General features: G+C 36.5%; 16 protein-coding genes, 1 long non-coding RNA gene and 1 other non-coding gene across 28 annotated transcripts in view; 6 read left to right on the top strand and 12 right to left on the bottom strand.

Moving 5' to 3' along the window:
• LOC130748345 (pentatricopeptide repeat-containing protein At3g48810) overlaps positions 1–2,546 on the bottom strand; it is a 4,618-nt gene extending 2,072 nt beyond the window's left edge. For 2 of the 9 annotated variants that reach the window (XM_057601536.1, XM_057601532.1), the window contains exon 1: positions 1–2,546. This exon is cut by the window's left edge and continues 219 nt beyond it. In XM_057601536.1, coding sequence (XP_057457519.1) covers positions 319–2,304 — 1,986 coding nt within the window. In that variant the 5' untranslated portion in view covers positions 2,305–2,546 and the 3' untranslated portion in view covers positions 1–318. The other 7 variants (XM_057601539.1, XM_057601533.1, XM_057601538.1 and 4 more) reach the window with 6 other exon arrangements.
• Positions 2,547–11,164: 8,618 nt separating this feature from the next.
• Positions 11,165–19,876, bottom strand: LOC130743162 (translation initiation factor IF-2, chloroplastic). The gene is made up of 12 exons (XM_057595293.1): positions 18,040–19,876; positions 17,913–17,945; positions 17,431–17,544; positions 17,085–17,234; positions 16,880–16,978; positions 16,718–16,780; positions 16,119–16,274; positions 15,942–16,007; positions 14,741–14,977; positions 13,773–14,048; positions 13,198–13,386; positions 11,165–11,826 (listed from the first exon to the last, which is right to left on the bottom strand). Exons 1-12 carry the CDS (start codon positions 19,519–19,521, stop codon positions 11,665–11,667), a joined length of 3,027 nt encoding a protein of 1,008 aa, XP_057451276.1. The 5' UTR covers positions 19,522–19,876; the 3' UTR covers positions 11,165–11,664.
• Positions 19,877–35,351: 15,475 nt separating this feature from the next.
• LOC130743159 (uncharacterized) lies at positions 35,352–42,413 on the top strand. Of its 2 annotated transcripts, none has more exons than XM_057595287.1 (7): positions 35,352–35,543; positions 35,632–35,797; positions 35,952–36,072; positions 36,817–37,151; positions 37,301–39,050; positions 39,555–39,687; positions 40,433–40,570. In XM_057595287.1, the coding sequence occupies exons 1-6, from the start codon at positions 35,479–35,481 to the stop codon at positions 39,638–39,640; spliced, it is 2,523 nt and encodes an 840-aa protein (XP_057451270.1). In that variant the 5' UTR covers positions 35,352–35,478; the 3' UTR covers positions 39,641–39,687; positions 40,433–40,570. The 2 variants fall into 2 exon arrangements, with proteins under 2 accessions (XP_057451270.1, XP_057451269.1); XM_057595286.1 differs by lacking the exon at positions 39,555–39,687 and adding an exon at positions 42,128–42,413 and having other exon boundaries at positions 35,355–35,543; positions 40,433–40,683.
• A 10,513-nt stretch (positions 42,414–52,926) lies between these two features.
• LOC130748466 (uncharacterized) lies at positions 52,927–53,609 on the bottom strand. Its single transcript, XR_009022685.1, has 2 exons — positions 53,436–53,609; positions 52,927–53,300 (listed from the first exon to the last, which is right to left on the bottom strand). It is a non-coding gene; the product is annotated as an uncharacterized LOC130748466 (long non-coding RNA).
• A 201-nt stretch (positions 53,610–53,810) lies between these two features.
• Positions 53,811–54,541, bottom strand: LOC130743720 (syntaxin-22-like). The gene is made up of 3 exons (XM_057595948.1): positions 54,363–54,541; positions 54,174–54,242; positions 53,811–53,991 (listed from the first exon to the last, which is right to left on the bottom strand). Exons 1-3 carry the CDS (start codon positions 54,539–54,541, stop codon positions 53,826–53,828), a joined length of 414 nt encoding a protein of 137 aa, XP_057451931.1. The 3' UTR covers positions 53,811–53,825.
• Positions 54,542–59,788: 5,247 nt separating this feature from the next.
• Positions 59,789–63,541, bottom strand: LOC130749254 (uncharacterized). The gene is made up of 7 exons (XM_057602583.1): positions 63,388–63,541; positions 61,798–61,912; positions 61,592–61,654; positions 61,422–61,469; positions 61,269–61,322; positions 60,144–60,198; positions 59,789–60,042 (listed from the first exon to the last, which is right to left on the bottom strand). Exons 2-7 carry the CDS (start codon positions 61,885–61,887, stop codon positions 59,999–60,001), a joined length of 354 nt encoding a protein of 117 aa, XP_057458566.1. The 5' UTR covers positions 61,888–61,912; positions 63,388–63,541; the 3' UTR covers positions 59,789–59,998.
• Positions 63,542–64,712: 1,171 nt separating this feature from the next.
• On the bottom strand, positions 64,713–71,180 carry LOC130745250 (uncharacterized). The gene is made up of 9 exons (XM_057597421.1): positions 69,992–71,180; positions 69,085–69,214; positions 68,048–68,538; positions 67,552–67,632; positions 67,297–67,401; positions 66,242–66,355; positions 66,058–66,141; positions 65,900–65,971; positions 64,713–65,407 (listed from the first exon to the last, which is right to left on the bottom strand). The coding sequence occupies exons 1-9, from the start codon at positions 70,310–70,312 to the stop codon at positions 65,135–65,137; spliced, it is 1,671 nt and encodes a 556-aa protein (XP_057453404.1). The 5' UTR covers positions 70,313–71,180; the 3' UTR covers positions 64,713–65,134.
• Positions 71,181–75,310: 4,130 nt separating this feature from the next.
• On the bottom strand, positions 75,311–84,723 carry LOC130748724 (cold-responsive protein kinase 1-like). Its single transcript, XM_057601971.1, has 7 exons — positions 84,416–84,723; positions 83,282–83,427; positions 83,047–83,162; positions 82,707–82,917; positions 82,238–82,475; positions 76,857–77,007; positions 75,311–75,921 (listed from the first exon to the last, which is right to left on the bottom strand). The coding sequence occupies exons 2-7, from the start codon at positions 83,352–83,354 to the stop codon at positions 75,538–75,540; spliced, it is 1,173 nt and encodes a 390-aa protein (XP_057457954.1). The 5' UTR covers positions 83,355–83,427; positions 84,416–84,723; the 3' UTR covers positions 75,311–75,537.
• Positions 84,724–90,338: 5,615 nt separating this feature from the next.
• Positions 90,339–92,277, top strand: LOC130743719 (uncharacterized). Its single transcript, XM_057595947.1, has 5 exons — positions 90,339–90,660; positions 90,712–90,773; positions 90,859–91,301; positions 91,422–91,707; positions 91,885–92,277. The coding sequence occupies exons 1-5, from the start codon at positions 90,339–90,341 to the stop codon at positions 92,275–92,277; spliced, it is 1,506 nt and encodes a 501-aa protein (XP_057451930.1).
• A 1,921-nt stretch (positions 92,278–94,198) lies between these two features.
• LOC130743718 (glutathione S-transferase T3-like) lies at positions 94,199–95,347 on the top strand. The gene has a single exon (XM_057595946.1). The coding sequence runs from the start codon at positions 94,199–94,201 to the stop codon at positions 95,345–95,347; it is 1,149 nt and encodes a 382-aa protein (XP_057451929.1).
• Positions 95,348–95,850: 503 nt separating this feature from the next.
• On the top strand, positions 95,851–97,167 carry LOC130743717 (uncharacterized). Its single transcript, XM_057595945.1, has 3 exons — positions 95,851–96,433; positions 96,596–96,867; positions 96,997–97,167. The coding sequence occupies exons 1-3, from the start codon at positions 95,851–95,853 to the stop codon at positions 97,165–97,167; spliced, it is 1,026 nt and encodes a 341-aa protein (XP_057451928.1).
• Positions 97,168–97,943: 776 nt separating this feature from the next.
• TRNAR-ACG (transfer RNA arginine (anticodon ACG)) lies at positions 97,944–98,016 on the top strand. The gene has a single exon. It is a non-coding gene; the product is annotated as a tRNA-Arg (tRNA).
• Positions 98,017–98,449: 433 nt separating this feature from the next.
• LOC130748247 (DEAD-box ATP-dependent RNA helicase 22) lies at positions 98,450–108,731 on the bottom strand. 2 transcript variants are annotated; one of them, XM_057601428.1, is made up of 8 exons: positions 108,501–108,731; positions 104,627–104,908; positions 104,339–104,452; positions 103,795–104,231; positions 102,344–102,671; positions 99,371–99,523; positions 99,222–99,273; positions 98,450–98,897 (listed from the first exon to the last, which is right to left on the bottom strand). In XM_057601428.1, the coding sequence occupies exons 1-8, from the start codon at positions 108,546–108,548 to the stop codon at positions 98,842–98,844; spliced, it is 1,470 nt and encodes a 489-aa protein (XP_057457411.1). In that variant the 5' UTR covers positions 108,549–108,731; the 3' UTR covers positions 98,450–98,841. The 2 variants fall into 2 exon arrangements, with proteins under 2 accessions (XP_057457411.1, XP_057457410.1); XM_057601427.1 differs by lacking the exon at positions 108,501–108,731 and adding an exon at positions 105,232–105,642.
• A 1,925-nt stretch (positions 108,732–110,656) lies between these two features.
• Positions 110,657–113,538, bottom strand: LOC130743716 (uncharacterized). Its single transcript, XM_057595943.1, has 2 exons — positions 113,038–113,538; positions 110,657–110,911 (listed from the first exon to the last, which is right to left on the bottom strand). Exons 1-2 carry the CDS (start codon positions 113,536–113,538, stop codon positions 110,657–110,659), a joined length of 756 nt encoding a protein of 251 aa, XP_057451926.1.
• Positions 113,539–118,019: 4,481 nt separating this feature from the next.
• Positions 118,020–120,986, top strand: LOC130749571 (uncharacterized protein At4g14342). The gene is made up of 4 exons (XM_057602949.1): positions 118,020–118,154; positions 118,237–118,322; positions 118,405–118,528; positions 120,751–120,986. Exons 1-4 carry the CDS (start codon positions 118,149–118,151, stop codon positions 120,796–120,798), a joined length of 264 nt encoding a protein of 87 aa, XP_057458932.1. The 5' UTR covers positions 118,020–118,148; the 3' UTR covers positions 120,799–120,986.
• Positions 120,987–122,238: 1,252 nt separating this feature from the next.
• Positions 122,239–123,775, bottom strand: LOC130749028 (metalloendoproteinase 2-MMP-like). The gene has a single exon (XM_057602301.1). The coding sequence runs from the start codon at positions 123,631–123,633 to the stop codon at positions 122,485–122,487; it is 1,149 nt and encodes a 382-aa protein (XP_057458284.1). The 5' UTR covers positions 123,634–123,775; the 3' UTR covers positions 122,239–122,484.
• A 2,116-nt stretch (positions 123,776–125,891) lies between these two features.
• Positions 125,892–131,104, bottom strand: LOC130748166 (uncharacterized). Its single transcript, XM_057601329.1, has 7 exons — positions 130,576–131,104; positions 130,011–130,151; positions 129,558–129,923; positions 129,151–129,393; positions 128,535–128,627; positions 126,539–126,739; positions 125,892–126,455 (listed from the first exon to the last, which is right to left on the bottom strand). The coding sequence occupies exons 1-7, from the start codon at positions 130,885–130,887 to the stop codon at positions 126,243–126,245; spliced, it is 1,569 nt and encodes a 522-aa protein (XP_057457312.1). The 5' UTR covers positions 130,888–131,104; the 3' UTR covers positions 125,892–126,242.
• Positions 131,105–135,810: 4,706 nt separating this feature from the next.
• LOC130743715 (histone-lysine N-methyltransferase, H3 lysine-9 specific SUVH5-like) lies at positions 135,811–137,347 on the bottom strand. The gene is made up of 2 exons (XM_057595942.1): positions 136,159–137,347; positions 135,811–136,070 (listed from the first exon to the last, which is right to left on the bottom strand). The coding sequence occupies exons 1-2, from the start codon at positions 137,345–137,347 to the stop codon at positions 135,811–135,813; spliced, it is 1,449 nt and encodes a 482-aa protein (XP_057451925.1).
• Between the last annotated feature and the right edge of the window lie 3,835 nt (positions 137,348–141,182).

Raw genomic sequence — 141,182 nt, 5'->3', positions numbered from 1 at the left:
GTCTGAGAGATTCACAAAGAACAAGTCGCAATTAGGTTTGTGATTGAGAGGGCGAGCCAAGACTAGGTTCGAATTGAGAGAATGAATGAATTAGAATTTGAGTCTCACAATTTGGGATTATATAGTTGCAATTCAGCTATTTAAGGGAGCCTGGAGAGACAAAGGTGAAGTGTTTTCATGGGTGAGTCAACTAGGGGAAGAAGATTAGGTTTGGATAAAAAAAAAACTGTACCTGGAGTCCTGAACCAGTTTTTGGTTTGGCTCAAAAAGCTGGTTTTCTCGCACAGAGCTACCTTTCAGGACGTTTGAAATTGCATACTATCCCTTTCCTAAAATATCATCCAAGATGCGGATTGGTCCCATATGACCCAAGCTGTTAAAGAAGCCTCGAACTAACACATTCCAAGTGATAAAATTGGGAAAGATTCCTCTGCTTAACATTTTCTGAAGATGCAGAATTGCCTCTTCAATGCCTAACCAATTACAGATGCCCCACAAAAGACTAGTATGCACTATTATATCTGGACACAATTCCTTTCCTGCAGTAATTGTATCAAGAAGCTGGATCGCAGTTCTAACCTTACCCAACTTACAGTATACGGTAATAATTATATTAACTGTAATGGCATCAGGCTTTACTCCATTTACTGTCATTTTCCCCAAAAGCTGCAAAACCCTTTCTTGCATCCCAAGACAAGAAAATCCATTCATGAGAGTGTTGTAAGTGACAGAATTTAGCCCCACTTTCCTTTCTTCCATCTCCCTTATAAGTCCACAAGCTTCTCCCAATCTGTTCATTCTAAACAAACCATCCAACAATTCATTATATGTTCTGATATTAGGCACACACTCATATTTCTCCATCTGATCAAGCACATGCATTGCCCATTGAACTCTTCCACCACCACACAAGCCTTTGATAAATGTGTTAAATGTAACAACAGTTGGAGGACAACCCTCAGAAGCCATATTATCAATAAGACGATAAGCTTGGTCAAACATTGACATCTGACAAAGGACATCCACCATGCAGGTGTATGCCACAACATTAGGACAGCAGCCACAATTAATCATCTTGTTCCATATATCCAAAGCACCGAACAAGTTCCCTGATTTCGCAAGCCCATTTATAAGAGTGCTATATGTGGTCACATTTGGATGGCAAAAATTTTTCTCCATCTGATTCCAAATAGATATTGCCTCAGTCATACTCCCATTGGAGCAAAAACCATATATGAGAGTGTTGTATGAGACAACATTGGGCTTAACTCCCTCCCGAATCATAATATTCCACAAGCCAAGAGCATCACCGGGTCTCCCTCCCAAGAAATGACCTTTTATCAAGGAAGAAAATGTATGAATATTGGGGCTGCATCCTCTCATAAGCATTTGGGCAAAAACTGCAAGAGACAAGTCAATGTTCCCCATATCAGAAAGGCAACTAATAATAGTAGAGTAACTGACAACATTAGGGTCAACACCCTTACCCACCATATCATTCATCAAATCAAATGCCTCCTTAACCTTGCACTCTTTACATAATCCATTGATCAAAGCATTATAAACAGGCACTACAGGTGTAAACCTCATAGCTATCTCCTTTGCTTTCTCCACTTGACCAAATTTACACATGGAAGATATTATCGTCGTGTAGCTCACATCATCCGGAGTACAACCCTTATTCGGCATTTCTTCAAGCAACTTGCGCGCACCGTCCACCTTTCCATTCTTACACAGAGCCTTGAGAAGAATGTTATATGTAAACACATTTGGCTCCAACCCTTCCCCCTTCAAGTTGTTATAAACAGGACTAATCATCTGAAACCTGTTCTCACCAAGCAAGGCATCCAAAAGGTGATTGTATATCTTCACTGTAGGCTTACACCCAAACTCCCTGATCCTATAAAACATCTTCAAAGCTTGATCAGCCAACCCAGCTCTCCTATATGAATTCATCACAACTATAAACAACTCTTCAGAGCAAGCTATCTCTTCCAACTTCATCTGTTGCAAAAGATATTGAACCCCATCAATTTCAGAGCTCCTTCCAAGCTTCTCAATCATAACATGGTATGTCAAATGAGTGTGTTTGAATGCTCCAAAATTGGCCACAGATTTGAAATATTCAAGTGCTAACACAATATCTTGCTCATGTTTCAACACTTTCACCACCTGAGACTCTGGAACAGGAGAATTTTGCATCTGGGGTTTCTCAAAATTGAAAATTGGGTTGGTGTTGAGCACAAATGGGATTGAAGGCTTGCGCAATTTCAACAATAACGAACACCCATCTCTTAAATACATGATTATCTTCCAATGAAGATTAAATTTTGAAACTTTATACTGAAGAAGCTGAGGTGAATTCAATCTTCGATCAAAAGGGTGAGCCAAACACAAATGCGAATGCAAGATCCAAAAAATAAGCAAAAATTGAACCTTCAATGTGAATTTGGGGATTAGGGTTTCGATTTGGCTAGGCAGGGGAGTGAGATTGAAGAGAGACTGGGAGATGGAGGCAGAGTGGAGTGACTGAGAGACAGAGCACTTCGAGGTGAGGAAATTTTGATTAAAAGAAGAAGAAAATAATTTTTTTAGGATTAATAAAAAAGAAGTTACCATATAGAGTTGTCAAATCACTATAGACCGAAATCTGATTCACACGATAAAATCGTCATCCGAGAAAACTAAATTCGAATAACACGTAACCACTATCGGTTGAGGTCGAGTTTGGTGTTTTGATGTTTTTCACCCGTAAAAATCGATTATTTTTCCCGAGTCCAACCGAAACCAACCGATTCAAATTTCTTCCCTCAAACCTATTTAAGTGGTTCACAATTTCACCTTTCCACAACTATTAACTTTGTTACATCATATTATAAAAATACTAGTACAACTGTACATTTGTATTCCCAAAAACTTAAAAAATGCACAAACCAAGGGCTTGTTTATTTTCTGTTTTCAAAAAAGTAAACTGAACATGTTTGGTATGATCTGTTTCAAAAACTGTTTTCAAAAACAGTTTTCATTTATAGTTTTTAAAACTGAAAAACCAAAACAGCTAAATTGTTTTCAGTTTTAGTTTTTAGATATCAGTTTTCTAAATGTTGGAAAACATGTCATTCAACTTGTTTTCTTCTTCTAAATTTTTAAAAAAAAAAACTGAAAAACAAAACTGTAACCAAACTGGGCCAAACTGGGCCAAGTATTCATTTGTTTAGTATCAACCACTTTGATTTTATTATCTAAATCTAAATAGTATATAAAAGAGAACCTAAAAGATGGCAAGTTTTGACACTTGGCATCCATTGATGGAGGTTTCAACATTTTTTGTAAAATTAAAAAAAATCGAAAAGAAAATATTATTACCACTTTTGGAAACTTGGGAATGGTTCACTTGATAATTGTAATTTTAGTTAAGGGTAAGCATGTAATAGCACACTTAATTTATTTTAATTTCAAATTTTTTAATCACTAATATGACTTACATTACTGTTCAAAAAAAATATGACTTACATTAATTACTAATTCAAATTTCAATCCCACTAACAAATTATTGGCCAATCGTAATTTTTTTGAAAAACAATTTAAAATCCCACCTTCATCATACCCAATCAATAATAACAACAATTCATCTTTTCTACATGCTTTTTAAAATCTCGAAACATGCTCTCTCATTTTCATAACTGATGTTTAATTTTTTATTGGTCATTTCAAAAAAAAATTTATTGGTGAAAATAGACATGTTGTTCAACTTGACCAATTATAGGAAATATCTAATCTAATACATTTAATCTATATATATATGTAAAGCTCACTTGAGCTAAAAGTATTAAATGCATTAAAGAAAGAAAGTTAAAAAAATTTATATTCAACTTCCAATATACATCCACTTATTAGTAATTATTAATTAGTGATTGTTAAACTTTTCAAATTCTAATATTTTAAATTAAATATTAATATTATTTTAATTTTAATTATTAATTTCTACATGAGGGAAATTTAACTGAAATTGACTAACTTTACATTAACAAAAATATTAGATTTATTTCTGCTTCCTAAATTTGATTATTCCTGCTTCCTAAAAAAAATATTAGATAGTTAATAGTATTTTTATACTTCTTTTTAATTTTAAGACTTTATAATTTTTTATATATTAAAATTAAAATTAATTTTATAATAATTATACATCATAGGTTGAGGAATTTTTAAAAAATAACAAATAAAACTTATTAATATTTTTTACACTACTTACTAAAATGTAAAAGTTACTTTTAATTAACCTTTGTATTAACATTTTCCTTTGTAGTAAATAAATTAAATTAAAATATTAAAAATTAATCAATTTTTCTAAGTCATTAGCTATTCAACTACCTACAAAAATGTATAACACAATTGAAATTTTGTTATAAATACACCAAAAAACTAAAAAAAAAATTATTTGTATTATATACATTAAACTAAACTAAAAATTGATCAATAAATTTTTTAGATCAATTATTTATTCAACTACCAACTAAATTTACATTTTTGTTGTATAAGGTAGAATAGAACATGACAAAAGACTCCTGAAATATAACACTTTAGTTCTTTAAAAAAGAGCGGAAAAAAAAGATTAACAAGACACTCTAATAAGCAATAGCTACGCATTAATATAATCATTTAATAAAATATTTAATTAGATACAAAAATATTTTTAAAAAATATATTAGCCATAGTAATTTATTTTTTATTTAATTATCATTAAAATTTTAATGAAATATATTAAGTAGTAAAATCTTCCTACCTTTGCATTAAAATAAAGGAAGCAATAAAAAATTTCTTTGTAATTAATATATTAAATAATAAAATAAAAAAACTGAAAATTTGTATTGTCAAAAGTAATTCAACAACCTAAATTGAATAATAATATTCATAAACTTAAAAATTGACTTGAATTTTGCATTAGGGAAAAATAACGAAAATTAAACTTGATTAATGAAAAAATAATGTTATCAATAAATAATTTAAATAAAATTGTTTAAATTGAAAAACGACACTATAATGTATTTACTATTAACTATAATGTATGTGTGTTTTATTTGACGAACAAATCTCAATATAATTTTATGATCTTATAATATATTAGTAAAAACAATTTTGAGCAAGGTTAATAGATATATTACGCCAAAGTTAAATAAATATAAATTTACAATGTACATAATACTTAATCTATTTAATTTATATCTTATTATAGTTGAAAAAGATGATATTACTTTATTTTTCTCAATTTTAATATGTGTAAATTTGTTTGGGAAATTGTGATTGTCCTTCCCAAAAAATGACTTTCTGAGTAAAAAGTACAAAAAATGGTTAAACAACGTCTTTGATGGCATTTAAAACTTATTGCTTATTTTTTTCAAATGGACTGTATTATATTTGACATTATTAAATAAATAAATAAATATCTTATATTTTTAAAATAATCCAATGCTGATTATTAAATATTAATTATTAAATTTGAGTAATATAAATTTATTTACAAAGAGAACTCTAATAATATTTATTGAAAAGTCTTTTTTTCTGAAATGATTGAAATGTTGAACTCTACTAATATTTATTGAAAAATATTTTAATATTTATGTAATAATTTAAACTATAATCATTATTATTTAATGTTAAAAATGTTGTAAAGAAACCCGTGCAACGCACGGGTATAATATCTAGTATCATAGTAAAACACGGCTATCATAATCAAACTGGTTTAACAACTCATGATATTTGAATTGAACAATTACAATAGATCTACTCTCTCTTAATCAATTATTGATTTAAACAAATGAGGTCTCCAATGCCACGTTTCTTTGACTCCCATTACTTTCTTTTATTTCATTGAGAATTGAGATACATGTAATCCTTCCACTTCTCTCCATCTTATTCATTTATCCAACACTATATAAGCTGTTGTTGGCAATGATATTTCCACACATTGAGGATTACAAAATGAACTCCCTCTCATGCCGCATATATTCAATTAGTTTGAAAGCAACGTCCCTTTTTTCTCAAGCCATATTTCAGAAATTTCTCGCCACTGTTCTCCTCTCTCAAGTAAAATCCTATTTTCCACTCTGAGTTTTTAGTTGATTACCTATAGTAGACAAAATTGCTCAACTTGATGCTACAGGAATAATTGGTTACTTTCATATGGCTTCCCATGATAATAGCACTAAGCATTTCAATGATATATATATATATATATGAAGCTCAAAATTACAAATCTGTTCACTTTGGCTACATTTTGGTTAGTTCCATCTCCCTTCCTCAAAGTTTTTATTTTTACTTCTTCAGGCACCTGATCTCTTTCTCATATTCGGCTTACCATTTGACAGGAAAGGATTTGGATTTAGCTTGGTGTTACTTTTAATTTTCCTTCTTTCTATTTAGCAAAATGTTTGATTTTTTGTATGTTCTGCTATTCCTCTTTCGTTCTTCTTCTTCTATTGTTCTTCTTCAATCTTCCTCATTCTTTTACTTTGTTCTATGTGGTTTGAGATCGATTTTGAAACCTTCAACTTTGAGTTTTTTGTAGCTTGGTGTTACAAGCTTCTATTGTTGCCACAAAAAGTTTTTATTTTTTCCATGTATTCCCCTTTTGTTCTTCTTCCTCTAAAAGACGAAGGGTTCTCTATTCTTTGGTTGTATTTTCAATTCCTCTGCTTTGCACTACAGGGTGACGGGATGAAAGATGATCGCCGGTGCCCAGTGGTTTTACAAACTGAATCCCTCATCTCTAAGGTTAGTTCATTCTCAAGATAGAAACAATCATTCAATATGTTATTCGTAAATTAAGGATGTTTATTGTTCTCCATATATTAACCTTGCTGCTATTAATCTGGAATAATATCTTCTCCTTAATTTTAGCTTGCTAATCTTTTTCTAATTTCTTTTTGATTATCAATGTAGATTGTCTGATGATCTCCCTGCACATAACAATGCCCATGAAGTCAATCCTGCAAATGCTGCTAAGGACAACCCAAATGATCAAAATAAGAGTGATGAAGAATAGTGGAAAGGGTCTCACAAATAATTTAGAAGTAGTCTTCAAATTAAGAACAAACCTATGTTTAATAAGAGTGTTTTGTATTTCTTTTTTCATTGAGTGATGAGTTTTTCTTATATGATAATTTTTTTTATTTGAATGAATAATAATGAAAGTCTTTTGGTCATTTTTTGTTATTTTTTTTCATAAGAGCTCTTATTTATGTTTAATAAGAGCCTTTTGTATCATCTTCATCACTTGATAATTGTAATTTTAGTTAAGGGTCAGCAAGTAATAGCTCACCTAATTTATTTTAGTTTTGAATTATTTTATGCACTAAAAAAGCTACTATTAATGACTAATTCAAATTGGATTCCCACTAATATTTTGTTGGCCAATCATATTTTTTCAGCTGATTATTTTCAACCATGTATTTATTTATAATTAAAACCACAACATCGTATTTTCCTATGTAACCAAAAAAAAAAAACCATAACATCAATAGCCAATCATATTTAAGCATTGTGAGTGCTCTTTTAAACCTCATAAATTCCTTTCTTATTCTTTTTTCTTTTTACTTCTATTCCCTTGACTACCTTCCTATCTTCCTCCTATTGTTGAAAAAAAAAAATACAAAAATATTGCCTCCCAATCTGACCAGTTAAAAAAGGAGAAATAAATAGCTTATCATTTTGTAATGTTTCATGTGCACAATTGCCTTGAAAACAATCCAGAGGCATTAATTCTCTATATTCCCAAAACGTATTTAATTTTTTTATTCAATTTTTTTGGATAATTTTGTATTCCGAAAATCTAGAGGCATTAATTCACAATTATTATTGCTGTTAAGAATTTATAAGGAAATATCTTCTTTTGCTAATTCAGAATGTGGAGTTATAATTCAATATGTTTAGAAGTATAAATATATAAAACTAGGATAAATATGTGTACTATTTTCCACAGTATATATCCGCTATTTTCGATAAAATTTTCTACATAAGTTCATGCTATTTTTAGACTTTTTAATTGATGTTAATAGAATATATATATATATATATATATATATATAGAAACAATATAATATATATTTATTTTTGTTTATGTTTTTTTTTTAGAAAGCAAAAAGTATATTAGCTAAATGCTTGAGAGCAAGCAGGGAGTACAATCCAACTACGGGGAGGAACATTTTGTACGAAAATGCTTTCAAGTTGAAACTAATAGAAATTGTTTTCTTATAATTTTATTACTTTTCTTATACTTTTTATTAATTATATAGCAAAAAGCTCCTACATGTGTAACATTTTGCATGAAAATGCTTTCAATTTGAAACTAATAGAAGATGTTTTGTTATAATTTAGTATTTTTCTCATATTTTTTAAATAATTTAAGAGTATTTTAATTTGATTGTGAATATAGGTCTCCCACGAGGAATTAGAGAAGAATAAACATATTTAGTTTATATTTATTAATTATATACTATAAAGCTCCTACATGAGGAACAGTTTGCATGAAAATATTTTCAAGTTGAAACTAATAGCTAAAGTTTTAATATAATTTTAGTAATTTTTCCATACTTTTAAATAATTTTAAGAGTAGATATACAAAACCATTTTAATTTGATTTGGAAAATATAGATTACACGGAGAAGAACATTTATATTAAAATATTTTCAAGTTGAAAATAACAAACAATATATATACCTTCAAAATTTTGACGACAATTGGAATAAATTATTGAGAAAGTAAAATAAATTATTGAGTCGCTAAATTCAAGTTTTCTAAGCATCCAATCACCATAACAATCTCACAATAGAATAATGGTTCCTTCACACCTCAAAGATGAGGTGGAAGGAGGTGGAGGAGGAGAGAGATAGGAAGAAAAGAAAAAGTAAGAGAGAGAAAGTATAAGATGTCATAGATGATAAGAGGAGAGAGATAGAAATAAAAATAGGTGGAAATGAAGTGTATAAAATATGAGGTGTGTATATATCATTGTTGCTCACAATATTGATTAATTCAGCTTCCAAATGAACAAGTTGTTGGAATAACATGTATTTTATACATGAGAGAGAGGGGGGAGAGGGAGAGGGAGGGAGGAGGGAGAGAGATAGAGATAGAGAGAGAGAGAAGGAGAGGGAGGGGGAGAGAGAGAGGGAGGGGTGGAGAGAGAGAGAGAGAGAGAGAAAGATTAATAGCAGTGTTATAAGTTCAAAAACATTGAAATTGGTTCACCTAAAAGTTCATGTGGTGGCAAATTCAAATGCTGATAAATTGGCCAAACAGGGTGCTGCCTATGTAACAGGTTTAGTCTATTTTAATTCCTCCTTAGCAGCGTAATTTGTCTAGATGAGGGGGCTTTGTCCTCATCTTATAAATTTTAAATATTATTTTCATATTATATAATATTCTAATCTTATAAATTTTCACTTTTTTAAATTTCTTCCAGTATTGACCGGAAAAACTTTTAATTAGTATTATTGATGTCAAGAATTTATAAAGAAATATCTTCTTTTGCAAATTCAGATGGTGGGGTTATAATTAAATATTTTTAGAAATAAAAATATATAAAGCTATTATAAATATGTCGTGCTATTTTCCACGGTATCTATCAGCCATTTTCGATAAAACTTTCTACATAAGTTTATGCTATATGCTATTTTCAGACTTTTTAAATGATTTTAGGGAATATATATATAGAAGCATTATGATTTAATTGTGAAAATTGGGAAGCCTGAGCGAATAACATTTTCAGTTATATTTATTTATGTTTAAGTTACATATTAAGAAACTCATACGGGGAGAAACATTTTGCATGAAAACGATTTCAAGTTGAAACTAATAGAAAATATTTTGTTATAATTTAAGTACTTTTCTCATACTTTTTAAATAATTTAAGACTAATAGACATAAAAGTTATAATTTGATTGTGAATATAGGGCTCCCACGGAGATATAGAGAAAAATAAACATATTTAGTCTATATTTATTAATTATATAGTAAAAAGTTCCTACATGAGTAACATTTTTCATAAAAGTACTTTAAAGTTGAAACCAATAGAAAATGTTTTGTTATAATTTAGTAATTTTCTCATACTTTTTAAATATTTTAAGAGTAAATATACATAGAGGAACATTTTGTCACACGGGATAGAAAATATATAGTCAAAATTTGTCAGGGTATAAAAAAGGTTGATATGAAGAGGAACATTTAGTGTGAAAATATCTTCAAGTTGAAACTAATAGAAAATATTTTAATATAAATTTTAAACTTTTTCTAGACTTTTTAAATATTTTTAGGAGTAGATATACAGAAGCATTACAATTTGGTTATGCAAGGTCAGAAAAACATGAGATTTTACTTTGAATTGGTTTGGAACCCAAGGAGAGAGTCTGAGTGTACCTTGAAGAAGGGGTAGAAAAAATTCATCAAAGCGAATAACCTTACCGCGCGAGAATCATTCTGTTTGGTTTGGAATTCATAAAGATGATCCACATGTTATTCAAGTTGGAGTCATGAACGAATTAATTTCGTGAAAAAATTCTCCAACCAAAAGTCAATTATTTAAATTTTGCAGTTGTGTTTTTTATTTTTCTTGGTGATTAACAATTAGATAGATTGGATTTTAAATCCAACAATTTTGTATACTTTACTGGAATGTGGTGTTTTTCCACCAGAGATATCTATTGCGATTTTTAGTTAAATATTCTTGCTTTTTGATAAATATATTATAGTATTTTATATAAAAGAATTATTATTGCATCATTTAAATTTTTTTACCCACCCGTATTTATTTAGAGTTTAGGAAATCACAACGATATAGTGTAAAAAAATGTAATTTAATATGTAATCCATATCTTCTATCAACTTTTATAAGTTATAAATTAGTCTAAACTTAAACTTATTTGGAGATAGGAAAAATGAAAAAAAAAATCATACAATTTATTATACTAATATATCATAAACAAATTAATAAAATAAAAAATAATATTTACATTTACTTTTCATTTATACAAAATAAATAATTCTATATATTAAAAACAAACTATTATATACTTGGAAATATGTCCCCTGTGCCGATGCACGGGTATACATACTAGTATTTCTTTAAATTGGGAGCAAATACTAACAGCGAGTATTTTCAGCCAAAACATTTACAACGATGCAGTCTATAGACCATTTGAGTATATATGATCTAGGAACAAAACACAGTTGAGATACAATTTCACAGACCTCTGAAATGATGCATCCATTTTTTTTCTTCTCCTTTTATAAAAAATAAGATGATGCCATCCATTTCAGAGCATCATACAAAAAATGAAAGGGAAAATTGCAATTCTTTTTCTTTCCTTGTCTTATACGTGGGTGTTACAAGCATTTCTGGGTCAAGGCATTGAAACTTTTACCCTCTTTACATGGAGCTGAAACTAATGTATGTTGTTATATACACCTCTACAACAAACAAAAGGAACAAATCAATTTGAACTTTAGATCTTCAGCTGCCACCTTCAATGTTACCTCTTCCCAATATCACAACATCAATTTGAGAGAAATCGGGGTTTTTTTTTGTTAAGCACGAACGCCGAATGCTTTTCCGGACACTCTCAAACACAAAATAGGAACCCTTTTCGTAGTGTCGCTTCATTGTTCATTCTATAGTTTAACTCCTACTCCCTCCACAGCAGCTGCCATTGATGCTGAGGCCTCTTCAAGGGTCCTCTTCTTCTGAACTGTGTTGAAGGCTTCAACAAAATCTCCCTCTTCCCAATCATCAAAGTCCTCTAACCCAAGTCCGCACTCAAGACCAGCATTTACCTGTTCACAAGGAAGAGAAAAGGAATGTGAATCCAGGCAGTGGCTATAATATTATGGAGAACCAACATACAGCTATTAAAGACAACAATAGGTAAAAACCACAAGCAACTGCTCAACTTTGCTTATAAACCAGCAACAAAAAGTTAATCAAATTCAGAAACGGTAACATCTAACACTAATTATTCCTCAAAATCATTTAATAGAAGACATCTCAAGGAACAAGTATATATCAAGTTCAAATCTGATTCATGGTCCGTGTACGACACACAACATGATATCCATAAATAAGAAAGTGGCACATTTCACTTGTAATAAAAACCTTCTTTTAGACCTTCAAATAGGTGGATATAGTCCATTGACTAAAAATTGAATGAAAACGAAATCCATACAATAAATATCCAGATTAGGATTTAGGAGACACTGTTCAAATTTATTTTTTTCAAAAAAATGACCTTGCCCTATATTGTTATGGTTTCGTTAAAAAATTTGATTTTGGATCAATGCCTGATGGTGTTGATTGATCCCTGTAGCTAACCCTAGCAAGCGAAGCTTAGTCGTGCTTTTCTCCTCATATTTTTCACATTTGAGGAGCAACTATTTAATTTTCATACCAGAGAACAACAAAAAACTACCAAAGAGCAGATGTATCATGAGCATATGACAGGGGACAAACCATGCAAGGTAATGTGAGATTCAACATTAGCCAAAAAAAGCAAGTCAGACAAATTGGATTACAAAATTGAGTAATGATAAAGCGTCAAAGGATCTATATGATGCATTTGATACATGCAAACTACAAGACAAAAACTAATAAGATGATTCTTACAGTGGAACAACATTGCAAATCCACAACAGCAATCATAATAAATGCATGGAAGTAAATAAGCTAAACAGGCAGTCAAAATTGCAAGTTTGAGCATCTAATAATATCAACCAAAGCTTATTAAGTGATTAAAATTTAAAAATCCAAAGAGAGGTAGTTTCGTTGGGTTTACACTCGAGCACCTAAAGTAAATTAATCCATGCAGATGTAGATAATAAAGCAGAAAATGTAGAATTCTTCTGAAAATCCATAGTTATCATCATTCTTTATCACAAGATAATACTGTCTTCAAATGATAGCATATTTAACAGGTAAAGGATAATTTGAAAAAGAGAAAAAAAACAAAGAACATATTTGCCCATTCCTAATAGCCAAATGCAAATCAAAATGAATTGACAATAACAGGCTTCACATTTAAAAAAATTCTTAAAATTGAGGAGAAACCATTGCCTAAACATTTTCATACTTGCAGCATGCCTTTGTTGCAAAGATTTTTTTTTATATAAATTGTAAAGATGGGGGGGAAATAGTGGAAGCAGTGTTTATACCTCTTTAACAATCTCCTTCACCCGTCTCAAGGAAACAAGAGTACCAACATGAACCGTTTTTTTCTTCCGAATGACTCGAATACCACAGCCACTTTGTATCTTTCCGTCCGTGATCATACATCCAGCAACACGACCACTACCACTGCTGAATGTGGCCCGCACTTCTGCTGAACCAATTGTTATGTGTTCCTACGAAAAGATAGGAACGAGTAAGTATTGCAGCTGAATCATCAGCAACTTCTAAATTCGTAAATAATAAAATATTCATTAACTTCAAATGAAAAAGGTCCATGGACCATAAATGATGAGGAATAACCAGGTGGGAAATCTGGTCGACAGGTGACACTACATGATGCATGCTAACAGCAAGATATGATTGTGTTAAAACAAAATAAAACAGGAACTATACAATAAAGTCTACAAGAAGTAAGCTTTCTAAAACAAAGTGTAGAACACAATTATATGTCATTTGACATATTTTCTTTACAAGCTCCGATGTACGTAAATGTCATATTAATCAGTGTGCATGTGCCTAATCTAACTAAGTTTACAAATTAAAATATATGGTGATTTACCTCAACAAGGTCCAGGAGCCCTTCCATTGCATTTCGTACATCATCAATTAATTCATAAATAACTCTATATATTCTAATTTCAACAGCTTTGTTGTCTGCATAGGTTTTGACAGGGCCTGGTGCCTTGACATTAAATCCAAAGATAATGGCTTTACTTGCAACCGCAAGGTCAACATCACTTGTGCTTACATCCCCAGTTGTTTCCAATAAAAACTTCAGCGTGACATTATCTTGTGGTAGCACCTGCAGGGCTTGCTTGACAGCTTCAATGGATCCCTAGCAGGATAAAAAATAATATTTTAATTCCACAAGAAGCAATAACCAATGTGATGATGGTGCATGGAAACATATTGAAGTAGTAGTCATTTAGTATAAAACAGAAAATGCCAGCTTTAGTGTATGTTTACCTATTGTTAACATCAGTCCCGCATACAACAGATTTACATATTTATCGAGAACTATGAAGAATTGGATAAATTTTTACCAGTTATTGTGCTTATCATATTTGGTAGTGAAAGCCTTCTCACATAGGCTACACTCAGAATTAGACAAGCATAACCAAGCATGCTGCATGTCTCACAAACTAAGATGTTTCCTTGCAGACAGATATCTAACCATGTCTTGGTAAGTTGATTGCGTTAAAGTGCAGGGTCAGTACATCTTTGGCTAATTATCAATAGCTATATTATACTAGTCTACTCTCTATAGGCGTGCACATCTTTGCATGCAAGAAAAAGTGCTCAGAACCTTTTTTTTTGTGGCTGTAAGTTATATGATAAATTCATCAGGTAAATATCCAGGGTAGTGTTGTGAGGTACATAAATCACGACCTTATTACAATGATTGGATATAATGTAAAATCACAGCATGATATCACTTAAGAAATAAGCATAACAAGGTAAATGTTCCATATTCAAAATCAACAAGATGTAGGAACAAATCAATAACAAGAGCAGCAGTGACTATACCTGAAGATCAACCTTCAAAATAATGTTTAGCTGGTGCAGATCTAATCCAGAAAGCTTTCCTGATGAAACTGCAGAAGCTAAGGAAGAAAGGGTGACCTTGCCATCCCCTGCCTTTGCTGAAATACGCTCATTTCGCAATGACTCAGCACGGGAATCTGCTCTTTCACGTGCAGTATCAAGGGACTCAACAACCTCAAATACATCGCCAGCAATAGGAACATGATTCAATCCAATAACCTGTGATGCATAGAAGACATGAGAAAATTTTGAAATAGGTAAACTTTTGGCATTATCCAATACCTCACAATCTGCATGGCACTTCAAAATTAACGAAATTGTAACTAAGAAAAATCAGTCTATAAAGGCGTTTCACTCTCCGCCATTGTAAATCCTTTCCCATGCTACTAACAGTAAATGGATGTCACCTAAAGATTTTCATCTTTTTTTGGTGCAAAAAGATTTCCATCTTCTACGTGTTTAATGTGGAAGGAAAGCATTTCTTTAAATCAGAAATACAAGTCTCTTTAAACAAATGAAGTCCCCACCTACAAATGAATCAGACTGATTGCTTCTTTTTAGACTAATTAATTACTAATACTACTGATACGCAGCTCTAACATATTCTTCCCCTGCCAGTCCGTATGGTGCCAACAATGGCAGAGTGCTGGATAAACACTCAGTGAAATACCAAAGGTTACAGGGGAAAAACCTGATCAAAATATTGTTTGGTGTGAAATACACATTATTTGATTGTAAAAACTCAAAAATCTAACCACAACCTGTGACACAAATGCCAACCATGATGGTGTCAACTATTGAGTTCAAATTTATATTCTAATTGGAGATGAGTAAACTTTATCAGCATACAGCACTTATGTTGAGTAGCAAACTTATACTTGATACTTGGAATGATTCAGTTCATGCACACGTGAATGGTCAAGGGAAACCACAAACATGTATATGTCAATCATATAATTAAACGAGGCACGACACTGTTTCAGAATAAAAGTTGTACTTTAAGCTTAATATGCCTAATGGGAGATGATGTCCTCACTATACTTCTCACCACCCCCCGCCCCCTGGTACTATGCATTCTTTATTTTACTGGGCAATTTCTTAACAGGGAAATGTTCTCAAGGAAAGAAAAGAAGCAATGTATCATATGCCCTCATTCAGTTATTTGAACTAAGAATTTACAAACCTGTACAGGTATAGAAGGTGTAGCTACATCAACACGCTTTCCACCATCATCAAATAGAGCCCGCACCTGCTCGAAGTAAATAAAAGATGCTTATCAAATTGCAGAGAAAACAAAGACCCAAAATTAACTCAATAACCAAATGTTAAGGTCATTAAATATAGAATGGTATCTACGAACCTTTCCGAATGCTTCTCCGCAAACTACTATATCTCCCCTTTTAAGGGAACCATTCTGTACAATAAATGTAGCAAATGGTCCTTTTGATTTATCTAGCCCTGCCTCGATGACTGTGCCCTTTGCACTTCTATCAGGATTAGCTTTCAGTTCTTGCAACTAAACCATTAATGCTTAGGTCAGGATGAATACCAGGAAGATAAAAGAAAGACAACAAAGTGTGTGAATTATAACCAAGCACTGCCAATTAATCGATCTTCTCAGTCCCATAAAAAACAACAAAATTTAATCAAGGTGTCAGCAACATGGAGAAAGCTTTAGAATATACAATGTGCATCAGAGAGGATTGTATCAATCAAAGATACGAAAGAAGGGGATCAAACTATCTATCATTGAGCAAATAGCAAGAAGTTGTGATGCGTGAAAAATTGCTCCAATACTGATTACTTTCCAGCTAATGACCACAAAGTACATGCCTTTCTATCAATATACTACAACATAATAACATTAAAATTTATATAACCAGAATCAGATAAAGTTATAGAATAGTCGGAGCTTCAAGTGACTTAAACTAGTAATAACAACAAAGGTGAACAAGTTACCTCAGCAACAAGCATAACAGTTTCTAAAAGATCATCTACGTTCTTCCCTTGAAGAGCACTTATCTGTTGACAAAAGGGAAAGCAAGCAAAATATAACTTCCTAAAAATTACAGAAGCACAAACAAATATTGAGTATGATTCCTATAAATAAGAAATATAAACCTGAACCATTGGGATGTCACCACCCCAGTCTTCTGGCATTAAACCAATCGAAGAAAGCTCTTGCATTACTCGTTCTGGATTTGCACCATCTTTATCTATCTGTTTCAAGTAAATAAATAATTTAGTGCAAAAGGCTCCTGAACCCACCACCAAGTAAAGCATTAGAATTATAAAAAAAATTTGGAGAAACATCAAGTTGGCCTGCCTTATTTATAGCAATGATTATGGGCACTCCTGCTGCTTTGGCATGAGCTATAGCTTCATTTGTCTGTGGACGAATACCGTCATCAGCAGCCACAACAATAATGACAATGTCTGTTACACTTGCTCCACGGGCTCTCATTGCGCCAAATGCCTAGAGGATAAAAAAGTGCAAGTTGGGTTACAGCTATAGTTAATAATTTAGCTAAAAACTACAGACCAGCACAAGTAAGTCATCATATGGACTACAGGTGCCAACCACAATTCAGCAGAATGAAAAGCACAAGTAGTTTTACATATTCTTAAGAAAAAAGTTAGAAATGAACATTTTTTATTAAAACTCAGCATACCTCATGCCCAGGAGTGTCAAGGAAAACACAAGGCAATGGTTTACCATCAATAGGTACTTGCACTTTATAAGCCCCAATTCCCTGTGTGATCCCACCAGCTTCTGAAGCAACTACCTGTTAACAATTGGTGTATCAGGAGAGTAATATGGCAACAGTAGGTGGAGCTCCAGCAATAAGATTTTTTACCATCTTAGATACTATGAAAAGCACAAGACAAAGTCAGTATAGCAAAGTCGACAAAAGGACACAGGGTTCAACATCGCATTTTAGGAACACATAAACAACATCTATTGCTAATTATTGCTAAAAAGGGGGGAAATATCAAATTTAGCATATCTAACCTATTGTGCTAACCTAATCATATCACGTAAAAGATATCTAAAACATAATCACAATCATTCACAGAAGTAAACATCCATGTTCATATGCCAATGCCCATGAACAGAAAGAAGCATAATGGTTTTATTAAATTTTCACCATACCTTGCTCTTCCGTATATAATCCAAAAGTGTTGTCTGCCAATTGATAATAACAACAAATATCAGGAAATGGAAGAATTCAAGGTGAAAAATCAGAGAGAAAGGAAGAATACAGAGTGATGTCACTTACCTTGCCATGATCTACATGGCCCATAATAGTAATGACAGGAGGCCTATCTTTGAGTTTGTCAAGGTCACCTTCATCAAGAATGTCTCTTTTCTTCATTAATCCTTCAACTTTGACAGGATCAGCATCTATAACTTCAACATCGTACTCATTACAAATCATCCTCACCATATCTTTGTCTAGAGTTTGTACCCCATCTGGTTTAATCCCCTTAGCGTATAGAATACCCAGGATTTCACCTTCGCTGATTGCCAAATTGTAGGCCAACTCCTCCACCAGCATACCTTTTTCATCGACCTCAAGAATTTCTACTTTGACAGGAGCTGCATCCTTGGCCGCCTGGAGTCTTGCTGCCTTTCGGCTTGCTTTACTCCATTTCCTTCCTTTTCTTGTTTTACCAGGAATAGAGACATTGAGTTCTGATGTGTCCTCATCAGCAATCATATCATCAGCTACTAGTCGTCTTCTTGGTCCTCCCCCAGTGGGAGCACCTTTCCTCCGGTAATCATCTTTAAACTTTCCTGGGGGAGGAGCCTTCCCTGGTTTTGGAGGGGCCAGAACTGCTTGAGCAATTGAAGGATCAACTGCTGGTTTCTTGGATGCGAACTTATCAATCAAGATGGGCTTCCTTTCTTTTGATTTAACAGTTGGTTCAGCTTCCCCCTTATCCTTCAACACAACAGGTTTTTTTATGGGTGGGGGAGCTATAGAAGGCTTCGATTGTAACATTGGTTGAGGTTTTGAAGGAGGCTGAGGAGCACGAGACTGCGGTGTAACCTTCTCCTCTCCCCCAATTTCAGATTTCCCCACTTCAATCTTGCTAGTAGGCCTCGGCACTTCTTTCACAACCTTCTTCACAGTTGCAACTGTGTCCCCTTTACGCCATACACTCTTCAAGGTTTTAGACTTCTGGGTTTTTACTGAATTTACAGGCTTATTATCAGCCCTAGGATTAGCATTAACATCAGGTCTTGCCGGTTTATTTACCGACCCGTTATTTCTTTCCCCATCCAATTTAGGACTTCCCAGCTTTTCAGCCTTCTCCAATACCTCTCCAAGCGATTCAATCACTTTATTCCTCTCTTCGACATCATCCGAGTCCTCAGTTTTCCTTGAACCCCCCCAAGAACCTGAGCCTAAAATGGGGTCCCCCTTATCGCCCGGGGACTTCAACACAGGCTTAGGAGGAGGCTTAAGGACAAAACCAGCACTACTATCTCCACCTTTACTATCACTACTAGAATCAAGGGACACTGAATTGCCTTGGTCAGCAATAAAATCAGTTGTGGTGACTGAATATCTACAGATAGAAAAGGACACACAATGCCATTTCTTGTTCTTCTTACAGTTCCCTCTAGAAAGAGAGACTCTCCTCACAACAGAATGAGACCTCCCAGAGGAACTCACCCCTGTAAGACTCCCCAAACTCACTGGGGAAGCAAGAGAACTCATTGTTCCTTGCACGTTCCCCACCAATATAAGCATATTTAGCCTCACCCCACAAAACAAAAACAGAAACAAAAAGCTCCAAACAATGAAACCTCAACAGTTCCTCATTATAGAACACACCCCAGCTAAGAATTGAACCTACCCAGAAAGTGTTTTCCCATGAAAAGAGGAGAAACAAGAGAAATATGAATTTTCAGACCCCAAAAGAACAAGAAGGAAGTACCTCAAGTTCAGAGAGTGAAACGTTGTGTGCAGAATTGAAGTAGAACATGCAATAAGTGAAGAAGTGATTTTGTGGATATTGAGGTTGGGGATAACCTTATGGGATTTTCGGATGTGTGGATGTTTATCTGCCTGTCAAATTTTGTGTGTGCGATAAGGCCTTATTATTTGTTTTTTTCAATTTTCATGGTACATGTCTCTCAAAGAAACTAAGCATGAGAAGGCAAAGGTTTTTTTTGGGGAAAATTGTGAAGTGGAATTTCATCAGCTTCATAAAAAGCTTGGATAAAGACAATTATATCAAAGTATTTAATTTCCATTGCATTCTTTTCTTTTTTTATAATTGTGCAATTTTGGTTCTTATGATTGTAATTGTAATTGTACAATTTTGATGGCCCAGTTTCTCTTGATCACACTCAATTTCTCCATTAGTTTTTAATTCAATTTTAAATTTTTAACAATGTAGTGACATCAATCACATTAGTCTTAGGTTTATAAGCCACTTAGACACATCTATTTTTTAAATTACTCACACATTAACTTTTATCATAATTTTAAAAAAGAAATATATGATGTATCTCGGGTTGTTTACATGTCAAGAATGGGTTAGGATGTGGCGGAGTTCAAGTTTGAGGGGGCCAAAATAAAGAGGCGTATAATTTTTTAGTTAAATATTATTTTTAGTCATGAAAAATTGACACATTAGAGCTTTAGTTGCAATATTTATATGTCATTTATGTTTAATCCTTCAAGAATAAAAAATTTATGTAGTTTTAGTCCCTTTGTATCAGTTGTATATTTTGACATGGGAGCTCGAACGCAAGGACTCCCCCAAAGTACAGCGTCCACGAGGCCGATCTCGCAAAAGTGTTGCCAAACATCCAAACATGGAATCCCTTCGAGGTGCCAACTCGACTGCAAGATTCATTTCCTACTTGGAGGTTCTCCACCATCAATCAACACTTGGTCGGAGTGACCCTCCAATGACTTGACCTTTGGCATGGGTTGGATGCCTTCAATTCAACCATTGGTCATAAAGGAAATTTCACCAATTGTCTGGGGACTTCAACATAAGCTTAGGAGGAGGCTTAAGGACAATTATTGAACAACATAAAATGTTTAATGGTGATGAACATGTTGCAGACTTTTGTCGGATGTATATACTACTTGGCTTCGCCGAATTTTATATTCCCAAAACTGGTTATATTGTTGATGGTGGTTTGTTGAGGACCTTAGATGAACTTCATTCACTTGACAAAGATTTCACGGAACGAGCATATAACGGGTTGTGCTGCAGTATTACAGGTACATGTTGTCATGTGATTTTGATGTTACTTACTAAAAATTATTCTATTATTATATATGTGTTTATTTTTCTATGATCATGATCATGAAGTTTATGATGCATATGTAGATTTGGGCTCTGGAGCACATCTACTTTCATCATGCTCATGTAACTACTTTTCCTCGATTTATACATTGGCATCATGTTGCCATAGTGAAGAAGAAAATGTCATTAATGTTTGAAAACAATTTTGTAAGTAAATAAATATTGTAATGAATCTTTATTGTATTTTTCAAACCTTTACTAATAGTTTGAAAATGTCTTATGACTTATAAATATATGATGAATTAGCTACATCAAATGAAGAGATTGGGCATGAGGTTCTGAATGAAGCAATTATGTGGTGGTTTTCGTCATTTGCATCAACCAATTTTTCATTCAACAAATTTGGTTCATGAAATTCACGTGTTAGGTGATAAGAACAAAGAACTAAAGCATAGGATTTCCATCTTGGAGGAAGAGTTAAGAATGATAAGTCAAAAGATAAAATCATCACCTCAATCGAAACTGTCAACCACTTGTAGTAGAAGCGAGGACGACGAAAACATGGTGTTTGGAAATATGAATGGTGGATCTCCACCTGTGCTTCATGTGACACCCGGGGCCGACGAGGGTGGGGAGTGATCGTCGGTGGAGTGAGGCACGGACAAGGAGCGGCTCCTAGCAGGCTTCTAGGCGAAGGGACACAGGAATGAGCCGATCTCGCACCCGAACAAGAGGTATTCTGAGACTGTATAGGTATGAGACTATACAGTTGAGGAGGGAATAAAATATTTGATTGGTACTACTCATGACAAAAAGTTGCATCTTCTTTTCGGGAGCCCAACTCATAAAAACTCCAAGATTAAGTGTGTTTGCATTGGAGCAATATTGGGATGGGTGACCTCCTGGGAAGTTTTCTCGGGAAGTGCGCGAGTGGGGACAAAGTGCACTGAAAAGACTCGTGTTGTTAGCGTGAGGCTAGTCGTCAGATTGAAATGCTACACTTCAAGTATCCGTGTGTAAGTTGTGTGCATGACACCTCGACAAATTATTCATATAGTCATCCTTACATGTGTACTAATTAGTTTAGTAACCTTGTTACATGTGTTGCGGCTGAATGTCTAGAAATACCCGAAGTTGTTGATCTACCCCGGCAAAACTTATCAGATATGTACGCATGAGTCAAAGAACAACTTAGGGAACGTAAACTCACCTCTGTATCACGAACGCCTTGGATTACATATCATAGGAAAAGTAAGAAGATTCAAGATCATTGACCATCATGAAGAATCAACATTCAACTTGTTTTGTTTCTATATTTTGATGGTTACATTGGTTTTTTTCGTTGGGATACGTTATGGTTCGATTTTTGTACAACAGGTTATCAATGTGTGAATAGATTTTTTTGTAAAATCTATTGAACCAGTTATGTATGGTTAATTTTGGTGTTGAACTATTAGTTAATTGGTGGTTATTTAATAATTTAACACACTCATATTTTTGTGAGAGCTTATGCAAATAGCCTCTCTCTCTCTATATATATATATATATATATAAACACACATTTTTCTATGATTGGTAAAACTCACTTAAAATGTATCCAAGTGATATTTCTAGTTAACCTTTTCTCTGAAATAAAGTCTATTAAACTTACTTGGATGCTAATTTATAATTATCAAGCTAAGTCATAGTGGTATACGACAATACAAATATACTTAATCTTGGTCACTCGATGGCCTAATCTTATTCCAGAATTTGTCCACTTTTGCTTCCAAATCTGCCCAACATTCATTGAAATGTCCACAAAGCAAATACACGACACCTTTCATCCTGACAACACGCTCATTAGGCTCTCACAAAAGGTAAATCACTTTCTTTAACACAATGCAATGGATGTAGTCATAATAAAAGAATCACATACCTTTCCTTTGACGTTTGGTTGAAATTTAGGCCCCATGCTTACCTACTTCATAACCCAGATTGGTGAATTGTTCCAATATTGTCCATCATCTTCTATTGATTCTAGTTGTACTTGTTCCCTTTCCCATCTACGATCATCAACTTTCTCATAACATGCCAAACTAGAAAATCACTCCAAACTCAAAATTTGGGAGATGAACTCGCACTAAACAATATACATTTTAGTATCTCACATAAACAAATAAGTCCAATTTGTGTTCTACTATCATCCCCATTGTCCATGCGCATATTCCTATGATACATGGAGCGGTCATCGAAAAATAAGTCAAAGTGATAAACGTGAGACTCATCTATTGAAATTACCATTAGATAGATGTGTCCTTCGTAATTTTCGACTGACACATATATCCAAACACAAATTTAAAATGGTTATGAATTGCATAACTTTCCAAGACCAAAAATATATAATAAGATAGAAAAAATTTCTAAACATAAATGCTCACATATTTTAATCCTATGTATAGATGCAACCAGTCCTCTGAACATGTCTGTAACAGTTCTTCCAACGAATGTCATTTCAAAAGAATATCACGTTGTTCAACAATATACTATTAATCAAATTTGTAAGAAATGAAATATATATTATGGAATTTACCGTTATATTCAAAACTATCTTACTGCAAATGAGGGAGAAAGACTCCATATAGTTTAAGGTCTCGTTCATATAGGTCCAAGTTATTTTGGAGACCAAGAAATCTATTATCTAACAACATTGACATCATATTTAGTACATTGGTTTACACATAAAAAAACATTCTGAATTTAAGGAGTTACTATAACCAGTACATGAGGATCAACAATCCTCTTGGGCATCTGGAAGTCAAAATCCTTCACCGCACCAGTTATTTTCCCGATCTTGAATATAATTTCGTTGTACCAACAATTTTTACTGTCAGTTCTATGCATCATACATTAAGATTTTTGTACAATTCACAATACAATAGATAATTAAATTTAATTGACGGAAGAAGTATACAGCTACATGAAATTTCTTGGGGGTAAGTTTTATATTCGTAGTTGGTTTAAACTTGGTCCCGATTAACTGCATCAATTGCATAATCGCACTAATCACGTTTTTTTAAATATTAAACATAACCAAAAAACTTAGCTGAAACTTCTCTTACATTGGATATTGTGGTACTCTTTCCCTTTGGTAATTTTCTTGTGCAATCACTAGATATTCGGATTCCGTTTGAATGTTGACACCTTGGATGCTAAGCTTGTCGGAATTTCATTTGGGTTGCAAGTTTTCTGCTTTGGTCCACATTTTTTATGCTTCATTGGCGTTGAAAATGACAACTTTTTTGGGGATAACGCATCATTCATGGACATTGTCCCTTCTTAGGGACCTGTGTTTACATGAATAATTAACTTAGTGAAAGTAATTCATGATTATACCTATGGTTCTTTTGGTTCCCTTTTGTAGGAACTTGTTCCGTAGGTATCAAATGATTCATCAACGTTGTTCCTCTACAATTGCAAAAAAACTTGATCCTATTGGTTTGAAGTGGTGCTTTTCTTCGAATTTGTCTTGCTTTTTAGTCCTTTGGAGACTATGAATGGATGCAGGGCCCGATTCATCATCAGATGAGTCAACTATATTAATTTTCAAGTCATTCTTGAAGGATCCGGGAGAGCAAGTTTTGGAAGTTTCTTTGTCCATGATCCTTGTTGACTGCATTGCAATGTCTTCACCACCACTGAACTTTGTTGATGTAGATGTGAAATTGGTAGTTGAATTGATTTCTACATTTTGAGAAGCAATATTGTGGTTTTTCTCACTCATTTGAGTGGGCGAAGCTTGTGATGATTTTTTGTCTTCTAATATTTTTGAAATAACTTCGTACCTTTTGTCTAGTGCATCAATTTTTTTTGGAATTCCCTGCAAAAAATATGAAATATGGTCATTTATGGTGGTTCATCATGAGTAGACTAAAATCAGATTTTTGTTTGGTTCAATAATCTTGTATTCTAGTTGAAGCCATTGGTCAATAGTTTCGATTTTGCTTAGCATGATTCGTGACCTATTTTCCCCCCTCATTTACTTGATATCTGGGAAACGCAGACACTTCAAAACAGAGGAGTGTCCGCGTATTGGACACGCGGACGACACGGACATGCCACCAACACGTTTGGGGCGTGTCTGAATAAAAAAAATATAATTTCTTGGCTCGGACACGGCGTGGACACGACTTGTGTATTGAGCCGACACACCTTTGTGGCTGGACACACATATGGGACACTTGTACTATTTTTTTATTATTTTTTGACTTAAAAAGAGATAAATTAAAAATAAAACCACCTTTATTTAATTAGAAATCAATTATACCTTGTCTCTTGGCTCATAACACACACATTTTACCTCTCGTGTTTCATATTCTTCTACGAATGCTAGCGAGTAGCGACTTAGCGAGAGTTTCATCTTCTTCCTTGGCCAGCGACAGCGGCGGTTGTTCTTCCTCCGCCAGCGACGGCGGTGCTCGTCCTCACTCCGCCAGTGCGCTTCTCCGTCGACTTCTCTTTACTATGCGCGCTTCATCTTCCTCATACGCCGGCGACGTCGTTTTCTCTACCGACAACCACCGATGTTTCCTCCTGGCCTTCTCAGTCGCTTCCCTTCTCTGTTACTGGAAATAGGCAAAAACTTTATCACTTTAGGGTTTTGTTGATTTTGTTTGCCATTGTTGCTTGTTTTATGTCCTTTCCTGCTCTATTTTATTTACTTCTTTCTAATGTACATGGGTTGGAAAACAATGCTACTCTGTTACAGTGTTACTTCTTTCTAAGATTGAAGTTTTAAGTTTTTAATTGTAATGACATTAACTTGTGCTTTAACTTTGGGAATGTTATATATAAACCTTTACTTGTCTAATGTTCTCTTAATTTTGTGAACATATTATAATGTTGCTTTTTTTAATATATATATATATATATATATATATATATATATATATATATATATATAAGTCATGTCCTCGTATCCTATTTTTTGAGTTTTGCCGTGTCGACGTTCCCGCCCGTGTCCGTGCTCCATAGCTTGATATGGAATTGACTAGTTAAGAATGTAAATTCACTTAGCTCAGCTTTTGTGACTAATATGTGAAAACACAACATTTAAGAAACAATCATAAAATACACTAAATTGTCCAACTTGTAGACATTGGTCAATGTGGTTCATATTACAGGTATATTTTTTTTATTATTATGTATGGTCAAAATCGTAGCAACAGTCTGAATTTTTGGTTTGTGGTTGCAAGTGTAAATCATTTTTGTATGCTAAGTATGTCTAATAGAAGGACATGTGTGGACAATAGACAACAAAAACAATTTCTGGTGAGATTGAAAAATGTCACCTCATGATTTTTTAAAGTGACCAATGCTTACTTGAATTTTTTCTGACATCTCTTGAAGTGTTCTAGCCAATCTTTCAACAGTAGTGACCTTCTCTTGGTGATCATCTTTATGGGCTCCATGTTTAATGGTCAACCAAGTATAGATTAAATAAGTACTAAAGAAAACAATAGAGCTTAGTCAAATTAGGTTTATGTAAGAGCTTACCCATAAAGGATTTCCTTTCGTGACTACATTCAGTCAATTCATTCTTCTTCCTTTCACTAGGTCACTCTAATCTGGGTTGAACACTGCTGGTGTTTTATGTCAGTCGTCGCTCCGCTTGTGGCTGCCGCCGGCGCACGAGTCTAGTCGTTCCACAACTCCGTTCATCTTCTTTTTTCATCCACCTCAACGCTACAACACTTCAACTTGCAAGGGAAGCTTCTTACTTCTTTGTTGGTCTCTTCCACACTTTAGGTATAAGTGCTTAAGCAATTAGCCATGTTATTGCACTAATTGATGGGCTATTGCATTGTGATCTAGTAGTTGTACGCTTCTTCCACACTTTGGGCACTAAGCTTTTAGCAAATTGAAAACATTGCATCTCTGTGCAGACACACAAAGGGTCCCTATTTGGCATCGGTTTCGTTATGAGAAAGTGGGGTGGAAATTAATTGGTAAGCAGGGGCATAAAAGGGTATCGCGCGTGCTTCATTTTTTTTTTCAACATTAGGTAACGAGCTTACTACAACCAGTTTTTTTAGGGGTTGCACGATACAAGACATGATGCACACTTGCACTGTAAATACCATCATTGATCAAATAAGAAAACTTACAAAGTATTAAAAAGAACTGCAATTGATACATTTTAGAAGCTCCAAACCAATAAGTGAGATTTACATATGATACATTTTAGAAGCTCTAAACCAATAAGTGAGATTTACATATGATATCACAAAGAAATTCATAAAACTACAACTACTAATAATAAGAATATCACAATCCACGATATCCTTTGAATCACAACTAGATCTTTCATTTTTTAATGACGTTGTGTTCCTATTTCTTGGTCATTGCCATACATATCTTTTCCATTGACAATTTTATTGTCTGGTATATTTTCTCATTCTAAGGGTCTACCTTACATTTGTAAGATCAAGATTTGGTCATGTGGTACAACTCTATGTTTTGATGATAACAAGTATTTATTTGTGGATGAACAACTATGATACTCTAATGTTTGTCTTGAGTGTTTTGACAAACAGGTTCTGATTCTGACACCAGAAGATATATTCGTCAGAGGATCTGAAGATCAGAGGATCTGAAGATCAGAGGATCTGAAGATCAGAAGATCTGAGGATCAGAGGATCTGAAGATCTGAAGATCAGAGGATCAGAAGATCTGAGGATCAGAAGCTCTGAAGGACCAGAAGGCTCTGAAGGTCCAGAAGCTCTGAAGGTCCAGAAGCAGAAGTTACGAAGGTCAGAGGATCCAAGCATCCCTCTGACTCTGATCACCAAGCTTCACAAGTTCCAACACGAAGCATTCCTCTGATCAGAAGTCAATGGTTAAAGGCAAATGTCTCTATCAAGAAGTACAAGAGCAGTGTACTATTCTGAAAAGCCTACCTACCAAGGTTCAGCCACAGCAGGTTCTGGAAGTTCCAGAAATGCCCTCCAACGGTCATATTCTCTCAACAGAAATATCCTTTGCACCTTGGACTATAAAAGGCTGAAGAAAAAGAAGAAAGCTAAGAGAGAGATCAAGAGCTGCAATACAAGAAAAGATTCAAGCCTCTACTTTCTTCATCTGTTCTTATTTAGTTTACACTCAGCTTATTTAGAAGCAAACCTTTGTAAACACCAACCTCAAACAGTTGTTTGATTTTCCTTAAGGGACCAGGTAGGTCAGTATCCTTAAGAAGACTAAGAGAGTGAATCTTAGTGGTGATTCCTTTAGGAGATCAAGGTTGATCGGATCCTAGAGAAGACTAAGAGAGTGAATCTTAGTGTGAGCTAAGTCAGTGTATTGTTAGTCACTTGTAGGTTTCAAGTGCAGTTGTAACAATTATCTGATTAGTGGATTGCCTTCATTCTAAGAAGGAAGAAATCACCTTAACGGGTGGACTGGATTAGCTTGAGGGATTTATCAAGTGAACCAGGATAAAATACTTGTGTGCTTTTCTCTTCTCTCTATCTTTATCCGCTGCACCATCTATCTCAGAGAAACCGAAAAGATTTACTTTAAATCTTAAGGGGAAAGTTTTTATATTCAAAACTCTATTCAACCCCCCCCCCTTCTAGTCGTTTTTCACACCTTCAATTGGTATCAGAGCGCAAGTTCTGATTACCACACTTAACAGTGTTCAGTAGATCCGGGCCAGTGTGAAAAACTCATGGATTCCACCACTACTACAAGCAAATATCAATACAGTGCAAGACCACCTATCTTTGATGGTCAGAGATTTGATTTTTGGAAAGATAGAATCAAAAGCTTCTTTCTTGGCTTTGATCCTGATCTCTGGGATTTTGTTGTTGATGGCTACACCCCTCCTGTCGATGAACATGGTGTAAAGATCCCAAGGGAGAAGATGAGTGAAGATCAAAAGAAGGAGTTCAGAGATCATCACCGATCAAGAGCTATTCTGCAAAGTGCCATTTCATATGAAGAATATGAGAAAATTACTGATCGTGATTCCGCCAAGGGCATCTTTGAATCCTTGAAGATGTCTCATGAAGGAAACAAGAAAGTGAAAGAATCAAAGGCACTGTCTTTGATCCAGAAATATGAATCCTTCCAAATGGAACCTGACGAATCCATTGAAGATATGTTTTCCAGATTCCAGTTGATTATTGCTGGAATAAGACCCCTCAGCAATAGCTACACCACTGCGGATCATGTCATGAGGATCCTTAGAGGTCTTCCAGAAAGCTGGATGCCTTTGATAACTTCCTTGGAGCTAACTAGAGATGTTGAGCAGATGAGTTTGGAAGAACTCATAAGCATACTGAAGTGTCATGAACTAAAGCGTGCTGAACATCAGGATCAGAAGAAGAAGTCTATAGCCTTGAAATCCAAATCTGAAAAGGCTAAGGCTCTCCAAGCAGAAGCAGAAGAATCTGAAGAAGCCTCTGAAGATTCTGATGAAGATGAGCTGACTCTGATATCCAGAAAGCTCAACTGCATCTGGAAGCACAGGCAGAGCAAATTCAAAGGCTCATCAAAGGACAAAAAGTCAAAGAAGCATTTCAAGACCAAGAAGAGTCTGATGGTGACTTTTGATGAATCAGAGTCAGAGGATGTTGACTCTGATGGTGAAGTTCAAGGACTCATGGCTATTGTCAAAGACAAAGGAGCAGAGTCAAAGGATGCTGTTGACTCTGACTCAGCATCAGAAGGAGATCCTACCTCAGACGATGAAAATGAGTCAAAGCTAGCTGAAAAAGCTTGCAGAGATGAGCATGACCGTTTCAGAAAGAAACAAAGACTCAGAACTTGACGAACTAGAAGCAACAACATCAGAAGATGCTACTACAACTTCTGACTTGCGTCATCAGAAGAAGAGTAGGTTCCTAGCCTCTCATTCTGAAGTATCTGAAGATGAAATTTTGTCCAGAACGGAGATGTCACCAGAACCACACTTCTGCTCTCATCAGAAGATACACTAATCAACAGCCAAGTATCCCTTGGTATTACTTCTGAGGGGGAGTATTTCGTCTTTTGCTCTTACTATTTTTTTTCCACCTTCATTCTTTTTGCTTATGACAAAAAGGGGGAGAACTTATAGTATCTTGACAACTCCTATATTATTTAGCTCAGAATCTAGATATTACTAACATTGATATTAAGTATTAGATTCAGGGGGAGCTTAGCTCAGAATCAAGCACGAGTCTTGGATTCAGAAGGAGCAAGATAAACTATACACATCAGGATAAGTTTTAACTCTGATACCTTATACTCTGAGTGTATTCAGTTTATTTGTTTAGAGTTGTTCATCAAAATACATGGTTTTGTCATCATCAAAAAGGGGGAGATTGTAAGATCAAGATTTGGTCATGTGGTACAACTCTATGTTTTGATGATAACAAGTATTTATTTGTGGATGAACAACTATGATACTCTAATGTTTGTCTTGAGTGTTTTGACAAACAGGTTCTGATTCTGACACCAGAAGATATATTCGTCAGAGGATCTGAAGATCAGAGGATCTGAAGATCAGAGGATCTGAAGATCAGAAGATCTGAGGATCAGAGGATCAGAGGATCAGAAGATCTGAGGATCAGAAGCTCTGAAGGACCAGAAGGCTCTGAAGGTCCAGAAGCTCTGAAGGTCCAGAAGCAGAAGTTACGAAGGTCAGAGGATCCAAGCATCCCTCTGACTCTGATCACCAAGCTTCACAAGTTCCAACACGAAGCATTCCTCTGATCAGAAGTCAATGGTTAAAGGCAAATGTCTCTATCAAGAAGTACAAGAGCAGTGTACTATTCTGAAAAGCCTACCTACCAAGGTTCAGCCACAGCAGGTTCTGGAAGTTCCAGAAATGCCCTCCAACGGTCATATTCTCTCAACAGAAATATCCTTTGCACCTTGGACTATAAAAGGCTGAAGAAAAAGAAGAAAGCTAAGAGAGAGATCAAGAGCTGCAATACAAGAAAAGATTCAAGCCTCTACTTTCTTCATCTGTTCTTATTTAGTTTACACTCAGCTTATTTAGAAGCAAACCTTTGTAAACACCAACCTCAAACAGTTGTTTGATTTTCCTTAAGGGACCAGGTAGGTCAGTATCCTTAAGAAGACTAAGAGAGTGAATCTTAGTGGTGATTCCTTTAGGAGATCAAGGTTGATCGGATCCTAGAGAAGACTAAGAGAGTGAATCTTAGTGTGAGCTAAGTCAGTGTATTGTTAGTCACTTGTAGGTTTCAAGTGCAGTTGTAACAATTATCTGATTAGTGGATTGCCTTCATTCTAAGAAGGAAGAAATCACCTTAACGGGTGGACTGGATTAGCTTGAGGGATTTATCAAGTGAACCAGGATAAAATACTTGTGTGCTTTTCTCTTCTCTCTATCTTTATCCGCTGCACCATCTATCTCAGAGAAACCGAAAAGATTTACTTTAAATCTTAAGGGGAAAGTTTTTATATTCAAAACTCTATTCAACCCCCCCCCCTTCTAGTCGTTTTTCACACCTTCAACATTCTTCAAATTTAGGTGTTTGGTGGTTGGATTTTACTGATGAAAAATGAGATATTGAGTACAACATAATTAAAGGGATACTATAGACACACAAATATTAACTGACAGAAGGTTAAAATAGATTCAATGGAAAATTTAGAAACGAAGTAAACATATTATGTTTTCATTTAGTAAGGGAGGGGTCGAGGGGAGAGTATGTTTCAAAACAAGAGGGATGAGAGTGTAATAATTGTATGTGTTAGGGGATAAAGGTATATTTGACTCATAAGTTTACATTACATATTTGTATTATACATATGTTTAATACCTATGCTACATATTGACTAGGAGAGAGAGAGATTGGAAAACCGACGCGTATGGAGAAGGTCTTCAAACATACCCATATAAAGAAGAATAAGCAGATTTAGGTAGACGGGAGGTCAGAGGACACTCATGCAAGTTTGATTAAGGATGAATTAAATTATACTCTTGGCGGTGACCGAGGACGTGAGGTAGTCCAAGTCTTAGGTGAACAAGTGTAAATTTCTCGTGTCTTTTCTCGTATCCTTTACTCGTTAGTTACTTACTATTTATTCCTCTTCAACTAATGAGGGGGCTCATTTAAAAAGTTTGACAAAAGTTTTATACTCTATCGTTCAGCCCTTTAAAGTTTGCGAGAAGTTATAAACGCATTTCAACCCCTTCTTGTGACCTTGTGTTTATTTCGAGTTGTTTTGGCAATTGAGAGGATTCATTTCTACGAACTCTCCACTCATTAAAGAAAGTAACATAATCTTGTTTTAAAAACAATACTACTTTCGTTACTTATTAAGGTAGTGTTTGGCCCAGCTTATTTTTAACTTAAAAGTCACTTTTAAGGTAAAGTTGGGCCAAACAGAAATCATTAAAAAATTCTTTGACTTAAAAGTTACTTATTTTTACTGAAGAAAAAAGCTAAAAGTAACTTTTTAGAAAAAGATATTCTGAGGAGCTTTGAAAAAAAGGAGCTTTTTCTAATCTTCCCTAAACCCAAATCTCGTGAAATCTTTGGCATGGTTTTCCTCTCTTCCTCTCGAAACCGTCGGGTATAATTAGTGAAATCTTTGAAATAAATGGCCAGATTCAGATCATTGCTACGCTCGTTAAGTATTTGTGATTCTGGGTTTTGCTCCCTATTATCTTGTGTTGTCCCGGATGATGTGATTGCTTCAGAAACTTGCAAGAAATGGAGAGAAGCTTGGTGCTGCCATCTTCACACCCTTTCTTTCAATCCTAGTAACTGGCTCATGATAGTTAACCCCTAATAGGTTGGAAATATTCATCACTCAAACAGTGTTTCAATCCAATTAACATTAACCATTCAAATTCATGCTGTGCGAGAATATATTAGATCAAAATTTGTTGGATGTGGAGAATAGGGTTTGACGGTGACGCGTTGGTTACGATGGTTATTGTTGGCCAATATTTTCTTAATTTTGTTAAAAAGTAACATAGAATATTCTATGTTAAATTAATAGTTAAAATTTTCAATTAATATTAAAAATAATAAATATTTTAAATAAGCACTAAAATAAATCTATATATTAAAAGAAAAAATAAAAAAATTAAATATGATACTTTTTTAAGAGTTTTACCAAACAACTTTTAACTTAAAAGTAGCTTTTAAGTTATAAAAAAATGAAAAATTGACAAATGGCTTCTACTTTTATTAAAAGCTCTTGTTTTTAACTTTAACTTAAAAGTAGCTTTTAAGTCCGAAATAAGTTGGGCCAAACAAAGCCTAACTGTCCACTTTGAGAAAATTGTTTGTTCCTAAGGCTATGTTTGGATTAGTGGTACATAATGGAGCGGAACGGAATGAAATATAATGTAACGGAGTGGAGCGGAACGAAATTGAATGAAAATTTCATTCCTTTGTTTGGATGTTTGACGACGGAGCGGAACAAATTAACCCTTCAATTATTTGGATAATTGACGAAGCGGAATGAATTATGAATTTTTTATTCCTATATTACCCTTTTTTATTCTTATAACTTTTTTTTATGAACTATAATTTTGTTCACGTCTACTGTCTACATAGCTAGCTATCTGATGGTCATTTTCTAATCTACACCAAAAGTAAAAAAAATGCCAATTCTCTTATTCAATTTTTTCTTCATCATCCATCTGCTATATAGTTGTTGAGAAATATCAGAAGGAGCGAAAAAAACAATAAGAACGCAACAACAAAGGAATGAAATATATAGCACTATTATAAGATGAAGAACAATAAACGAAACATCAAAAATTAACAAAACAAAATTTGTGACCAAGGTGCGAAAACGACGTATGAAATAAAAAATTATTAGTTGCATTCAAATGTGAAGCAATACACTTGAATAAAACTGCATTTAAAATGAGAATTCACATTGACAAAAAAAAAACATAATTGACACAAACGCATTCAGTGAAAGAACAAAACATTCAGAAACAAGCAAAAGGAACGAGAAGGAACCAAATAATTGCAACAAGGAAAAGAACTGGAACGGAACGAGCAACAGGAACAAAATGGGAAGCAGTTGAAGATTAAGGTGCACAAAGTTGAGTCATGGAGGGAGGTAATCAGGGATAAAATAGTATTTTCATGATTCAATTACATGATCAGTTTTCTTTCAATTCCTTTCGAGTTTCCATCCAATTTTGGGGGGAGGAAATATGAAGGAAACCAATGGAGCATGATGGAACTTGGACCATTACTTACCACTCCCTTCCATCATATTTTAAATAAAATAAACAATGGAACCCACCCTCCTTCCACTCCACTCCTAGGGTTGGCAATGGGCCCCCTGTGTACGGGTTTGACCATTCCCACACTCGAACCCGAACTTAACACCTAAACCCAAACCCAAAATGAGTGCAAAAATTAAAGCCAAACCCAAACCCTTGGATTTCGGGTTACCCAAACTCAAATCCAAAACCCGATGTGAGCACCGAACCCGTAAAAAACTCAAATACTCGATCCGGAAACAACATGAACATAAGCTGATTAAACCTCATCATCTTTCCAATAGAAAGGAAAAATTATAGTACACGAATATAAGCTGATAAACAACATAATTTATGGATTAATAAACATCTCAATTCTAAATGTCTAATTAAACTTCATTCTTCAATATTATTCTAATTAAACTTCCCGATCGAAGTCTTCAACAAACAACAACAACCACAAATAATATAACAAAATAACAAAAACAACCACAAATTCGGGTTTGTGTTTGGGTTTGGGTGCGGGTTTAATCAATCCCACACCCAAACCCAAACAAGTTTTGAAATTCGAGTGAAACCCAAACTCACACCCAAACTCAAAAATATTGGGTTTCGCCCGAAATTTCTTGTTGGGTTCGGGTAGGGCCCCGTGGGTTTGAGTTTTCTTGCCATCTCTACTGCCACTCCAGTCCTTCCCCCTCCCCCAATCCAAACAAACCCTTAGAGATTCAAGAAAGCATTAAATGATGTTTTTCCACGAAATAGCCTTGGAGGAACAATAAATAAGGAAAAATAAAACGCATTCGAAAGGGTGAAACAGTAAAACGAATGATACTTTCATGAAAATTAACAAAATTAGTTGCACTCCTTAATATGTGCGCACAATAATTAAAGCATTCTCAAAATGAATTTCACAATATTTAAAGATATTAAGGCTGATTTTAAGTAAATTATCATAGATTAAATACTCTTCATTTTTCTTGAGCTTCTCAATTTTCCAATTTTCTTGAGATTGAGGAGTACCTTGAAGGAAATACTATATAAAATAAAATTAATTGAAATTAATTTTCTAACTAAATTAATCAATTCTTCTAACACAAAAACCACTGGCAGAAGCAGAAGCAGAAGCAGAAGCAGAAGCTGGAGGAAGCACAGAACAGAACACCATCTAATCAAAATCAATTCTTCAAATTCAAAGCAAAGAGAAAGAAAGATGAACGAAGATGGTGTCACTTCTGCAATTCCCAAACCACTCTCTCCTCCCACTCCTGCTGCCAGGTCCCAATCCCATTCTCTCTCTAGGGTTTCCAACTCTTCATTTTCTTCATTTTCTCAATTTTCAATCAAATTCGCGTTCAATTTTCAGCTCTGCCGGTGCATCGTCGCCGGCGATCGCCACTAACGGCCGCGACAAATCGAGCGCAGATTCACACATGGTGGCTTCGAATTCGAATCCTTCCTGTCGGCCCTGGGAACGATGTGATTTGCTCCGCCGCCTTTCCACCTTCAAGCTCGCCGGAAAAATTCCCAAGGTTCGCTTGATTCGTCGTTTTTTCGCTATAATTGAATGATTAGGTGGGTTTGTTAGAAGTGATGGTTGTGCTGGATGTAATTAGGTTAAGACAATTGATTTGTAATTGTAGCAGAATTTGGGAAAATTGTACTGAGGTGTGGTTACTTTTGTAGGTTGCTGGCTCATTGGCCTGTGCCAAGAGAGGTTGGGTGAGTGTTGATGTTACTAAGATTGAGTGTGAGTTATGCGGTGCTCAGTTAGATTTTGCTATGCTCTCGGCTTCGTCAGTTGAAGGTGAGGCTGTAATTGTAATGCACTTTTTAAATTTTTTGTTGGTTTGATAATTGTTTTCTATGATTTTGGGGGGGGGGGGGTTGATGATTCCGCTAGATTAGTAGATTTCGATCCGACACAAACTTCGGTCCAGTGTAGAGGTGATATAATTTTTGTATGCTCTCTGGAACCAGTTGCAGTGCATTGGTTTTTGGGATCAAGTTTGATTTTACAGTATGACTGCATATTGGGAAGGAATTGGAACGGAAGAAAATAAATTCATCTAAATACAGAAGAAAGGGTTCTCTATTGATTTAAAACTTATACCAATGAGATTGGGATAGAGAAAGAGGAGAAAACTCAAGTTTACATTTTGATCAAGAAATCAATCTGATTATTTATAGCTTTCGCTATTTGATGAAGAAAGGGTTCTCTATTGATTTCATCGCACTGCTTTTCTACAATCTAGAATGTCTGCTTGACATTAGAATGCCAACAAAGTTGAATTTAATAGAGGTTTTTATTTTATCATTTTTGTGCTAGATTATACTGTCCATAATTTGTATTTAAAAATTATTTTGTATCATTTCTGTTAGTATTCAATGAAAGAATATTTATTAATATTATTCTTGGTTTTTTTTTTGCATGCTGTATCTTTTCTTATGTTTTGGTTATTCATCATAACCCCCCTTTTCTTGACTTTTATACCACTTGATTCGTTGCTGCTGTTTGGACCTTGATTGTTGTTTCTCATATTTGGTGAAGCTGATACTTCCAGTGAAGAACTTTCTAAACAGCTTGATAGAGGACACAAAATCAAGTGTCCATGGAGAGGTAATAGCTGTCCAGAAAGTTTGGTGCAGTTCCCTCCGACTTCACCTTCTGCTCTAATTGGAGGTTTTAAGGATCGGTGTGATGGACTCTTGCAGTTTTACTCTCTTCCCATTGTATCTTCATCTGCAGTTGAGCAGATGCGCATTTCTCATAACCCTCAAATTGATCGCTTTATTGCTCAATTGCAAGTCCAGACAGCTGGAGAATTGGGCTACAAAGCAGAAATGGGTGTTACTGGAGAACAGGCCCCTTATTTATATTCTTATGTAAGAGTTTCTCAGACACATTGTATTTTCTTAATTATTTATTTAAGTGTATTCCTTTCCATATTTTTTGGGATAAATATTGCATTCCATTCCAATTTGGATTTTAGTGTTATTATCTTGATCCTTACATTAATGTACCCTTTCAATAGGCTCAAAAGTTCATCAGTCTTTGTGGATGGGAACCACTGTGGCATTCTAACATCCTTGACTGTGAAGAACAGTCGGCGGAATCTGCTAAAAATGGTTACAGCTCTTGTCCAGCCAAAGGCTCTGCACCAGATTCAGCTCCAAGCAGGAAGGAGTTTTCAACTTCATCCAGGAAAGATACTGGGGATAATGATGTACTGGGTTCAGAATTTAATTGTGAATCTAGGTCCCCTTTGTTAGATTGTAGCTTGTGTGGGGCTACAGTGAGAGTATGGGATTTCTTGACTACCCCCCGTCCAGTTCACTTAGCACCCTGTGGGATTGATACCCCTCAAACAAGCAAGAAAATAGCATCAACACGAGGAATTAGTGCAGCTAGCGGTATTAATGAATTGGCTGCTGCTGATGGTATTGAAAAGGAGAGGACTGGAGACCGTGACGAGGCTACAACATCTAATAAAGGACAATTTGTATCCAATAAAAATCTGGATTTAAATCTTAAAGTGGCTTGTGGGCCATCCTGTTCACCGAAAAATTTGATTTCGACTGTAAATCATGTTCAAGATGCCAGTGAAGGGAGATTTTTAATGATTGGGAACCCTTCTGCAAGTGGGGTTGGTGACCGGGCAGCATCTAATGAATCACAAGGCCCCAATGCACGCAAACGCAGGTTGGATGATGGTGCAATCACAATTGACAGACCACATCTAAGCATGCAACAGGCAGATAGTGCTGAAAGAACTATAATGGACAATGAAATCACTGATAGTCAACAGTTTTCAGCTGGCCCTTCAAAGCGTGCCCGTGATACCAGTCTGTTGGAAACAATCCAATTTCCATTAAGGAATTCTACTGGTGCTTTACCTATCCATTCATTGGATAGTCAAATAGAAGCTGATCCAAACATTGGTAACCAGTTGAGCTCTGAAAAGGATCATGTTGTCAGCATGCCATCTACCAGAGACATCTCCCGTGCATCTTCTGTTATTGCAATGAATACTATTTATCACAGTTCAGATGATGAATCAATGGAAAGTGTTGACAATTTTCCTGTAGATGTTAACAATGTCAATTTCCCTTCTGTTGATATGAACGAAACATCAGAGTTAAATAGCCGCTATCAAGCGCAGCAGAGTGCCTGTTCCCAACCACTTCTAGGAAGAGCAGGAGGGGAGACTGGTGTTAGCAGTTCAAATGCTTGCGGGGAAGTTTTGAACACAGAGATATTGACTACTCATGCTAGGGGTGGACCTAGTTTTGGTATTAGTGGAGGAAGTGTTGGCATGTGTGCAAGTCATGAGGCTGAAATCCATGGGACTGATGCCTCGGTTCATCGAGGTGAGAGTTTAGGTGATGTTGAACCAATTGCTGAAGTTATTGAAAATCATGGCCAAGCCAGTGAATTTGCGCTAAATCAGGGACTTACTGGTGATTTTGTGCCAGAAGCTACAAGTCGAGAATATCCTCAAGGGGATAGTCAAGCTGTGGTGTCTCAGTCTACAGCAAGGACTGATAGTGGCTCAAAACTTATAGCTTCAACCAAGGTTGAATCTGTTGAAAGTGGTGAGAAGATCAGTGGTAGCATGGAGATGCAAGGCCATGAAAATAGTACTCATCCATCTCTTTCTTGCAATGCTGTTGTATGTTCTGCCTATGAAGCATCCAAGGAAGAAGTTACTCAGACTGGGAAGGCATCCTATATTGATGATGGTGCATATCATGAATCAAGCCATTTATCTGCAGATGTTATGGGTATGTCTGATTTTAGCGTTTTTATTTTATTTTTTATGAATTTCACCTTCAAGATGAAGATGCTCTCCTCTCCATTGCTCCTCATTCACCTGATTATCGGCGTGACTGGTATAAGCTGTTCAATGTTTAGAGCTGTTCACTTCACTGTTCTTCCACCGCCTACCAATCCCACCTGTAGTTAGTGCCACACCCTTTAACTTGATTTAAAATAGGAAAAGAAAATTCCCACGGCAATCAATCAACGCTAAACATCTATCTTGTTTTTTCCTCCTAAAATTTAATGAACCTCCAACACATTGAGCAATTCGACCTCCTTCTACCGAACCTGGGGGTAATCAAGTTGAAGCTAGTTTTGAAAATTAGAATAGTCAATGGGTTGATTTTTATCTACAAAGAAATTTACTACTTTGACTTTTATTGGTTTTTGTAATTTATAAGAGGAATACGAGATTAGTTGTAGTCAATGGTGGCATCTAATATAGGGGTTGTGGGTTGTGGTTTCAGTGGAGAAGATGATGGACTCGGCGTTTGGATTGGGCATGGGCAGTGAAGGCGTAGAGTATAATTTTGAGATGAAAGGAAGCACATGACTTCATTAGTGGGATGTTTTAATCCTAGCCATTTATTTAAATCCAAGGTTTTTAAATCATTCTTATTTTCGCATATAAAAAGGCTTTCTCAGGTGATACATCCCCTATATATATATTGCTAAATTCCTGATTTTGACTCCCTTGGCCTGTGACGCTATCCACTAAAAGGCATAGTGGACTTTTGGCTTTCCGCCATTTTCTGCTATCCACCATAGATAACACTGATTCATGTTAAATGCTATTCAACTTCCAATCTTATTGCTGGAGGACCTCAGATTTTGATTTTTTTTTAGTCAAATTCAAAGTATCTTATTTATAATTGTGATGGTGCCTTCAAATGCAAATTTAATCGTATTTCATTTTAACATATAACAAATTTGAATCTTTATCATTTTCCATGTTCCCTCACCATAAAATCAATCATTTCTCCCCCTTCATTATTCGAATTAAAACACTAGATATATAAATTACAACATACACGTTCAGATAATATTTTCAATTTAATGACTAAATCATGTTTCATTGTGGTCACATCAATCTGTAATGAGTCACTTGTGGATTAACCCAATTTACTCAAACACATTCACATAACAAAAAAAATCTCTTATTTTGCTGAATTCAAGTACTGCTGATGAATTGTACCCAAACCTTCTGCCCCTTTTGTAGAATTTTTCTTTCATAATAAATATTTCATTTTATGCTGATTAATTTATTTTTTCTGAACCTCACTGCTGCCTTATTCTGATAGTTTCTTGTTGTGCTTTAACTATTGCACTTGGTTCCAATGTTCAGGGACTCCTTACACAGACAATGGTAATGGAGGTGTTGAATTTGATCCAATCAAATTACATAATGACTACTGTCCTTGGGTGAATGGTGATGTTGCTGCTGCCGGCTGTGATAGTCCTTGTTCCAGTTCTAATATGGGAACTGTAGCACTTTGTGGCTGGCAGCTGACTTTGGATGCTCTGGATTCCTTCCAGTCACTTGGACATCTTCCTGTGCAAACTCTGGAATCTGAATCGGCAGCGTCCATGTGCAAGGTTTGTTCTGGTTTTCTTAATGTAGTATTATCCACGATTGAAAGGAGAATACTGTATTTAAATCTCAATGTTTCCAGTTTTCGAACACTCCATTCTGTGAATTGTGATAAAAAATGGTAATGCAAGATATAGACTTAATTTCATACATGGTAAGTGATAGAACCCTGAAAATTATAGAAGTATTATTGATGAAAACTCTAATTCCCAATTTGGGAAATAGAGCAAGTTACAAGAGAGAGATACCAAACACTCTCCATAAACCAAGATAGGCCCAACACTCTCTAAACCCTAATTCCAAAATGAATACAAAGGTATCCTAAAACTCTCCAAAATGAATACAAAGATATCACTTACCAGGTATGAAATTAAGTCTATATCTTGGATTACCATTTTTTAAAGGTTACCTGATACATCGGTAAGCTATTTTATTCAGTCACTTACGAGAGATATAAGAAACAGACTGTGTAGACAAGGATGCAAAACTTTGAAAATATAGGTTATTAAATATTTTAGTAATTTAATATATTAAATTTGTTAAGTTACAGTAAAAGTTACTGAATGTGGGCCACTATAGCCAAAATGAGTATGAAACCCAAAAAATCACAGCGAATAGGTAAAAGATATTCAGCCTGAATTTATTTTTTTTCAAAAAATAATCTAACAAATGTGTCGTCTAAGATGTAGAGGCAACCAAAACTGTTAGTGCATACATTAATGTAAATTAGTCTTATGGATGTAAGAAATTGTGCGTGCTTCTCAGTTTGTCTATCCTTTGGTTAGTTGTGAACCTTACTTAAGAACCTAGAATGTTGAGAACCCATAGGAGTAGAGCTGAGCAAGTACTTTACCCGTTACTTCAATTGTGGGAGTTAAAACAAACCAAGGTTTCCATAAGCATGTTTATGTGGCATTTTCTGATGTCTATCTCATTGTAAAATGCTAAATGTACCTGGAGGTGCCACCTCTGTAAGTGCTTAAATGTATGAACTACGAGATATTATTAATTTGTTGGACCTCTTTGGCTGGAGTTTCTCTTCTGTTTAAAGACCACCATGATATGCTGTTAGAAGGTTAGCAATTGAATGATGCATTGACTTATTTGATTAAGATTGAAGATGTTTTATATTTGTTGGATCTGGAAGTTACATTTTCAGTGTGAACACTTAGCAACTCACTGCATTAGAACATACTTAGTTGGTTATACTAAAACTTCTGGAGCACTTACAATTTTACAAATCTATTTTTGTTGGCTTGGAGTTGGGTTTTCTTCTATCTATGTATGACTCCAATTTGCAACTTCTGTTACCTAGAAGGAGACATTGCTCCCAAGTTTTTTTATAAAACCATTGTGATGTAATAAGGCATTCAATTTAATGGTGCAGCTTATTAGATTAGATTGTTATTGGCTGTGGAAGGTTCTTGCTGCTTGACATGTTTCTTGCAGGGTGAACGGTTGACTTCGAGCCAGAAATTACTAGCACGCAACTCGTATGTAAGAAGCCGTGGAAAACGCTAAGACCTTCAGGAAGTTGTCATGAGTTTCAGTCGAGCTGTTTCTCCAGAATGAGTATTATTTTATACATCCCAAATCAGGTTGTGCTTTTAATCTAATGACTATCCAATTTTTTCCCTTTCGAAAGTAAGTTTTGTTGCTATAATGTTTGCCATTGTTCTATTAGATTTTGGATTGGTATTCATTAGTTCAATAAAAGTATATCATTGTACCAAAAGCCTTGTTAAGCTCTTGAAATTGAGATTGGATGTTAGAGAACGCCAGTGAGTTATGAAGTAACACTGCACCGTAAATCTGGAAAGGAAATAAATGTTTCTCTTCATATTACCAGTAATAATTTTAGGATAAATGGAGGCATCCATGGTTTGTAAGCATCAATGATTTGTAAGCATCAATGATTTGTAACATAGCAAGTGAGTCTCATCAATGGAATGTATTTGTATTTCCCGTGTGTTTTGTCTCTCTAGTCCGAAGAGTTCATAAAATTGACAGCATCATAAATTGCCTTCTGTATTGACCTGTATATCACTATTTCCTTGTTGAGTTCTCAAATTATGGATTTTCGTATGGTGTCTGTCTACGTACTGTTAGCAATTACAGTGTCAGTAATGAAACATCCCACTTTATCACATTACTTGCAACATTTAATTACTTTAGAGAAGTACGTATTTTATCTAGCTTGAACGTGATCTATGTCCGAAAAACCAATGGCTAAATACCTCAACAAATATGCTCACTGGTTAGTAAGCAAAGCACCTTTATATTTTAAAAATCATTGCATCTATGTACAACGTAGCATCTATAGTTATATTTACTTGTGATGAGACTAAACCAGTGAAATATATAATTATCTCAATATATTACTCAATATATAGTTCTGAAGATACTATAGATTTTTTTTGCATTTATTGAAACAAATGGGAATTGATTGACCAAAAAAGGGGCATTGAGTTAAAGAAACATACTGTGTGAATACAATCAATTGATGGATGTGCAAGTCTAAAATACTGCTAATCAGAACTCGGTAAAGAAACAGTTGTAGCAAGACACTGAGACGACGTGCATGGACGCACCCTGAGACAACAATCCATTTACCTAGTCAATTGTACCAATCTTCTAGTGATTTCCCAGCTTTTGCAAGATTCTTTTCCATTTCTAATAATGCATAGTTTTTCACTTGTTCATTTGACAATTGAAGGTTGGGAAAGTTTAATAAACGGCGTTGCCGGTATAAAATGTCTTCATAAAGTATCTTCCAATTTGATTCCCAAAGTTGATTTGGATCACTGACCTCACCATGTATCAAATTTCATGTAAACAGTTATTGAAGTTGTATTCCAGTATGCCAAATTGCATCTTGTTTTATGCAATCATCCCATTCTTTATCATCTTCTAATAAACCAAGAGCACAACATGCACTCTTGAAAGTGGGATATAAGTTACCATCAATAATAGTTCTTAGTTCTTCATATGAACAACTACCTCGAACACTATTGAGAAGCATTCCCAAATAATATTATCCTCCACTTTTTGGCTGCATATAGTATATTCTACCAAGACAACTGCCCTTGCGCCTCCTTCTTGTCTAAATCTTCACTAAACTTCAAATTAAAATTGTGAATGATAAGGGAGGCAATCAAAATTTATAAATCAATAAATTAGATGATCAAAAGTGAAATTAAATAAAAAAATTGTGACTGGGAAACTAAGTACACCAGAACAAAGGAAAACTTAAGAGTAAAATACACTCACCCCCATCAAGGTTTGTCAGAATGACACTCCACCCCATTTTTCTTTTAAATCTACACTCTACCCCACCTCCATCTAACAAGTTAACACCATCTAAAAAGATGCTACGGAATATTCTTTTCCTCATAATAATAATTAAAAACTAATAAGTAAAATAACGAAATCATTTTTTTATTTTTTATTTAGAGTAACAAAACTTTTCAACAAAGGAACTTCAAATTAACTTATAGTTCATTTGTTAAAAAAGTAAAAAAAAAAAAATTATTTTTGTTATAGTTTAAATTAAGGGTGAAATGTATGGAATAGTCCTAAACTTTTCAGATTTTGAGAATAAATATGACTAACTATAAATTAATCTTCAAATTATGAATATTGTCATTATTATATTAGACTCTTATGTTAATCCGAGTTAACTCAACAATTGTTAATGATCTTCATAAACTATAATCCATGTATGGGAGAATGTTCAAACAAAAAAATAGCAATCTTTGGGAGGATGAAAAAAAAATCTCCACTGTCTAATAGGGTCAGTAAACTTTTTTTTTCTTCGGGATATCTTCTTTATTATAGTAACTTCGAGATCCAGTGCATCCATGCTATAAAATATAACTTATTTAGAGCAAGATACTACAAAAACATAAAATTATTTTCATCATAAATGAATTGCAATTTCTTTATATTTATTGATAATTTTTTATAGTATTTAAATTCTCTAAATAAACAAATAAAAATGATCTTTATTTTAATTATTATTAAATATTTAAAATAATTAGTTGAGTTAAAAAAATAATCAAATTTTTGGTTCTAAATAAGTTATATTTTTTAACGAATGAAGTTTACCATTTTAAAAATATTTTTACTATAAGTAATTTTTGAAGTTCTTTATATTTATTGCTGAAAAGTTTTGTTACTCTAAATAAAAATTAAAAAACGATTTTGTTATTTTACTTATTAGTTTTTAATTATTATTATTATTCTTATGAGGAAAATAATATTTCGTTAACATCTTTTTAGATGGTGTTAACTTGTTAGAGGGAGGTGGGGTGGAGTGTAGATTTAAAAAAAGAATGGGGTGGAGTGTCATTCTGGCAAACCTTAAGGGGAGTGAGTGCATTTTACTCAAAACTTAATCATACAGGTTTTTAAATACAATTTCCAAAAACTATAATCAAACAGCCTCTCATTCTTCTAGTTCTTTAATTTTAGGGTATTGTGACGCCCGCCAGGTGTTATGACGCCTAGTTCTTTTAATTTTAGGGTGCGGTGACGCCCGTTAGGTATTTTGATGCATAGTACCATCATTAAGTATTTTGATTCATTGACATTTGTACTACATATACTCTTCACGTTTTGACTCGGATTAAGTTCAAGTGCCTTTTCAAATTTGCTTGACCTTTTTCATGAAAAGGTCAAAACAAATGGGGTCTACTGTCAACACCTAATTTTATCAAGCAATTTACTTTGATTATAGTTTTATTCAATTTTTTATATTTGCACTTTATTATTAAAAATCCCAAAAAAGTTGCAAAGAATGCAAAAAAAAAAAGGCTCAGTGGCCATAACAAACAAAAAAAGAGAGAAAGAAGGCCTGACATTAGGGCCCAATCGAGGAAGAAGCTAGGAGCTTCTAGAGGGTGAACATATGGCCGCATGAGAAGGCAAAGTTAGGGGCAAAAAAGTAATTTTGACTAAGGTGAGGGCAAAATGGTAAATTTGAATAGAGAAAACCCTACCCCTATTTAAGCTACTTTTATGCCTTGGAATTGGAAAAGGGGGGTAGCCGACCCTAAAAATTCATCAGCTTTGTTCTTTCTCTCCCAAAACCCTAAGCACTACTCATCCTCCACTCCAAACTTGTGTCGCCGTCTTTGCCCATGGCCTCGGCTGCGCCACCCCTATTTCCTCCCCTTATATGAGACCGTGTCAATACCACCAACTCCTTTTCTCCCTTAGATCGCGACAACACCACCTTTCTCGTCCCACTCTTCAGTAGAGCCGCCATTTTTCTCTTTCCAGATCCACCACCACTACCACCCGTATTCGCCATTTCAGATCCGTCTTACCACCACCACGCTCCTTCTCTTTCCAGATCCCGTCACCGTTGTCACATTTCCTCGTTCTAGATCTGGTTCCGGCACTGCCTTCATTCGTTCTCTCTGATTCCAGTACAACCGCCACTTATTCTCGTTGTGACCCATGTTGCAACAAGCCCCTCAAGAACTACTAGTAGTAGCTTCTCCCTGAATTGATCCTCATTCCAAAATTTACCGTGAATCCAGGTACATGCAAAAAACATAACCTTCAAATGATGATATAATAAACTCCAAATCTGAACTTACCATATAAGCTAGAGGTTTTTTTGTTTATTTAAAAAAGTAAGGTAAATGTCATAAAAGTTTCCCTTAGTATGCATTATATGTGCCATGAATTTTTTTTATGATATATATAACCTAAGCCGAAACACATATGAAACACTCTTCTACTATTGTTTTTCTTGTCTGAAACACATGAAATAACTCCTATTGTTGTTGTAGTTGTTTTTTATGTCTAATTTTATTTTAAAATGGTAGCTTCAAAGTGCTCCTGCTGCTTTTCTTTCTTGCATTCTCCCGGATCGCTCATTCAATTCCATTCATTTTCATACATGGTGGGTGGTATGTTCTTTCTTCTTCCTTGTTTAAATTCAATTCCTTTTAACTCACAAATTCCTGATCATTGTGACTTGTTTAATAGTGTTGTCACCTCAGAGCTTTTTTTTTTTTTAAAAATATGAAACTCTTTATTTACTTTTCATGGTTCATTTCTACTTATTCATGTTGCTACCAGTGATCTTTGGATTTTGTGAACTCATAGTTTTATATTCTTACAATTTATTCTTCATTTTCAAGATAAGAATTGGGTTTCCCTAAGGGTGGTATCCTCAAAGAAACAGAATTAGAACATTTACTTTTATCTGTTAATATTTTCATATTTTGATGTCGAAAAAGAAAAACTCAATTAGACTAGAAAATTGCATTTAATTGCTCCTAAGGATAAACTCATTTTATTTGAATCATAACCATAATATCGTCATTTTATTGTTGAAATTTGTGTTAGGCTTTGGAATTGACTGCAGAACTCAAATAGTAAAAAGCATGCGTAATTATAACCAAGCTTAATTAAAAGTTAGCTATTTGTTCAAGAGTAATTGATGAGACCACAACAACGTTATACAAATAAGAAGTAGGGGACCCAAATTATCACCTCACCAAGATTATAGTTAAAACTTAAAATTGTGAATAATAAAAGAGGAAATCAAAAATTTCAAATCGATAAATTAGATGATTGAAAGTGTAGTGAAAGACTAAAACAAAACCACATAACAAAGAAAACTAAAACAATAAAGTAACTAAAAAGGAAAAACAAAACTATGACATCTCATATGATATAAAGTATGAGCATTGGCGTAAGGTGGAAGGGTCTTCCAAACCTCCATGCCTTTTCTATTCTGCAACCCTTCTTAACCACATAGTCTGCTACCATGTTTAAATTCTACTCCAATAAAAGCTATTAGGAACACTTGTCCCAGAATCAATTCTCCTTTGAATATGAAAATTGATTGTGTGCCCAAATACATGCACTTAATGCAACTCCCTTACCATACATTTGATCAAAGTTTTCCTTAATTACTACGTATTTTACGTGCCCTTGTACCATTAGCGACCTCTTAAACTCATAAGTTTAAACACATTTTAGAAACTTGTGACTAAGAGCAAGTTGATTCACAGTCACTTCTTCCAGAACCAATTCTTCTTGTACAAGAGGAGTAGTTTTTCCCATAATCAATTCTCTTTTCAACGTGAAAGTTCATCGTGTGTAATCTACCAATCCTTATGTAGTAAACTCCAAATATGAGATATATATGCAAGGTGAACATGAATCCGGTATGAAATTACTTACCATATAAACCATTGGAGACAACCAGTTACATGTGATCAAAGCTTGTCTCACGGTAATAACACGAGTCTTTTCAGTGCGCTTTGTCCTCACTCACGCACTTCCCGGGAAAACTTCCCAGGAGGTCACCCATCATAATATTGCTTCAAGGCAAGCACACTTAACCTTGAAGTTTTTATGAGTTGGGCTCCCGAAAAGAAGATGCATCATGTATCATCATGAATGGCATTATATGAAGCATAATTGCATTGGGCAAGTAATTAATTTGTCCCTCTTCCCCTCCCACCTCTCTCTCCTCCCAATCGACGCAATTTTTTCTCAACTCTAGCGGATACAAAACATTAAAAGGGGGTCATAAAATTTTCAATGCTAATTCAACTTCTTTGAAATTTAGGTAAATAATTCTTAATCGGTATTATTTTTACATGCCCAATTGCTATTGAAACAACTAATAAGGAGGATTATAATTAGTTTCTACAATCGAACATCAAAATTAAGGAAAAGAAACAAGAGAAAAGAGTGGAAATACCTTGTTTCAAACAATATCGCCAATCCAAGTCTCCTAAGGAAGTTTTCATTGGAATCAAACTAGCCCATTGAAAGTAGCAGAGTGGAGCTGGATTGCGGAGATGTTTCTTACGGAGTTCTGATTTCTCGGGTTGTTTCCTTATCAGGAAGTGAACGTGATGTAAGTTGAAGCCTTTCATGGTAGAGAATTGAATTGACCTTGACTTTGAGTGTCAAAAGCAGTTTTCTTAGCTTTGTCTTATATGATGAATGTTTTATTTTTATGTCGTTGACACAATGTTCCACTTGACATTGTTATGCCGTTTAAAAAATAAAACATTCACATGTCATATAAGGCAAAGCTAAGAAAATTGCTTTTGACACTCAAAGTCAAGGTCAATTCAATTCTCTACCATGAAAGGCTTCAGCTTACATCACGTTCACTTCTTGACAAAGAAACAACTTGAGAAATCAGAACTTCGTAAGCAACATCTCCGCGATCTAGCTCCACTTTGTTACTTTCAATGGGCTAGTTTGATGCCAATGAAACCTTCCTTAGGAGACTTGGATTGGCGATATTGTTTGAAAAAAGGTATTTCCACTCTTTTCTCTTGTTTCTTTTCCTTCATTTTGATGTTTGATTGTAGAAACTAATTATAATCCTCCTTATTAGTTGTTTCAATAACAATTGGGCATATAAAAATAATACTGATTAAGAATTATTTACCCCAATTTCAAAGAAGTTGAATTAGCATTGAAAATTTTATGAACCCTTTTAATGTGTTGTATCTGCTAGAATTGAGCAAAAATTGTGTCGGTTGGGAGGAGCGAGAGGTTGGAGGGGAAGAGAGACAGATTAATTACTTGTCCAATGCAATTATGCTTCATATAATGTCATTCATGATGATAAGAGATGCATCTTCTTTTCGGGAGCCCAACTCATAAAAATCCCAAGATTAAGTGTGCTTGCCTTGGAGCAATATTATGATGGGTGACCTCCTGTGAAGTTTTCCCGGGAAGTGCGTAAGTGAGGACAAAGCGCATTGAAAAGACTTGTGTTGTTACCCAGACCCGCTTAAAGAAAGTAGAAACAGAAGCATATCGGTTTAGTCGGGATGTTACAAGCGAGGTCCTTACTCTGCGAATGAGAACCTCTGTAGAAGGCTTCAATCCTTCAAATACGAACATGCAACGCTGCTTCCAAATCTCCCAGCATAAAACCGCAAGCACTTCCCTCTTTTCGAGCGGTACAACAATGGCCAAGCTCCAGAAATCTGTGGCGTTGTTCCTCACCACACCCGTCCCGCGCATCTGCTGCCACACCGTGCTCAGAGCTGGACAATTGAGGACGCAATGCAAAATGGTTTCGGGCTCGCGTTGACAAATGCTTCATGAGAGGCTTGCCACATAAAAACCCACAGTCGCTTAGGGATTTTGAGGCGCCAAATCCACTGCCAAGGGCGTCCCGGGTCAGGTTCCGGAGGGGGGAGGGTCAAGAGAGCTAAGCCAGTCATAGAAACTTTTCACAGAGTAGGTGCCCGACGCTTCTTGTACCCAGACATGAGTGTCTTCAACTCCTGGGTTCAGAACAAAAGAGAGAGATGCTAAGTGGAGACGAACAGCCAAGGGGAAAACAATCTAGAAAATAGAGAAGTCAATTTTGCCATCCACTAGAATATCACACAATCTCAGTTCAGTATCAGAGATATGCACATAATCAACCAAGGTTCCAAGAATTCCTAAATCGCTCCAGTTGTGATACCAAAAGGAAAATTGTCCTCTGCCAATTCTGAGCACAAACCCGGGAGCCACCAAGTTCTTGGTCCTGTCAAGAGCTCTGGCGAAAGGAGAGATCGAGCTTGGTCCCTGATGCTCAATGTTGCTAACCCGAGGCTAGAGATCACAGAAAAGTTGGACCCATAATTTATCCCCTTCATGCATCAAGTTCCAGACCCGTTTCCCGAGGAGTGCCACATTGCTTCTCCTTGCAGTTCTAATATTCAAACCCCCTTGGGTTTTAGGGAGGGTGATCGTGTTCCAATGCACCATATGCAAGCCCTTCCGATTAGTGTTGCTCTAAATGAAGCGGCGGCTCATCGAATCCAGCTTTTTACACACCGTTTCCGGGAACCTCAAAACCTGCATAGCATGAGATAGAATGGAGTTTAAAATAGAGTTGACCAGATTAATTCACCCTTCTTTGCTGAGTAACTTCCCTTTCCATGAGGCCAAGCGTTTTGAGACCATATCCACTATAAAGTCGAAATGCTCCCTTCGCTGCCGACCCATGGTCACCGGAAAACCAAGATACTTTTAGAAGTTGGAGGTGAACGGGATGCCGGTGATCGAGAATAAGCGACCTTTATTTTCTTGAGAGACCCCTGGCGAGACCAAAGCCTCGGATTTCTCCCGAAGACCCGACGCATGGAAAAAAGCTCTAGAGCACTGTGAACAACTTGCGCCTGTGACACTTTTGCTTTGGTGAAGAGCAAGACGTCATCGACGAAGAAGAGCTGCAAGATAGGACATCATCCCGCATGAAAAAACAGGGGAGAGGGGGTGCTAACTTCCGTGTTTGCTTCATGTTATACGACAGCTATTAGAAAATTATTTTCAAGCCTTGCTAGTTATCACCTGCTGATGCACTTAGTCTCAAAAGTTTGTTACTCCCTCTTTTCCAAAATGTAGGTTGTTTTAGGTTGTGCACATTGTTTAAGAGCTCATTAATTGATAAGTTTTTTTAGGGGTGTAAGCGGGTATGGTCCGATCCGCGAATCCGATTAAACCGATCCGAACCGAACACATTATGGTGGGTTGGATTGGGTCATTGGTTCGGTTCGGATTTTTTTTACTGAATCCGATCATCATCGGTTCGGGTATCAGATTTAGGGATTGAAAAACCGATCAATCCGAACCAACCCAATGAATTGAGAATTTTAATACATTAAGCTCAAACAATTTCAGCCTATTACATTACATATTTATATTTGTATTAGAGATGTTAATTTTATTTAGATTATATGGATTATGTCATTATCGAATGTTCCGTTCTTTAAAAATGTTGGATTTTTCTATATTATTAATAATTTTCACGTTTTCAGAATAATTTTCGTGCATATTTCCAAATAATAGTTTTTTATTTCAGATCCGACCATCCGAACCGAACCAATCCGATTGATATCGGGTTGGTTTGGTTCGAATTTAGAAGTAAAAATCATGAAATCCGAACCAACCCAAACCGAACATGTTTGGTTGGTTCAATTTTATCACCCTAAATCCGAACCAATCCGGTCCGATTACACTCCTAAGTTTTTTGATTAAAATACCCCTATTCACTACTAGAAAACAGTCTTGTAGCGACCGACCAAATCGGTCGCTAAATGGGCTAAATCGGTCGCTAAACCTGTTAGCGACCGATTTAGCGACCGAAATTCGTTGGTTGGTATAACCCTCGTTGCTAAATTTAGCGACCGAATTAGCGACTGATTTAGCGACCGACTTAGCGACCGATTTGTAGCGACCGATTTAGCGACGGAAGTTAGCGACCGATTTAGCGACGGAAAGTAGCGACCGATTTAGCGACGGAAAGTAGCGACCGATTTAGCGACGGTTTCAGCCATAATATAGCGACGGATTCAGGAAGTTAGTGAGTTCAGTGACGGAAATAGATATAAAATTAACAATAATAATTGATTAGTTTTGCGACGGATTTTTTTTGACAGAAATATGAATTTCACATCAAACCTGTAATAACCAAAATCATCAAAATGTTTGGAAACAATAAAACACTCAATTTTAATTTATCCACCTTCATCACCGAATCATCACAAAAAGTATACCAGGCACTACTTAAACTAGTCTAGTAGTTGCAAAATAGTCTATTACATTAAACATAGAAACAAAGTGTGGCAAAGTTTTAATAATTCTTCAAGATCCTCCCAAGTCTCTGACTCCTCTTGATTTGTGGTTGGCCTTGGTGGTTGTTGCATTCATACTCTCATCCACCCAAAACCTGTAAACACAAGCAGTATTATATCAAAAAAGAGGCATAGTTTAGAGGAAAAATAGAACTTATCTCAACATTGAAGACATGCATGGTCCCCTATTTTTCCTTTTAACCAAACTCACTTAGTTAGTGCTTATCAAACTAATTAGAAACTAGAAACAGATAAGTAGTTTAAGTCCAAAATTAGTGGGTGGCAGGGCAGGTTCACCTTAAGTTTACTAGAAACTAGAAACTAGAAACACTACTACAGAAATGGCAGAAGTTTCTCTACTTGTATATTGTGAAGATACTGAAACAACAAATCTAATAGAAGCTTCAGCGACTGATACATGGCAGAAGAACAAATTTTATATACTGCTAAAAAAAGTTATTTCCAATATAATTTCAAGTATGAGCACACTGAAACTAATCATTGAAGTTTCAATCAATTACCGAAGAGCGTCCCTTGTAATTGCTCTGATATCTTCCTTTCCAACAGATCTTGCTTGTCCCTTGTAAAAAAGTATCACACTGCACCAGACAAAGCAGCAAGGATGTTCAAATAGGTACACAAGCACTTGTTATTGAGCAATTGTTAATATATTCTGCATAGCTAGAGTTGATGTTTCAACAGCAACTACAAATTCTATACTGCAAATCTATATTAAAAATACAGGGCAGCTTTTCTTAAAATCGCCTAACCAAATGCCACTTCTTCCCAACTCTCTTAACACATTTTTTGGTCGGAACACTCTTCACACTTTAAAATACTCACAGAATCTGAGAAAAATACATCAATTTAAATCAATCTTGGAAAAGAGATAATGAGGGGTAGAAATATCTGCCCAACTTGTTTGCACACTAAAGAATGAGTACAAGAAGTAAGATGACCAGCACTGCCACAAATATTACAAGCACCCACCAACACTGCAAAGTAGAAACATTAACTTGAAGTCATGTATACTGAGAATCATATACAAGTTTCATGACATTACTATGTAAGCAATATTTGCATTGTAAAACATGTAATATGACAGATTTATTCAAATTCTGATGACTCACCCATTTAGTTTTTGATTTCACACTTTTGGAAGCTTTGGCTAGCTGAACCTTAGCTTGGGATGTTGCACCGGCAGAAGCATCGATATTTGAGTGAATGTCATCTGCCAGAATAACATTGAATATGAACAAAAAGAATAACAAATGTTGTGTGGAAACAAGAAGCAAGCAACATGAATTTCCATATTTACAATGGTAATCTTCTTCACCAATAACAACCCCCGATCATGAATCATAACAAACAACAACAAAAGCTAGATCACACTACGCCATTGAGCTCGATAAAAAACCAGAATATGAGGAGATCATGAATCATAACACCAAAAAGAATAACAAAATGTTGTAGCAACAAGAATTAAGCAACATAAATTTCCATTCTGCACAACATTAATTTTATTTACCAATAACAATCCTCTGATCATGAACCAGAACAACAAGATCCTTGAATATTTCATTTGCTTGTCCAATTTGCTCTTCTACCTCTTGGATACCCTGATCTCTTTCATCAATCATAGCCTCATTGAAGGATAATTCATTATCCAACAGAAGTATCTCTTGCCTGTAGTTTTATTTCAGTGATCAAGGAAACAAGGCCATAATCAAGAGTTGAATAAGGTAAAAATAAAATATGCATCTCTGCCTCACAAAGATGCACACTGTTTATAAATTACAATAATAAGATAAAAGATTAAACAGAATTCAATTGGCCCAGGGAAATAGCTGAAATGTTTAAGACTTCACCTCTTCTGTTCTCCGATAAAAGGTCTGCTTTCCAAGTCTACCTCAACTGATTCTTCACCAGCGCCAGAGCTGTTTACAAACACAAAATTTGTTGATGCAGAAAAAGAAGGCAGTAAATAGATAAAGTAGCCACAATTTGAATTGTATCAATGTATATATTTTTGAACTATTATACAGAGAATTATTGACCTTGTTGGTAAAGGAGAAGGAGTGGAAGCCGGGGTGTAAGTCGATTCACGCTCAGAAGCAAGCTGTTGTACTTTCTGAAATTCTTGTAACGTGGTTTGGAAATCTCTTGCAAGCTTAGCATCTTCAATTTTCTTATTAGCCTGATTAAACAAAAGACAACAAGAAGGGTCAACTACCATTCAAACCTTTTCAATAGCTAGCAATCCTAATTTTGAAGCATGAAAATGACATGACTCTTATGTAGAGCAGAAGGAGCGACGACGATCTCCTCCACAAGGTCGGTATCGGTAGGAGCGAGACGATCTCCTCCACAAGGTCGAGCTCGTTGCAGCGGCGGTAGGGTTTCGTGAGAGAGAGAATCGAGAGGTGTTTGGGAATTAGATTGGGTTTCAGAGTTTTAACACACTTAAGTTTATGTTTTTCATAGGATAGCGACGGATATAGCGGTCGCTAACATATCCGTCGCTAAATCGGTCGCTATTTTGCTTTGTTATTTTTATTCTACTTCTTTAGCGACGGAAATTTCAGTCGCTAATATTTCCGTTGGTAAATCGGTCGCTACTAGCGACGGATATGTCGGTCGCTAAATAATCCGTCGCTAATTCAGTCGCTACTTTACTTTATTATGTTTATTTTACTTTTTAGCGACGGAAATTTCGGTCGCTAATATTTCGGTCGCTAAATCGGTCGCTAGTAAGTCAAACTTGGAGTTTGACCAAAATATCATGGATTCCGTCGCAAAGTCGGTCGCTATTAGTCACTGAAATATTTCGGTCGCTAAATCTGTCGCTAAACAGCGAATTTCTAGTAGTGATTTAAAGTTGTGTTATATTAAGGAGAGAGAAATGTTATTATTGGTTAAGTAGATAATGAGAGTTGTGATAGGCGAAAATTGAAAGTGGTAATTAAGATATATAATATTAAATGAGGGTATATAAGGAAGAAAGAAAGAAAAAGTGCATTAGTTTTGCAAAACAACTTATATTTTAGAATATAGTATAAATTTTAAAACAACTTATATTTTGGAACGGAGGGAGTACTTATTACGAGGGAGATTCACTTAATTAAGTAAAAAGAAAATTACTGTTGCAGTCTCAAAAGTTTGTTAAGATACAACCCATGCAATGTGGTTCAGAGAAACGGTTAAGGATGTCGTACCTACATTAATTAATAACAGCTAAGTAGTTTTTTGACATTCAATGGTTTTAGAGAAATTTAGTGTTTGTGAAATAAAATGAACCTTTAGCTAGTGAGCTTGTTTCTTATGTAAGCTGAGTTATCCTTCCTGATATTTGTCACCTACTATTTTTAGACCCAAGTGATTTAATTGGACAGTTATAGCATGCGATCAGGGCCGCCCCAACAACACTAAATGAGGCCTCAAGCGAACTTTAAAGTGATGACTTTTTATTTAACTTTTTTTATTTAACATGATTTATTGACAAAAATATGGAGCATTTTCTTTTTATTTGAGGCCTTATTTACAAAAATATAAAGCATTTTTTTACTTAGTAAAATTTAATTTTTTTTTGAGGTCTAAATTCCTAGCTTGTGTGGCTTGGCCCTGCATGGAATAAGAGATCAGACTCAAGTTTTATCAGTTACATACATACACTGATACATCCATTGAACCAAGTTTAGTATATTCAATTAAATAATTTGATTGTGACTAAAATATTTGTTTTCATTTCCCTTGGTTTGAAGTTTGAGGCTTTTTGATGGAGCAAGTTATACGCATCGCCATTTATAGGGAGGAAAGGTAAGGCTGCAATGGTTGATGGGGCTTCACCACCTACAACAATACAACACCTCTAATAAATAGGAGTGCATCTGCATATAATATGTTGATGGGAACTCAGAAGTGGTGTGCCTCAGTGAAGATATATTTGAATGGCGAAAGGAATTACTGTGGAAACCAGATAATATTTTAAGGAACCAGGTAGTCTTCAGGGAAGAGCAGAAGGATGCTGAGAAGGTCTTTGATTTAGCCCAACTGAGAGCTTGGAACTTGTTGAATGCTAAAATAAAACTCAAAAGCTTCCGTTGTTCTGTCTATGAGTAAGTCTCGAATCCTCCTCGGTTGGACCAACCTTGAAGCTCCAATTGCTGGTTTTTACTTGGAATTTTTATCTTGCTCTAGTCCCTTCTTGATACAGTACATTACTCTACTGTTTTTTGATCCTTCCCTCCAAGCCAAGCCCAATTGGTGGTTCAATGGGGCAGCTTTGAGACTTCATGGGCTGTTGTTTTTCAGAGGGCTGGCTCCCTGGCTCGATACCTTAGTCTCGTGCCTTTTCTGCTGATGTGAAGACCTTGTTTGTATTTTTGTGAGGGACTCCTTGTAACATGCTCTGTTTTCTCTTCTACTTTCTTTTTTCTTTTGCTCTGGCCTCTCAGACCCTTTCTTTTTTGTTGCATTGAGTCGAAGTACTTCTTAATTTTTTTTCAATATTAATTGGTTTATCAAGAAATATATATATATATATATATATATATAATATTATATATTATATATATTCCTTCATAATATATATATATATATATATATGTGTATATTCCTTGATAAGTCAATTAATATTGAAAAAAAGTTTAAGATATATTCCTTAATATATATATATATATATATAAAAGTACACGTGAGCAAGGATAGTGGAAATGCACCCCCAATTTTGTCTGGAGGGTATTTTCATCCCGTCTTCATTCCCAAAGGAAAATGCTTTGTGATCAGGGCACCAAGCAGTACAAAATCTTGATTTTCATGTTGAAATTATCATCCCTTATTAGAACTTTGTTTCTCTTATTGATCTCACTTTTAAAGGAATCTGAGCTAAGAAACGGATCTTAGCTATTTGCCTTCTCTCATGCTATGTCAGCCAACTCCAATGCTGAGATCTTGTTAGGAACATATCTTATTTTAAGATCTCATTTATGATCTCCCCATTGGAGATGCTTTTATGGTCGTGTACATCCTTTTTTCTTTCTGTAAGAGCATCTCCAATGCCTTAGTTTTGGGCATCACTCGAGTGTGCTGAGGTGGAGGGTTGGTTCCTTAAAAATAAAGATAAGTTCCTTGTACAAGGAACCTTGATTTGTGGTGTCTTACGAGTTAAAACATTATTTTTTCTTACACACCTTCATTAACTACTTTCTAGGGAAGAACAACAGAGTAAGAAATGAAACAGCAGAAGCTCAATTTTAGAACCAAAATCAACATTTTGTTAAAAAAACATCAAAATTTACATGAAAAAATGAAAGATTTAGAGATGAAATTGGTATTTACATAAAAAGTAATTAACAGATCCATCTTAAGCATGGGGTCTGCCCGATTTGGTTGGATTCAGCATGATTCAACTTGATCGAAGGGAGAGAAGAAGGTTTCAGTGAAATGCACCATGAAACGAAGAAAAGCAACAGAAAGAGAAGAAAAATACCTCAGAAGCAAAATGAAACCCCAGGTAGGGTTTCACTCCGATTTGGCGAAAAAATATGTGCTTTAACTTGAAACTCTCTAATCTTGACCAGTAGACACTAGGAAGGAAATGAGCTTGCGGGTTTCGTGAAGAAATGAGAGGTTTTGCGAAGATTAAAGGGCTGAAGAGGAAGAGATAGTGGTGCAAAGGAAGAGAGGTAGGGTTTTCGAGTGGGGACAAAGAGGTTGAGGTGACGAGAGAGGGCCGGAGAAGACAAGAGATGGGTCAGAGAGGGGCGGAGATGGCTGATGAAGAAGAGATAGTGGCGGAGAGGAAGAGAGGTGGGGTTTTCAAATGGGAAAGAGGGTCGAAGAAGACGAGATATAGGTCGAAGATGCCCGGAGAAGAAGAGAGAGTAGCGAAGGTGCTTCAATTTCATAGGAAGAAGAAGAAGAAGACGACTAGAGTTAAATGAGAAGAGAAGTTTGCCTTTTATAGTGGGTGATAGGTTTAACTAGTCATCCAACCATTGGGACCGATTTTGACCGGTTGGAGCCGATTTTTGCCCGTTTGGGACTCCTTTGATCGGTTTGGGCCTCCACTGATCAATTCTTTAGCCCTTGCACACTATATATAGTGTATTTCACTCTTTTACACACCAATAGTTACTCCCACAATTTTCCTCTTCTCATAAGATTTGTCTAATCCACGCCTTGTTTGTAGGACCTGGAATGGAATAATGTGGCTAATAGTCTAGCAAATTTGTTTATATTCATCTACATGAGAGGATTGTTCTCATGGACATTTCTTTATCAATGAATTTCAGTTAGTTCTAAAAAAAAAAATAGTCTAGCAAATTTGTCCCTTGTGGTGATTGTTTCGTTGGACAACTTTTATTGAGATGTGGATGGGTCCTCACATTATTGTTGATGTAGCCAACTCTGCTTTCTCATTTAAATTAGCTTATTTTGACAAAATATTATTTGAGACTTGCTATGTTGCTGCAGCCTTTAGCTTGTCTGGAACATACATGAGACTTGTTATTTTTGGTTTTGGAATCCCAATAATCCAAATTAAGCCGAATGAATTCATCCATTCACAAAACTCCAGGCTTCAATTTGTTTAACCTCTCCCTCCTCGTCTCATCAATGGAAACAGAAAATTTACAATTTTGGTTCTTCACCACATGGACTAACATTATCATGTATGGTAAAGTAAATTTTAGAACTCATTTGAGACCAGCGTTGATTTTAATTCAGATTTCTAGTTTGTATTGATCTTAGCAAGTGATTTTTATTTAAAGTGTTTGTCAGATAGATTCAATCCAACGCTACCAACTAGTTGATGATAAAACAAAATATCATCTAATCCAAATGGACAAGTTATCTATACATACCCAGAACCGAGACCCATCCTCACGGGGAAAAAACAAAATTTGGGAACTAAAATTTCAAAACCTAACGCTTGTTAATTGACTTCTAAGTTGAATTTTGAATTTCTTGCAAGTCATTTGTAGGTCGAATACATGTATCTCCACAGAAGACAATCATTTTTTGAATCCGGAGCATCCACACTCTTGGGTAGCAAGCTCTCATTGGGAATTTTCTTTGTACAATGCACTCAAATTTGAGACCTTACTTAAGAAGAATCATACCATTTGAACTAGTAAAATTTCTTGCACGTGATAAATTTACAACGTAACTTATCCTTTAATCAACTAAAAATAATTTAATAGCATATTTACTTTAAAATAGCTCCCGGAGTTTCAAAACACCGTTCGGACGCTTCTAATACTAATGAGATGTATTGTATGTACAATATTAATGTCTACAAGTTTTAAACCATTAATGTTAGATTAGGATCGTCTCTGTAATTATGTTTTTAATATATGCCTACTCCAGTTCCATCAAGTGGGTGAAATAGATTGCAGAGTCAGATCCTTTTAGAGGACACCTTTTTTTTTTTTCTCTTTTCATTCTTAATTTCTTATTGCCTATTTTCCCCAAACCTATCAAATAAAGGAAGATAGGGGGAGGGGGAATATGAGTAGAAAACAAAAATCACAATCCCAGTAAGTGTGTACAACATAGCTGCAAGTCAAATCATTTGTCTTCTTCTAATATGAATACATGATAAACTGCTTTTTATTGTTGAAAACAACAAGAAGTCATACCTACTGAGGTATCAGAACAAAAGTCAGCACATCATCAATGGAGAGAGTGCTGCTTACTCATTGGAAGTTGCATCCTCAGATGGAACACTTCCCCCTTCTATATAAAGGACAACACAAGCAAGTTTAGTTATTTCCCTGTGAAGATGCCAAGTTAACAAACTTCACTAAACAAAGCAAGACATTAAAATAAAAGCATACCTTCTCCAGAAGGAGCATAAGGAGATTTCCGGTATCGTGTTTGCTGCTGTGTTGGCTGAAATGAAGAAATGTCAAGCAGAATTTTGTCATGTACATGAAAATGGCAGGTAGGTATGATTAGAGTCTAAAGGTGTGTGTGGATAAGTTGTGTTATGATTTGTAGACACTTAAACAATACAGACGCTCCACATATACTCAAATTATTTCTCTTCTTATCACATCATATCATATATCACATTCATTACTTCTCTCTCTTCTCTTCCTCCTTCCTTTCTCCCTCTGGGTGTCTACACATCTACCCAACATTTAACGGATAAGTTTCGGGGAAAAAATGCTTTTCTGAATTTTCTTTTCAGTAGTTAATCTTTCCAGACTCTAAAAAATGCACTAAAACTTATGTCATTACATAAAAATTTAGATTTCGTTTATTTAAAAAATACCTACTCAAATAAAAACATAAACAAACATGCCCTCAATTTTAATAACTTGTGAAAATTGGATGGATGATAACAGATTTGAAGCTTTCACTTTTCAGTATCTGCCATTCAAGGTATCCTATAACCTTATGATAGTAACAAGTCAGTGAACAAGGAAGGTACAGTCCTGTAGACTTTGTAATCATAAATTTATTATCCATTATACTACCCATTTATTGTAATTCCAATGTGAAGCAGTTAAGAAAGCCAATATATAGAGCAAGTGCTAGTCCCAATTCCATAACTAAAACATTTAAACCTCCAATGTGCATAACTATTGTTTCTCTAAACTTTGTATGAAATCCTTGATCGTTAGAAGCTTCACCAACCAATTGGCCAAACACACATACAAAAAAAATTGCTAGACACACACAACACTACGACTGGAAGAGTTATATATATATATAAGCTTGTTCTCATAGCTATTTAACACTAACTGTGAGTATAATTTCCTTGAGACAATTCATTGTTTTGTTTCTTTGTACTACAACAGAAAATGACATTTTCATGGGATAGCTATCTCAGAAATACAGTAAAAGGCCATCAGGCAGCAAGCAATTCACAGTTCACACAACAGAACAATCATTATCAAGCCATGGAAAACAACATCCCTGTATCTAAATCAGGTACACGAACATTGGATAAATACCTGTAATTTAGGCCGAAGAGCCTCAAGTGGTCCCTTGGGCTTGCCACCGCCTTGCTGTTTCATGTGAGGGCACAGAAGGGTGTCAGAAAATTCAATATATTCTACTATTACATACTACAGTACAGAGTACAGAGATGCATTTTCCAGAAGTACCTTTCCCAGTGCCCAATCAGCAGAATCGAAGTATGCACGCTCATGGTCCTGGCATTGAAGTTAAATGTCAAATGAAAAATTATTCAGCACTTATCGCCAAATATACATGGGCATTGGCCATCTTGATTTCATAAATTAAACACATTTACACAGAAAATCAGATGTACTACCTTAGATATGAGTGGTGGTTTTTTGGGCATCATTCCTCCATATTTCTTCTTTACAACTTCCTCCTACAAGATTTGTGAATTCATAAGTCGCTAAATAAAAAATTCTTTTGGCGGTATAACAACCTCATAATAAAGAGATTATCTCATCCATATTCAAATTTAACTTTTAAATTTAAGTATGCAAGAAGGCTAGATCATATTAGAACCTCCTTCTGGGGCGACGGCATGTTAGTTGATCCTGCAGATGCATCCACCTCCATCTGTCCAAGTTCTTTGTTATCCTCTATGTTAGACATGAAGTCCTTTTTGTCTATAAATATGCTGCGACAACAATAGACCTTGTTAGCAGAAAATTCTCGATTGCATGAAATACCATATTCACAGATAATTTCTAAACTAGCAATTGGAATTCAGAAAGGACAAAAAATACCTACAATACTATAAGTATTGTTTCTGCTGTTACTTGTTACCCAATGAAAAACTCAGCCACACAATTTATTAATATTTAGTAATATGACAATTTCCCTCAACTTCTCCTTTTCTAATCCACTTGTAATTTGTAATTGGACAACAATAAAAACAGCATGTTATGTTTTATCCATTTAGAAAACCCGTCAGAGGGAAGAAAACATCACCCTAGAAATGAAAACAAATTGTTTTCATTGAGAAGGGGAATTTTAACCATGATTAACAAATGATTAAATAGTCATGTACAAAAGATACAAACAAGAGTTAGAAAAGCATAGGCAACTCCCTATGAACCCACCCCAAGAGACATATATGATCTCCAAATATATAAGATGACCAAACCACACACATCTCAACAAACAGAAAGACCTGTATGGCCAGTACAGCAAACAAATATCTTCTCAAACTAACTCAAAAACCTAAAACCCTTACAACTAAGACCAGTTAAAATACATATATTCTGTATATCAGTTCCGAATCCGATCCTTAAAAATCTAATAAAAAAATGGTTTGTGACGCATAAGTAGGACAAAGAAAACATTGGCTGACAAGCTTATTAAACCTACCTAGTTAACAAAAAGCTGTGCTACTTACACTAAGATCAACTGGAAATAAATGCTTCAGAAAATCACAACAACCATCATTTTAGTGTAATCATGTTATTTCAAAAGAAAACAGACAGGGAAGAGAAAGCAATCAAACTTTTTGGGAAACTGCAGGTCAAATTTTAGTAATCATATATTACGTAAGTCTCTTATCATTTGACCTTAATTCTTCCTCTCCATCACGGTATTCACATTGTAGTAATGAAAATTGGAGATATGCCTATCCTAATAAAAAGCAACATTGGAAGATCTTTTTAAAAATGATGTCATTGTCGATAATATCCCACAAATTTGTGTTTTTTGATCGAGCTCAACGGCTCAGTGTGATCCATATAGCCGACCCCACTTAGTGAAATAGAAAATATTGTCTAACTTACAAGTGATCTACAAATACTGGGCACAAAAGATTCTGAGTTCTTAACTAATTGGGCGCAAGCACAAAATAATAGCAATCATTTCATGAATACAACAAAGTTGCAAAACCCATTTGCAAGCTCGCTCGCTACTACACACAATCAAATCAATCAATTTGCAAGCTTTCTGTGCTAGGAAAAACACATCTGAGGATTTGAAAAACCAATTGGTTTTCGAAGCTCAATAACTCTACTACTAGCTTTGAAAATCATCATGGGTCAAAATCATTGCAGCAGCTAAATCCAGATATGAAGAAAAGGACTAGGTTTGAAGATCAAAGGAAAGAAGAAGATCCAAGTATTCGCTTACCGGAGCGGTGGGGGGCACAACCGTAATCAGCAGAGCACCGAACGCCCAGTCGGTGTTCACGTCCCTCTCTCTCTCTCTCTCTCTCTCTCTAATGTAGTATTATGTATGTTGGCCCAGTCCCAGATCACAATATCACATGCTTTTTCTTACATTCAACTCATCTTTCTTCTTGTCTTTTTCTCATTTATTATTTCTTTTATTTCATTCCATTTTTTTTGTGTCAAGTTAATAATAATAATAATAATAATAATAATAATAATAATAATACATTACTTGTTTTTTCTCAATATATTCGCAAAACTGACGATCACAAGATTAATTACTTTGAAGTTCACATTAAATGGATAGACTTCTTTCAACAAATCATTCTTCATACACGTCACCCATGAATCAAATTTTAGATTATATGCTTAAGGATATTGGTTTTTGTAGTTGATATTATTTTTGTTACTTACTACGTGCGTATACAATTTGGAAATTGTTATTGTCATTCCACGCATTTATTCATGTCACTCCTAAAGTGGTAAAAAAATACTAAAATATCTTTAATGAAATAACTTCTCCAAATCACCAACTATCTCACTTTCATTTCCATTTCTCTCCTCTAACTAATCTTCTAATCCCCCTCAAACTCCCACTCGAATCAGGTATGTTTCTCCCTCCCTACTCGCTTCTTCTCTCCCTCCAAGCACAACACTACTCGCCGTACACCGTTCGTCGTTGTTCATTCTCGCCGCTCAATCGTTGTCATCCGTCGCTCGTCGCTCGCTCTCCGTTACTCATTTTCACTCGTCATGAACTAGTAAGCAACCCTCTTTCTCGTCTCCTTCATTTTTAAAAGTGCGATAGTAACACATTTTAAAGTACGATGGTGTCGCACTTCAAAGTGCATTTTCATGGTACGTCACCATACATTATTTGAACCATCCCCCATTTTTTGGTACAGGTATGGTAAGAACAAAAAAATTGAGTCGCTCACTTCAAGCCCTCGTTGATCAATCACCCATGGAGCAAGCCGTCGTCCGCAAATGTATGGTGACATCGGAACATAGAAGGCATCAACAATCTCGTGCATTATTGAACCTAAGGACCCTGAAGGTTCCTTAAGAATTTGTGCTACTTTGGGTTTGCTCGAATTATCAAAATCCTCGTCTCTTAGTTCCATGCATTCAAATTTAGATGACTCTTGACAAGCATATAGAAATGTCATCCCTCTAATGTGAACTCAACAAAGATCCAGATGTAACCTATACAGAGAAGGGTGTGAACTGTGAAGGAAAGGTAAAGAAGTTGTGGATGTAACATAACTCTAAAATGGATGCTGATAACCAAGTCAGAAGCCATGTGAGAAATTTTTATTAGCATGTATTTACAAAGAACCAAAAGTAGTCCCAGATAACCCTCAAAAAGACCACCATCAAATATAAGAACAAGGATACAGTAAGAACTAGGAACCAGAAGCATGCTCAGTTCTGTTAACCAAGGTTTTTGCACTTTTAATACCGGTAGTGTATATATAGGGATATGAAATATGGTAAAGCAACTTGTCAACCCTGGCTATGTAATTTACCCCACAAGGCTCTTATCTCATCTATCTTGGATGAGATAAGGCACCTTGTTCTGAGTGGTGCTAGTCCTTCTTGTTTTGATCTCAGCAATCCACCTCTTTCCAACAAAAAGTTAAACTCCATCAATCCCTTAGGGATGAGCAATGAACTGTGAATAATCCCCGCAGAGAGTTCAGCTTTCAGCATGATGTTCTTCGCCATTGCTTCTTCCCTTTCTTCTGAGGCAATTTGAAAGGACTCCAACTCTTCCTGCGTTTGGAGGTCTCACAAAAGAAACCAGATGCCAGAGCCTGCTGAAGCCACAAGTCAAACGCCTCTTCATCTTCATCCATCATCATTTCAGCGTCCAAATCCCATGGGAATCTACTTGAGTTGCAGCGCGGGCTTTTCTCCAAGCCAACCATGTTTACATGGAAGCTTGGACGATGGGTGTTAGGCCTACAAGCCATTCCCTGCATGAAATAAGGCTGTCAGGTCCAGAAAATAGAGTAAACAAATCCTCAATCAAGATTTCATTTCAACCCTCATATTTTAACCCTTTTGGACTCGGGTCCGAAGAAAAAGGAGAGGCTCATATTGCTTTGACCTCAAGTCCAAACAAAAAACCTAAATAACCCTTATTGTCAATCGAAGAACTTCTCAGATTATTAAGAATTCTGTAACATTGCGACTTCCACATTCACCTATAACTAATCCTACATAAATGCAATTCCAATAAGTTGGAATGCCTCAAGGAATTAAATGATTTTCATTCCTCATTGTCATTCTTAAAAAGTGAACCCCACATGTGCATGTTTCACCTTTTCTCATGTTTCACATTTTTTATAACCATGTTCTGGTTTTTCTCTAATTTTCATCATTTCAGATTAAGACCAAATGAGGTAAGGATGTATTTTATATATGCACCAAGCCACCAATAAATACTATGCATAGAACACACTGACCTGACAAATAGCCCACTCTGACACATCGAAAATTTTGCTCTCCGCGCAAACAAAAGCACGTGGAATCTCCACCTATGAAGACAGGATTAATGTTCAGAAATTAAATGCAAACAGTATACGATGAAGTAGGAAAAAATTATTTGCTATGAAGAATTTACCTTTTGAGGCTTGTCAAAAACCAAAGACCCTTTATATTCAACCCATCCATCTCCATCTTTGGCCTGATGGAACTGACAGCAGTCCTGCATCCAAGAGATGTAAAATTCAGAATAAGTGAAAGTGAGCATGCATCAGAGAGAAAGGTGCAGACAATTAATAATGAGAATGTTAAAGAAATCAGACCTGACACCATCTTGCTTTGGCCTTACTCCTGTTAGTGCACACCCAAATATGTGAATTCCCACACTTAGTGCACTGTATACGCCTGGATTCTTCAGACCGATAGTCAGTATTATCCTGAGAAGAATACATGTACAGTCACTAATCAATATTTATCTGATAAAAGGTCTTCAGTGAGATTAATAATTCAGTAACATGTCCAAATAGAATATTTGACTTGGACATATATCTCGTTTAAAATGTCAATATAGTACTTTTGTATCAGAAACTTCCTGTAAAGCACTTCAAACCCACCAGACTAGTTGATATCCAAAGGAAGTGACAATCTAAAGGAAAAAATGAAAGATATTAAGTTTTTCTTTAACTGTTCAGCAGGTAACTAAAGGAAAATTTCTTTGGTGATACAAATAATAATATATGGAACTTATAAATGTAAGGGTACTATATCTGAACAAATAAAAGAACTGCTTAACTACCACACATTATATTAAGGAACAATTCTTCATGAAATGAAGATGAAAATAATTTCTCACTTTCTCAGCATTTATGCCTTGTTTGGTTGAGGAGAGAAAGAGAGAAGAGAACAGATGAGTAGAGTGAAAAAGGTGATTTTGTAGGCTGTTCAGTATGATAGTGATAGAAGAGAAAGAATGAGGTGGATGAAAGAGAGAAAATTAATTTTTATATTAAAAGACAATTATCCCACATAAGACATGTTTTTTGGGTTTATCAATATTATCAAATGGTTATAAACGTAAAAGTCAAATAATGTGTAAGACAACTCTCAATTCTTGGCAGCAACCAACTCTTTCTCTCCTCATCTCGCAGCAACCAAACGCGTATGGACTGGATCTCTCTTCACTAACTCTATCGTCAATATCTCTCTCTACTGTAACTACTCTCAACCAAACAAACCATTAGAACCCCCATGTTGATATCTTACCAAAACATTTTTTATTTGCAAAATCAAGACTTCAACTTATAAATCTATGGACTAACTGATGCACAGAATTCAAGCAGAATTCGTCAGTCATTTGCAGGAATATCATCAGATTTACCTGATGTGAACTACTGTGGGATTTCTGGCAGACACTTATAGTCATGGATTCTTCTTTTCTTAATTGCTCATCATAGTCTCGCTTCTTCACAGGGTCAGAAAGAACCTGGAAGTTTCACATAACTTGTTAAGGGGGAAGTCAATTTAGAAATGTTAGCGAGAACCACTTATATTTATGCATTATATATCAAATATGCATTAAATGCTTATCTATCAGCAGTAAGAGAGGCTGCACAGCTTCTACTCAGAACTTTACCTCGTATGCACATTGCAGCTTCTTAAATGACTCACTTGCCAACGAACTGCCCATATTTTTATCAGGATGCACAAGCATAGCCTACATCATTAATTAAAGAAGGAATAGTCCATAAAAAATATCAGAACATAAGAGGGTATTTTTCCTGTTTTCTGTTTTCATTCTTAATTAATATACTTTATATTATAATAACAAAAACTTCATCTCATTCTGTTCCCTTCTTTGAAGATTCTGAGAAGGAAATCATAAAATAAGAAACAAAATGAAGCCGCTTTGAAAATTTTTACGATTATTAATAAATCAAATGAATATGAAAACAGAAAATAAACCAAAAATCCTTTAAGTTGGTAAGTAGCCACAACATGGGTCAAAATGTAATTACACATACAATGTAACATGGTATTACTTAAACTCATATACAGCAGACTGAATAAATATTTTGACAACAATGACACAATACGACATAGAGAAAGCAAAAGAAAAAATAAACAAATACCTTTTTCCGGTATTCCTTTTTCAAATCTGCTGCATCAATCTTTTTGTGGCGGATAAACTCAAGGGCTTCATAATGATTCAGACTCTTCAATATCCTTCTCATTTCATCAATTGAACATGTTTGCTCTTTAACAACTTTGTTAACAGAAAGTTCTTTCTTGTTATCAACAACTGATGTGGTGACAGGAGGTTTACTGGATGATTGACATGATTGCAAATTCTCAGATTCAACAGTCGGGATAGAATATTCACACTCTTCGGAGAAGTCATCTTCAACAACTGTTTCTGATTGCTTCTGCTCTTCAGCATGCGAACTTTCACTCAAATTATCAAACCATTGGAGTAGAAAATTCAAGATGTCATTAGAGAGAAATGCAAGGTTTATAGCCAGGAAAACACCCAGCCATCCCACTCGTACTTGAACACAATACATGGCATACATAGCTCCAACTAAAACCATTAAACGTGCATGATTTAGGGAGAATAAATAACCTGCATTTGTAATTGAAAAACAAATTTCAGGATTAAAAATAGAGAAACACTCAATTAAGCCAACAAAAATAGAAGTGTGCTGTTGCCCTTAAAGAACATCAACTGAACTCAATAGTACTCCAAAATTAGCTAATAACACATCAGAGCCAAGCCACTTTGTTAGGGTTAAATCAGTCAGATAAGGGAATGTCAGCAAGTGACATTATAGCCAGGAAAAACGCAATTGACAAATATTGCCTCAAGTATGAACATATTAATAAATAGTGTACACAAAACAAAAGACAAAAGAACAATAGATAGCATGTATTGCTTTCCTCTTTTATCAAGGTCATCAGGAGAATGGATCAGGATCCTATCATGTGATAACTCTCATGTTGAAGTTTGGTGTCTATCTCTCTTCACATGTATTAAATATGAGGGACCCTTTAAAAATTTATGAAGAGAGAGACAGGCACAATGTTACACTTGACATTGCCATGTCACATGAGAGGATCCAAATCCTCCTGAAAATATTTGAAACCCCAAAAACAAGAAAGAACACCATACCTCCAACTATGAGTAACGTTCCTGCTATCCAGAAGTTAGCATACATCCACAAAATAAGGATGGCAAAAAGCCCTACAATAAAAATCCCAGGAGTATAACCCAAGTATTGGACAGCAACTCCAGCAACACCCTGAAGCATTCAATTCAACTGTGAGAAGAAGTGTATAGAGTTTTATCTGCACAATTATTTGTTACTGATTTGAACTGAAGCAACCACTTCTATAATTATAAGTCCCCCTTTAAGATAGTGGAGATCTATCACAAAAGCTGTGCAACCCACCTCTGCAACTAAAATTTAAAGCAGAGTCTAGTCGCCACTGGAACTAGAACCTAGACACAAGTTAGGATATTAAAAAATCTACCATAACACTTTTACCTCAAATTAGAATTAAAAGGGAATACAAGTAATATGATGCCAAAATAATTAACTGCTAAATGGTCATAAGAAAAAACCGAATGAACTTGAAATCTAATGACATTAACATCTAGCCAACCACCTGAGGCTAACTTTGACAACACTAATTATAACATCCACATTGCCCATTAATCTCTCAAAATTTGAAACAGCCTCTTGGTTAATAAATCTTTGTATTATTCCTGAAGGCTTGAAACTTACCTCTGTCATACAATTTTAATGGAGAATTCCCATTTTTAGACTAACTATTAAAGTCTAAAAGTATGCTTGAGGGGCCAAGTAATATTTTATAAGACTAATTAGGCAATTCAATAAGCCATCACACTGTTAAATGATAAGATAACTGCCACTGTTCTAAAACACCTACCTTACTGAAGGAGGCATAATAGTTACCCAAAGAACTGCTAAAAATAAAATTACATAAATGGAAAATAGATGTAAGCACAAGATCAGCAAGAATAAAGGTTTAGACAAGCTGAAATGGAGACATACCATACTAACAAGCACGTAAACCAAGCAATGCATCGAAGTCAGACAAAGAAAGCAGCTCCACATTATAAGCAGAAGCATCACTGAACCGAACTTAATGAAGGACTGAAAGCCCCTTAAAGCAGAGTCTTTCCAATAAACCAATGATAACATGAGTAAGCTCCCCAATTTGGAGCAGCCACTGCACACCACAGGCCAATGCCGTTCAATGAACATGCCAGTTCTATCTCTACAACAAGTCACCGCAGTTCGAGCACGCCGGCAGGCACCCTTCTGCGACAGAAGCCATTGCCAACCTTGCTTGAACAACCCTATATCCTCCATCACCAAAGCCTCATCAGATTCACCCCAGAAAGTGAAACCTCGCTCCTACAACTATAACCGAAACATCATCCTCAACAACTAACTATAGCTGTTGATACCCATCCCATATCCATCACCATCAATCCAATTCCCCTTATATCGAAACGCTTGTGATGCTAAATCATCAATGCTACCCATAAAATAAATCAACTTGATCTACCAGAATTCATTACATAAACAAGGCTAGCTACTCCAACTCCCTACATAAAAGACCCAAATTCACGGGGTTCACAAGAAAAATTGCTCCGAGTCCAAAAAGAGAAAAGAAATAAAAAAACAAAGCAGCACTATAAATAAGATCAAAAAAAGAGAACATTGTGTGAGTCCATGATAGCAGTAAATGCAAATCACGTTCAAAAGGGGGCAAATTGCTTCTGAAATAAGCTTCCAAAAAAGCAAGCACTGTTCACAAAAGCCCCCAAAAACAAAAACACAAAGCAAAACCCTCCCTTTTTGACAAACACAATGTGAGTGATTCCTCTCCTTTTTCCAGCACTATCAAGCTTGACCCTTTTACCAGTTCAAGACCCAGCACTGAAAAAGGGGCAAAACCCCATTAAAGGAAAGAACTTGAAGAGACCCAGAAACTTGGAAACCCTAAAATCTGAGTGGTAAAGCCATTTGAGAAATTGGGTGAAGAAGAAGATCAAGGTCAAGGGTGAGGAGACTTTGAAGCACAAATGAGCAAAATGGGAAGATGATAGTGGAATATTGGATTTGGGTGAGGGAGGAAACTTGGCTTCTTTTTTTCCCCTCTTCAGGGATTGCTTGTGAAAAAGAGTGAGGAAATTTTAAAAAGTTATGTAAAGGGTTCAGAGAAGAGAGAGAGAGAGAGTTGTTTTATTGCAGAGGATGAGAGAGAGGGGAAGAGGGATCTCATCATCAGGGGTCCATCACCTACAGGGGCGGACCCACGTAGCACTGAGGGGGTTCAACTGAACCCCCTGAAAAGAAAAAAAATTCTACTTACCCCCCTGTATTAAATTTTTTTGAACCCCCTGAGATTTTTAATTTGCACCCATGACCCCACTTGCACCTCTCTCTCTCACACACTCACAGATCACCCAGTCTTTCTCGCACTCTCAGTCTCATTAGGTCTGGCCGTCAACAAGCATTGAAGCACACACGCAGCCCACCACCGGCCACCAGCCCACCACCACGCCACGCCACGCCACGCCACCACCGCCGCGCGCCTCTCAATCTCTGTATGTCACGAGAAGTGCTCTGCGTTGCCAGCGTTGGGAATCTGCACAGCTGCACTCAAGGAGTCAAGGTTTCTTTCTTTCTTATTTATTTTGGTATGGATGTGAATATGTGATGGTCAGATGGTGGATGTGGAGTTTAATTGAGTTGGTTTTGAATTTTGATGTTTTGTAGAGAAATGGGTTTACAGTCACAGATGTGTTTTTGTGCAATGTTTTAGAAATTAGATTGATAGAAATAGAATGATAGTGTTTAGAAATTACAGATGTGTTTTTGTGGCGAGCAACTTTTGGCAGTTTTGGGTAAGAAAGTGAGGGAGGAGGAGGGGTTCCAGAGAGATTGGAGAAAGGAATAAGATGATGATGGTGTGTTAGAGGGGGAAGGGTTCCAGAGAGGGGGAGGGCTTTTCCCTTTACACACAGTGAGCACTGTATTTTTCTTTTTAAAATTAAACGTGAGAGTGATTGATACTGCCGGCACAATTAAACCAGAATAGGAAGGATGCTTGGAGATGGTCACCTGAAACTGAGGGGAAGTTTACTGTCCGGTCCGCATACGAAGCGCTGTTGGGCCCAATTGAAGGGGAGGACTCTGTGCTATTTAAGAAAATATGGTATGGTATTGCGCCATCTAATGCTACTGGTTTTGTTTGGAAGGTTGTAATTGACAGGATTCAATCAAGAGCCAATATGAGGAGAAGAAATATTATTCAGTGAGGATGAGGCTAAGTGCGTGTTGTGCAATGTGGAGGAAGAGACTACTGGTCACTTGTTTTTCTCTTGTCAGGGGGTGGTTGAGGTATGGAATTGCTGTCATAATTGGTTAGGATTGTCTACTGTTTTACCAAAGGATCGAAAATTTCATCTACTGCAACATGAACTATTAATGTTAAATCAGAAGCAGAATAATGGTTTGAGGACACTTTGGATGGCGGTGCTGGGTGTATGTAGATAATGGTTTAATATGGGGCAGGTTGGTTTATATATAATGCTAGTGCTGTGATGGGGATTCTTGACTCATGTGAGGACAGTTTCTAGTATTGGTTTCCCCTGGTTCACTGATGTTGTATCATTTCTAATTCATTCTTGGCAAGATGCTGATGGGATTCGGTTGTGATGGACTTCAAGGGCTGCTACAGCTTTAGCAATTGGGTCTTATCTGGTATTGGAAGGAGTAATGGGCTAGTAGACATGGCAATAGGCTTTGCTAATCAGACTTTGTGGCAGTTTATAGTTAATCTTGTTCTTAGATGTTTTTAGATGTTTTTTCCTTTTTTTTTATTGGGTTGAAGTACCCATTGTACTTCGTTTCAATATATAATTCATGGCTTATAAAAAAAAACGTGAAAGTGATTTTTCAAGTGATTTTTTGGTTAGTGTTTTTGTGCAATGTCCCTAATTCTTGTTGTTGTGTAAAGCTTGATTTCCCTAAATTGATTTTCCTAATTCATAAGACATATTAAGAATTATGATTATGGTATTGGTATGTTTTTAATTTTAGGAAGGTCATGGACAAATTTTTAGTAAAGAGAGCAAGGTCATGAGCAATGTGGATCAAGCTCATCATCAATGTGCTCATTTGAAAAATTTGAACCCCCTGACCCCGGGTCCTGGATCCGCCACTGATCACCTAACATTCCATTTTGTAATCCAGATTTTTCTTAACAAAAAAAAATGACCATCAGTTAGCTTGGTGGAATTGGAGTTTGCTCTACATAAAAAATCAGAAATCTTAATATCAATAAAAAATTAAATTAAAAGTTGGATTTGAATAAATCTATAATGTAGTATTTATACACATGTAAGGTTCTTCTTCATCAAATTTATTCCAGATTTTTTTTAGTAATTCCAAGAATGTTTGTTGGCCTTAGGGTGCAGTGGGTCCTAGTTGTCCTTTTTCTTATCTTTCCTTTGTTAGATGTGGTCATTGGTTTGGAGGTTTTGTTTAGAGCTTTTTGGTTGGGTTGTGCTTGGGGTTGTGTTTTGGGTTTTTCCTTCTTTCGTTCCGTTTTTGTTTTTAGCGCTAATGGGTGTCTGGCATTCTTTTTATTGATGCTATTTATGCGGTTGTTCTGTTTTCTTGAAAGCTTGTTCTCAAGCCTCTTAGATAATACAATTTCTACTTTCTAAAAAAAAGTTAAAGCAAAGTGTTATGGACTCATTTTATGGTGATTTTCCAAATGCTGGGAATGACCAACCTCTAACGCAAGCTCGGTGATCCACGGAAGAGAGCATGATGGTGCAATAAATGTCCACAAAAGGGGGGGAAGTACTTAAAAAAGACACTCTGGCACTCAAGTCGACTCTTGATCAAAGAGAGAATCTCAAAGTCTAGAAGAGCAATAAAAGAACAAATGAGTTGTCTGAATAGATTATAAGGACAATCAACCTATATAGAGTACTCGTCTGATCAATTATGAAGACGGTTTACCATTGTTAGTATGTCATCTAGGTTGCAATGAGGTTTTAAGTCTAGTTGAGTTAGCTTGACGATGATTCTAACAATTTAGCCTTGAAATTAGCTAGTTGCTTGAAGATGGAATTCATGCTCCTGTGATGATTGTAATTATGTACTTGGTACTAACATTGGTTACGTATAGGGATGCAATGCATAAGATTGGGGTATGGTACTATAATACTCGTCTCTAAACCCGCATTTTGAAAAAGTACTCGTTCCCGACATATACCATCTGGGTAACAACTTGAATGTCCGTCCTCACATCCTTTAGGTACCTATATGTCCGTACTCATACTAATTCCCACAAAATTGTTAGACAAGACATAATTTATGCGAGACAAGACTAATTTATGTTCAAATATAGGTTTAAATACTCTAGAGATTCCTGAAATTGTCTATCGTACAAAAATAAGTCCCTGAAATTTTTTTTTTCCGAATCCCTGGAATTTTTTTTTAATCAGAATAAGTCCCTACTTGTGTTTCTAGCTTATGTGGCTCAATTTTTGCTGAGTCATTTATTCCACGTGGTTTTTCTATTTTTTTAAATACACATGGATTAATAAAATAAAATTAAACATTTAAATTTAATTTAAAATCTTATTAACCTAATTAAACCTAAATCCCTAAAAATATTTTAATTTTAAATTTAAATGTTTAAATTTAAAATTAGAATCTTATTAACCTAATTAATCCTAAATATAATTAACCCTAAATCCCTAAATCTAATTAACCATAAATCCCTAAAAAGATTTTAATTTTAAATTTAAATGTTTAATTTTATTTTTTAATGCATGTGTATTTAAAAAAAACCACGTAGAATAAATGACTCGGCAAAAATTGAGCCACATAGGCTGGAAACACGAGTATGAACTTATTATGATTAAAAAAATATTTCCAGGGATTCGGAATCGGAAAAAAAAAATTCAAGCACTTATTTTCGTACGACAGACAATTTCAGGGACCTCTAGAGTATTTAAGCCTCAAATATATTTATAAGAACATGTATAGTAATGCTGTAAAATCAATCCGGAAATCATACACACGATATGATCCATAAAAGCTTTGAGTAAAATTAGAATCAATTATGAAACCTGTTGGATATTGTTAAATATCTCAATAGACACAATGGTCAGCCACCTCCGAACATTGGAGGATAAATTCTTACATTAAGGGACCCAAACACCCTATAAGTGCATCAGGATATTGAAGGGCTTTTTTTTTTGTGAGGGTTTAGCACTGGCAGGGTGCATGTTCCAGAAAAAAGAAATTACCAGGGACAGAGAGAAAAGAAACATGATGTAACAAAATCGAGAGTCTCTCAAATTTATCATTGAATACAAGCCTGGTCCATATTTACAGAACATCACATTTAGCAACTTCTATGTCATGGAGCCTTACATCCAAAACAAAACAAAACAGAAACACTCAAAAAGTATGTAAGGGTTGCAAAATTTACATGGGATACAAGCCTAAGCTAATTAAACAAAAATATTCAAATGAAAGGACAGAGCCTTTTCCATGGATGTTTAAATGCTCTGATCATACCGTACAGTGCTGAAAGTTGTGTATGCATCTGATGATGACATGGTAGTGTCTTGGTTGGCTGAGCCAGAGGAAGTATCATCTGTAGAAGTAGTCTTCAAGTCAGTAATACTTTCCTCTTTCTTTCTAACTTTGAGGTCAAGAAAATCAGTAATTAAGGCAGGTTTTGTTATCCCACTATCATCAACATGCCTTTTTCCAGTGAGCATGTTGACCACAGAAGACATGGATGGCCTTTGCTTTGGTGATTCCTGAGTGCAAAGGAGGCTAATCTTCAGAAGTTGACAAGCCTGCTCCGCATCGAATTCCCCATTTAATGATATGTCTACCAGCCCTACTAATTCTTTTCTTTCATAAAGTTCCCATGCCTGTAAAAACATTAGCTAAGAATAAGAATAGGTCCAAAAATCTCATAATGCTCTAGTCACACTTAAGCAATGGAATGCAAAGCCTACAAAAAGTGCGAATTTCACACCCCAATTCCACCCTACACCGAGAGTAAGACAGAAATACAAGAGAGAGAAGTGATGTGATATAACGCGCAGTTCAACCCAAATAGGGAGTTAAAACTTTGGCTTAATTGCATTTTTGGTCCCTGACATTTATAAAAGCCACGATTTTGGTCCCTCACCTAATTTAATTACAAAAATCATCCCTCACCTAACACTCTGTGAACAAAGTTGGTCCCACCGTCAATTTTTTAACGGAAGAAGCTTATGTGGTGTTTGAAAACTTAGGTGGAAGTGCCACTGGAGAGAGGGAGGCACATGCCTCTACATCTCAGAGGAAAAAACAACAAAAAAACTCAGAGGAATAGGACACAACCTCAATCCCAGCGTTCCAACAACTAGGCCTCCCAACAGCAAAGCTTCACTATGAGATAAAAAAAACAGCCGAGAGGAGAGGAAAAATCGATTCTGACGCCAGTGGCACTTCCACATAAGCTTTCAGACGCCACGTAAGCTTCTTCCGTTAAAAAATTGACGGTTGGACCAACGTTGTTCACGAAGTGTTAGGTGAGGGACGATTTTTGTAATTAAATTAGGTGAGGGACCAAAATCGTGGCTTTTGTAAATGTCAGGGACCAAAGTTGCAATTAAGCCTAAAACTTTTAGATAGGGATGAGTTGAGCATACATGTTTCAACACAGGGGACTTCAGGTAAGTAATTAATAAATGAATGCGAGGAAAATTCAAGTTTAGTTAGAACAGATGAAGATTGAAGAAGCAATGTAGTTGTAAGAATTGATGCAACTAAAGATATGGCAAAACAATTGGGAATCTCAAATATGAGACATTCATACCCTTTCTAGAAGAAATTGTTCTTCTGATGGTAATCGTGAATTTGTGTTGCATCTCCCACTGATTATCTCTGCAAGGAGGACGCCAAAACTGTAAATGTCTGCTTTCCGTGTTAGCTTCCCCCCTATTGCATACTCTGGTGCCAAATAACCTCTGAAATAGAGCATGCATCAGTAAGTTTCGGGCTTTAAAAAATTATCAAAAAGATTATATCAATATGTAAACAGAAAAAGAGAAGCATTCGTCTTTCTCGAGTAACGAGGGGAAGGTAATGTTCCCAATAACACGGCCAGGTTAGCAATACTGCCAATGACTCACACTATGTTTGGATACTGCAAACCGACGTTAACACGCACTTCAAGTTAAAAACTGAACGAAACTCTTCAAATGAAGAGGGAGTGAAAGTCCGTTTGTAAGACCCAAGTTTTTATGCTTATGCTAAGTGAATAAAATTCTTATTCGCGATTAGGGTTGATGTATCGTGAAGGGAAACCTGAACAAGAGTTTACTAAATGAAATAAATTTGTGAAGGAGAAAGTTCAGGAAAAGTCTAAGGATTGTATCAGAGTCGATTTAAGTTATAGCACGACTTATATTCGTTTTAAAACCTAGGACAAGAACCTTAGGAAATCAAACTATGTTCCACCCTTGGAACACTGTAGGAATTTCTTCCAAAATTCTTCAGAGAAATGTTAGAACTTCTCTTTTTCCATATATCACAATCGTTTCGAGGCGAAACTCTAGGATCTACGAACGTCCGATTCCAATCATCGGAAGTTTGCCGAAACCGAAACCCTGGTATTTCAAAACCCTAGAATCAACCGATGATGAAGACTTTTTCTATTCAGAGCTTCAAATGAAGATTCTACACGCGTACACCCATTTCTCTTGATGATTTCAATCTTTCTTCAGAAGGAAGTTTTCTATTCCGACATTCGATGCAAAAAGTAACTTATCGGGTAAAATAGTTTTTACACCGACTTTGCGTTAGCCACCTAAAATACAAGGAAACCTCTTTTGAGTTTTGGTATTATGTCGCCAAAACCTATCTTAGAATTCATGGAGAATGAAGCCGGAAAAATCAGATTCGCGAAACTTTCATTTTCCCGCGTTTTGCCAACCTCTATATATAGCATTAAAAACAAGCCTCGAAAACCAAAAATCATACCGATATTTCTTTGAAGTATTAGAAGATTCAGCGGGGAGAATATCGTGTCTAGAATACATTGGAATCAGTAGGATGAATCGGAAATCACTCTCAAATTTTTATCTTAACTCTATGAGCTAAATCCTCCGATATCTAAACAAATCTGTACCGGTTTACAAAATATCTTTTGAAAATATCTTTACTAAATATCTATCCATCCTATCCTCATTCTGTCGACATCTCTCTCTCTCATTACACTTTTTCTTCATTTTTCTTCCTTGACCCATTTCATACTTCTTCTTCTATATATATTATGTCCCTTCTCCTTTCCTTTCTACTTCTTCTTCTGCTTATTTTCCAAAAGCTGCAGCAAACACCACCACCAACATATATCAATTTTATCTCCATTCTTTTCTTTTTCCAACGTGCACCCACCAGCGCCCATTCCTTCTTTCTTCCTCCTTGTGCAGCCCCCACACCACCATGGTACCTCTCACTCACGTCCCCTTCTCCCTCTCCACGAGATGCCACCGCTGGCCACCATCACCATTTCTTCTTCCTCTCACCATGGACGAACCACCATGGCAGCACCCCAACCATCATCTTCTTCTCCATTCACTTGCAGCAGCTACACAACTCCATCCCCATCACCAAGCTTCTTATCTTCCACCATGAAACAACCAAGAAGCCAGCACTATCATCAACATGTTCTTCTTTTTCTTTCTTCCTCACGAAGCCACCACCGATGGCCACCCACAACACCATCATGGACGCACCACATGAACCACCACCATGGGTCTCTCTTTCCAGCCGAGAGCACCACCTCCATGGCCACGAAGCAAGCAAAGAGAAACGACAAAGGAACCATGAAAGAAAACAGGGGAGAACGACGTGAAAACAGAGCATAACGACGCGCCGACATCGCAAACTTCGACCTTCGATTCCAGTGTACTCGGACCTCCGTTCACAGCGAGATAAGTAACGTTGGAACCCTTGCGGTGTTCACAACAAAACCCATATTCCGGATTGTCGTTCCGTCGCCGTCGACCGCCGCCGCTGCCGCCTTCGGGAGCTCTTTCCGGTCAACTCCGGCGACCGATGGAAAAACAGAGGATACTGCTACGATCCTTGTCGTGAGGAGAGCAAAACCCTATCTTCAATTTTGTATTTGGGTCATTTTATTCGACGACCCCGACAACCACCGTCGACCTTCGGCTGAACTTTCTAGGCAAACCGTCGACTCTTTGGGGAAACGGACAGCGCCGTTGAGTTTCTGGCCGCGAAAGGATGAAGGAACAACCTTCCTTTGTGTCTCCGGCGACAGTTCCTCCGTCAACCCCGTGAGCCGCAACTTTCTCTGGCGACTCTTCGCCGACAAGTTTCAGAAACTTGATTTTCGTACGATGAACGGAAGCACCTTGCATCTAAGCTACACAATGGGAGGAATCGAGCCAACATATGCAAATAAAGATGTAATCGGATCGGAGTTGCACCTTAGTATGGAAATTGGCTAAGGTGAGGGCTTCTCACTGAATACTAGTTAATGCTTTAGGTGTCGACGAATTCGACTTGATTTATTGTTTATGCACTTATTTGTGTTTGACTGAGAAATTTTTTCTGAGGCTACGGCTGACAATTGATAATCATTTATCGCTTGAATTGTTTTTGAGTTTGAATCACATGCTATGTGCTAAATGGTTAATCTAGGATGTGTGATATCTGCCCTATATGCTAAGTGTTATGTGGTTAACTTAGGTTGTGTTGATATATGAGCTATGATTGTTGGATTGTGCTAATTTAACTATGCTATTACACTTATATCTGTGATACTGAGGAGTGAGAATAAGGGGCAGGTCATGCCGATTTTATTTTGAGAGTTTGAGAAAGTTTGACGGGACGAACGGAGTTCGGGCCTTGTTATTGTTTTAGTGGATCGAGACATTCTCTGGGATTTACTTGGGATTATGGGATCTTTGAAACTCGTAGGAAATACGATAAGACTAAAAGGAAACTATTTTTACAAGGAAAATTCATAAGATATTAACCAACCTCTAAACCTTTAAATAATGATAATAATCTCGGATGCAAGCTTGGGATCAAGTCTTAGTCTTTGGAAAACGAGAAGTGTCGTCGGATCCAATCGTTGAGGAAGCTGAGAAGTGTTGAGTATGTTGATGCTCTTGTGCTGTTGGAGCAGCTATGCGTTGTTGGGCTATCCTGGGGATAAGTCCGGGAAACCGTTAGTTTCCGAGAGTGTAATACTCTGTGCTCGTTGAGCAGTTGTGACCATCGGATTGAGATGAGTCGGATGATTTGGAGATCATCGTGGGTTATGTGTTGTTGTGAAGAAGTGTCTTTTGTCGCAGAATCGACTTTACCTTAGGGTAAGCTTTTAGAGACTTTAATTTAGCTAGAACACGTGGCGACGTGTCGAGTGAGATTCGGAGACGTTGTTTGACTAATCATTCTGCATTCATGCAACATTAATGAGGTATTAACACAGGACGTACTCTGGACCTCGTCGGTTTCCAAAATGGTCATAAGACCCGGAATGCCGTGTAAGAGCGTTTGTAGACGTCTCTTGTAGCAGACCGAAATGGCAGACCTACGGGTTATGGCTGATCTGGCTACTTTGGTTTGGTGTAAGAGACACGCGGGCAGAATGGTCCCACCGTTGCTGGTGCTAGGATTGATCCGGTTGATGTCCATCCCAGAGGCACGCGAGCAGAATGGTCCCACCGTTGCTGGTGCTAGGATTGACTCGGTTGATGTCCATACCTATGTTTGGTGTAAGAGGCACGCGGGCAGAATGGTCCCACCGTTGCTGGTGCTAGGATTGATCCGTTTGATGTCCATCCGTTTTCCGGAATGCATTTGGTTAACTGGGTTAACCGTCATATCATTTCATGCAACATGCATACTGACTTAGTTGCTGAGTGTGATTGATAATTGTTAATCCTATTTGATGCATGTTATTTGTTATTATTGTCGTTACATTCATTGTGGAATATGCAACCCTAGGATGTTATCCCTAGCTATAAGCCTAAGTGGCTATTCTATTGTCTGTATCTATCGGTGCTATTATTTACATAATTCTTTGGAGTTGACCCTCGCGTCTTCTGTGTGTGCTTTGGCGGACAAACGCCCTTTGTCAGATGTCTTTGGCGGACTGGTTCACGACGGTTCACCCTTTGGGGAGGAACTAGGGTTGAAATGCTGGAACAAGAGCGCATCACGGTAGCGAGAGGAGGACGGATGGTGTACATAGACTAGGTTGTTCTGAATTCAGATTTCGGACGACGATCACGCTAGCATGTAGGATTGAGTGTTAGTGTGAGCTCCTCGAGATGAGATTAGTGTAGGAGTAGAGTCTTAGCTCTGAACATCATTTGTTTCTTTTGGGACAGGGTAGTTTCCCACCTATAGCTTTTGTGTGGTTTCTTTACGGGAATCACAGAGAGTTGGTTGGACTTAGGAGGTCTTGTTTTAGGCCGGTTGGGCTGACTTATTCTTATTTTGAGGGACAGTGTTGCAGACACTTGACCTTTCTTTTGGATTGTACCTTTTGCCTACGGGCGTTACCCTTTTCTACTTTCCATCACTGGAGGTTACTCGTGACGAGGTTGCTACTTACAGCGGGGGCTGAAATTATTATTGTACATTAGTTCTGTTATCTTTTGTTGGGAGTTTATTTCTTTCGGTCTTTGGTTCTATTATCGAAAAAAAAAATATTCACGTTTTTCCGCATTAAGTTTTTCATTTGGTTACTAAAGTGACGCCACCGAAATCGGGGTGTTACACCGTTCAAGTTGCACTCAACCAATACACGAACAGACACATACTCAGAGATTTAGTTAAAACATATGAATTCAGAACCAGCCAGATTACTTGAGCAGTGCAGTTTTTGGATAACAAATTTGTGCCTTGCACTGGCTAGCTCAACTCCTATGCCACCGGCAAAGCAGTGCAATAAAAGATGCCATGAAAAATTATGAAACTTTGATTTCATCATTTGACATTAATATAGATTGTTATAAACTATCAACTAGATTCTGATTTTCCAGTATAATATAGCATGTAATTCTGACCAACCACAACAAATTCTCTTTTAGTGTTGTTAACTTCCATGTATGACTAAAACATCTTGAATTTGAACTGGGAAATTGAGGTGGAAGGGGAAGATAAAAAATAAAAAAAATTACAATTTCTGCATAGATTGTAAATCACAATACTTACAATGTTCCTGCTACACGAGTGCTGACGTGAGTGGCGTTAGCTGGAATAAGCTTTGCAAGGCCAAAATCAGAAATCTTGGGTGTAAGGTCTTTGTCAAGTAGAATATTGCTTGCCTTTATGTCCCTGTGAACAATATGAGGACTCACTTCTTCATGGAGATAAGCAAGCCCCCTTGCAATTCCAATGCATATTCTAGTCCTTGTTTGCCAATCGAAGTAGATACTACTATGACCTCCATCTGGAAGTAAAAAGGAATTTTTTTGAGCAAATGTTAATTACAGTAAGGTTGAGAGTCAAACACTATTTAATGAAACAACCCATGGAGTAAGTCATTCTTCTCAATTTTTCCCAGAAAGCTTATTCAATAGGTTTTCTTCACTAATATTCTAAGAACATAGATTTGAGAAAATGGGACTACTTCATAGACGGTTTACCAAATAATTATATTAATACAAAAAAAAGCGTTTACCTAGAAGAGTTTGTGAAAGGCTGTTATTCTCAAGGTAATTGTAGACTAATATCCTGTTATTTCTTTCCACACAGCAACCATATAATTTAACCAAATTTTCATGCTCTATTTCAGAGATCACATTAATCTCTGTCAAGAACTCCTTCACCCCTTGTCTTGATTGAGCTGAAAGAACTTTTATAGCAGCGATTTTTCCATCTTTAAGCCGTCCCTGATGAGTGATGACCCACCATAATATAGTTAAGGTTTAATTGATATTGATAGTTAAAGAAAGGAAAAAACAATGATAAGGTAAATTGCTATAATGATGCAAGAAGCACTTGAAAGTAGTGTAATTTACCTTGTAGACAGAACCAAAACCACCCTCTCCAATTTTATTGGCCAGACTAAAATCCTCAGTTGCATTTCTTAGTTCTTTGTAGGTATATATCTTAACATTATGAATGTCCGAAATATCTGCTCACAGTTAATATTACAAGTAAGATTTTTTTCAATGTACTATATGATCATATATATCTTAATTCGAGAATGCCACCACTATCAATTGTAATTTGCCATTGATGTAGTTAATTTACCTTCATCAGCAGTATCTGGATTTTTTCTAGCTGAAGAAGACCCCTTATTGAATATGAAAGGAAAACAGGTCATCACTGAATCGCGTATCAGAAAGCAGCTTTTAAGTTTTGATGTCAAATGGTATTATCAATTGCTTCCAAGTCACCTGGTTGAACCATCAAAGAATGTCAAAGTTTGAAGAATAATGAATGAAGCTGAAAGCCCACACAAATCATTAAACATGACAAAGATAAATGCAAAGTTCTGAGGCTTTGCATGAGCATAATAAAGTAGATTCATGTTTCTAGAGCAAATGTGAGTATGTGACACACAAACTAACAAAAGTAATAATTCATATCATATCTCTAGTTTTGACACCAATATTTACAATTACATTCCAATGATATTGAAACAGAGCCTATCATAAAAGAGGTGAGTGAATTGCAAAAGAAATGAAGCCTAGTCATAAGTCATAACTAAACTACAATGAGGCTCAGATATCAATTATCAGATTTTCTGAATAAGATATGTGTTCCGGGAGACTTCACAGCCGACCAACCCCTAGGTCGATCACACAACAGGCCTCAATCGAGGTTTGAGACCTGACCATCTAGTCCAACGACACTCTGGGTAATATCTAGCCGGGCCAGGCTAACCCCTCAGTAGGGATAAGATCCTGATCACTTCACCCATCTCATCGCTAACCCTATGGGCTAGCTGCACAGGCTAGGTACCAGGCTCGAGATTTAGTCCCCACTAACGAGGAGCCCCCGATTGTCAAATCTCTACACACAACAAGTGTCCTAGAGAGATCCAATAGTGGAAATACGCTCGGAGTCTAGGCACTCATGACACCTCCCGGGGTTACCCAGCCCTACGAGTAGGTATAAAAGACCCGGCTCAACCACTAACTTAGACATCGGATTGCCTTTACCTAGACTTCATTTGAGCATAAAGTATACCATACCCAATGCCACAAGACATAAATAGTTGAGTTTGTGCTGTTTTTCATAGCTCAAAGAACCAAAGGAAGAAAGCAGGAAAAAAAGAACGAAAACTTCATCTACCCCGGAAACCAAAAATTTAAAAAAAATATTTGCAAGTTTCTCAAGGACATATATAGGAGAAATATAAACAGAGCAGTAGGAACATACCTGAGAGGGTGGAGCAAAGAAGAAGAGAGAGTGGTAGAATTTGAGATGAGTTTGGTTTGGTGAAGAAGGAGACAAGTTTTGAAGGAGAGAATCTAAGCGTGAAGATGGGGTTGAGTTAGTTGGTTGTGTGCTGTTGGGGGTGAATTGATGATATGAAGCGATGAGCCACGACGCGTGCTGCTTCCTTTGAATATTCCTACAACGACAACCGTGGCTGCTTGCTTGCTTGAACAATTCTTGTGTATTAATTTTTCCGTACAACAACAACAGTAGTAGTACTACGTAAACTCTGTCCACATTAATTCATCACACCTCCTTTTTCCTTTCAGCACAACTACTACCACCCTCTTATAATCAACGTGGCTATTTGTTATTAGTTTTTAATGCGGGTGGAGATTAGGGTGGACATTAAACCTCATTGAATTTTAGATTCTTATAGTATTATTTAAATGGATCATTAGAATTGAATGAATGAGGCTCTAGCGTTTTTTATTGTCTCCATGGCTTGGAATCGAGGTTGCATGAAAGTGGTGTGTGAAACCGATTCTAGAAATCCGGTGAATGCTCTGGAGTAGCTGAATTTTGAGAGTTTCTTAGCCATTTTAAGAGACATCAAGTGTCTACTTCGGGTGGGATTGGTTGATCACTATTCGATTAGTGGATTCCGAGAGAGTGCAACACAACTGTTGATTGATTAGTTAAATTTGGTGAGGAACAATGTTGGTAGGGTGGAGCTTGTTCTTCGAACCATGAGCTTGAAACTATCATATTGCGAGATTCAATGTTAGTTCCTCAATTTTGTTGTCCTTGTTATTTTTCGATGCATAAAATAAATATCCAAATATCGATGACATTGATTTTAAGTTTAGCAATGAAAATTTTTATCAAAAGAAGAAAATTGGAGTAATCATCTTCTCCTCAACCTCAAGCCCTTTAGCATTGAGTTCAGTTAGAGGCGGAACCAAAAAAATGACAAAGGGCGGAAATTTTATTATTTAATGTATTAATACAAAGAAATTTTTATTATTGCTTAATGTATTCAATGCAAAAATTCAAGTTTATTATATATATGTATTTTTTAATTAAAAATCTCATGACCTGCAATTGACCCAATCCATAGATTCAATTAAAAAAACGATTTTTAGAATCTAATTTTAAAAAAATATTATACTTCTTCTCATAACGAACACTAGTAGTTTCCACCACCTGTTTAGGGTTGAGCCCTGGGATTTGACGGCGAACTTAAAAAGCCACTTACAGACGCTTTACACCCAATCATTACGGATAATACTTGCATCCTCTGTCTTACCGCGGCTGCTGGCACAGAGTTAGTCGATGCTTATTCCCCGAATACTGTCTACATTCAAACTTTTAATAGTAGTATGTTATATTTTTAATGTTACAATTTTATATGTATATGTTGCACGCTATAATACAAAATTTTCGGACCCGTCATTGATCCTCTACTATGAAAGATAATTATGTTCGAGTCGGAAATACGCACATCCCAGCGAAACTAACTCTTTCACTATGATTTTTTTTCATATATAAGACTCGAACACGAAATCTTACTTAAAGGAATCATGTACTAATATTTTTACTTTAAAAACATATACTCCGTCCGTCCTCATTTATAAGTCACTTTTACCTAATTCTCTAGGATTAAGAAAAGAAGTTGCTAGCATTAAATTTGTAAAAAGTTTTATTGAGTTTCCTAGATTACCCATCAACTTCTCTCCAAATTAATTTCTTTTCAAAATTACATTATCTCTTTCATATTAAATATGAGGGTAAGTTTGGAAAAAAAAATATTAAATGCTGCATTGGTATTATAAAGTGACTTATATTTTGAGACTAAAAAAACTCTCAAAAAGTGACTTATATATGGGGACGGAGGGAGTATTTATGATGTATCAATCAAAATTTTCGAGTTTATTCACAGAAAAATTGTCACTTGCATGTACCGAGAATCTAAAATCTATGCTTAAATTAAATTAGAACAACTCCTCTCAATTTAAAGCCACTTGATTTAAAGCGCCTGGTGGTATATAAACATCTAATTAGTGCTAATATGAACGTGGCTATTTGGTTCATTTTTTAATGGATAAAATCGTGTGTGAACTGAAACAAAGTTAATGCAAGCTCATATGTAATTTTAATATTTTCAAATGATACGTGATTTTGACAATATAATTTTCAAACACGCTGATCAAGTTTGAACCGGCCGGCTTTTAATTTTTAATTAGTTATCGACCTTTGATAATTTTACGATGTGCATAGAGAATATTCTGTTATACTTTACATTACACATCTACGTAGAAAAGGGGAAACACATACATACTCTGCTGCTACAGGTGAGTGAGAAAAGCTAATGCTTTCAACTGGGAATTCATGCAACATATATAGGCATTTGATTTTTCAGGATTATATAGGGGCTTTCCTAGATGATTCACATTCATATTTCCTAATTTAACACCTTTTCCAGTAATTAATCAATATATAAATAAATAAACGGCGCCACTAATTATTTGAAAAAATTCATGTAACTTCTTTTTTAAAAGTAATTTTCATGTAACTTATTCCTCAACATTTGATACTATCCACGAACTCATATCTAAAGTAAAAACAAAAATAAGTAGATTGACTTGGTGGTTTAATACTTCCTTTTTTTTTAACTAAATTGATGGTTAGAGATTTCATTTCTAACTCTAAAAAATAAAAAATAAATCTTTGGTCAACCCTCCTGCGGTTAACTTCGGGAAAAAATCTAAAATAAAAGCAGCATCATTTAGAAAAAAATAAATTAATTGATAATGATAAGTAGTTGTACATACCAGATCACATTAGACAAAGTCCCATGTCTGAACGCAAATTATTTAGTACTTATCAACAAACCCATGTTGTCGTCGCATATTGCAGATGGCTGCGTGTTGTGTGTGCTATATTTTCATTTGTCAAAATTGATACTTTACTTCAGCTGTCATTTACTTTGAATTTAAATTCGGAAAATAGTACTAATCAACTACAAGGTTTTCTTCCTTAACAACTTTTGTAAAATATTCTTGAAATTAAAGTATCGTCAATCTTTTTCTGGTTCAATGGATAAACATTTTTTATCTCCAAATAATAGCTCAAGTGGTGAGAGTTAGGGGACATATGAGTTGGGTGTGCGAGGTTCAAAGATTAATCTCTGAAGGGTGTAATTTATCTCTCTGGTGTACTAAAAAAAATAGATAAACATTTTTTTAATGATCATTATTATGTGTGTATAGCCGTTTTCTGATGTGTGATAATTTTATAAGAAAATTAACTAATACAATTTATTTTATGCATATTTCCAATTATTTTGTGTTATTTTTCATTTTAATTTCCGGTAAATGAGAAAATTAAACCGACTAAACTAAACGCCTACAACATCCTTCAATAACATAGACACAACTCCTTCATGAGGATCAATCAAGGATAGTAAAACCGCACTGCAAACTAGCTTTCATCCCTGTAAGACAATTAGTAGGCTCATTCACATATCCCTCGAAATATGCCAGAGTTGGACGTCCCATAAAAAAAAGCTTTCACCAAGAAAACGACATATTACTGTTGGCTAAAAACCGTAAGTAAGCACGAAAAGCCTTGGTAATGAAGTTTCACCAACGGCCACAAAACCATCGATATGACGGCCAAACACAATTACAATATATGTTAAAGTTAAGATAATATATAATAATATTAAGTCAAATAATACTTATACGTGCGTATTTTTTGCACACCTCCCATCTATCTAGATTATATTTTGATTTTTCTGCTTCATAGTAGTACGTCTAGAAGGACCATTTGAAAACATTTGCTTAATTTTGAAGATCAATTATATCGAACACTATTGGATCTGGGCCGGATGGTTGAGTTTCATGTTGGTTGGGCTTGGAGGAGGATAGTCAGAAGTCCACAGTGGACAGTCCTGATGATGTGGGCCAAGCGGACAAGCCCTTGTTGTTGGACCGGATGAGCTACTTCAAAGGCCCATCCAACTTCAAGATAGTTTGCAAAGTCAACATGACAGTTGGACATCCTTATATCACGACAAGATTAGGGGAATAGTCAGGACCTCCATCCTAATTGGTGCGACCTGTCAGCTTTAGTCAACCAACCATGTAATAGACACTAGATCTTGGGTTAAGAGGTATGCCTGCTATAAGAAGGGAGACCTTCGTAGGTCTAAGCATGTTCACTTTTCCACTTGAATATACACTAAGAGCCTGATTGGTTTTCAGTTGGGTGAATGTGAAAGCACATTCACTCAACCTAACAAGTGCATTCTGTTGGTTGAATGTGCATTAGAAATCATGATCTTGAATTCCAATGCTTCAAACTGAATTCCAAACTGAAAACCAAACAGACACTAAGTATTTTGCTCAGTCGTTCTCTGTCTTAAAGTTTATTCTAGAACATTGGCGCCCAACATAAAGTCATTTATCGATGACTTTTTATTCGTCGGTAAATCACCATATTCTTTAGTGTTTCTTGATATTCATGCTCCAAAGAAGTTGGAGACCATGCTTGACAGCTTGTATCTCTAGGCTGAGAGAATTATGACCAGACTTTCCAACATATATAGTCGTGTAGATTATTTTCCAAACCGCGCAAGGACAAAGTTCACTGCTAATGTCGTTTCCTAAATAGAGAGAAAATTTACTTTACCTTGTACTATGGTTGTTCAACCCTCCACCACCCTTGAGAAGAGTTATGGTGAATGGACGCTATGAGCAAGGTTGTCAGACTCGCGAGTTAACTCGGTGACTCGGTAGACTCGCGAGTCTACATAGGAAAAACGAGTCGACTCGGTGGTAGACTCGTTTTTTGCCCAGACTCGGTCAGACTCGATCTAACTCGGTTGACTCGCGAGTCAAGACCGAGTCACCGAGTCAAGGGTTATTATTATTTTTTAAGTTAATAAATCCCAAATTTAATAAAAATCCTCAAACTAAACCTAATTTCAAACCTTTCCTGAGTTCCTCTATCGTGTTTCGTTCTCCTTCTCTGCGTTCGTTCTCGTTCTTCCACAGTCTCCCACCGCCGCCGTCTCGCGCCGCCGCCCCGCGCCGCCGCTGAGTCTCGCGTCTCCTTCTTCCTTCATCCCTGTTCGTGGGTAAGCAAGCTCCTCTGCCTTTGTTTTCTTTTTTGCGTTTGTGTTTGCGTTTGCTTCTTCCTTCTTCCTTTGCATTTGCTTTCATCTCCTCTTTCTTTGTTATTGTTTGTTAATTTGCTGCTCTCAATAATGCTTATGTTCCCTATTTCTGTTTGTTCACTTACATCTCCTACTGTTCGTGACCTTCTATTTCTGTGACTATCAGTTCTTTTGTTTTTTTTTTCATTTTCATGTTCTTTTATTCTGAGACAGTGAGTTGTGCCTGTGTGAGTGAGTAATTTGCTTACTTGCTATTTTTGTTTTCTGGGATAGATCGAACAGTGAGTGAGTGCAATGTCAGGGGCTGAAAATTCACAAAACTTTGTTAATGCTGCTACTGATTCTTCTAATGTAAGAGGAAGACCGAACTATCCCGGAAGAAGAAATGATCCTAGGTGAAAACATGGGATAAATGTTCTTGGAAATGGCAAAAAAGTTCGCTGCAACTATTGTCATACCAAATTCTGGGGAGGAATTAATAGGTTCAAGTTACACCTTGCTTGTTATGGAGGAGATGTTGGGCGATGTGTTAGTGTCCCAGATGATGTAATGCAATTATTTAAGCAAATTGTGTCTAATGCTCAAGATGCAAAAAAAAGAGGCATTTGATTGACATTAGTGCAGAAAATGAAGTGGAGGTTGATTGCTAGGCATCAAATTTAAAGCAAAGGGAAAAGTCTTCTTAGCTTCACATCAAAGGGAAAGAGTAGTGGAGGAGGGGTGCAACAACATTTGAATGAAATGCTGAAAAAAGACTTGAAGGAGCAAGCTTATGATGAAATTGCTGAATTTTTCTACACAAGTGGTCTTTCTTTCAATGTGGTGAAAAATCCTGCTTTTGCAAAGATGTTGGAGACTGTTGGGAGATATGGATGTGGTTTCAAACCACCTTCTTATAATGATATTAGAGAAAAGTTTTTGAAACGAGCTGTGGCTCGAACTGATGATATAAGAGATGAGTTTAAGGAGGAATGGAAAAAAACTGGTTGCACAATCATGTTTGATGGATGGACGGATAGGAAGAGGCGCTCAATTTGCAACTTCATGGTAAACAGTCCTAAAGGTACATTTTTTCTGTATTCATTGGACACTTTTGACATTTCAAAAACCACAGATAAGGTTTCAAAAATGTTGGAAGATGCTATCAATTATGTTGGAGCAGAAAATGTTGTTCAGGTAGTTACTGATAATGCTGCAAATTACAAAGCAACGGGAGAAAAGTTGATGAAAACAATAGATCATTTGTACTTGATATTAGAAGATTTTGAATGTGCATAAAGTCACTATAAAGAAGGGAAGAAATATCACCACCTACATATATTCCAGGACTATGCTTATTACTTTGTTGAGGAAAGAGACTTCTGGGAGGGACTTGATTAGGCCTGGTGCGACTCGCTTTGCCATAGCATATTTGACTCTATCTTGTCTTAGAGAACTCGAAACACCATTGAGGGCCATGTTTGATTCAGATGATTGGAGATCAACTAAGTTTGCTACTTCAACAGAGGGGAAAAATGTGCAAAGAATAGTAAAGGATTCTCAATTTTGGAAGAACATAGTGATATGTCTCAAGGCTGCTGGTCCTATGATAGAATTCCTTCGCTTGGTGGATTCAGATGAAAAACCCGCCATGGGTTTCATATATGATGCAATTGATACCGCTAAAGAGAAGATAAGAACAAACTTCAAGGATGTCAATAAAAGGTAAATACGTTTTCCTTATTCATAGATTATTTTCACTCTTTCTTGAAACTAAATGTTCTCTTTATATTGTGAGTCTGTATGGAAAATCATTGATGAGAGGTGAGATAAACAACTTCATAGGCCCTTACATGCAGCTGGATATTATCTTAATCCCTACTTCCATTGGGATTCTAATTTCAAAAAAGAAGATGTTGAGGTCAAAGAAGGGTTATACAGTTGCATGATAAAAATGGTACCCAATGCCATGGAGAGGAAAAAGATGCATGCCCAACTTATTGAGTTTCATAAAAGAAAAGGCATGTTTGGACTAGAAGATGCACAAAGTGTTAGGAAGACTCTGACTCCAGCAGAATGGTGGGAGTCTTATGGAGATCATTGTCCCGAACTAAGGAATTTTTCCATTCGGGTTCTAAGCTTGACTTGTAGTTCTTCCGGGCGTGAGAGCAATTGGAGCGCATTTGAAATGATATGTTTGACTTGTATCTCACTTTGTTTCTATATATTAATATATATGGCTTATAATTTAGGAAGTTATGATATTTTTAGATAATAATGAAATTGTAAACTTATGTTTTATTTCTAGGTGCATACAAAGAAAAGGAATAAATTGCACCAAAAGAAGATGAATGATTTGGTTTATGTCATGTACAACTTGAAGTTGAAGAATAAACCAAAAAAGAGAAATGTTTTTGCCTCTTGTTCTTTTGAGGAAGTTGCTTCAGATGATGAGTGGATAACTGAGGAAGAAGAAGATGTTAATGTCAATGAACTGAATGAAGAAGTTGGACTTGAACATCTTAATGATAATGATGTTAATGTTGATTTGGATGATGTTGGAGGAAGTATTAGTTATACTAATGCAAGTGGAATTAGACAAAACTTTTCATCTAATTCTGATGAAGATGATGCCGATGGCAATGATGATGGAGGAGAATCTGAAGATGATGATGGTGATGATCATGGAATGGAAGAATGACTTTTCATCTAAATTTTATGTACTTTGTTTTAATGCTTTTGTTGTGGTACTTTAAGTATGTACTTTATTTTGGTACTTACTACTTAACTTATGGTTTGGTACTTTGTTAAACTTTGTTTATTTCCTTTATTATGAAGTTGGATTTTGAGTTTATTTGATTAAATGCATCTTGGAAGCTCTTATAATTAGATTATATGTTTGTATTATTCTTCATGTGACAGGGTTATACTTAGTAAATTTTCATTTCTGGTAGACTCGAGTCTCGTCGAGCCTACCTACTCAAAACGAGTCTGCTTAGACTCACGAGTCTGACAACCTTGGCTATGAGTGCATGTGAAGGAGGATAGAACTGTTTAACTGTTTTTGCTCCAGCCCTTACGTTACTAGTGGGGAGACATACAGTTACAAAATTGCCAATGTCCTTTAGAGCAACTCCAACGCTGGGCTCTTAGGCCAGCTGGAGTTGCTAAGAGCCGGCTCTTATTTTTTCCCTGCATTGGAGAGAGCCTTAAAGCTCTTAGCTACAGTCCAGAGGCTCTTCTGCAAGAGCTCCTGCTTAATGAGCTCTTATATTAAAAAACGATTATTTTCTCTCACATGCTCCTCATCAACTACTTTCAGAGGGAAGAAACGGTAGAAGGGAAGAAGAAGAAGAACAAATTTGAAATAAACTAACACAAGAACAAAACCAAAATCAATTCTTTTAAAAAAAAATCCAAACTTTACAACCAAAATCAAACTTTTACACTGCAACTGATATTTACATAGGAAAAAAAAAAATTCTGAGCCTTGCATGTCCGATCTTGTTGAAAGGGAGACTTGAATGTGCGAAAAGGGGCTTCCTTTCCCCTGATATGATCTGGTGGCTCCGATTTGGGTGGTGGTAAGTCGATTTGGGGGCGGTGAGGTGGATTTTGGCTGTGGTGGTGGGTGTTTGAGGCGGTGATGTGGGTTGGGTTTCGGTGGGGGTGAGGTGGGTTTTGGGTTTCAGTGGTGGTGAGGTGGGTTTTGGGTTTCAGTGGTGAGGTTGGGTTTCGGTGGGTTGGGTTTCAGTGGTGGTGGTGGGGTTGCAGAGGTGGGTTGGGTTTCAGAGGGGAGAAGAAGAAGAAGAGAAGAGGGGAGAAGAAGGGAAGGGGGTTTCGAGGAGGCAGGGGAGAAGAAGAGAAGAGGGGAGGAGAAGAAGAAGAAGAGGCTTTCGGTGGGTTGGGTTTCAGTGGTGGTGGTGGGGTTGCAGAGGTGGGTTGGGTTTCAGAGGGGAGAAGAAGAAGAAGAGAAGAGAAGAGGGGAGGAGAAGAAGAAGAAGAGAAGAGGGGAGGAGAAGAGGGTTTCGAGGGGGGGGGGAGGGGGAGAGGCGGCTAGGGTTCACAAATGGGGCTCTTGATGGGTTTATATATAGGGTGACCTGCTGGGCAGGTCACCCTCCCGTTGTGGACCGGTTGCAGACCGGTTTTGACCGGCTGGAGCCGGTTTTTTAACCGTTTTAGGTTGTCTGACTGGTTTGGCCGGTTATCAGACCGTTTCTCTCCCATTTTCAGCTTTTATACATTATATATAGTGTGCACTTCATCATTTTACACATCAATTCAAAATGGATCACCAACATTATCAACAATACTATGATTTGTTGGACGATCAAACACTTCCCACCAATGAAAGTTCTCAACCTCCGCCGGTGTTACAACAAGGAAACCAACCTTCACAGGTGTTTCGACCTACGCCGTCATTTCCTCCTCACAACCAAGCGCGTCACACCCGAGGCAATTTTCAAATTTCTCAACACCAAATGTCTCCATATCCACCTCAAAACCAATCGCATCACCCCGGTGGCAATTTTCAAAATTATCAACACCAAATGTCTCCATATCCACCTCAAAACCAACCGCATCACCCCGGTGGCAATTTTCAAAATTCTCAATACCAAATGTCTTCATATCCACCTCAAAACCAATCGCCTCACACCGGTGGCAATGTTCATAATTCTCAGTACCAAATGTTTCCATATACATCTCAAAACCAACCACTTCACCCTGATGAAAATTTCACAAATCCACAATACCCCATGTATCCACCACAATACCAATTTCAAAGCCAAGCCCCTCCTACTGGTAGCACTGGTTCAAAAGTCTCTGATACACAATGTGAGGCTACGCCTGATGATACACAACACGAGGGTCTAGATGATATTGATCTTGAAGATGAGGATCAATCTTCTGGAAAGAAACGCACCAGATGGAGGGTTAAAGACGATTTACTTCTTGTTCAATCATGGCTCAACATTTCTAAGGATCCGACGGTGGGAACTGATCAAACGGCAGCAAAGTTTTGGGATAGGATCCGCGACCAATTTGATGAGTACCGTGACTTTGACACTCCTCCGAGGACAGGGAAGATGCTGAAATGTCGTTTTGGAAAATTGAGTAAAGATATTCAATTTTTTACCGGTTGCTACAACAAAGTTACCACTCCTTGGAAAAGTGGACACTCAGAGAAGGATATCATGGCTGAGGCGCATGCCCTATTTCAGGTAGACCATAAAAAAGATTTCACACATGAGAATGTATGGCGGATGGTGAAAGATGAACCAAAGTGGAAGGGACAATCAATGAAAACCAATTCAAGGGGACAAAAGAAGTCAGGAGCTGGCGCCGACGGAACATCGACTGACCCAAGTGCATCAATTGATTGCGACGAATATGAGGCAACACCACCAACAACTCGCCCGAAGGGCAAGAAGGCAGAGAAGAGAAAGGCCAAAACAACAGATACTGCGTCAAGTACTCTATCTTTTGCTCCTCACCCTGATGTGTTAGCCATGGGGAAGGCTAAAATGGAAATGATGGCAAATTTTAGGGAGATAAGGAACAGAGAACTAGATTTGCAACAAGCTGACCAACAACTGAAACAAAGTGAACTGCAATTGAGACAGGAAGAACTCAAATTTAAGAAGGCGGAGAACTTTCGGGCATATATGGATATCCTTAACAAGAACACATCTGGAATGAACGATGAGGAGTTGCGTACGCATAACGCACTACGTGCTTTCGCCTTAAGTGAACTAGGAATGTCTTAAATCTTCTTGTGTTTCTTAATGTGTATTAGTGATGTAATTTTATTCTTCCAATTTCTTAATGTGTATTGCATCAATGTTGTAACTTTATTATTCTAGCTTCTTCATGTGTACTGAATCAATGTTGTAATTTCGTTATTCTAATTTCTTAATTAGTATATTGTCAATGTCGTAATTTTATCATTCAAATTTCGTAATAAGTACTATGTCAATGTTGGGGAATATAGTCGTTGGGGAATATAGCGGTTGGGGAATATAGCCGTTGGGGATATAGCCGTTGGGAAATATAGCCGTTGGGAATATAGCGGTTGGGTAATATAGCCGTTGGGAATATAGCCGTTGGGAATATAGTCGTTGGGGAATATAGCCGTTGGGAATATAACCGTTGTTTCTCTTATTTATTCATGCCATATTTCATTCATTTCAACATTCAACAGTTCTTTCGTTCTCTCATCTTGTATTCCTCCTATCAAATTACACCAATATTTTGTCATTTGTGCCATATAATGGATCCAAACAATTTACCCGACTGGAACACATTTTACAACGAATGTGTGGAGGATTTTATGAATGACACGTTCGTTGAAGATATGATGCAGCAGGAGATGGAGTTCTATCAACAACAACAACAACATGCCAACACCGTTAGGCCCAAGAAAACAAGAAGAGTAATAAAGAGAGATCGTGAAGCTGGGAACGAGCGGTTGATGAAGGACTACTTCTCTGAAAATCCTGTATACACGGAAGAGCTTTTCCGACGAAGGTTTCGAATGCGAAAGCATGTGTTCCTCAGAATTGTAGAGGCCCTTGGGTCTTATAACCCGTACTTTTTAATGTCCGTTGATGCAGTTGGAAGACAAGGTCTATCACCATTACAAAAGTGCACCGCCGCTATTCGTATGTTAGCGTATGGATCACCTGCTGACAGTGTTGATGAATACGTTAGAATTGGTGAAAGTACTGCAATTGAGTGCTTAAAGAATTTTGTAGAAGGTGTGTGTGAAGTATTTGGTGGGCAATACTTGAGGCGTCCAAACGAGGAAGACATGACACGCCTACTTCAATGGGGGGAGTCTCGTGGATTTCCAGGTATGTTAGGTTCCATTGATTGTATGCATTGGGAATGGAAGAATTGTCCAGTTGCGTGGAAAGGTCAATACACCCGAGGTGATCATGGAAGACCCACAATCATGCTTGAAGCAGTGGCATCACAAGACTTGTGGATTTGGCATGCATTTTTTGGCATTGCAGGCTCAAATAATGACATTACTGTGCTAAACCAATCTCCGGTGTTTAATGAGGTTTTGCGTGGAGCTGCTCCCATGGTGAAATTTAGAGTGAATGAAACAATGTATCACATGGGATACTATCTAGCAGACGGTATCTATCCCGAGTGGGGTACATTTGTGAAGACCATCCCAATGCCACAAGGAGAAAAAAAGCAAAAGTTTGCCAAAAGACAAGAAGCAGCAAGAAAGGACGTGGAACGTGCATTCGGAGTGCTCCAATCTCGGTTTGCGATTGTCCGTGGTCCATCACGCTGGTGGCATCCGAATGACATGAAGTCAATCATCTATGCTTGCATCATATTGCATAACATGATTGTTGAAGATGAGCGCAACACGTACAAAGGTAATTTTGTTTATGAGCAGGTCAATAATGACATATCGGATGCTGAAGTATTAAGCGGTCCTATTCCCGCTTTTAGAAATATGTTGGAAAGGAGAGCACATCAAATTGAAAAGTCAATCCATCGCCAACTTCAAGCAGACTTGGTGGAGCATATCTGGGACCTTCCTGAAATCGATAATAATGAAACTTAATCTTCACGCCTTGATGTGTATTTCGTTTCAAATGTATTGTTGTTTATTTTTCATTCTCATGTATTTCCTTTCGTATTTATTTTGTTAATGTAATGTATTAAGGTCTCTCTTAGGGATTGTTGTACTCTTTTTCCTTCACTAGGCTTGTATCCCAATTGGGCTTTTCCTAGTAAGGTTTTAATGAGGCTCTCTCTCTCAAGTTTGGCTCTCTTTTATTTCTATAATTCAATACAATGTACTTTTTTTAAAATTTTAGGAAAATTAATTTTAAATTAAATTAGTATAAGTAATAATTAAATTAATTTCTAGTTGAAGTATTGATATACTATTAAATTTTAAATCTAAATTAGGTGAAAATAAATATCATTATTTAATGTTGTATGGTGGGACACAGTGAGACCCTTGTAATAGTAATTTAAGAGCCCATGCATTGGAGCAAAATCTGCTTCAGGCTCTTAGCAGGCTCTTAAGTCTGACGTGGCACATGAATAGTGTAGAATAGTGCTGAATAGTGTATAAAAGCCCAAATAAGAGCCTAAGCATTGGAGTTGCTCTTAGAATCCTTTTTTGGTACGTACCTGTATTATATTGTTTCAATTAATGCTTTGGAAAGTGTAGGATACAGGAGTGGTTAGTAGGTAACCACACTGTCCCGTTTCTCAAGTCAAGTGTAGACCGGGGCTTGTTTACCTAGCGTGTTTGTTTGGAGTCTTGGTCTTTTGACTCTTTTCTTACTAATGTTTAATAGTATTTTATTATTTACAGTAGTAAAAACAGACTTCATGGCCCAATGGATAAGGCGCTGGTCTACGGAACCAGAGATTCTGGGTTCGATCCCCAGTGAAGTCGTTCTACTGGGAATATTTTTTTCATTTCATTCGAATTATACATCTTATATACTTCATAGTTAATATTATACTAGATTTTTAAAATATAGGTATGAACTATGAAAAGCGACGATGATCATTCCATTCGTCAACTTATTTATATTATTTCCATTGATAAGTTTTTTATTTAACATTTTGGCCAATTCGTACATTAACCTCTCCAAAAGGCATGTAATTAAATTAATAGAAATATCAAATACCGGAATACCATTAGTTTACATCTACAATTCACAAGTAACTGGGTAATTTATATGGCACATATATCATATGCATAATAATACCTCTATTTTTTAATATAAAAAACTAGTAATTTACAATAATTAACTTCAAAATAAATCCAGTATCCCACTCTTGAAAAGAACTATCCAACAACATTCACATAATAAATCTGGGTATGCAAAATAGCATTTGCCTTGCTGCATAGAATAATGAAACACAATCACAAGTAATTATGAAGAACAAAAATGATAAGTGACTAATAGAATCGTCTCATAATTTACAAGGTGAAAATGATAGGAACCAAGATAACTAATTGCCCTGAAAAGTATTTTCCAATATCAGCAACTTCCCTAGAAGCTTGATTGGCGCATAAATGAGCATATTTTTCACCATCCCCGTGAAGCGGTAGGATTCAATACATGCTGCACCCACCCGTGCTATATAATCTGAGGCATGCAGGTGTAACAGCTAGTACACTTCAAAGCAACGGCCCATAGCGATGTTCACATTGTCATTAGGTGTTTTCTGGTTCAGATACCCAGGGCTAGGGTCACATAAGCTTGTATTCTCAGGCTACAAAACTCTCTTCAATAATTTCTGGACCTCTAGCTTGGTTGGCACGCGCTACAAATACAAAAAGAACAAGTTAGATACCAAGAGACTTGGTGTATTTAGATATCAGTTGAGTAAAACATGAACAGACTTTCAACTCGATTCGCAAGATTTCCATTCATTTTTTATCTTGAAGTGCACGAGAGCGTCTGTTCGCATGCAAACTGGTAGCCAAACACACCCTTAAACTCCTCTAAGTAGTGTACAAAGCTATAAATGCTGATGCAAGATTCAGAACACACATACTTATCATCCTCACCGAACAACTATGCATAGTATATATTCATATAGAATGTTGATTTTTAAAGCTTTGTGGAACCAAATATTAAACATTACCCCTCTTTTTGAGCTTGTTACGGAAGCTTCTTTTCCTGCTAAATGCAGTCTCCTGCAGTAAAATATTAAATATCACTCCACAAATTTTGGAATCTATGAATAATTCACAGTTGGAACTATGTGACCAAAAATGCTGTTTCAAAATTTACCACAGGTTGACCAAGGTCTGCTGCCCGACGAACTGCATTAACAAGCTCCCTGTTGGATTCAGTGTACATGCTTGTAACAAGTCCAAATTGGCCAGCTCTAGCTGTACGACCAACCCTGTGCAAGAAGTCTACAGCAGAGGTAGCAAAGTCTGCCTGAAATACATGAACAGCATTGAGAGTGAACACCTAGATAACAATATAATATAACACCTAACAGACTTTAAAAATGAATACACAAGAAAATACTATAGAAAGCACGGTCATTAATAGTAGTGTGAGAGGTCATAAGATGAAGATAAAGGAGTGAGATGCAATATGCATGCATGGTCATGTAATGATTTAAGAGTCATAAATTAAATATGTGTATTCAAGATAAATGGATGAAGGAACCATGCAAAGAAACCAGGTTGCCATGCCAATGTTAGGCAAGAATCCTTTTTATACACTCTTCACTCTAGAATAATAAAGAAAACTCCTTGGCATTTGTAAATATCCAGGGTTCCAGAATCCAGAAAGTTCCTTGAGAATAATACATTAGAACTCTCCATAGGAATAGTTTTTGTAAATATGTAAGATGCTTTGTAGGGAAAATTCTAGATCATTGATTGTAGCCATACATCGGTTGAGGTTAGGGATTATAGGGGAGGCATCATTTAGCCAAGGCATATAGTGGTAGAGTTTGTGAGCAAGATAGAGATAATGTAAAGCACTCTTGCCATCTTACTTTCCCAAACACACTCTTCAGACCTAGATAGTGAAGCTAACTTGGTTTTCAGCCAACTGCAAACAAAGCTGTGTTGGAGCCATGCCACAAACATGATAGAGTGGTATCAAAGCAAGATCAAGATTCAAGAAGGTGCGATATTGAATCTGGGGTATTTAATGGAAGGGACTGATGATAGGTACCCGCATCCTATAGGCTAGGTAGTTGAGGGAGTTTCACTTAGTTAAAGAGTGAGATTATAAATAAGAGTTAAGAGAGTATTATCATCTTTTGGGATCATTTAAGAATAGGGATTTAAGGGATCAGATTACTCAGCATCTTTTCTGTTCTAGAATAATATCAATTTCTACTATTTCTTGGTTGGGTTCTATCATTGGTATCAAAGCACCGATTCAGGTGCCCTGAAAATCTAGCAAACAGCATTTGAAGCAGATGGCTGGCAAGAAAAGGGAGGATTACAGGGGTTGTTCCTTGTCACCACAAGTGAAGAAGGAAGTAGGTGCACTTCTGAGAGAATTGATGAACGAGATGGCAGATTGGAGAAAGGAAGATGAGAGAAAGCAGAAGGAGGAACAGGAAAGGAAAGAATCGGAGGCCACAGCAGAGGCAGAGTGAGAGGCAGCGAGGCGGAGAGAACAACAGCGGAGACGTCACGGAGGAAGTCGGAGACAGATATAATAGTCTTGAGTCTCATGACGACAGAGAAGCAGGAGCAGGACAACAGGTGGGTGGACATCCTCGTAAAGCAGCTGCAAGACACGAAACCTACAAAGGGGGAAGAAGGCATCCACCGCCATCGTACGGTGAATCTACATTGGGGGTAAAGAGTGGCAGGACCCTGCATTTCCATAGCAGCGGGGTGATTGGCAAGTTGTCTCAATCAAGAATCACAATGTTGAAAGAGAAATCAGAAATCAGCTCCAAAAGGGCTGTCCCAAACTGTGGGATAACAGAAGAGAGAAAGAAGAAGCGGGGGATGGAGACACGTCCACCACCAAAACCACTTAATGTTGAGAGGTGCATTCAGCGAATGGTCTGTCGTCATGAACGGTGAAGAAGGTGAAGTCCATGTCGTAAGGGCAACAGCGACGGCTGCTGAAACAGAGGGCACACTTGCAAGATCAACATTCTTTGTGGGTCAAGCGAATTCTGTTCGAACAACCTGACGGAGGAGGGAGGCCAAGCGATTGGGTCAACCGACCCCTTCCAGAACTGGGATCGGGGATATCCGCCACCAAACTGTCAGAATCAGCTACTTGCGAGGTGCAAGCAGAGCCAGCAACGAATGTATGGGATTTTTCCAGGAGTAAGTGCATCACGGAGAAGAGCCGAAATGAGTGGGTACCAGCTGAACCCCCATCCAAAACGAATGGGCCAAGCCCAAATCACTGATGGGAGGAATTAAACGTGAACCTGGTCATCCAAATGTGTTGGGCTATGGAGTGTGAAGCTAGTCAGCCAAAGCTTAAAGTGGAAAGGAACAGAGAAGAATCAAAGAAGTTTTGTAATTTTTCTTTGTATGTATTTTGGATTAATTCTTCAATTCTTTAGCTTGTATTCCAGCCTTCACCTGAGGACAAGGTGAATTTTGAAGAGGGAGAGTATTGATAGGTACCCGCACCCTATAGGCTAGTTAGTTGAGGAAGTTTCACTTAGTTAGAGAGTGAGAGTATAAATAAGAGAGTTAGAGAGTATTATCATCTTTTGGGATTTAGGGAGAGGAGCTGGGACTCTCGGATTACTCAGCATCTTGTAGTTTACTTGAATAATATCGATTTCTTCTATTTCTTGGCTGGGTTCTATCAACTGAGCAGCTTGTTGAAAACGTGATGGCAAGGAATACTATAATTTCTGCTCTTTGTGGCAAGAAATCACAAGGATCTATGATGGAAGCAAACCCTCATTTGGAATAGTTGAGATAAAATCTATGGAGATTCTTTTCCAAGGTTGTTATGCTATGGGGAGTGCCTCTGAAAAGGAGATATTTTCTACATAGGAGACACTTCCAAATAAATTAAATAAGCAAAATATGGACTATGAAGAAACAGTAAGATCATAAGCAAGATATATTGGTTACTTTCCTGTTTATGCACATTGTATTTCTATTTTCTGATTATAAAGTAAAACTGCCATTTGATCAAAATATAAAAGCTGATGTTTAATCTTACTTTTTGTTTGTTTTGCAACTTGGCATGAACACAGTTTTTGCTATCACAGAAGCTATTATGACATGTAAAAGGAGTGTATACCTGAATAACATGCAAGACATTTGGAATGTCTACACCACGAGCAGCTGCATCAGTACATACAAGAACACCACCTTTCTCATGGAAATCAACCAAGGTCTGTGCGCGCTCTTCTAATGTGCAATTCTTATGATAAAGTAAACACTCAATCCCTGACCGTAGCAATATCTTTGCAACAGCATCAACAGCCTCAACAGTGTTGGCAAACACCATTGTTCTGTGAACGCCACCAGCATTATCCAAATATTCGGCTGTGAAACCGTGCTTCACAGCCTTTATGAGTTCACCCACCTGTGTATCAACCGTGACTTCAATCCATCTTTGCTCCAATCTAAAAATTGAGAAGCCAAAGTAACATATTAACTCACAATCAGAGATGCATAAACAAGGACACTATTAGTAGCAGACTAGAATGGGTAGGGTATCACTAAATATCACAAGTTCAATGACAATGTACATATAGTTAGTATGTTTCAGTTTTTCAACAAAGAAAGGATGCATCAATAACTAATGCTTTAATTGTGAAGTCACATCATTACCCTCCAATGAAGATAAGTGAATGATTAGATAGTATTCTATGAAAGACTAATCAGAAGGGCATGTTACAATTGTAAGATGAGAGAGAGAGAATCTGAAAAGTGAAAACTGTTTAGTGTTTATTAGTACAATCAGAGTAGATCGGGCATCATCCTATTATAGTTCTGTGAATCTATGAGAAGCTTTTAACCGAAGCTTAAGAGCACAATAGCTACCTCTAACAAACTGAGAACTAACAAACAAAATGCACTAAGAGATAATAACTGAAAGCTAACTAATTATATGTGAAATAACACCAAAGAGTAGAGAAGCACATATATGTAACATTCCCTCCTTAATCTCAGGGTGGACCGGAAGGAGATAACGCCCTGAGTTTAATTCAGAGTTCAGAGAACCTCTGTTTGGATAAAGCCGTAGTATCTGCTACTTGCTCATGAGCTGGAATGTGAGATTTAGTCATTTAGAGTGATTTAGTCAGAACTTTTCCCTGACAAAAAACACATCTAACTCCATGTGTTTTATCATACACTGCAGTAGTGAACTGTGACTTACTTTCTAGGCATTATAATCTCTGTGCCTAATTTAAGGTTCACACTAATGATCATACTTTCTAGGCAATCACCTTGATATCCTTATGGACACTAAACTTAGATTTTAGAAAAGAGTCTTGCCATTTATGATTATAGTAATATTTGCCTTAAAAGTTTCTACATATACATTCCATTCGCCTTATCTTCAGTTCACATCAAATGGAACCATTAAGACATTTAACCACTTTCCTATTCTAATATTCTTGATGGATACATGCCATTATTTCACCACAGCAATAGCTGGGTAACAAGTAGAAAGAAAAAAAGTGAAACACCGTTCCTAGTAATAACTAATTAGTACTGACATGGAGGAAAATAATAAAGCACCTTGGATTATGACAATGAAGATAGTTTCCACTAACCCACTTAGCACCAGGAAACATATGTTTCAATATTCCTCCAGCTGTTTTCTTTCCATTCTCTGGAAGTGTAGCTGCAACAAAAATATACTGTTTACTACGCTCATAATTTTTCCTTGCCCCCCTTCTCCAGTCTCTCCGTTTATCAGATTCAGCTTCATTATCAATACTGATGATATCCTCACTATCATCATCAACATCCTCTTCTGAGATGGCTTCAGTTGGAAGTTCCTCTTCCCCTTCCGAAGCATCATGTGAAGACAAGGATGATTCAAGTTCCACTGGCAACTCTGATACAGTGCCTTTTGATGACGAGAGTTTTTCATCATAGCGGAGCAAGTTTATCAAGCGGATTACTTTATTCTGGAAGCTCCCACATAGAAGCATATCAGCTTCATCAAACACCTGCCAAATAGAAATAGAAATAAAACATTACAAGTAATAAGAATGAAAGCTTAAACTAGGCATCTTCTAGATCGGCACAGCCGCAGATCATAATGCAAGAAAGATACCACATATTTGACACCACGCATAAATTCCATGCGGCGAGATCTATCCCGATCAACATAATTCAGAAGAGTAGCAGGTGTCGTCACAATGACATCAGGTTCTCGAGTTGGCCATCCCTGAGCCAAAAATATTCTTCGTATTAAGAATCACACACAGAAAATTCAAAAAGAGAGCTAAAATCTTGTATATAGAAACAACAAGGCATTCATATATAACTACAATTCCATAATGATAAACCAAAATACAGAAAATGAAATAAAACAATAAGCTAAAGCATCACCATTCACTACCTGTCTGCCACAAATGGCTGCCACACTAACTATGGTTTCACCAGTGTCTCCTCGGAGTCTGTCAGCCATCCTAACTACCTGCTCACACAGTTGCACATTTGGACAAAGGACAAGCAGAATTTTCCGAGGCGAAAACCCATCTTGGTCAGGTACAGCATGTGGAGAATGTTCCTGGGCTAGCTTATCAATAAGAGGAGCCAGGTAACTGTATGTCTTACCACTGCCGGTCTCCGCTGCAATGACCACATCTTTCCCTGACAGCACAGACGGTATCGAAGAAGCCTGAACACACAAAGAAGAATCATCAAAATGCCCATATCATAGTCCTCAGCACCAGAAACAAAAAATCAACAAAACCCAGTTATCAGCTCAAGCATAAACACAATTAGTAAACAAAATTGAATTTTTATATATGGGTATGACTCAATTTCAACGAAAATCACAAAGGGAGCACGAATTGACAAAAGGGTCATCGAAAAAATGAGTGAAAAAGTAAACACAAAAAGTAAACAAGATTGAATTTTTACATATGGGTGTCACTCAATTTCAACGAAAATCACAAAAGGAGCAAGAATTGACAAAAGGGTCATCGTAAAAATGAGGACCTGAACGAGAGAGGGTCTTTTGAAGCCAATGTCAGAGAGACCTCGAGAAAGGGTATCAGAGAGCCCGAGTGAACTCCAGAGAACGTGTTCTTCAGCAAAGAAAGTGTCTCTGCCATTGGAAGAAGCTTCTGGTGAAGAAGAAGAAGAAGAAGCAACAAGCCGTGACTGCGTTTGGCGTGGAAGGGTTAGAGGAATGAAGCGAGGTTTGAAGTTGAATAGAGAAGGCGAGGTGGCATTGCGAAGAGAGGAGTAAGCATGGGTGAAGTGAGAGAAGAATTGGTAGCGAAGTGGGAGATTTTGGAGATGGAGCATCGAAGCAGAACGGATAACAATCATTTGGAGTTTCTTTCTTCTTCACTGAATAACGATGTTAGTTGAGAAACAAGCAGAAATGCAAATGGACATAGAGGGGTTTAGGGTTTTAGGGAGACTACACATTTTTAACCATGGTTATTAAATAACAATTGCTCGTTTGGTACGCCGTATTAAGCATTATTGTATAAGCTTATACAATACATTATGAACTTATCGATTGTTTGGTGCTCAAATTGTATTGTATAAGCTTATACATCAATCTCCTCTTATACATTAAAGTGATAGATTATTTAATTCACCCTATAGATGATGGATAAGGCATGATAAGAGTGTGATGTATAAACTACTTGAATATATTTAATCAACCGCCACCATAACCATCCTCCACCACCACTGCCGCCGCCACTACTAGGGGTGGAAATAGGCCGAGCCGAGCCAAGCTTTGCGTGGCCTAGGCCTGGCTTGCATTCTCTTTTCGTGGCCCAAGCCTGGCCTGTGGCCTATCAATAGACCAAATTTTATGGCTTGGCCTGGCCTTTTCTAAGGCCTGACCTGGCCTACAAGCCTTCTTAAAAGCTTATTTAACAGACAATTTTATCAAAAGAATGTCATTAGACTAGCGGGCTAATAAGCCTTTTATATATCATTGCACTTTCTTTTCAAATAAACAAATTGGTATCATTGCATTTTAAAAACTAAACCTATATCATTGCAGGAGAGGTGGACTTGGCAACGGCAGACGGCAGTGGCGGCTGTCTGCAGCCCGCGTTCTGTGCGGCTGAGGATGTGCCATGTTGAATATGTCTGGAACGTTTTTAATCTAGATTAGGGTAGGGACTTAGGGTTTTCTTTTATACTAAAATATACATCAGTTTAAAAAAAATTATATATGATTATATTATATTTATTTATAAGTAGGCCGGCCTATCAGGCTAAATAGACTTTTTAAATTGTTTGGGCTTGGCCTTTTAAGTTAAACAAGCCTTTTAAAAAGCCTAAGCCTGACCTTTTTAATAAACGAGCCGAGTCATAGGCCCCTGACGAGCCACCTGACCTATTTCCACCCCTAGCCACTACCACCACCACCATTGTCGTCACCACCACCATCATTGTCCCGCCACCACCACCCTCCACCACTACTGCCACCACCACCACCACCACGCTCTACCATTGCCACCATCATTGATACCGTCATACCACCACTGTCACCGCCCCCCATCCTCCACCACTGCCGCCATCACCACCACCGTCGTCGCCGCCGCCACCACTACCCCCATCGGTTATACTGACATACCACCACTGTCGCCGCCCTCATCCTCCACCACCACTGCCGCCACCACCCTCCACCACAGCCACCATCGCCGCTACCGCCACTACTTGCACCACAACCGCCACCACCACCATCCACTACTACCACCACCATCTTCCAATACCACCACTACTACCATCACCATTGTCGCCACCAAATTATACAATATATGATCAAACGTTGTATAATATTAAAATTTTGCCAGACCTTATCCTATCAGACCTAATACAATCATATCTTATAATATCAGGCCTTATACTACACAGCGTACCAAACGGGTCCCGAGAGTTTTTTGAGTGCTTACATCGTTTACTACCTATGCCTCAAGGAAAAAACTTAATAAAGTTCTTCATCATCATTGTAAATGTAACGCCCCAATTTCTCAAGTGAGGAGTTACATTAGTAACCTAACAAAGTCTAAGGACTATTTCGTAATCCTAAGAAAACACGATAATTTTTTTCTTTTCAAAACCACTAAACACAGTTTAATACATAACATAGTCTTAATTAAACAACCCGTTCCCGACATATAATAATAGTGTCTTACAATAGCATAAGCAAGTTTCCAAAATAAGTACGCACACTTAAACAGTGGTGAAAACAAGGTTTTAGTAACAGAGTTTTCAGATAACAAAGAAGACTCAAGCATAAACTACTAAGAGGAAAACTATACAGCTTCTTCCATCCTTGCTCCGCCGGTTACTATCCCTCCTCCATCTCAGCATGGCTAAGCATCGCCAGAAGACTCTTCATCGCCTAATAGCGTTAAGCGCCCAAATAACAAGTAGCAAATAGAAAGGGTTAACTCCATGCAACTACCACATATAAAGGAGAAAATCATGCTATTCAAATTTAATTACCTAGCATGGTAAATAAACTAGCAACTTAAGTTAATCTAGATATCAAAAAAAACCAGCAATATAACTAAACTCATATATCAACAACTTAACATAGATTAACTCATATAATAATAACCTCAACAATATAACATCAAATCAGATATCAATAAACCAATAACTAAAATCTAACAATATAGGGTCATGTGTTAGTTCCCTATAATGCAACTATATGATGCTACCAAAATGGATCGATCAATAACGTCTCACAAGACGGAACAATCACGCGGGACCACACCCACCTCATCGCCACTTAGCGCCACTACAGACGGAACAATCGCGTGGGACCACACCCACCTCATCGCCACTTTAGAACATCTCGAAAGATGGGACAATCCCGCGGGACCACACCCACCTCATTGCCACTTTATAACGCCTCGAAAGACGGGACAATCACGCGGGACCACACCCACCTCATTACCACTTTCCCTATATGTCAAGTCAGTAAACGACAATTTCCAAACCAATAATCAACTTAGAATAACACATGTTATTCATAATTTCAATAATCAATGGCCGAAGCCCCAGAAAACGGAGACGTGTGTCTCTATTGTTTAACAATGGTCTTAGCCTCAGAAAACATTTGTTACAAGTCTCAGAAAACATTCAACATAAGCAAGTATACAACATAGCAAGCATACCAATATTTCAATCAATTGTCAATCAAATTAAACACCTTCATCTCAAACGCATGCAGTGCGATAAAAGCATGCAAGACTCAAAGACACTCTATACTGAGTTACCCTTACCTTAGTCACTTTCTTTCCTAAGTTGCGACTTCGATCCAATAACATCATCGCTTCTCGTACAGGCTAGCTTTCCTTCTATTCTTTAGCTTCGACACGAACGCGTTATCGTACTTCGTATCCTTAGAAAATTACTCGCTTTAAAAAAATGCTAAGCTCTAAGATCCCAACTTCCGATCCAAAGCTCAAGAATTTTTTTTACTAAACACTACTCACTCAAATATCTAATGCTATTGTCAAATTTTTGTGTGAGAATCAATTGCTTCTAAGTTTCTTTTTTTTCCTACTATTCATGTTGTTGCTATTTATAGAAGTCCGAACACAATGCTTAAGGGTGAAGAATCAGGCAATAGCTTGAGGTGGACATGCAAGAGGTTGAACGTGGAGCACAATTAGAAGTTGAATACATGCAAGAAAGGAGGAGCTGTAAAGCTATGCCAGCAAAGTTTTACTTCAACTAACACTACGTTTGCCTTATCCTTGTCATGCTTGCCACCTTTACACCTCCAGCTTGAATTCATTCTTCAATTTTTTATTTCATTTGTTTCATAACTCACCACTTCTCTTTTCTACTACCAAGTCTTTTCGCTGCAACAATTTGGTGAAAGTATACATCTGATATATTTTATTTAAAGTCCACTAAAATTAGACGAAGAGAACTTAGTGATTAGGACATATTGAATTCTCTAAGTCTAGATTGATTTTGGTAGTGTAGGATTTAACTCGTAAAGTTAAGAGAAAAATATTAGAAAGATGAATCATTATCCTAAAAATTATTAGGGACTCTATGATATAAATTAAAATCACTTTGAGCAAGTTTAAGTGATCAAATGTAGAAGTGTTAACACTTAAATATACATTTATATATTCGCCAAATCACAAACTTCCCTTTCTTCAATTTTGTTACTTTCTTCTTCTTCTTTTTAAGTCACTCATGTGTGACTCTTCTCTTTTTTTTTTCTATTAACTTTCCATTTTTTTTTATTTATTTATTTAGGAAAATAGATAATAATAACATAGTCATAATTATATAGACACACAAAGCATAATAACCAAATCAACTTAAGTTTAACAGTGTTTATCGCTATTAAACCGATAAATAACTAGTTAATTAAACGCTTAATTATCCGGTCTTATAGTAAAGGTTGTAGAGCCTGAAGAGACTTGGTAGAAGAATACTTGTAAGAATAAGTCTTGTAGGATACTTGTTGATTTTAGAGGATACATTTAGTTCTGGCTAGGGAGTGGAGGTAGCTCAAGCCTTCAAGGTCAACCAATATAAATCTCTTGAGAATTGCTCTAACCATTACTCTTTACTTGTTATTTATTCGGCTGTGTAATAATAAAGGGTCTTGGTAAAAAGTTTTTGTGAAAATAATTTTATACATCATCTACAGCTTAAGAATTTTGTGAAAATTTCAAGGCACAATTAAACCCCCTTCTTGTGTCCCTATGTTTATTTCAACCTTAACCGAAACGTCGGAATCTGGAGTCATTTCCATAAAAAAAAATGATTTGGTTGAGTCAGATTTTGGGTAGGATGGTTGAACAGTTATGTATCATGGGTAGTGTTGGTGGACTTGCAGCTAAAGAAGCCTAGAATTTTCTCCGAAAGGGGTAGCTTCCGCAAGGCTACATTATTTTTTTCATCTATCTCAAGATGGATGATGTCAGGAGCCTTAGGAAGAGAAAAAGCAATTTGTTCATATCTTCTAATACAAAATGATTTCAAAGTTAAAATGTGAGTTGGCAAATCTCTCCTTAGTCTGGGATAAATACTTATCTCGAGGCACTTTAATTCAAGAAAGCAATTTGACTCAAAAAGGATGCCACAACTTCCAATATTTGCATGTTTTCAAACTTCAGATGTTCAAGGAATGGAAAGAGTGTCCCTGAAAAGGAGTCATAATTCTTATAAAATTAAACCCTAACAGCCTCCAGCCTATTCAAACCAGACATATGTAGGCTCTTGAGAGAAGGTAGTTTTTCAAGTGAGGGAAACATACAACAATGCTGACAACTTGATAGAGATAATTCAGTCATGTTGCGGAACGAAGAGTGTCCAACCCATTATGGAAACCTTGTGCCCCTATAACTGGATACCTTTGGAATCTTCGGGTTTTGGTGAGGTTGTAACCTATAAAGAATATTCATTTCAGTTATGGAACCAGTGTCATCTGCTCCAAATGACAACTCAAGTCTAGGTGGTCGAGATACTTCTTATCCATTAGCCTTGCCTCCAGTGCTTCATTATTTCTGGTAAAACTCTCCAATTTTATAATCTCATGTGATCCATGACGTTTTGGAAGTTTTCCCAATTCTTTGATTTTCTTCTCTTCATGCTTGCCTATAATAAAGGAACTCAAATACTGCAACTGACCCATACCTATAAGAATCTTTTTCAAACAATAAAGCTGATATCAATATGACACAAATTTATAAGATTTTGCATGTCATTAGACAACATCTTCAACTTTCTACAACAGAACAAATTTAATGTCTGCATATTGAGTAAACCAAACAATGACTCTGGTAATGTCTTTTTGTTTGTCATACAGAGATTCAAATAACACAAATGAAGCATTTTACCCATAGAGTCAAGTAATGTATTAAGATCAAGAAAATTATGAAATAGCAATGCTCTCAAGCACATTAAATTTGACAGAATGATGCAATGTGCCTTCTCGCTGTTGATAGGAGGGTCGCCAAACCCAGTTGACAAAAATGTCCTAAAAAATTTCATCGTACCAAACATTACAAAGTTTTCGGAGACTTGATCAGTAAATCTATAAAATGAAAAATAACGATTCTTGATAATGAACTTAATGTCATTCCCAAGCACTTCTGATATGCAATGGAATTCTCCACTGAGTAGGGTTTCTAAATCATGAACAACATTCACAAAATGCTCATTTCCTGTGTTGTAGTGCTGAAAAAAGTGATCTTGATGTTAAATTGTAGAAATATGATCACAACTGATTTCTTCCCAGAATTTCCACTTTCCGAAGGCACTAAAAGGTCTCCTACCATCCATAATAGGATTATTAATTCATTTTTGTCAAACACATAATCCGTAGGAAACAATGAACAATAAACAAAATAACGTTTACATTTGGAGGTAGACAATTATAATTGATTTCATTGCTGCTATAATATTTCTCTCATTTTCACAAGCTTTCCAAATGTTGCTATTCAATATACTATTCCAGTATTTGATAACACGTTTACCTCACAATGCGGCTCCTAGGGGTAAAGCTGCTAAATGTGACCCTTAATACCTTCTAAAAATTTTCCTTCCAATTTTTTCAAGAGTTGTGATTCCACTAGATTCTAATGAAATCTATACATAGTTTGCAAAAACGGACAAAAAATCATCATCTGAAGTTTTTTTGATGGTAACCTTCTTGGAATGTTTGAACTATCAGAAGCAACTTTTTCACTCTGTGTTGTCACAATGATTTTTCTTCCAGCAGTCCCAAAATGAAGAGGTTTTAGAAGACAATTACAATCTCTGATGCATGGGTACGACCGTTTTGGCCGCGTACCCGTACCGGATACGTACCCGGTATGCATACGCTACGGGTACGCATACGATACGTACCCGGTACATACCCGTTACAAAAAAAAGGGTTACGGGCCAAAACGACGTCGTTTTGGCCTTAAAAAAAAGAAAATCAGAACCCTAAATCGCGTGAAAAGAAGGAAACCCAGCAGAAGAACTCAAGAAACACGAGAGAAGGAAACCCAGCAGCCACCTTCGTGCACTCCTGCGCCGTCCTCTCCTCCGCCGCTCCTCTAGGTCTCACCGCCTGCCACCACCGCAGATACCCGCGCTCCTCCACATCATTTTTATGTTGCTTTTTTCCTTTCTTTGTTCTTGCTTTGCTTTGTTGAATTTGGTTGAATGGTTGATGCCCTGATCAATTTTGATTCTGTGTATTGCATAGTGGTTGAATCTTGTCAATTTTTTGGTGGGTCTTGCATACAAGCATTTTTCTGTTTAGAAAGTTCCATTTTGAACAATTATTTGGTTTTATGTTGTTGTGGTGTGGTGTTGAACAATTATTTGGTTTTATGTTGTTGTGATGTTGAACAATTATTTGGTTTTATGTTGTTTTGTTGAACAATTTAATATTATGTCTTGGATGTTATTTTAATTAGTTATTCTTTTTTTTTGCATAATTTATTTATATTTAAATATTATGTATAAAAAAATATACATATATCTAACGTACCTGTACCCCTATTTTTTAAAAAATCGCGTACCGCGTACCCAATACCGTACCCGTAACGGGTACCGTACCCGTACCCGTGCAACACAGATTACAATTAACATAATCCTCAATCCAAATATCATCCAAAACTAATAAGAATTTCTTCCTTGTTAACCTTTCCTTGAATTAACTACAATCCTTTTGCTTTTTTTTTTGAGAGCCAATACTTCATATATTGATTAACAAACAGAGGCTGAGTCTACAAGGAGAGCCTGGTCAACAGCCAGGGGAAAATTACTCCACCAACAACTTGATGGATAACTAACCGCTAAGGAAGCTAAAATGTGGGCTACATTGTTCGCATTACGCCTAGCATGCACTATATCTATAACTTGGAAAGAGCTTGCTAAAAGCTTACAGTCATAAATTATACTGTCTATCTCAGGTGGGCATGCTGCAGACTTCATGGCTCTGATGATGGTTTCTGAGTCACCTTCAAAGACCACATGATCCATGTCCAAGTCTCTTGCCATTGATAAGCACCAACGCAAGGCCATAGCTTCAGCTACTAGCGGGTCAAGACATGAATGATGAAAATGAGAAGCTGCCAATAAAGCCTCAGCTGTATCAGAACGTGCAATCAACCCAAAACCTGAACCACCACTGCCAGACCAGCCCGCATCGAAATTTATTTTAATAAAATTCAGAGGTGGGGCTTGCCATCTAATATTCTTCTCATCTCGCTGGTTGTTTCTGTTTTGCTGTCCGCGAGCCTCCTGTGCTGCACTCCATTCTTGTAGACGCTCCATGGCAGCTGACATCGCCATAGCAGGATGATCTCTTTGATTGTTAACTACAATCCTTTTGCTTGAAACATATTTATATAATTCAAATTACAATCCTTGTTGCTAATTGCCCTTGTGATAGTCTTCATAACCATGAGAGTATTAGATTCATTAGAGACACTAGCTCGTGCTCATAAATCAATTTTTAGACCAGCTGAGCCGAAACAGTTTTGCCCACCCCACCCATAACAAAAATAGGTAGAATAGATACTTGACCATCACGCTCATCATTCTCTAACAATAATTTGACCAAGGTGTCTTGATCCTTAGAATAGATACTAGATGCATCTACAAGAGAGGTAGATAAAGTTTTGATGACATCCTTTAAGACCAAGAATATGTTTCAGATTGAAAATAGATTCTAGTTTGCCAACTATCCTTTCAAACCTTTTGTCACGTCTTTTTTAGACGCAACTTCAGTAGAAAAAAGATCTAAAAATCGTCAGCACGATAAATATAGTCCATGAGGTCTTTGAGCCACTCCTTCACCGCAACAATTGCTATCTCTTTCTGATTTGCATTGTTTAGCAGCTCTTCAACAACGTACAAGTTATGCGTCAACCCTCGGAGGGAAGAAATTTGACAAACTCAACAATAATTTGACAAACAATACTAATAGATGCAAAGAGAAAGGTTCCACCAACGGTTGACATGAGAGAAGATCTAAAGTCTACCAGTGAGAGGTGGAGGGGTCTCGTTGTTAACGGTTGTATGGGCGGCAGACATTGGACGAGCGACGACTGATAGTAGGCTACCATCACAGTTGAAGAGACAATGAGAGGTTCTCAATTCTAGAGGGATGTCTGAACATAAATGCCAATTATAGAAACTAGATTCTAATATAAATTTGCACAAATAAAAAAAATACTAAATTCTAATATAACTTTTTTTTAGAAATTAACTTTTTTATAATTTTATTACACATATGAATCTAATAGATGTCAAGTGAATTTTATGTGTGTAGGTAGATAGACACACATACTTATAGATGTTGAACATGTACAATTTGATTGTTAGAAAAACATGGATTATATACTTGTTAAAAAATGCTTACACTCCATAGAATAATCTAGAAGTTTCTAGAAATGTTTTTAATTTCTATGTGTAATATGGTAAATATTATAAATAATTTACATGTTGTTAGAATTTTTTACGAAATAAATATTAATAATCATATCAGAGGAAAAATAATTTTAATGTGTAATTTATATGGATTAAGAATTTAAATATAAAGTTGCTCCAGTGGGTCAAGAACCACTCCTTTGCTCTTCCAGGGTTCATCACAGAACCAGTGAAGACACATTGGGGAGCGACATGATTCAAGAGGAAGGAGATGTAGAAGGAGGCGAAGCGCGAGTGGTAGTGACAACTCGAGTTGGATGTAGAAGAGCAGCATGATTTCTGATGTTGACAGGGAAACATTCGATGATTTTTGACTTTTCTGAGGATAAAGAAACAATTATTGCGGGTCTCTCTAGAGATTTCTCTCTGTCCCCAAGCTTCCCTCCCACGGTGCTCTTTCCCTGATTTTCTTTTGCTATTTGCAGGTACATTGCTGCCTTGGAGACTCAAGATGACAATGAACTTTGTGTTGTTGTTGGTCCTCTCTCTTTTACTGTGGGGTATCCTATGATCCTGGATTTGTGGAGGGGCTCACTACCACTCCTTTAGAGGGTGCTTTGTGAGTTTCTTTTCCCCGAGATCATGTGAAAACCCCTAAGGCTAGGGTAACGCCCAAGAAAGCCGAAAAAAGAGGTAGAAAGAAATAAGGGTCATGTTCAGAGCTTCAGTGGGATTGCGTTAGTGAAAGGCGTTGATGCAGAGCTGATAGAGATAGTTAATGGTACTGTCGGTGGAGCTATTGGAACCTTATAGGTTTTTTTACCAGGGCTTGGAGTATTGTCTTGATGGGGAAGCGATTAGACATGGAGTATGATTGCACAGATCATGTTTCCTTCTACAAGGATGAAACCTAGATTAATGCGCGCAAGTCTTCTTCAGGTAGTAGAGGGAGGGTCCTGGGTGTTGTTTGGTTTTAGGGGTCTTTGAGGGATTGTGGTTTGTGCTTTGGGTGTTTATCTATTGGCATCAAGGGCTTCTTTTTCTTCTCGGGTGTTTTTCTGGGTTGGGTGTTGCTCTTTTTGAGTTAGGATGTCTCTATCATTGCTAGTTTTAGATCCCTTTTAAGAAGGGTTGTATACCACTGACATTTTCTCATCAATATAATTCATGCCTTAAAAAATTGATTTTATATTAAATTATTAATTTTTAGATTTTGTAGTAATTTATGATTTTATTAATTGTTTTTTCAAAAGTAAACATATTTATTTATAATAAGTCTTGAGGAGGGTTGTATACAACTGACATTTTCTCATCAATATAATTTATGCCTTAAAAATGATTTTAAATTTAATTATTAATTTTTACATTTTGTAGTCATTTATGATTTTATTAATTGTTTTTTAAAAGTAAACAGATTTATTTATGAGTTAAAAAAAACAGATTTATTTATAATAAGTCTTGAGGAAAAACCTCAAGAAAAGAAAGAATCAAATCATCCAAACAAAGCAACCCATAAAACGGACCAGCAACCAAAAAATCCCCTCTAAAACAACCAAGACCAAAAGCAACCCAAAAAAAAAAAAAAAAAACTTAGGATAACAAACACCCACGACAAAATTTAAAACCTGAAGGATTTATGGCATTCAAGTGGTATTGTTCCAATCTTAATTTCTTTATCAGCTACTCTATCAAAATAAAATACATATTCCAATCTTAAGTTTTTTTACAATGGTTATAAAACACCATTTTTAATGTTATTTAGTCATATAACGTATGTGTTGGAAGTGCAAAAAGTACCACAGCTAATTGATAAGTTGGTGGTTTATATGATCACAAATAGAGATGTGTATAAGAGACATCGGTTGGATCATGAGATGGTGTAGTGAAAAATAGGATTGGTAGAGATCAAATAAGAACAAGTTTCTTCCTCTTTTTGCTATACTTATGAGTATTGTGAGCATTGTTGTAGAGACTTTATCATGTATACATTATGAGTGCACAATACCTTTCATGCGGTTGTTAACACCTTAAGGAGTAAACCTGACACTGAATTGCACTGAAGTTTACAAAAATTTTGCTATCAAAGCAATGGTTCTTCCACAGTGAACTTCCTTCCAAATTTTTAAGAGTTCCCAATTTTGTTAGGAAGAAAATGGTGGTCGTTACAAAAGCTTTGCACTGATTAAGAGCATTAAACCGATCCATGAATGACAAGTAAGTATCATGATAGTCTAGTATGAATAATCTCTTTTACTGCGTGATATTGGAAACTTTTTTTTTGAAACATGTGATATTGGAAAATAGATTATATTTTATCTACCGTCAATTTCATAGAACTTTAGCGATGAGAAGATGGCCAATTTCTATACACGTTGGATAGGCATCCCTTCAATGTGGCCTATAATGTGTTCTTATAGTGAACCATATATAGAGGGATCCAGTTTTCTTATAGTGAACTGATAAGAAGTGAGGACACAAACTTAAAGGTGAGCATACATGTGGGCAAGAAATAAAAAATGTGAAATGTGGGCAAGAAATTAAAATTTCGTGGACATAAAAAAACCCAATTCAAGCTTGAATCTTGACTATGAAATTTGTGGATTGATAATATTAGCTTTTTTTAAACCATAAACAACATAGAAAGCCCCCAATTTCGAGTTTCTTCCGTCTTGATTGTTGCCCCACAGTAAGTGAATCCGTATTCTTCCGCACAATGGCAAGGGTCACCGTTGCCACCCTACTTGGAAGTGGCACACAAGCTTGAACGACGAGGGTCCCACCTGTTGTGATACCAAATGAGAGTTAGTTGAGTATTTTATAAGTGAGGTGACTCATACACCCAATGTCTTAAGGTTTTAGGTGAAAGATGTTGTGTCAAATTCACTTGTGGTTTACTCTTTAGCCCAATGTGATGATCCACTAAGTATTAATCATCTCCTTTGACTCAACAATGGTATCAGTGCCGATGGTTAGTTAGACCATGATGACGAGAGAGCAACTAAGTAAATTTCATCGATGATGATGCTCTTATGATCATTTATTTGAAAAGAGAGAAGACCTAACTGTACGCGTACCCGATAGGTCTGTCTTAAAAAGGACAAATAATTTTTTTAAAATATAATATTGTAAATTGTTTCAAACTAAAAAAAACAACCACTTTTCCTATGTAACTAAAAAAAAAACTAAACAAACAACAGGTTTATCTGTTTTTGACCCGTTAATAGACCGGTTTAATGTCCCCGTAGGATAGCTCAAGTGGTAGGAGCTGAGGGACATATGGGTTGGGTAGTGGGAGATCCAGTGATCAATTTCTAGTGGGTGGAATTTATCTTTCCGATGTACAAAAATAAAATAGACCGGTTTAATGGTCATTCCAGACCGGTGGTCAGTCTGGTTATCGGTTAAACTGGTCGAACCGACTTGTACCCTGGGAAAAAACTTATTTGTGAGTTCTGTTCATACTTCATACCTAACCTAATTATAAAAAAATTCTTTACTTTGAACAAACACTTTGGGAGCAACTCAGCAAGATGCAGGTATTCCCAATATCTTCAAAGCGTTGTCTTCATCTTTCTGCTCACTGTTTCGATTCCAACCGATTTCGTGTGTTATATGTAGGCCAGTGACAGGTTTAACATCAATTCCCAACTTGAGCATCTTCAAGCCAAGTATGTTGGAACTGGGCATGCCGATATGAACAGATTGTAGGTTTCACTTTGTGTTTTTCCTTCAATTATTGACTTCAATTTTTTTTTTGAAATTATTTGGTAACTTGTGAATTTGCAGTGAATGGGCAGTGAACATTCAGCGTGATAGCTATGCTTCATATATGGGTCACTACCCCTTATTGTCATACTTTGCTATTGCGGAAAATGAATCTATTGGAAGAGAACGCTACACCTTCATGCAGGTTCGTTCTCTTTTTTGTCTGTTGAAAACCCTAATTACTTTGCTGTTGAAGTTATGTTTGTTAGTTACATAGTGTTATAAATCGCGGATTGTGGAAAATAGCGGAAAGCCAAATATCCGCTATTTCAAGTCCTCAATAGTGGCAAATAGCGGAATAGTGGTGAGCCCTCATAGCGCTACACTATAGCGCTATAACCGCTATTTGACAACACTCTAGTTTTTTGTTGTTGTTATGTTATTAGGGAGGTGGAATTTGTCTTGTTACTGCTTTATTTTTATTAGTACCTCTATTTGTCCTATTTTTCTGAGAAGCAGTGCTTTCCTTTTTATATATTTTCCTGTTTGTGTATGCCGATGGTTTTGAGATGCATGTTTGTTAGCTTGTTATTCTCATTCGTGGGAGATAGATAGGACTCAAGTATGCATTATGTTAAGTAGCAGCAGTTTGAGTGCCCCCCTCTTACTTATTTGGGGAGGTTTGTATCATAGATGAAGTGGTGAAGTGAAAAGAACAAGTAGAAGGAGGCATGAGTATATCTAAATGGTCAGATGGTTAGTATTTTGTCTCATAGAGCTTATACCAGTATTTTTTGGCAGTTTTGAAGGAAGCAGTAAAGTTCGTGGCAAAACATTGGTAGATATGTGTGAATTGTGAAACCAGGATCTTTTATGATAGTGAAGAAATTTTCCTTTCTAAATGGAGTAGTTTGATTAGGTTAAGATTCTCAGAGTTTGTCATGAGATTTAGCAATAGAGATACATAATGGATTCCTACAGACATCAACTTGTGGTTGGTTGACTTGCTATTAGTTGATTACATGTTCAGTACATTTTGATGTAGTTTAATAGTTTATCAACCTTTTCCTTGGTATTCAAGTGTATGGACAATTGATTGTTTCTTGTATGCAGTGGCTGAATACTATTTCATCATTGTCCTAACCTGTTTAAATTAGTCTGCCCTTTCAGCCACACACAATTCCGTTGGGGTTAGTCTCGCAGAAATACTTGTAGGAATGCTGTGGTCATAAATGGAAGGAAAGAAAACCCTGCCCTTCCATTGACATGCTTATCTTCTAAGTTCTAATAAGTGGTTTGGACTTTTTTTTGGCGGGGGGTTCAGAAAAGAAAGAGGGATGCACTTTTTTAATGTTTGTGAGTTTTAGTCTAAAGAGGGGAACAGAGGGTCAGGGAACAACTGCCTCAGAAAGCTCTTTCAGAGTTCTTCCTTTTCCCACCTCAGTTTGTGAGCTTTTAGATGGTAGATGGTTATCTTTCATTTTGTTTCTTTCCTTTTATATCCTTTCTTCTCTCCATTTAATACAGAAGAGGCACTATTAGATGGAAGAAAGAAATCAGTACGTTAGCAGAGAATTATAATTTCTCTTTAGAGAAGATGAAGAAATACAGAGAAGAACACACAAACTCATCAGCTAAGCAAAGCTACTTAAACCTCTTTGCATGTCCGACAAAGATTTCTTTGATAGAGCTATGGTTAGCACCATGTAGAGGCTATGATATCTTATTTACTTTATCTAATTGGATAAGCAGCAACGAAAACTTGTGCTCAAAATTCAGGCATTCCTTTTTAATCATGAGCACCAAGCTACAGCCTACATTATATAGTCCTCCAATTGGATTTTTACCTTTATTCTTCCCTAAACCTTGGAAGTCACATAAGAGAAATTGCTTCGAACTCTCTGCACAGTTCCTAATTTCACGAAAATTACCAGTCTAGTCCTCCAAAGATTACACTAAATTAGTCCTTTTAAAATTAAGGTCTCGTCATCTTATTTCCTTTGGGATTTTATTTATCAAAATTGTGACTGAATTTATTCATGCAAAGTTGTAACACTTCAATATTTGAGGAATTAATTTGGTGACAAAAATCATCGAACTTTGGAGGACTAACGTGGTGGCAACTTTATCTTTGGAGGACCAAATTGAGAGTTTATTCAATCTTTAGTTTACATTACACTAGTTTATTGTAAACCATGAAGAACATTATTGATACTATATTTGCCATGCAGTTCTGAACAAATTGAACTTTGTAATTTTTGTTCTATTTTTTAATTTTAATGTCCTTATTTAGGGTTTCTTGTCAAGTTGCTTTCTGATTCCTTGTTACTAAACACTGAGCTATTGGATTGGAATAAAATTGTCTACTGGCATCCATACTAAATAATGATGTTGTTACTTTTTTGACAAATTCTACCTTTTTCACAGAAAATGCTCCTGCCTTGTGGTTTGCCTCCGGAAAGAGAGGAGGATTAGAGGTTCCATCTGGATTACAAATGGATCATTACTGTGTTAGTAGCCATTGACCATTTGTTGTACTGTGTTATCTGATTCAGGAAACAGATTGTTGTGTGCTGCCTTGATAGGAGCTTGTTCCATTTCACTTTTTTTTTCCTTCTAGATGCTTATGTTTCAGTTGCTATGGAGCTTTAAAAATTTGGTCACTGAGGTGTTGAGTTTAGTTTATTAGCTGTTGTGTTTGCATACCATGTTAAATGTGTAAATGGTTAGTGAACAGGAGTCTGTTGATTACTGTTTTTCGATACAATATTTAGTTTTTAAAAACAAAAACTGAAGCTTGTTTGTCACAAACTGGTTTTGAAAGCTGATCTTAAATGCCATTTCTTATTTTAAGTTTTTAAAACAAAAAACTCATCATCTCAAATGTTTTCGGTTTTCAAGTTACAGGTGTTACAACTTTGCCAAACATCTAATTTGAACTATTTTTTTCTGTAGAAAAAAACTATCTTTCTCTTTTCTTTTTAAAAATTGCTTTTAAAATTTGTTTCTGGAGATATATACAAAATTCAGAAAAGTTAGTAGATGATCAAACAAGCTGCAAGTATCTAGTTTATTAATTTTGGTAAGATAAATCTATGGCAGGTTTTTCCATTGCTATGGGTTAAAAGGAGGGTTTTTCCATTTTAACACTTAACATTGAATTCTATTTAGCTCAGTTTGGATTAGACAGTTTGAAAGAAATGAGATAAAAGACTCAATTCCAAACTGGTTTGTTGTTTTAGCTTTTCACATATTTTTCAAAATGGTCGTTGTTTTATAAGTTCAGGGCGATTTATCACATTTTCTTTCATATATTATATATTTCATCTACTACTAAAGCATGAAAAATAAGGATTTTGAGAATTCATAGTTTTCACACAATAAGAATGGTTGAGCTAGCAACTTCTAATCATCCATTCATGAGTGTGATTGTTCCTCTTTGATGTTATTGTAGAATGAAGGTGTCACGGGTGAGAATGTGAAATAAAATGATGGTGTCATTGAAAACTCGGTAACATTGAAAACTCGGTAAAACTCAGCGGTAACATTGAAAACTCGGTAAATGAAGGTGTCACGGGTGAGAATGTGAAATAAAATGTAATTTTATATTTTTAATAAGAGAGTGGAAAATTGAGTGCAGAGGTGGGAATATGAACTCCCATATAAGTTTGAGAGTTCATATTAATTTGGTAGGTATTTCTCAACAAAGTCTTCTATAAACACACTTATGAATTAAACATTACACTAAATATTTAAAGAGTTCAGCTATTACATTCTTTGGTATTTTTTTCCTCATTAAATGGTGTTACTGTGTTAGAACTTAGAACAGAGATAATAGTCGAGTTAATTTCTTTCTCAGTACTAATTGAATTAAAGGATATAACGATTATGAACTTTTTTCTAACAACGAAAAAATCCCAGCTAAACCATCCATTTATTGTATTTCGGATTCATGTCACTACACCAAGAAATTCTACATATATATACAAGGTCCCCAAAAATTGGACATGATATTATATATCTTTTTCCCCCTAACACAAGTATTCTAGACTGGGGATATTTTTTTTTGTCAACAGAGATAATAATTCTATAACATTCTTCTACCCACAATTAATATTCTCAAAAAAATAAAATAAATTAATAAAACAATATAAAAAAAACCTATAAGACCAAATGCAAGAATGCAGAGGTCAACAAACTGAAAAGGACCCACCACGGCGACGCCAAAAAGCAAGTTAGGCGGCGACCACCGTCACTGGCATCCCTTTCCGGCGAAGAAGTGGTGGCGGAGGATCCGTTAAAACTGGGGTTGGTGCCGTAGAGATATTGAATTCCCTTTATGTCATCCTCCGCAAGCACCACCTTCTTCGTCCGCGACGATATCGTCGGAAACATGATCGCCTCCTCCACCGACGAGTGTCCTAACCCAAGAAGGTGCCCTATCTCGTGCACCGCAACGGATTCCAAATCCACCGCAGTCGCCAGCGCTGACTTCGACACGTCGCCGGAAACCACCCAGTCCTCGGCGGCGTCCAGGTGGAACCTCCCGTTTGTGGGGGAAAACGCGTGAGCTAGCGTCCCTAAGCTCCCGTCGAATGGTTCACCATCGCCGTGGTCGCCGTCGAAGAATCCAATCCTCATGTCCGCGTCGAAGTAGGAGGAAGTCTCGCGGAACGTCAGCGTCGTCACCTCCGACCACCGCGCGAACGCGCCGGTGAAGACGGATTTCACGGCGTCGCTGAGGCTGTTTCCGGGATAGAACGCGTACGTTAGCTCTTGCTTCCCCGCCGGCCACCGTGGCTGGCCGGGAAAAAGGGCGTAGTGCGAGACAGTGTGGAAGTGCAGGTTACTGTCACCGTGCGACGCCGTCTCGTCTTGGTTTCCGGCGGCGTTCATGGTGGTTGTGCCGTTGATTATGTCGGCGACGCCGCATCGCGGCAGCATGATCTGCCGGAGAGTTTTGTCGTCGAGGTCGCCGGTGATATTGAGGTTGAAATTCTTCTGGTAGGTTTTTATAGCGGCTTCGAGCGCGTCGTCGAAGTCATCGGAGAAGTTCGACGGCGGCGCGTGAGGGATGTAGCCGAAGCGTTTGAAGTAGCTTTTGAGATTGGAGAGGCCGTCGTAGTTTTCGCCGCGGTGGCAGCCGGAGAAGTTGCGGAAGGCATCCCACGCGCCGCTGGGAGGCACACCGTCGGGTATAAAAGAGGGGACGTCGGGGAATAGTCGAGCTGAAACAACTGCCGTCCCAAAAGAGAACAAATGTACGAGAGTGAGGATGATGTGAAGTTGAGGTTGTTGGTGTTTTTTCATGTTTGGATGGTGAGAAAATGGAATGGATTTTCCGGGAAAGTTGAGAGGAGTGAAGAGGGAGTAGGAAAAAGAAGGTTTAAAAAGAAGAGGGTTGCATCTCAAAAGTCTTCGTCAGAGGAAGTGTTTGGTGCTTGATGATGGACTTTGAAAAACTTGTCATTGTAATGTTCAGGCCTCTTTGAAAATTTCCGCGGTAAATGATAAGTAAGTGCTTAGAAGTTTCCTACCATTTGGAAACTTCCACGTAAAAGCTCAAGGTTTGTTCAATGATTAATGGGGAATCAATTTTAGAATCAATTTTGGTTTAGCTTTTCTGCCTTTTTACCCTTTTTGCTTTTCAGGTTATGTCCACAACAAGCATGTATTTGATAAAAAAACGAATCTGATTTTTGGTAGGTGAAAAAATAATCTGAATTAGGTGAAATAATTTCAAAGAAGAGGTGTTTGAGAAAATAAACAAGGGAAGAGGTTGGGTTGTTGAACAGATTGAAGCACTTTTGAGTTCTGACTTTATGGCGGCTGCAACTGACATGAGCTTATGACATGTGGATGATGAAGCTTTGTGGTGGGTTTAGTTTGAAAGTGTAACTTCATCTGAAGCAATTTTCATAATTTTTTTAATTATATAATTATTTTTAATCCAACAGCAATTAATGATATTCAGTTTACAAAGAGACTTTTATTTTATAACGTGTTGTTTGGTAGTGTAGTGGTTTTATTTTTGTTAGATATGGTTGCCAAAGAACCACGTTACCAGCTTTGGCCTTCTTGTTGACTATTAGTTCCAATAGCTCTGTCCTTCCCTGCTAGTCTGCTACGAGCACCCATTATCCACTTCAGAATCACTACCTGATGAACTCCTCGAATCCGAATCAGTAACACAATCTAAATTTAGTGAATATTTCAACCACAATGCAGGGAAAAGGTTTCATACCATGATGAGGAGCTCTCTCTATTTCTCATTTCTTGACTTATGACCTTGGGGTAGTTCTTTATGGTGTTACCTTATCTAGCTTGGTAAGTTCACCTTCGGGAGCTCTATACTACTACTCTAGGAACCTTGGCCTCACTTCTATGGCTCGGAGATCCCAATAACTAGAAAGTAAACAAAGGAGCCCGAAAACACAGAGCACAACAGAAACTCTTCTCTAGAGGAAGCTACATTGGAACTAGAACCCGAAGATAAAATAGCTTGGAGCTTGCTAAGAGGACTCTGATGAGAAAGTTACAAAATTCTAAGCAACTCATCAAAATAAAGCTCCACGACCATGCACTCCCACATTTTGCCAGTGTTGACTTGTATTAAAGCCAACACGGTCGTGTTTCCTAATCCTATGTCATGACCATGCCAAGTTGCGCAGCAGAAACATTATGAAGACCTAATTATTTTCTATTTAAAGAGAGGTTAGGACATTTCTTAGAGGAGTGAACCTTTAGAGTACTGTGTTGTGGGCGGACTAGATACGTCTAACAAAAAAACTATTACTCGATTACATATGTTCTTATGATGCAAAAAATTTCTAGGACAACCCAACTTAGAATTGGGATGAGCTACAAGCACCATATGATGATACGAAAAGATGGAATAATTACGAGTTCACCCAAAAAACGTTACTTGTTGCAAAGGGTTGTGTAGCCCTGCTTGATATCGTACATGTTTGAAAATCGGATAGGTAGGGGAAGTGATTTTGAGAGAAGTTGCTAATCGTAGCTTAAATTGAAGAAGTGATTCTAAGAACATTAAAGTTGAACCCAAAAAATCCAATACTATGGTTGTCAAGCAGCTGGAGGCTCATTCTCGATGGAAAGGCCGTTTGTATATTAGCTTATCTACAATAAAACCCTCCATCATGATTTGCATGTTTTGGTCCCTCATAAATCACTTTAAAAAACCAGAAACCATAAAATTGTTAATCAAAAAACATAAAACTGTTCTTCAAGCCTTATTTTTAATTGATTTTTTAATTAAAAGTCATTATATATTGGATGAAAGTTCACAAAAAATCAAAACTGCAACAATTAGTAAACGTGAAGAACGTTGTAGGCTAATAAATTCCTTGAGGGACCAAAACTGTCAAATCGTGATAAGTGAGGACCAAAAATGCTATTAAGGCTTTCTCTTTTTCTAACTTGGATATCATGTGATTGTCTTGTATATGCTCTCTGATCAAGCATATTGCATCATTGTACAGTTGGCTAACCATCATCAAGATATAACTACAATCTTGTAGTTCTTTTTAATATTAATTACACTTGACTATTTTAATATTCTTTATACTTGACTATCAAGATGTAGATACACATTATCCAGTGTCCCGTGGTATAGTTTATAGACAATTTGGAACAACAAAGTACCTAATTCCTAAGATAAAAAAACAGACAATTCTAGATACTAGAAAGGATTAGAATCCTCTCGTCTCACATGACAATGTCAAGTGAAATATGATGTCTATATCTCTCTTCATTAATATTCAGAGAGTCTCACCTATTTAATACTTATGTAGAGACATATACACACGATATTTCAACATGACAATGTCAAGTGAAATTTCTACATGACAGGATCCTGATCCATACCAGAGCGAATGGAAGAGAGACGGATCTAGGATCTAACATCGAGAAGGCCGATCATAAGTTGGAGGAAGGGAAGGGCAGTACTCATTCATGTGGGCATATGGCTCCAAGGTGTTATAGCCAGGCAGTTCCATCCTGTATTCTCCAAGAATCTGGCAGAATGGAAGCCGGTCATTCTCATTGTTGCACCAACTTGGCAGGCGTGTTTGGTTATCCTCAAATAATCTGAGCATGTACGCATCGCGAATCTGCATAAAAGAACACAGAAACATTGGTAAAAGGAAATATGATGTCCCAAGGTTCACTCAATCACAGAGAAATCATGACTTACAGTGAACTCAGTTACTTGAATGGAGCTAGAAAAGGGACCAAAAATCCCAGCCTCTTTATACATTGAAAGAATAAAGGCAACACAAGTTGTTGATTTCCCATCACTATATACCCATTCATCTTGTTCAGGAATGGTGAGTAATTGATCAAATGGTATGCCGCGCTTCTCAGTCTCTACTATAATATCATGCAAATCCAAACCCTGAAAGCAAACAAAAATCAGAGATCCCATTAATAATATGAATGAAGAAGCAACTAGTGTATAGATCAGAAAAATATGCCCTCAAAGTTCCTATCATACCAGTAAACAAAGATGACAACATGATGTATTCAGTCACAGTCATACAGTGGAATTTTCCCATGAGGAACTATTCAGATATTTAATCATAATAACTGCAGCATACAAAAACTTGCAGGAAATTTATACAAACCAGCATGCTCTATACACTCACAAACATTACAGCTCACAAAATGCAAAACCTAAAATACTAACATACTTGAGAGATTTCACAATTGACCAAGATATTTCCATATTGAAGTCTTATAAGAACCTCGGGAAACACATATCACAAAAGCTAGCCGTTGTAGATGGAGACTTGGAGTAACAAAGGCCTTATAAATCTCACACTAGAATCTCATACGTCCAATGTGGGACTCAAATAACTTGCGAGAGGAATCATAACATCCCTCCACACTCCTCAATCTGAGCGGTGGCCCTTGTTTGCAGCTAGCAGACATGGTGTAAGGCTATGATACCAATTGATAAGAACTTTGTGAGAACCATACCACAAAAGCTAGTCGTTGTAGTTTGAGAGTCTAGGGCCTTATAAACCACACACCAAAATCTCATAGTGGGACTCAAGTATCATACCTTGAAAGTGATCCTAACGTGAGTTGATACTTGATAAATAGTTAAATACCAGCAGTGTATCAGAAGAAAATTTGATTATTATTCAAGTAGCTATGAGCTACAATTTTCTGGTTGTTTGAGAAAACCATCACTCTCCCTAGATTCCCTTATTAGTTATTACAATATAGATAACCTCCCTAATCTTTCCCCCTCTAATTTATAGTCTCACCTCACTCAATCTCGAATTCACGCCTTTTAACTAACTAGTTGGAACTCCCTCTATCTAACTAACCCTAACAACTATTGGCTAGGCTTTTACTTTGGAATCTTTTTTCCCCACTGATATATTACAGATTCTAAATCAGTTACTGCTTCTTCATCTTGAACCGAGATTGGTATGTCTGGATTCACCTCTAGTTGAAACTTCTTGAGCAGTGCCTTCACAAATTCCCCCATGTTGCCTTATGGTGGTTGCTCCTTCACCAGCAAAACCACCAACAACGAGCACTCTCACTCACCCCCATCGAAACCCATCATAGCTTCTTCTAATCAGGTACTAGAATGGATTCAAATACTACTCTAAATTGATCGGCCAACAATAAGCCTCCCTTCCATCAAATGTTGGAATCGTTCAAGACCCCTAGCTCCAAGATCGGAGCTCTAATACCAATTGATAGGTACCAGTGGTGAATGAAAAGAACAATTTTTGTTATTCAAGAATAGCTTTGAACTACAATTTAAAGGTTGTTTGAGAGAATGAACATTCTTTCTAGAATTCACTGATTACAGTCTTAAAACAATGGGCTAGTTAGTTACAAATACAGTAGACAGCACCAGAAGCAAACTTTGAGGTCATTGGCAAACCTACAACTCAGATAAGTCTACTTCTAGTTTGGACAGAATTGTTCCCCACAAAATATCAGCAATTAACGAAAGACTACACTTCGGAGCATTTTATTGGAATGGAAACTATCAGATTTTTAAGCAGGTTTTTTTTCCTTCAGGATTTTATATTCTCCCTTCTCTTTATCTCAGTGAAAACCTTCTTTTATTCAGAAAATAAAAAGAAAGAAGGACTACATATGCTTATATAGTAAATGGAGATTCTTTATCACACTAAAGGTTCAAATCAGCGGCAAAGACCTACCTCAGTCCCTAACCGCTTATTCAATGCTTCATTCCACATATTTGCAGAATAAGCAGGCTGCAATCTAGTCCACATAGACATGACAGAAATTACCTGCACAGAGAACAAGATATTCAAAATCAGACATCCATAGCACTTGAAGTCTGAGCCTAAGAACTTAATGTTAGAATTTGTTATATGCAGGGAAGTGAGGAGGGTGTAGATTGGTTGCTTCATGTGCTTTTAGGTTCAATATTTGCACAAACACAGGGAAGAAAGCGAGAACCCTTTCCCTTATAAGAGAAAAGATAACATGTATGTATCACGAGCAATAAGCAAAATTCATGAAAATTCTTGATGCCAACATAGTCCTTCTATCCCATTGTCAAGTACCTTTCTGTGTCTCTAACAGTAAGGAAGTTGCTTTCCAATGTCAAAACCTCTACCTATTTCTTCCCTAGACTGTTTTACACTTTTGATTCAAATTACCTTCAAGCAACCAGTTCAAACATAATTGTTTCATAAAATGTACAGTAGTCTACTCAAAAAACAGTATGTTGTTCATACAATCTGAGGTTACATTGGATATTCTCATTGTCTATTGTTTTGTTTTAACCAATAAGGAAAAGTTTACTACCAAGTGAGCATCAAGTGGTGGAGGATAGTTGTCAGCTACAGTGTCAATCCAACTGAATATCATATTGTGATAACCATATGGCTTGCCTGACATGCTCCGCGCATACTCCCATGCTGCAGTGGAGTTAAATTTTGCACGCAAGTCTGGATGCAGGGGAAGTAAGGCTATCTGTGGATTGGAACTATCTTTAAGAGCCAATTCCCACCACTCTTCCCATGGAATTACCACTATTATTTCTTCACCCTGAACAGGGACAGACCACCAAGTAAGGCTATCAATCTACTAAAATAGATCAGAGGCGTTACCATCCTAAACGACTACAACATTCTCATTCATCAGGCAATACAAGAATAATTTTAGTAAACAAATAAAAGGATATTCTAGAAAACTTCATCCTGTTATTATACCTCTTCATTCTCATGCCCTGATTCGCCAACCCATAAATTACCCATATCATCTTTCAAGCAAACCGCAGTATGACCTGCGAAGGAACCGGTTACCCACTTTTCTAGTGTCTCAAAACCACCCCACCTACCTCGGATCTTTGACACAGCTAAGAAGTCTCCTGAATGAACATCTGCGGGGTCAATAGTTGCACGCCACGGCTGAGAACGTTTCTCAAACGTGGCCCCCATGTGCTTCTTCAGGAAATCCAGGTTGGCTTTCTGACCCCATGCATTGTTAGCGAACAGAGGCAAAACATCAATCAGAGAAAGCAGGGTTCCCAGCATACCTGATGGCATAAGAAACACAGAAACCCCGTGCTGCTTGACCTGTTCAATTCATTAACAATAATGATCGGTTAGCAATAACAAGATTTAAACAAAATAAAGAACCATTTGTTTGATAAAAAAAAGTACATATTCCAATTCCGCAGGCTCTTCCCATGAGTCAAACTTCAATGTGTGTTCTTGAGCAGAGAAGTAGTAGTCCCATGTAATCCTGTAAGGCGTTGCAAAAACATACAAATCCATGCAGGTCCAGCTATGTGCAGCCTCAGTCTGTATAAGAAAAAACAACTATTTTTCACCAAAACCAAATACAACAAAATTGACATCACTAAATTAAAATAACTAGTTGAATTAGTCTTTGTAGTATATAAGGAAAATTACACTCAAAGTTCCTAAATATGCCTATTGAATGTCTTTTCGGTGCTTATAGGTATCCAACACTGGAGGCAATTTTTGTTCAAGCCAGGAACGTCCACATCATGGTGGAGCGGCTAACACTCCCAACGGAGATTTTTTCCATCCACAACACTCGAACTCAGGACCTTACTTAAGGGAATAAAACATGTACCACTCAAACCAACCACTCGTTCATTATTGAATGTTAAATCAAATTATGAGTATGAATGCATATTGAGCCCATTAAATTAATTTGATGCTTCAAATTTAGGAAGGTAAAAGGGATGAAAAAAGGAACCTGGAGATAGAGAACGGCACGCGATGAAGAATGATTTGTGTGAGTGAACTCAAGAGTGGCTTTGTTATCAAAGAAGCAAGCCCCTTTCCATTGAATGGAGCCATTGGTGGTGGGAGTGACGGAACCGACAAAATAAGGAAGCAAATCAACGGCACTGTGGAGGTTATTGAGAACCGGCCATGAAACGCCGCGTGGGAGAATGGGAAGCACGTCGTTTACTCTAAACGGCACTTTCAGAGCGCTCGAGTCACGCGGCCCAAACCCAAACCCAATTAATATTGTGATGATCAAGAGAATAAAACGTAACGCCATTAATTTAACAAATCTGGGTTTTGCTGGGGGATTTAATTGATTAATTGATTTTGTTGGTTCATTTGATTGGACTTTTGGGATTTGGAATCAGGATCAGGAGAGGGTTTTGTTCAGAAAGAGGGAATTGTTCTTTCCAGCTGGGAATCGATTTTCCAGGTACGTGGAGGTGTAGGCCAACCAGGCGGAGAGTAAAATACTCCTCAAGTTTATCTTAACTTCATTCATTCAAACTAGATCTCACTTATTATATAGTAATAGTATTTTTAGGTGTGAGATGCACGGATATATTCATTTTTGTTTACTACGTAAAACTTTAAAGTTTGTATTATTGTTATTACATAAAAGATAATGGACATTCATATTAATATTATTCACACCTATTATTATCATATTCTACTGAGTACAACACTTTAAAGTGTGTTACATTTTTACTACCACTACACATTAGGTGATTGATATTAATAAGGGTGTGTAGGTATATTGATATTTTAAACAATGGCCAAAGATAATTTACACATTAATAAAAGATAAAATTTAATTTTGTTTGTTTTTTTTTTTATGATAATTTTGTTTGTTTTTTTTTTTTGCAGAAAATAAATTCTTGTATATATATGTCTTTTCATCCTTATTTATGTTAATCAATAGACATATAAAAAAAATCCAATAAATAAAAGGATATGAATGTGAGGTAGGTTTGATGTGCATTTAGGTAATTTTCATATAGACTTTTTATTTTGTTTCATGTGGAATGAAATTAACTTCCCTTAGGAGAGTTAACTCACAATGATATGAATGTTCTCGACTCGAACATAATTTCCTTCAACGAAAGACCTCTTACCAAAAAAGAAAGCAACTTTCATTTTTTGGAGGTAACAATAGTTTTCATATAAAATAATTGTTGATTGAGCACAAAAACATAAAAAGAGGAAAATATAAACAAATTTTGACTCGGGAAGTTTTGATTTAAGTCCTAGTATTATGACCCGTGAAATACACTGAGATATTCATTTTTGTTTATAATTTGTATTTTTTCATATTCTTAGTTATTATTTATAGATTTATTAAAATAAAATTATGAATTAAAAAAATAAAATTTATTTTAAATATAAAAATTGCTGAATCTGCTTCACACGGTGCTGTGCTGAAGCCGATGGTCTCCTCACACAATACCATTTTTTCATTCACGAATTGATTTGGTTCTAGATTCTTTCAGATTTTCAAATACGTACGATTTGTGCTATACAATTACATCACTAGACCTGAGTGCTATTGATTCCATAAAGATGATTTGATTAAATAGAAGCGGTAGAAGTTGAAGAAACTTGTACATACACACTCCAGGTGTTCGATCAAATGACTGATGAATTCTTCCCATTCTTAAGTGAGTACTATTGATCATTTATTCATTTATTGCATTGCATAAAATTATTCTTTTGGATGAGCTTACATCGAATTTGTGATTCTTACCCTTAGCCTTTTTGTAGGTTGTGAAATATATATATATATATATATATATATATATATATATAAACAAACCAAGTTGTGAAATTAGATTTTTGCTTTATTTTTTTGGTTACAATGAGGGGAACAAAGCCCCAAGAAAAACACAAAACTAACTACGGCCTACAGAAGGACCAACGAGAGGTAAGTTATCTTGCTGCAAAATAGCATGGCACTCTTCAAAGGGGGAGTCAAAATAGTGGGAAGCATATGGAAGCTCAAAGCCTATTCTTGCAAGGTAACCTGCTAGAGAGTTAGCAGTACGTGGTGCATGCTGGAACAGGAGGGAACCATGGGCACTCTGCAAGCAGAGATTTTTGCTTTATCAACATAAATACATATTATATTAGACCCCACTCCTCATACTCATCTTCCTATGCTATTGTTAAGGCCTAATGGGGAAATAGTCTTGTAATTAGTCTGGTCATGTATCAACCTTCATACATAACATTCTAACTACAAGATAAGCTACACTTTAACTTCAAGAATAATCCAAACTCCTCAGCTTGCTAATGTCATTTACCAATATGAAAATAGTAAACATGTCAGGATGATATTTATATAAACATCAAGATAAAATCCAACAACAACATTATCCCTAGTTAAGATCTTGTGATAATAAATAGAGAATTGTTATTCAGACCCCCTACAACTATTTGGACTCTTGAAAAAGTACAAAAGTACTAAAATACCCTTAATGAAAAAAATATAAAAAAATCTCAACCCCATCTTCACATTCTCTCTTCTCTCTCCTTACCTCTTTCCTCTTTCTTCCACCACCCACCACCACCACCCACAACCACCGCTGCCCCCACCGCTGTAACACCCTCTAAACCCCATGTAAATGTTATAGTATAAATCAGAGTAAAATGCATAACACCGAGAGTATTACATTTATTCTTCAGAAACATAAATCAAAATATCTGTCATGCTCATAATAAATATATAAATTTTCAACATTAATGTCATAACATCATATGCATAGCACAACAGATTTATTTCAACTCCAAGATAAAACATAATCCAAAAATAAATAAAGAGAGTTCATAAAATAACTCTTAACATTAAGGTACAAAACTAGACGTTTCCCTGTGTTACATAACAGAGCATGACTCTCATCACTAAAAACATATCTAAAATACTAGCTCCTCCGACTAACCCTTGCGAGAAGCTCCACTATCCTCGGTACCTGAGTAATGTCGCATAGAACATCATTCCAACAAAAGGGTGAGAACTCATATCATATGGATAAGCATAATAATAAGTAATTCAAAAGCTTATAAAAGTTATCCATACATACATCATACATAATTAAGAAAATAAATCATGAAATTTAATATAATCAATCAATTTCACAGTATGCCAATACTCCATAATTATAGCTCAGATAAAGCAAATATAAATATCTCCAATTACCACAACAACAAATTCTCCAAAAATATCGCAGTTGTCATTATTTAACATCAACAACTCCCTACAGTAACGTATATGACTCAAGTGTGACTCCGTGCAAATGTCTTTGGTACCAAAGTGTTATCCTTAGCGGTATTACCGCGTCCACTCCAAACAGATAACCATCAATAAAACTCGTCCTCTAGGCTTTCAAAACCATATCCAGTTTTGGGACAAGTGACTAGCCTCTACGAGAACTAGCAAACATTGCCTCTTGACAACTACGCATTGTATTGTGCAAAACTCAACAACCATATGCATATTCAGACCATCTCCGAGTCCTAATTAATTTAGCATATTCATCTCCAGCTCAACAATACAAATCATCTCCAATTTCACACAACATAGCTTACATGTTATCAACTACACAACTAGCAATCACAGTAACTTAGCAACTCAACACATAACATAAATTCAAAAACAGCACCATATAATGAAATTCAAAGTAACATCCTTCAAAAATTCTAATATTTTTACCATGGGTTCTTTTACAAGTTTTATAAATCCCTGTAAATTTTCAAGTCGAAATTCAAAGTATAAAATTCAGGAAAAATCAAACACTAACAACAGTTCGTGAGAAACGGGATAACTTAACCCATCCTCACTAACATGCATATAACTTGAGCTACAGACGTCGGAACGACGTGAAACCAGCGACAAAAGTTTTATAACAGAATGAGCTACAACTTTTATGAAGACTACTTCTTCAATTTAGGTCATTAACACAGCTCGGAAAAAGGTTCAAGAGTTGTTGAGATTTCCTTTTCAAAATCGTGCCATGCTCCACGCGCTGCGCCACTCGCGCGCAACCCGCGCCTCAAGCGCGCGCCATGTGCGCTACCCCCTCTCTTCCTCCCACAACTCATAACCCTAAATTTAAACTATCCACTTTCAGTTTAGAAAAATCTGTATCCTAAGGTTCCTAAATCATGCTTTCTATCATTACCCACTACTATACCAATACAGAAAATATGAATTCAAACCCTTATCTCTTGTAGATCAACTCTAGGTTTTCTCCTCTCCTTCTCTGTTTCACGTGTTCTTCTGTCTGGTCCTCTGCTAATCCTTATTTTCTTTCTTTCTTTCTATTTATTTTACTCCTAACCCTAAGCTAGTAGTACTAGTGGGCTCCACTCCATATATCACCTAAATCCAACAACTTTATCTAATTTAATCTTATCTCACTCAAATACAAATTAAATAAATTGCTCACTCCATATATCACATAATCACTTAATTATATAATAAAATCACACAGTTACCATATATCATAATAATAATTAAAATACAATAGTAAATAACCTAATAACGGAAAAAATGGGGTGTTACAACCGCCGCCACCGCCACCACAACCACCACCACAACCTCCATCTTATATCGTTTTTAAAAATTTCCAACCGTAGGGAGTTGTTTCTATCGTTTTTAATTTTTTTCTGAAAATAAATGCACTCTATAAGTGCGTTACGCACGCACTTTAAAAGTGCGTCACTCGCGCACGTTAAAAGTGCTTCACTCACGCACGTTAAAAGTGCACGCACTGTAAAAGGTCGTCGTTAACGCACTTATAAAGTGCGAAGTAGACGCACTTTTAAAGAGCGAATTGCTGCAAATTTGTACATAACTGATGTCAGATGATTTTTAAAAATTATGAGACTCCACAGTAAACCAAGATGGAATATTTGGAGATTTATGGTGCAATAAATTTTTTTTGAAATTCAAAATAAAATACCAGATGAAGAAATTTGGCTAAATTACACAAATCTTAGGATGGACGCACTTTCACAGTGCGAGCGAAAAAAATTTGTAAATGGCTTTTTCGAAATTTACGAATCTAACAGAGTCCAAATAGCTGTCGGGGGGTCCGAATAACAATTCCCCAATAAATATTTGCACAACTTGGTTTATATATGACACTAACATGACCAACAACAGTTCAAGATGACAAGAAATCATGTGAGTCTATATATACCTTCAAACATATATTTGTCCCTTGCATTCCTGTGACGAACAATAGCACTTAATAATGTCAGCTTTATTAAGTCTACTGTTGTAGAAATTATAATTGTAGGTGAGTTCTCTCCCGGCAGGAATGTTCCTCACAGCATACATCATCATATGTGGAAAGCTCTTATCACCCTCATCATTGAGACATAGATTTGGGGTGCAACTGTGATTTATAAATCTTGCGACATTTCCACTCCTCGTCGCATCAATGTAACCTTTGTCAGTACCTACAAAAACATAAATTAAAGCATCTATTAAATTAAGTCAAAATAGACACTATAGAAGATTTATATCCAACAGAATTCAGAAACATACCTATGTCCAGTATGTAGTCATGTGTACCCAATCTTAATCCATCTTTTCCATTCAAATGAGCTTCACCAACAAACTGGCATACAAAGCTTCCCATTGGTATGAAAGATCGGGTTCTAACACCCCAACCTTTCTTTTCTGTCTTGAAAATAGCCAGCTTGAATTGAACACGCGAATCTTTTGGATTTGGCTGCTGCGTCAAGTTCAAACTTCCTGGATAGACTACATTGACTATGTAATCAAAGGGTGGAGGCAACTCAAGACAGTCACTTGTTGCCATCAATGGAATAGCAATGTTTTCTTTACCCTCTGAAACATCATTCCTTCGAGTCTTCTCCTTTTGTGCTGCTGAACTTCCTTTAGATCTCTTGTTATTCCTAGAGCTTGAAGCATATGACCCTTTAAAACCCAAATCTGCATGGGCAACACAGGTGGGGGGTTGACCAGACATTCTATTCAATGTAAACTTGAACACAAGTTTCCCATTATCACCTCTTGTTCTGGTAAAACCATTCACAAAATACAGCCCATCATAGACAAATAAGAATTGAGTGGCACTCTCATTATCAGAACTTCTGGAAACTTTCAATATCACCCTCACAGGGCTTCTAGCATCCATGCTATTTCTCAAAGCAAGATTCCCTCTCTCCAACTTCTGATCATGGGAAGAGCCATTTGTCCTAACACCAGGGTTCCCTCCCTCACCTATGTAGACCAATGAGCCATTATGGAACATGTTTGCACGGCGATTGGTGACGACAATGCTCGTTGCCAAAAAGCTGTTATTCCTGTTAATGTCTTGGACATAATCAATTCCCCTATTAGGTTGCCTGTGAAGGCCGATAACAAGAATTTCAGCCCTGTAGTTGAATTTGTCACCAACTTGAATTCCTTCAATAGGTCCCACCTGCTTTGGAGTGTTTTCACACTTCTCTTCATCTTTCATTGTTTGTCTTGCCCCCCACAAAGCTTTTATTTGTGCACTCTGTTCTCCAGGGTTCTTTGCTATACTTCGATTGAAAAGTCTGGAAGACAGTTCTCTAAATGCACCCAATGTTTTTCTCACATTATTGTGTTGGAGAGAGACATGATTCTTTTTCTTCTCAGAAGATGCAATTAAAGTAAGAGTGTTCTGAGAGACCATGGATGATGATGACTTTTTTCCATGCTTTCTCCCAAATGGTGGTGCCATTTCTAGATCACTCCTTCTGCAAATAGAAAGAAGAACGTTAGCATATATGGCCATTGAAAGTACATTACATGCAAAGGGGAAACCATAGAACATGAAAATAAAAAGGGAAACTTCAGTGCAGTAAAAATGAATCAAAGAAGGGGAAAAACTAAACAAAAGCATAACAGTAATGGGGGTGCTAGTTGAAAAGAGAAAATTACTTGTTAGGACTGGATTACTGGAATCATGACCCTTTAAAAATCAATAGTGCAAATAAAAACTCTTCGAGTCAGAGATATTCAAGAAATTTAAACACTATATGTCCCAAAATCTGAAACTGTTGAGTCAAAACATGAGCATTAACCAAACTTTTCACATCAGAAGGAAGTTATAGCCAACTAGTATATTCCAAATATGAGAAACTAAACAAGCATGAGATGAAAAAACAAACCTTTTCAAATGTGCTGAAAATAAAGCTACAGGACAAGCTAAGGAAGAACCGTCAAAAGAAAACATGCAAGTCTCATACCACATCACATTATGCGTTTATAAATGTTATTTTATTTTAGCCTTTTATTTTAAAGTTTAATTAGTATACACAGTAAAGATTTACACATATATCCATTTATATCTCAATCTAAAAGAATGGCCCTGATTTCTCGGTTGAGCAATGAAAGGTTTGGGCAAAGATGGCTTTGATGTTGGTCTCTCTGTCTAGATTTTGCATGTGGTTCCTATCTTGGGGCAGTGATTTTTCACTGAGGGACAAAGAGGCTTCAAAAGAAAGGCGAGGTTTTGACGGGGGTTTGGGAGGTTGATGGAGTCTAGGCATAAGTTTAGTGTTGTCTGGTTGAGTGATGGTATGGCATATTGTTTGGTGTGGTTACATGTTGTGTCTCGAGGAGCTTTTCTATCGTACGGAGAAGCAGTTCGAATGTGAAAGCTAGTGATATATAGGAAAGTTGTGACAGATTTGCATGTGTAGGTTTAGGACATACGTGTCTCTAGGTTTAGGTAGTGTTTCTAAAGTTTTGGTTGATTAAGGGCCTTTTGTTTACAGTTTTCAAAAAAGTTTTCAGTTTCCAAAAATTGAAAATTTGTTTGTTACGAATTGTTATAAAAAACTGTTTAAGTTCTCATTTTCGGTGTTTAAAACTAAAAAACCAAAACAACTAAAAAAATGTTTTCAGTTTCTGTTTTTAGTTTTCAGATATCAGTTTTCTAAATGTTGAAAAACATGTCATTCAAACTGTTTTATTTTTCTGGAAACTGTTTTAAAAACTGAAAATTTAAACTGCAATCAAACAGACCCTAAAATGGCGTGAAATGTTTTTTAATGGCTACAGAAAAAGAGATGTTTGACTATCGAATTCATAGTGTTGTACCAATACACTAATCACAATTGCAAGATATTAAATAAACTGATGCCAATCATACAGAAGAAAAGAGGACTTGCCTTAGTCTTTAGAAGATGCACCTTTTTTCTCACTAAACCTACAGGGAAATGAAAGTCACAGAAAAGTTCAATGTACAGAAATAAAAGTGAAATCAAAGAAAACATACAATACAAAAGACACAATCTTGAAAAAGATTGAAAAGTATAAATCCCCAACAAGTAAAAAATCAGATAAAACGCCTGAAATAAAAAAGGCCCCAAAAATCCATGAATCGCCAAACACGAAATCGGTCAGAAAGATCCCTGCCAAACTAGAACCCAACCACAATCGCCAAACAAGAAATCTATCACAAAGATCCCTACCAAACATGCCAACCACGAGGAACCCTACTTACATGAACACATGCTTCAAGCCAAAGCTGGAAAGAAATCCTCACATGAAAAATTTGAATCTTTTAGGAAAAAATGATAAATTAAGCCGTAAAAAACAATTTTTTTCCTAGTCACTGTGAAAGTGAGTGATCTCTTTTTCCAAAGTAAAATGAAAAGACTCAATCTTGAAAAAGATTGAAAAGTACACATCCCCAACAAGTAAAAAACCAGATAAAACGCCTAAAATAAAAAAGCCCCAAAAATTCATAGATCGCCAAACAAGAAATCGATCACAAAGATCCCTACAAAACAAGAACCCAACCACCAGGAACCCTACTTACATTAACGCATGCTTCAAGCCAAAGCTGGAAAGAAATCCTCACATAAAAAGTTTGAATCTTTTATGACAAATGATAAATTAAGCCCTAAAAAACAAAAAATTTACCTAGTCACTGTGAAAGTGAGTGATCTCTTTTTTCCAAAGCAAAATGATATATATTAATAAAGACTCCATCTTGAAAAAGATTGAAAAGTACAAATCCCCAACAAGTCAAAAACCAGATAAAACGCCTAAAATTAAAAAAAGCCCCAAAAATCCATGAATCGCCAAACACGAAATCGATCACAAAGATCCCTGCCAAACAAGAATGCAACCAGGATCGCAAAACAAGAAATCGATCACAAAGATCCCTACCAAACAAGAACCCAAGGAACCCTACTTACATGAATGCAGGCTTCAAGCCAAAGCTGGAAAGAAATCCTCACATGAAAAGTTTGAATCTTTTAGGAAAAATGATAAATTAAGCCGTAAAAAACAAAAAATTTACCTGGTCACTGTGAAAGTGAATGATCTCCTTTTTCCAAAGCAAAATGATATATATATTAATAAAGACTCAATCTTGAAAAAGATTGAAAAGTACAAACCCCAACAAGTAAAAAACCAGATAAAACGCCTAAAATAAAAAAAGCCCCAAAAATCCATGGATCACCAAACAAGAAATCGATCACAAAGATCCCTACCAAACTAGAACCCAAACACGATCGCCAAACAAGAAATCTATCACAAAGCTAGAACCCAAACACGATCGCCAAACAAGAAATCGATCGCAAAGATCCCTACCAAACAAGAACACAACCACAAGGAACCCTACTTACATGAACGCAGGCTTCAAGCCAGAGCTGGAAAGAAATCCTCACATGAAATGTTTGAATCTTTTAGGAAAAATGATAAATTAAGCCGTAAAAAACAAAATTTGTACCTAGTCACTGTGAAAGTGAGTGATCTCTTTTTTCCAAAGCAAAATGATACATATGAATAAAGACTCAATCTTGAAAAAGATTGAAAAGTACAAATCTCCAAAAAGTCAACAACCAGATAAAACGCCTAAAATAAAAATTCAAGTGTGAAAATAAAGTGAAATGAAATAAACTTACTGGCTCAGAAGAGAAGGCCGCTGAAGAAGAAGACATAACATCACCAAAATTGAAAAAATAAAAGAGACTCAATGAACCCATTGAAGTGAAAAATCAGAACATGAAAATGAAGTACAATAGAAGAGACTCACCAAATTAGAAGAGAAAAGGGAGAATTACAAGGTTGAAGGTAATCATGCGGTGGATTACTGCAAGGAATAAGAGTTCCCTGTATGAGAGATCTTACAAAATCATGTTTCAAAGTTCATACGACAATCAAACACGCAAAAGGAAATAAGGTTTACCTCTAGAAGATGATTTGAGCGAATGATGCAGTTGTGACCTTGTCTCTAAAGCAGTCCACACGAATTCTCCAACTAGATCTACCCTGCGACTCTTTGTGCTAGCTGAGGCAAGAGTGTGCAATCTTAGGTCAAGGGTTTGAGCATGTTCTATTTATAATCCCCTCACAAAGAGGCTAACCATAATCCTTATTGGAGCTTATTTGGGCTTTCCAATGGGTTAGTCCAATAACAGTCCATCCAGTGGTCTGATTCAAGACTAAGACAATATATTCTAGTGGGCTAATTCTGCGTGTGACTCTATAGATATCTCTGATATTTTTAGGTTGCAATATTTAAATATAAATATTAAGTTACTAATCCATATGCTAAC

This window comes from Lotus japonicus, chromosome 3 (assembly GCF_012489685.1).
Source record: "Lotus japonicus ecotype B-129 chromosome 3, LjGifu_v1.2".
In the NCBI taxonomy this organism is placed as follows: domain Eukaryota; kingdom Viridiplantae; phylum Streptophyta; class Magnoliopsida; order Fabales; family Fabaceae; genus Lotus; species Lotus japonicus.
Note: the sequence above shows the minus strand (reverse complement) of the source record. Positions and strands in the feature narration are given on the sequence as shown.

Excerpts from the sequence above, each read along its gene's own strand:
- LOC130743162 (XM_057595293.1), bottom strand. The coding sequence starts at position 19,521 with ATGCTTATATTGGTGGGGAACGTGCAAGGAACAATGAGTTCTCTTGCT. Across the intron at positions 16,979-17,084 it reads TAATCATTGCTATAAATAAG|ATAGATAAAGATGGTGCAAA; the intron begins GCAGGCCAACTT and ends TACTTGAAACAG. Across the intron at positions 14,049-14,740 it reads TTTTGAAGGTTGATCTTCAG|GGATCCATTGAAGCTGTCAA; the intron begins GTATAGTCACTG and ends TTATCCTGCTAG.
- LOC130743159 (XM_057595286.1), top strand. The coding sequence starts at position 35,479 with ATGAACGAAGATGGTGTCACTTCTGCAATTCCCAAACCACTCTCTCCT. Across the intron at positions 35,544-35,631 it reads CCTCCCACTCCTGCTGCCAG|CTCTGCCGGTGCATCGTCGC; the intron begins GTCCCAATCCCA and ends TTCAATTTTCAG. Across the intron at positions 36,073-36,816 it reads CTCGGCTTCGTCAGTTGAAG|CTGATACTTCCAGTGAAGAA; the intron begins GTGAGGCTGTAA and ends TATTTGGTGAAG.
- LOC130743720 (XM_057595948.1), bottom strand. The coding sequence starts at position 54,541 with ATGGTAGTTGACCCTTCTTGTTGTCTTTTGTTTAATCAGGCTAATAAG. Across the intron at positions 54,243-54,362 it reads CCTTCTCCTTTACCAACAAG|CTCTGGCGCTGGTGAAGAAT; the intron begins GTCAATAATTCT and ends GTTTGTAAACAG. Across the intron at positions 53,992-54,173 it reads TTTATCGGAGAACAGAAGAG|GCAAGAGATACTTCTGTTGG; the intron begins GTGAAGTCTTAA and ends ATAAAACTACAG.
- LOC130749254 (XM_057602583.1), bottom strand. The coding sequence starts at position 61,887 with ATGTCTAACATAGAGGATAACAAAGAACTTGGACAGATGGAGGTGGAT. Across the intron at positions 61,323-61,421 it reads CTGATTGGGCACTGGGAAAG|CAAGGCGGTGGCAAGCCCAA; the intron begins GTACTTCTGGAA and ends CACATGAAACAG. Across the intron at positions 60,199-61,268 it reads CTCTTCGGCCTAAATTACAG|CCAACACAGCAGCAAACACG; the intron begins GTATTTATCCAA and ends TCTTCATTTCAG.
- LOC130745250 (XM_057597421.1), bottom strand. The coding sequence starts at position 70,312 with ATGGAGGATATAGGGTTGTTCAAGCAAGGTTGGCAATGGCTTCTGTCG. Across the intron at positions 69,215-69,991 it reads TTTACGTGCTTGTTAGTATG|GGTGTTGCTGGAGTTGCTGT; the intron begins GTATGTCTCCAT and ends TGAATGCTTCAG. Across the intron at positions 68,539-69,084 it reads AACGTTACTCATAGTTGGAG|GTTATTTATTCTCCCTAAAT; the intron begins GTATGGTGTTCT and ends TTACAAATGCAG.
- LOC130748724 (XM_057601971.1), bottom strand. The coding sequence starts at position 83,354 with ATGACCTGTTTTCCTTTCATATTCAATAAGGGGTCTTCTTCAGCTAGA. Across the intron at positions 83,163-83,281 it reads TCCAGATACTGCTGATGAAG|ATATTTCGGACATTCATAAT; the intron begins GTAAATTAACTA and ends AACTGTGAGCAG. Across the intron at positions 82,476-82,706 it reads CCTTTCACAAACTCTTCTAG|ATGGAGGTCATAGTAGTATC; the intron begins GTAAACGCTTTT and ends TTTTACTTCCAG.
- LOC130743719 (XM_057595947.1), top strand. The coding sequence starts at position 90,339 with ATGCTGAAAAAAGACTTGAAGGAGCAAGCTTATGATGAAATTGCTGAA. Across the intron at positions 90,774-90,858 it reads GAGCAGAAAATGTTGTTCAG|ATTTTGAATGTGCATAAAGT; the intron begins GTAGTTACTGAT and ends TGATATTAGAAG. Across the intron at positions 91,708-91,884 it reads TAAGGAATTTTTCCATTCGG|GTGCATACAAAGAAAAGGAA; the intron begins GTTCTAAGCTTG and ends TTTTATTTCTAG.
- LOC130743718 (XM_057595946.1), top strand. The coding sequence starts at position 94,199 with ATGTCTTCATATCCACCTCAAAACCAATCGCCTCACACCGGTGGCAAT.
- LOC130743717 (XM_057595945.1), top strand. The coding sequence starts at position 95,851 with ATGGATCCAAACAATTTACCCGACTGGAACACATTTTACAACGAATGT. Across the intron at positions 96,434-96,595 it reads GGAGTCTCGTGGATTTCCAG|GCTCAAATAATGACATTACT; the intron begins GTATGTTAGGTT and ends TTGGCATTGCAG. Across the intron at positions 96,868-96,996 it reads TCCAATCTCGGTTTGCGATT|GTCAATAATGACATATCGGA; the intron begins GTCCGTGGTCCA and ends GTTTATGAGCAG.
- LOC130748247 (XM_057601427.1), bottom strand. The coding sequence starts at position 105,567 with ATGATTGTTATCCGTTCTGCTTCGATGCTCCATCTCCAAAATCTCCCA. Across the intron at positions 99,524-102,343 it reads ATGTCTTGCATGTTATTCAG|GCAGACTTTGCTACCTCTGC; the intron begins GTATACACTCCT and ends CATGTATTTCAG. Across the intron at positions 99,274-99,370 it reads CAGACCTTGGTCAACCTGTG|GAGACTGCATTTAGCAGGAA; the intron begins GTAAATTTTGAA and ends ATTTTACTGCAG.
- LOC130743716 (XM_057595943.1), bottom strand. The coding sequence starts at position 113,538 with ATGGCGATGTCAGCTGCCATGGAGCGTCTACAAGAATGGAGTGCAGCA. Across the intron at positions 110,912-113,037 it reads ACATTTTAGCTTCCTTAGCG|CTTTATTGTTTGAAAAAGAT; the intron begins GTTAGTTATCCA and ends TATTGATATCAG.
- LOC130749571 (XM_057602949.1), top strand. Across the intron at positions 118,323-118,404 it reads CATGCCGATATGAACAGATT|TGAATGGGCAGTGAACATTC; the intron begins GTAGGTTTCACT and ends GTGAATTTGCAG. Across the intron at positions 118,529-120,750 it reads AACGCTACACCTTCATGCAG|AAAATGCTCCTGCCTTGTGG; the intron begins GTTCGTTCTCTT and ends CCTTTTTCACAG.
- LOC130749028 (XM_057602301.1), bottom strand. The coding sequence starts at position 123,633 with ATGAAAAAACACCAACAACCTCAACTTCACATCATCCTCACTCTCGTA.
- LOC130748166 (XM_057601329.1), bottom strand. The coding sequence starts at position 130,887 with ATGGCGTTACGTTTTATTCTCTTGATCATCACAATATTAATTGGGTTT. Across the intron at positions 130,152-130,575 it reads GTGCCGTTCTCTATCTCCAG|ACTGAGGCTGCACATAGCTG; the intron begins GTTCCTTTTTTC and ends TTTCTTATACAG. Across the intron at positions 126,456-126,538 it reads TTCAAGTAACTGAGTTCACT|ATTCGCGATGCGTACATGCT; the intron begins GTAAGTCATGAT and ends TCTTTTATGCAG.
- LOC130743715 (XM_057595942.1), bottom strand. The coding sequence starts at position 137,347 with ATGGCACCACCATTTGGGAGAAAGCATGGAAAAAAGTCATCATCATCC. Across the intron at positions 136,071-136,158 it reads TGACTACATACTGGACATAG|GTACTGACAAAGGTTACATT; the intron begins GTATGTTTCTGA and ends ATGTTTTTGTAG.